This window comes from Littorina saxatilis, linkage group LG12, assembly GCF_037325665.1.
Source record: "Littorina saxatilis isolate snail1 linkage group LG12, US_GU_Lsax_2.0, whole genome shotgun sequence".
Taxonomy (NCBI): Eukaryota; Metazoa; Mollusca; class Gastropoda; order Littorinimorpha; family Littorinidae; genus Littorina; species Littorina saxatilis.
This window is the reverse complement of record NC_090256.1, coordinates 25444972-25589150: the sequence shown is the minus strand read 5'-3', so window position 1 is coordinate 25589150 and position 144179 is coordinate 25444972. Positions and strand designations below refer to the sequence as shown.

Sequence of the window (144179 nt, the reverse complement as noted above, 5' to 3'; positions counted from 1 at the left end):
ACCTACCTCTCTCGGAAGAAAGTTCCTAAGTGGATACTTTTTTATACTGACTTGCGTGGGAGCACTAAAGGAACATGAAGGTGCCAGATCTGAGTGCCAGAATGGCTTGTGGCGGATTTTATTGGACTTTTCTTTCCTACATGAGTCAAAGAAGCAAAAAGAGTAAAGAAAAGGCAGCCCAAAAACACTCGCTGCACGTGCACTGGCCAGTGAGTAACGTTCGGACCACGATGCTGACGACATTGTTTATTGTTGTGGCAGTGTGTGACAGTACAGACTACAACTCACTCACTGTTTCCCCGTGCGTTGACAGTTTGCGGCGGTCGTGACTCACAAACAAAGAAACGTCAACAAAATCTTCACAAATAATTGACATTTCTGCAGATACACTCAATGACCATTTCTCAAAAATTGCTGATAAAGTAATTTCTTGTGATCGGACACAGTCAAATAATTTAGAACATTTAAAGGAATACTGCAATTCAAAACAGATACATTTTCAGCATACACTGCCACCAATGACTATACTGGATGTTTACTCTCATCTTCAGCATCTAAAACAAACCGGAACACGTGACATAGATGGTCTGGATGCAAAAATTATAAAAATGGCAGCTCCAGTTATCACAGATACATTGACATTTATCTATAACCTTTGTATTGACAAAAGCTATTTTCCTAAACAATTCAAACAGGCTAAAGTGATTCCTCTCTTTAAATCAGGAGATACTACAAATCCTTCAAATTATAGACCAATATCAATTCTATCAATCCTTTCAAAGCCTCTTGAAAAACATATCAATAAACACATCCTTTCTCACTTTGAGAACAATAAATTGATCCATGATAATCAATCAGGTTTTAGGCAAAAACACTCATGTCAAACAGCGCTTATTAGTTTAGTAGACCAATGGCTGACAAACATTAATAATAATCAGTTCTGTGCTGCTCTATTTGTTGACTTTGCTAAAGCTTTTGACCTAATTGACCATAAACTCCTTATCAAAAAGCTTGAGATTTATGGAATTGCAACAGATTCCATAAACATTTTAACATCTTTCCTGTCAGACAGACAGCAAAGTACTTATCTGAAACAATCATACTCTTGTAAGCAAACAGTAAGATTTGGAGTACCACAAGGTTCTATTCTTGGTCCATTACTATTTTCTATATATATAAACGACCTACCTCTATTTGTAAAATGCATGTGTGAACTATTTGCAGATGATACTACAATTCATTCTAGTCACCAAGATCTTAATAAACTAGCAAATATCCTCCAAGAAAACATTGAACGATTACTTGAATGGTCAGAACTAAACCATATGTCACTGAATCCAAATAAAACTAAATGCATGCTACTTACCACGAGGCAAAAAAGACAAAATCTAACATCTAAATTTCCGACATTGCTAATACGAAATCAAGATGTTACCGAAGTTGATAGCCATAAAGTCTTGGGAATAACTATTGACAATAACCTGTCTTGGTCAAAACATGTAGATACACTTTGTAAAAACACATCCAAAAAAATATTTCAGTTATCAAAAATCAAACACTTTCTAGACCTTCGCACAAGAAAACTGTTTTTTCAGGCACATATTCAGTCAGCTATTGACTATGCGTCCACAGTGTGGGACTCTGCAAGTGCAAATACTTTGAAACACTTGGGCAGTTTACATAGAAGAGCTGTTAAATTAATTATTTTAAAAAATACATCTCTTTCCATGACTGATTATAAACGATTGCAAATTCTTCCTATCAGAGATAGATTTGCATATAACAAAGGTGTGATGATGCATAGAATTATGTCAGGGAATGCCCCTACACTCATTGCCTCAAATTTCAAAATAAATCATTATAGAAAATGTAACAAATTAATTACACCAACTCCAAGAATTGACCTATACAAGTCGAGTCTATCATATTCTGGAGCAATTATGTGGAACACCATTCCAAATATAATTAAATTACGAATTCATGAAACATCATTCAAGGAATATTACATGCTGTTTCTTTTACAAAACTTATAAAAACTATTATCAAGCAGCTGGCAAAATATAACTGTACTCTCTGATTATATTGAAAAACATGATTATATATAATTCATGAAGGATTTTTTTAAATTTTTTTTATTTTTTATTTTTTTTTACAAACACATATTTCCCTGTTATATAGGATTTTCAAGCATTGCTAAAGAATCCTAATGCATCTTAAAATGTCTTATTGGTTGCTTGACATGTTAATTATGGTAAATATGTCATTTGTACTATTGTTAAACTTATCTTTTATTTCTTCTTGTTTGTTACCCCTCAATGGGCGAGGGCCGGATGAAAAGAAGCATGTATGCATTGCTTATTCTGTCACCCTCGTAAAATAAATTTCAATTCAATTCAATTCAATTCAATTCTCCCTCTCTCTCTCTCACACACACACACACACACACACACACACACACACACACACACACACACACACACACACACACACACACATACACACACACACACACACACAAAGATCCTGCAAAGCCAAAAACAGTTATTATTCCTCAACGGTGCAAGTATCAGGCTCACCCCACCCTCACAGTGTTTAATGTTTCAAATGTAAGTACACTACTTTTCACCATACGTTCAAGTAAGCAAAGTGACATCGAGCTCTAGCTCTCCTCAGGCAATGTAAAACTGCTCTTGGAAATCTCTGAGAAAAAATAAAATGTTGTTAACCTTAATTCAGTGTAAGTTAGAAACTTGAAAACATTATTTAGGTTAATCAACCTGCACGGAGCTTTGTGAACATCTTAAAGGCTGACATTGTCCTATTTAATTAGTTTAATTACTTCCAGGGATTTTCCCATCGTTGTGGGGATGTATAAATTAAGCGTTCTGCAAAGTTGTATGTTTGAAGTCCTTACCAATTACGAGATATAATTAATTCTTTATTGCATTGTTTAGCAACAGTTCTCCAGGACTTTGGCTATTTTTAGACCGTTGACGTCACTTCGTGACGTTTCGTAAACCAAAGATGGCGTTTGAGACTGTTCTGTTTACATTCGACACTATCAACACCACTTTGCAATACTGAAATAATTTTGTCTGTGTTCGAAAGCTACAGCCAATCGTTATTATATCCCCTTAGGTACAGTTTTATAACATTATTGGCACATGTAAACAATATGAATTAATTAATGAACGCTACGAATATGGCAGCCTTTAAAAACGCCAACTTCTTTCTTTGAGGATTTTCTTTGGTTACAAATCTTGAGAATAGACTTCGACGGCGAATGCCTTTTCTACACTGTAATCACACATTTCAATTCTAGTAAATAACGTTCTAAAAAAAATATTTCAACTGGTTTTGTTTCGGTTTCTGAAATTAATCTTCACCAATCCTTTTTGTAATAGGTATAATTTTATCGTTTCCATCGCAACACATCCGTTTGTATTTAGGTCTAATGTAACTGTTTTCACCTATGGTGTGTGAATACCAATAGCGGAAAGGTCACCGTGGTGAAAAGACAGGGCAATCCGGTGTTCCATCAGTTTGCTACCCACAATGCCATCGGGGACCGGGACGATTGAGCCGTCGCACGCGATCTCTACAGGAAGTACGGTCTGGGGCTCCAAGACCTCTTTCCGCATCCGGGAACTTGTGTGGCTTCCTTAGTCTCGACTCTCACGCCATCGTTTTAAGTTTGATATTAGTGGTAGGATCAAGCGATGATCAAAAGTGGAACATGGTTTTTCTTCCTCACGGTTCCTCTGCGTGCCTATTTTTGTGAATGAAAGTATTGTTCAGGCCTCTTCTTCGTCTTCTGCTTCTGCGTTCCCGTCGCCACGCTAGACTGTAAAGGTTGTTGATGTCATGAAGTCTGCAGTTCGTTGCAGGGAGTTTATACCTCGAGTTTCAGAGCCTCTGTTGCTCTGTTTTACTGACCTACTATTTATGAATGAAAGTAGGCTTCGACCGGGAACTTTGCCTCTACGTTTTAAATCCTATAAGCACCCGAAGCGTGTCTTGTCAAAGTTCAAAGAAAACTGATATACAACCAGGCAGAGCCGATATCTGCAAGCTGTTGTTTTGACCGAATTCCAGGGATTGTGAAATCACGCTATTTTCAGCACAAGTGTCAAACTTTCGTACAATTACATGTCTTTTTGAAAAAATCACTTTGATCCAATATTTATTTGTCGGCACAGAGGGATTATATGCCTTTTAGACGTTATAGGCACAGATGTATGGAGCATAAACTTATCTAGTAAAGTATTTAGTATGAATGAATACTTCCTGGTCTGTTTTCTTCAGTCGTACATATTTTGACGGCTTTTGCCATGGCAACCATCCTGATAGGACTCTTAAACAGAATTGCAGTTCTATGATTTGACATAGATAACAAGATTTAATCTTCCTGACTGTTACAAAGCGCAGACCAAGGGGAGAAAGAGAGGATTCAGCGGGAAACTTTTCATTAGCACTATCGTGCCAGTACTATGTTTTGAAATCGAACGCTGAAGAAGTATTCCCCGAAGAAAACAGGAGCGAGATGACCTTGAAATTGTATACTTCGTTTATTTACTTAGTGTGAATTACTTTACACGCCTCTATATGATAACGTTTGTCACAAATGCCCAAATTTGTTATTTCATTTGCGTCAACGTCCCATTTGGACTCCTCTGAAACATTTGGGGTCAATGACGTGCTCTACCCCCCACACTTTCATTCTCACATTTCCATCCCCTGAAAATTCATATATCATTCCAAATCTTTAACCGACTAATATCGAAATGAAGAAGAAAAATCCGCAAAAACTTAGCCACCCATTAGGCCAGGACCCTAATTCAGTCCCTTGGATCGCAAAGAAGGGAGAAAGTAATGACAGTTGTCGCCCTTGGGCCACAGACACGGTCGCGTCAACAGACTGGTGTTTGCCTAGAGCCTTTTTTGGACTGCGGTCCTTCTTTTCTCGGATAGATGGCGCTTCAAGCTATTGGTCTATGCCTGCTGAGAGTCTGTAGGTAGACCCTTTTTTGTAGGGCGAGTGGTCTTGAAGTCAATGACAGTTATCGAAGCATTCAAGACTCCCCCAAAAGCGGTGTATGGCTGCCTAAATGGCGGGGTAAAACGGTCATACACGTAAAAACTACACTGGCACAGTTTAGGTTCTAAAAGAAGTCGATGAAGACTGACAAAAGACGCATCCTTAGTGACGTAATACGCATCTGTAGAGTGCCTAGCCCCCATTTCTTCGTGAAGCAGAAATTAAATTTGCTTTTATAACGATCATTCCAACGCGTAGGCCTAATGGGTGTTGTAGATCTTGCGGAGTTACCAGACTCCCATTGATGACAAACTCCATTCAAAATGTAACGCAGTCCGCTTTTTCTATAGTCAATACATACGCCAAATGATCTGTAAAAGTGGTATCTACCCGAATAGCGTGCGAACCTTATTTCTACATGCAACTGATCTTGGCAAACCCTTCAACCACACCCCTCCCCCCTCTCCCCTCTCTCGACTCTGCCTTTATTTAGTGCTCGCATGAAGCTTTGTAACTTCCGATTATGCACCAGTTGATACACGTGGGATAGGGTAATAGAATAAAAAGTCGCGTAAGGCGAAAATACAATATTTAGTCAAGTAGCTGTCGAACTCACAGAATGAAACTGAACGCAATGCCATTTTTCAGCAAGACCGTATACTCGTAGCATCGTCAGTCCACCGCTCATGGTAAAGGCAGTGAAAGTGACAAGAAGAGCGGGGTAGTAGTTGCGCTAAGAAGGATAGCACGCTTTTCTGTACCTCTCTTTGTTTTAACTTTCTGAGCGTGTTTTTAATCCAAACATATCATATCTATATGTTTTTGGAATCAGGAACCGACAAGGAATAAGATGAAAGTGTTTTTAAATTGATTTCGAAAAAAAAATTTTGATAATAATTTTTATATATTTAATTTTCAGAGCTTGTTTTTAATCCGAATATAACATATTTATATGTTTTTGGAATCAGCAAATGATGGAGAATAAGATAAACGTAAATTTGGATCGTTTTATAAATTTTTATTTTTTTTTACAATTTTCAGATTTTTAATGACCAAAGTCATTAATTAATTTTTAAGCCACCAAGCTGAAATGCAATACCGAACCCCGGGCTTCGTCGAAGATTACTTGACCAAAATTTCAACCAATTTGGTTGAAAAATGAGGGCGTGACAGTGCCGCCTCAACTTTCACGAAAAGCCGGATATGACGTCATCAAAGACATTTATCAAAAAAATGAAAAAAACGTTCGGGGATTTCATACCCAGGAACTCTCATGTCAAATTTCATAAAGATCGGTCCAGTAGTTTAGTCTGAATCGCTCTACACACACACACACACACACACACACACACGCACAGACAGACACACATACACCACGACCCTCGTTTCGATTCCCCCTCGATGTTAAAATATTTAGTCAAAATTTGACTAAATATAAAAAGTCAGACTTGGCACCACCTTCTACTTGTACAATGTACACCTATATGATAACTTCAAACAAAGGGGTTCACCAGCGGCTAGGGCAAGTAAAATAAATTGGAGCGTGTACCATGTACAAGGATAAGAACTGCCAACAAGGTGGTCCTGTTTGTATCCAAAACAACCTCATGGAGTTTCTCTGCATGCGCGTTGTACCCACGAGATTTTCTTTGCACGTGGCCACGCACAAATCTAAGAACAAAGAGGCTTTGAAATGTGCACGGTACTATAGTCTTAAATCGACTTCACCACAGCCTTCAACATAGATTATCATCCTCAATCTAAGCTTAAGAGCTTATCGGGAAATCGCACATTATTTGTTTATCCACTAATATTCGCCAAGAACACACTGCATATCGGAGAAACAGTTTGGGTCAGTCAGAAGAATCATGTCTTGCCAAGAGAGGAGAAAAGCTGTGAGAAAATTGGTTAGACAATAGCATCTCACGTCCGAGGCATGTCATGCATTTAAACGAGCCACAGATGAGACGCCCTCTTTCCCGCTGATCCAGTCTGCGATGTCTGCGACGGGTGTGTTTTAAAGGGGCGCGCATTTATACGGTTTTATCAGATAAAGCCCTTATCTTGGACCGTCTGTTTCTTAACTGACCTCTTTGTCCCTGATGCCTTGCCGTTACACAAGATCAAAATCAGAATCAGCCAGCCTATTAGAGTCCAATTAATTGCTCCCCCTTTTCCCTTCGGGTTTGGATTGGGCGGACAAGAACAATAATGCCAACAAAAAAGTAGAGCGAACTAAAACCGGCTGAAATTGTATTGAAGGGGAAGTGTAAAGATGGAAATGAACTAAGTGTAAAGATGGAAATGAACTATTGCAGTTATAGATTGTGAAAATAATAGCTACATTCTGAGAGCAGATAAAAATAACGAGAAATAATATATATATATTTTTTTTTAAAGAATGATTATCGACACACACACACAAACAGAAAAGAAAGAAAGAACGAACGGGAACATAAAGCGGAGCAAAGGATTGCGTGTGAAGATTACTTCTTTTATGAACCCTGTCGTAACAACAAAATTAGCACCTCGATTCTTTCACTGCTCGTGCAACAGAGGAGCAATCACGTTGTTATGTCTCTTATCCGTTTTCGTGACGATCGTCGAGTTTGTTTGATTGTTTTTGCGGGTTTTTTTTTTTTTTTTTTTTTGTTTGTCTTGCGGTCTTCTCGTTTGCTGTAGCTTTTCTGGGATGGCCCGAACAATGAAGGCCATTGCAAAGTTGATCCTTCACTCCATGCGTTGTTTACCAAGCATTTTATAAAGTTAAGCAGTTCCCTGAAAGTCCACAAGGTTTGAATGAGGTCTTGGCTGAATGTAAGACAGGGGGGGGGGGGTCCTTGGGTCCAGAATCTCCACTCCCCTCCCCCTTTCCCGGCAAATGTACCTTTTTTCTCAAAGAAAGACCCAAAATACCCCCTTTAAATGCCTAATTTCAACAGCAGCTGCGGGACAGGGCCCCAAGACCCCCCCCCCCCCCCCCCCGGCTAGCTCCTGTAACCATGCCTCATTAAGACGCATGACTTTCATAAAGACAACAAACAACAATAGTGTCTCTTGCAGGAAAAATAATTAATCACGTAACACAACTAACTCACTAATTCACGACTCCAGATACAACAATTTGCCATACATCAAGATCGAGGGGGAAAACTCATTACATCCACGATTTTTGGTCAAAACCATCTCCCATACTTCAGCATGATGCCGTCTCACAGGCTTCATTTGCATACTGAGCAGGAAGACTGCTGCCAGTAATTCTGTTTTGTGGACCATACGTTGCCTCAGGCTGACCAACCTGCGCCAACGACTAAGGTCTTCTACGTGACAGGAAAAAACGACAGTCAGTAACAGTTGCTCTCAGTACCGCATGCAGACTGATACACATTAACGACATGATGGCTTCGTAATATGCGTTGACTGTACTTTTTCGCTCATATTCAAGATCCTTCTTCTTTGACTTCTGTGTACATGTAGTAAAAGTAGTAGTAGTAGTAGTAGTAGTAGTAGTAGTGCTATTCAAGCTCGCTTATTTCTCTACGCGGTAAGAAGATATGTTGTAACTCCATCGTCCTTCTTGTAGTAGTGATGGTAGTAGCGGTAGCAGCGGTGGACACTTGACAGAGTGTCGCAGTTTTATGCAACAGAAGATGCAGATTTTGCAACAGAGTTGTTTTGGACGGGTCATGCGACGGGCCCATAAAGTCTCTGTTCAGTCCAGAGCAGTCTAGCCGGAACTGTTGCCGTTGCTTTCTTGCTGGTCTTTGCTATACATATTTCAGATTTTGCGCAATTTGGTGTGTGTGTGTCCAGCCCTGAGCAGTAGGAGGAGGAGGACGGGGAGGAGGAGGGGGAGGAGTAGTCATTGTAGAAAGATCAGGAAAATGACGACGCACAATAGCTACATCGGCAGAAGAAGGAATAGTAATTACAGTAGTAGATCTCTATCATTTAGAAGAAGAAAAACCACAACACGTGTGTAGCATTCATTCTGTCATGTTCGTACCCAACGTTCGTTTCTTCGTGAGGACATTGAAACTGAGGAAAGCGTAGAAAAAGCCAATAGCATAGTTCCAATTGTGTAAGTGTGGCTTCCTGGTGAGCAAAACTACAGTATAACAAAATCGTTCGGTATGTGATTTTATAGGTCTGAGAAGAATATCAATGTACTTCGTCAAACTTGCTCTGTACAACACACACACACACACACACACACACACACACACACACACATACACAAACGGTAATAAATCATTCTCACGGTAGCAGCACCCTACGGTCACCTGCACTGAGGCAGACGTAACCGCTCTCTTCAATACAGTAGCCATCTTCGTGCAAGAGGTGCTTATAGTGTGATTTTGGTAAATAGCCAAGCCTACACAACTTACCAGCAAGACGTGTCACACACGAGCCAATAAAGCTTTCTGATAACACACCGGTGACACTGTGACGGTTCCCCTACGCTTTGTGTTCGGTGCCCTGACCCTTTGTGTTCGGTTCCCACTCGGTTCCCACACGCCAAAATTCGCGGACAAAACATCCATTTATGGTAGTATTACGCAATGTTGCTCTCTGAGAATGGTCTTGTTAGATCTGTGAGTGTTTACACTACATGCCTAGGTGCTGTTGGATTGAAGGTTTTTGATATTTTAGCCGTTATTAGGTAGAATGCCTTCCACTTTACTGCAAAACTGCATAATTCGTAGCATCGGCAAGAAATATCCTACCAAAAAATGCCTGCTTGGAACTGTCGTTGGTCCAGCAAAAAGTTCAACATGTCTGTAGCAGACAGCCCAAGTTTCAAGATTGTAGGGCCATCCAAACAGCCGTAATAATAAAAACAACAAAAGTAGTCAGTGAAATTGGCTGTGTTCGGTCCCCACACACTTTTGTGACGTAGGCGTGACGGTTCCCATAATTCATTGTGTCGGTCCCCACTTTCTGTGTCGGACCCCACTTTCGACCTAATTTCTCTGTGACGGACCCCACAACCAGCCTATTTTGTGTCGGTCCCCACACCTTCTTGGATTTATGTTTTGCCGGTTACTTGTATCATTGTATTCATTGAATCTAATTGTCTCGGAGTTATTTTTCAGCAAAAACCGGCAAGGCAGCACCTTTTGTGATACCAAGTAAGTCAGATGACATCAGTATGTGTGTGTGTGTGTGTGTGTGTGTGTGTGTGTGTGTGTGTGTGTGTGTGTGTGTATGTGTGAGAGAGAGAGAGAGAGAGTGAGAGAGAGAGAGAGAGAGAGAGAGAGAGAGAGAGAGATTGACACCTTTCCAGATCACTGACTCGGTTATGCGACACTACCGCGAGCGTCACTACCGCGTGTCACACTACGGCGAGTACGACACTACCGCGTGTAACACTACCGCGTGTCACACTACCGCGAGTACGACACTACCGCGAGTATAACACTGCCGCGTGTCACACTACCGCGCGTACCACAACCGCGAGTACCATAACCGTAGAGAGAACGCATGCAAACTTACTTCTTGTGAGTTTGTGTTCTAACGGCTTTGATTGGAAGCAACCCATTCTATATGTATTCTGATAGTGTGTTCTGATCGTTTTGAGTTCTTGGTTAGCATGACAAACATTGAATTAGTGTTCAGAGAACAGACCAGGCCTTTTTGTTTTATATTTCAAGGAAACATTTCAACCTTTGCCTTCAGCCATGGAAGTCATAAAATGACACGCGGTAATGTTATACTCGCGGTAGTGTGACACGCGGTAGTGTTATACTCGCAGTAGTGTCGTACTCGCGGTAGTGTCGTACTCGCGGTAAGTTCTGTTTCCGTACCCGCGACAGCGGCAGCGACAAAAGAAAACGCGCGCAAACGCGTGACGTGTTTCCGTACTTGCGTTTTAAACATGCGGTAAAATCTGTAAACTCCCGCGTTGCCGCGCGACAACGCGAAAAAATCGCTCCAGGACCCTTTCAAAAAAATCGCGTCGCTTGCCGCTTGTCGCGCCGCTAACGCGTCGCGCGTGTGGAAACACTCCTGGTCATTTTCTATGTGCTTGATTTTCGTCGCACCGCTGGAAAAACGCTATCGCGGGTACGGAAACACAACTTTAGTGTGAGACGCGGTAGTGGTACTCGCGGTAGTGACGCTCGCGGTAGTGACCAGCACCCGATCACTCCACATAAACGCTGGTTCTGGTTGCATTGTGCCGCTGACATACAGCTAATAGGATTTTTACACCCCCGGTATAGGGGTGTGTATAGGTTTCACTCGATGTGTTTGTGTTCGCAAGTAGATCTCAAGAATGAACGGACCGATCGTCACCAAACTTGGTGAACAGGTTCTATACATTCCTGAGACGGTCCTTACAAAAATTGGGACCAGTCAAACACACGGTTAGGGAGTTATTGGTGGATTAAAATTATACAAGGCCTGGTATAGACGGACACCCCCGTTGGTCAAAGGGAAATAACCATTCTCACTGCCACCAACTGAGAAGGTTATTTCCCTTTGACGGGGGTGTAGTTCCTATCGGAGGAATTTCTTGTTTTAATCCTTTTGTGGTATTGCTGATGATGCTGAACATGTATTTTACTAGTTTACCAATATGTATCTTTGACCCTGATAGCCTACGAAAACGGAGCAATCATGGCCCAACATTGGCCCAATGCTGAATTTATTGGCGCGGTGTTGAGCCTTAGTCGGGCCGTTGTCGTAGGCTGTCAGGGTTTATGTAGCCTTGTTCCATTGTATTCTGACTGTCATAAAGTAATTAATTTTAAGAGAAAGCAGTCATGAACACAAGGAGCTGGGAAAAGTTGCCTCTTACAACAAGCGTGGATAAAGACACATACTTGACACAGGCAAGTACTCTTTTTTTTTTTCAATCACCACTAGAAGTCCCTGGGCAGCATTTTGCTCTGAAAACTGAATCTCACATACGACAGGTGGATCTTTTATTTTAAAAATGTGCCAAATTGCATATCTCCAAGGCCGTAAGACTAAGAGTAGATATTGGGAAGGCCAGTTCAAGAAGGTGTGGGTGGATCAACACATAATTTGCTGGTATACTGGGAACCGTCCCAGAGATAAAAAATGTTATATATTATTTGTGGCATAAACTAATAAAGTTAGTCTCTCTCTCTCTCTCTCTCTCTCTCTCTCTCTCTCTCTCTCTCTCTCTCTCTCTCTCTCTCTCACACACACATACACACACATACTGATGTCATCTGACTTACTTGGTATCACAAAAGGTGCTGCCTTGCCGGTTGTTGCTGAAAAATAACTCCGAGACAATTAGATTCAATGAATACAATGATACAAGTAACCGGCAAGTCATAAATCCAAGAAGGTGTGGGGACCGACACAAAATAGGCTGGTTGTGGGGTCCGTCACAGAGAAATTAGGTCGAAAGTGGGGTCCGACACAGAAAGTGGGGACCGACACAATGAATTATGGGAACCGTCACGCCTACGTCACAAAAGTGTGTGGGGACCGAACACAGCCAATTTCACTGACTACTTTTGTTGTTTTTATTATTACGGCTGTTTGGATGGCCCTACAATCTTGAAACTTGGGCTGTCTGCTACAGACATGTTGAACTTTTTGCTGGACCAACGACAGTTCCAAGCAGGCATTTTTTGGTAGGATATTTCTTGCCGATGCTACGAATTATGCAGTTTTGCAGTAAAGTGGAAGGCATTCTACCTAATAACGGCTAAAATATCAAAAACCTTCAATCCAACAGCACCTAGGCATGTAGTGTAAACACTCACAGATCTAACAAGACCATTCTCAGAGAGCAACATTGCGTAATACTACCATAAATGGATGTTTTGTCCGCGAATTTTGGCGTGTGGGAACCGAGTGGGAACCGAACACAAAGGGTCAGGGCACCGAACACAAAGCGTAGGGGAACCGTCACAGTGTCACCGGTGTGGATAAGGGATGATTGAAGACACCATACTGAGACGATACTCCCGCATTTTTACGAGCCTTGGACTTGGTCACCAATGCGAGTCAGTCGACTTTCTTGCCAATGGTATGACTTATGCTCTGGATCCCAGACGTTAGTACTTCCGGAGAAAATTGAAGATGTGACATTTTGGATGAAATAAATCATGCTCAGACGAGTAATCTCTGAAACCCGGAAATCACCAATCTGTGCAAACGAAGTCGTGTGTTTTAGGGTCTTATTTGAAAATATCCACCAAGATAAAGAGATGAGATTAAGACTGAATCTCTGGTGTATTAGGTTATGTCGTTTGCATTAATTTTAATCATTTAAAAAAAACTACTGTAGGTTATATTGCCTGTTGTATAAGCAAAGTATTTGTTGTGGTCAGGCGTTTGCATTTTATCAAACACTACCACAAGTGGATTTGTTTGTTTGTTTGTTTGTTTGTTTAACGCCCAGCCGACCACGAAGGGCCATATCAGGGGGGTCCACAAGTGGATGAAATACTAATTCTAGTATAATAGATTTCTGACACTACGTATACCGTGGCTCATTGAAGTCATTGTCCGTGTCCAAGCAACAAAATGATCGATTTTTTAAAAAACATAGACACACACAGACGTCTTTGTCTGACAATACCAACGCGGTCTGTAAAAACTATAACAACGTACTATGACAACGTTAATGGCAGACATGGAATGCAACAGTTGTCTGTCTTTCGTCATGCACCAACACGGCTTGCAAAACCCTCAGTGTCAAAGAGTCGACATCTCAACACTCAGAAAATCATGCAATAATACTCCACTAACACAGTCTGCGAGAACTACAAAAACGTCACTAGAAGGCAGTTATGATCCGAACGCTTATGAAGTTATGCTCATTTTGCACAAACAGGGTCTGCAATAGCTATAACAACGTCAGTGGCAAACAGCTTTGCTATTGGTATAAACTGATTAGTCCTATTCATAAAAATAAATTTTCAAGTATTGTGTATTGCTTTACTTATAGATTGTATATCAACAAGATGATTGAATCCAAGTACTTATGTTTCATTGAAAAAACCTTAAATGAAATTGGTCTCTCTGGCCTTTGGACTTCTCAAAAAAATATTCAATACTCAAGCACATGGTTTAAAAAGAAAGTAAAAAGAAGTCTATATGACCAGTATATCCATAAATGGTTTACAGAAATTGGAACAAAAAATATGTTTTGGAATTATCGAATGTTCAAAGATATTTTTGCATGTGAAGACTACGTCACAACCCTGCCATATCAGCAATGTGTTTCAATGATGAAGTTTAGAACATTAAACAACAATTTACCTGTACAGAAAGAACGTTATCTTAACATCCCGAGGTCAGAAAGAACTTGCACCAAATGTGTATCGCATGACATAGGTGATGAATTCCATTATTTATTTGTCTGTGATTTTTTCAAAGAAGAAAGAGCTGAGTTGTTACCACCTTACTATTGGAAAAAACCTAATGCACTTAAATTTAAAAAGTTGTTTGCTACTAAGAAAAAGAAATTGCTAAAGAATATTTTGGACTTTACTAATAGAATTTGTAACAGTTTTTCATAATTTTTTTTATTTTCTATTTTTTTTTATTTTTTTATTTTTTATTTTTTTAATTTTTTTTATTTATTTATTATATTAGCATATATATATCATGATTGCATTGATTGTATTTATTGTTCAAAATGCCCCCATGGGTTATGGACCAATAAACTTGAACTTGAACTTGAACTTGTTAAGACCCCAAACACTACTTTGTTTGTGTCCTTCACAAACAAAGAAACTGTAAGACAGTGATCGAAGTGTGGCAGGCAGTAGAAATCTTAATAATCGTTTTTCCTCTTCAAAACGACGACCAGCAGAAACTCTTGACAACACCCAGAGTGCCAGAAGACCCGTCCCGTTTCCCCAATTTCCAAGACACAGTCTGTGAGAAGGCCGGACAGAAGGAGCAGTTCCTGGCTGGAGAAACGACCCCCTGATTAGCCAACGAGGCTTCTCGCAGCCTTGCCCCCTCAGAACATAAATTGCCTGCGAATCTGGGCGTGTTATGTGAAATCAAACCCGGAAGGGGTTGTGCGCGGTTTCGATCTTCATGCTGCTGTGATCGTATCGAGCTAATTGTGGGCTAAATCTTGCTCCCTCTGTCACGGGATCACTAGGGGAACGATTTGTCCGAGTTTCACGAGCTGTTTTACTGTTTGGCTCCATCCCTTGTGGTGTTACTCTGGCTGTACTTTTGAAATAGGGTCGTCACAATGCAGTCCTTACAGCTAAGAGCACGGAGTCTCTGTGTAGCCACGACCATCAAGTGTCGCAATATTAATGTTCCTACTGCCGTAAGCGTAGCAGTTTGGTCTGAGAAGATGAGTATTCCGGTGTAACTTCCCTTTTTGACGAGCACCTGGAAATGTCCCCCGGTGAACGCTAGCCTAATTCCGAGCCTATCGTTGACAATGGCATTGTTGTTCTAAATGTACGACAGGTTGTTCTAATTAAGACACTTATTCTGAACCATTACCACAAGGTCGAAAAATTCGTAATTAACACTTTAAGGGTGGAGTTTAACAATAATCAATAACCAGAATACTCAGCAGATACGAAAGTCCACCGGTTGCTGTGGTTTGGAAGCCATTGAACAGGGACCCGGATACACTAACGGCATGAAGGGGAGTGAAATTGCACAGCACCATGCTTTGCTGGGCAATACAGGTCATTCATCGCCTGTGACATGCGGGTCATAACTTACTGTTTCTTGTCATAAAGGGGAGGGGGGGGGGGTCGCGGTTGTAGATCTTCGTTTGAGGCATGCTCCGATGAATTAACAGATCATAGTTCGCGGTGGTTCTTTTTTTTTTGCGTTACATGTATCTTTTGCTTCAGCTTATGACCTCGATTTTCAGCTTCATGCACTCTTAACGTACCCCTCACTCCTTCTTCTCTCGACAAAATTGCCATTCATCCCAACGCAAAGGAAAGCCTCGCCACCATAATAGTTTTTACTACTGTCAGTTACTGTAGCTGAGTCTGCGACTTGCAGATTTTTTCTTAAAGAATTATGTTTCCTTTAGCCATATCAATTGTACGTCAGTTTCAGCATTTTATTTGATATTAAAGACAATAACAGGAGAGAGGGAGAGAGAGGTAGAAAGAGAAAGGGGGGATGGGTGGATAAAGTTGATGAGACAAGAGACACATAGACGAGATTAGTAGGATTAAGGTAATTCTTCATCAGCGATGGTTAAGGACTTGTGGTGGAAACAAGAGACAGACAGAGGCAGAGCCCACGAACAGAGAAAGGCAGACAGGACGACAGACAGAGATGGATATTGGATGATGAAAAAAAGACACAGACAGACACCGATTCTAGCATCATACCGGCAAGACTTGCAACTAATCAAGAGGAAACAGCATCTCAGTAGTCTACAGCAGTGTCTAGGCAAGTCAACTTATAGTCAGCAAACCAGTACTTACCATTGTCGCTTTTTTTCAATCTGGCGGTACGAAACGCTCATCTTTACAGCTCCAATCTTCATTGACGTCGACAAGCGTCCTCTTTTTCCTCGCGATGACAAATCGAGGGTTAAGATTGATTAATTAACACTTGCCCTGAATGCCTAGGAGACCGCCAGCCATCGGCAACACTAATTGGCCAGACGAAAAATCGGCCATGGAATTTACAGGCAAATGATATCGGAGTACTACACAGCTCCCCCCTCGATGATTGCCTCGTTTGGCCTCGGTCTTGAAGAAATGGATTTGAAGACATGGATCAGATTGGTTCTTTGGTGCATGTGTGTGTGTGTGTGTGTGTGTGTGTGTGTGTGTGTGTGTGTGTGTGTGTGTGTGTGTGTGTGTGTGTGTGGTGTGTATGTGTGTGTGCGTGTGTTTGTGTATGTATGTGTGTGTGTGTGTATGTTTGTGTGTGTGTGTGTGTGTGTTTGTGTGTGTGTGTGTGTGTGTGTGTGTGAGAGAGTCAGTGTGTGTGTGTGTGTGTGTGTGTGTGTGTGACAGAAAGAAACGATTTGTCAAAGCTGATGATAGCGCTTTTATTGGAACGGTCATCTGGGTCATAGACCTAATCAAAATTACCGTTTTTCTTCGTAAAAGCTTGCTTTGAAGGCCTCGGAAGACTTAAATAGGTCCGGTGAGACCTCTTTTTTTCTTGATTCATCTCTATTTGCCAACATTAATCTAATCTGGTGGTAGGTCTTTTGTCATATATCTGTTTAAAAAAAAAGTACAAAGTTCCAAAAGGTCATGCCATTGATTTGTCAACTCTGCATGTGACCCAGTTTTCAAAGAACAGAGTCCAGAAAAGTCATTGACTCCTAATTTTGTCTACAGGTCAAAACTGTAAAGCCGGCCCTAGTCGCTAGTGAAGATTGACTCCCTCGTCAAACGTCTGTATGACATGTAGAATTATGTGGTTCAAACAAAAAATCTTTCATTCTAATTTGTGATGTAGGCCAAAACTAAAACATTCGATCATCCATTTTTGGTGATGATTGGGTTTTTTTCTTTTTTTTTCGTATGCAGATCTTTCTTTGCGGATCGAATGCCTCGTTCTTATGTGTGGGCCACAGCGAGTGAGAGAGAGAGAGAGAGAGAGAGAGACAGAGACAGAGACAGAGAGACAGAGACAGAGAGAGAGACAGAGAGAGAGAACGGTGGCAGGTCTTTTGTTTTTGTGAACTCGAGAAGCTAGTTAGTTAGTTAGTTAGTTGTTGCTTTTTGGGTCCAGCGGACCTATATGCCAAATCAGGACCCCACAAGTTTAAAATTACACATATTTAAATTAAACCAATTTTAATAAACAAAATTAGGAACGTCACCCGATATGGAACATAAAAGCTAAATCGAAACCCCACGTGTCAAGGATTTTGAACTCGAGAACATCATATCGTTATGGGATGAGAACATTCAGCATGAACAACGTTGTGTAAAGTGTTTGAACTGGTAACATTTTTTGGGTACCTGCCTCCATAAACTGCTGATGGATATTCCAAAACAACGCCCGCGTTTTTGTACGTTTGAGGGTTGTTTTGCGTCTGGTTTGTTTTTGTTTTTTGTTTGTTTTTAGTTTGTTTGTTGTTGTGTGTGGTTTTGTTTTTTTATAACACTAAACCCACTCTTAATTGAAGCCCAAGAAACTGTCAGCTGCCACTACTAGGGGAAAAGGTTTTTTTAAACTCTTCAGATTAACTGGTAACTAACTGTGATATCCCGGTGCTTCTTCGTTGTAAAATTATAAGCCTTATCAGATTATGACACACATCATATCTATATGTTTTTGGAATCAGGGACCGACAAGGAATAAGATGAAATTGTTTTTAAATCGATTTCGGAAAATTAATTTTAATCATAATGTTTTTATGTTTAAGTTTTAGAGATTGTTTGTAATCCAAATATAACATAGTTATATGTTTTTGGAATCAGATAATGACGAAGAATAAGATGAAATTGTTTTTGGATCGTTTAATATAAAAATAATTTTAATTACAAGTTTCCGATTTTTAATGACCAAACTCATTCATTAGTTTTTAAGCCACCAAGCTGAAATGCAATACCAAAGTCCGGCCGTTATCAAAGATTGCTTTGCCAAAATTTCAATCAATTTGATTGAAAAGTGAGGGTGTGACAGTGCCGCCTCAACTTTTACAAAAAGCCGGATATGACGTCATCAAAGGTATTTATCGAAAAAAAGAAAAAAAAGGTCCGGGGATATCATTCCCAGAAACTCTCATGTAAAATTTCATAAAGATCGGTCCAGTAGTTTGGTCTGAATCGCTCTTGATACATACGCACACGCACAGACAGACAGACACACACACATACACCACGACCCTCGTCTCGATTCCCCCTCTATGTTAAAACATTTAGTCAAAACTTGACTAAATGTAAAAACACGCTCACCAGGCTGTTGATTTTGTATACGCGCCCAAGTGGAAGAGGGTCTGGACTTATCCTATGGAAAAGCCTGGACGAGTCTGTGGTGATTTTCATGAAGATTTATAAGGGAAGCAAAGGATACTTACAGTGAATGTAGAAAGTAACCGTTCAATAACTTGAATGGTCCAAATACTTAGCGGTACCGACATTTTGGCCTCTGGAAAATACACTGTTTAGTTTCAAAACGCAACAGAGCAGTTAAGATGTGTCAGTAACTGATCACGCTCAAGTCTTAAGGCCAAATTTGTTGCCGCCATATTTTATCCACGCAAATGAAGCATACATTTTTATGAGGCAGTATTTGACAAGCTTAACCGCCTCGAAGACCGTTAGGCGGGGGAAAAAGTCGAGCCGGTCGGCTAGCCGTTGGATTAACAGCTTGGGAGATTTATGGAGTCAATTTTTATCGCTATTCACCTTTCTCCAACACTAATGCCCACCCTCGTTTGGTGTGCTGCGGTTAATACAATCATTTCCTTTGTTGAAGCGGCATTCTTTACTTGCAGATCGGTTTTTAATTACGCGAAAATAGTATGAACGAATTATCGCCGGAGCAAAATTTCGTTTCTCCCTTCGTTAACATTTTTGAAAGATAATAAGCACTTTTATGAGGCAAATACCGATAAACCTCTTTGCAAATGAGGTCGAACGTCCATGACAAACCTGATAAAGAACGGTGTTGCCAACAGTTACATTCTTAGAATATTTGGGAATGACACGTTCAGTAATATATTGTTGCGCCCCTGTTTATGTTTCCTTTCGCCCATTTGACTGTGTTAAAATAAGACTGGTTTACAAGTGCAAAATAAGAATAATTCAATATGCAAATTAGTTTAACTTATTTTGTTGTTTTCTTTTGTTTTGTTTATTTCGTTGTGTTTTTTGGGGTGTTTTTTTCAGATAGTCTGGCATTTTGTTTATAAGGGTGGGACTTTTCTGTCGTCGTCGTCGTTGTTGCTGCTGCTGTTGCTGCTCCTGCAATTGCTGGTGCTGGTGCTGCTACTAAGTGCTTTTTCGGCTGCTTGCTCTTGGTAAATAATGTAATGAAACTCTGTTCACCTCACAAACCTCAACAGCTACACAAAATGTCACCTAAAGGTTGGGACACGGTTTCCAAACTTTACTCCTTGAAAATAACACTGCGCAGACCCAAGACTGGCAGAAGTAAATACAGTCTATGCCCTCCGCTGTCCGCCCTCCAGATCTTGGACACTGTCCATGTCTCGTTAACCCCAGCTCAGCCATAGATACACTCGTATATAAAACCACCATCCATATTCTACTGTCCGACAAATCAAATTAGGAGGCCTGCAGAATTTTGGACAGACGCTGGTGATGAAGGAACGTTCGGGTTTCATTCAGTCTGAAGCAGAGACACCGTGCCATTTTCACATATATTTTGTTTATTATGTTTGTGGATTAGAGGTTTTTTTCGGCTTGCGTTTTATTGTTGAAATATTGTGGTAGTTTTTTTCTGGTTTTTTTTTTTCTCTCCTCCTCTTCTTTTTATTCTGCCGGCTGGGCGGCATCGGAGGGGGTGAAGGGAGAGGGGGTTAGTAAAGAGGGTGTCTATCCTTCTGTCTGTATGGTTGCATGCCGAAACCAGTCAATCGTTGCGGTTATGATTTAACCACGTTTATCTAAATTAAAAACAGACAGAAAAACAGACAGACAGACAAACAGACAGACAGACAGACAGATAGACAGACAGACAGACAGACACACAAACCGCCTGTTTGAGATAGACAGCTTGAGATGTGAGAGGAACATTCGGCTCAGTTAAAACCATGTCAGAATCCATTTTGTTCCGGTTAACAGTGTCAGCGACAAAAAGTACACGGAATACAATTCGTCTCACGAAGGCATTGCCACATAGAAATATCAAAAATGAATGTTTTGAAGTGTCTGAAAGCAGTTCAATCTTTTAACAACATTAAAATAAATAATGCACAAGCACACAAAATTGATCTTTGAATAATTTGTCCTCGGAATGTTTCCTGAATTTGACGGTTCCGGCAGAGTGCGTGATATTTGAACTGAATTAAAACTAGCCCTCCTCACAGACACATTTGTAATAAACAAGTTAACGATTACACGACAAAATTGGCCCAAAAAAGCTGAAGCCACTCGGTTAACGCGTTCAACGAAGGAAAATAAAATGCAATTAAATTGTCAAAATTCCTGTAGAGGTCGATTGTTGGGGAAGTTTTACTTTTGAGTTACGGCAGAATACACTTTTTTTTAGGTTAAAAACTGAATTAGATCTCCTCAAAAGCATAGCCATAAATAATAAATAAAACCGCAAAAAGACCGATTCCAAGCCGCTTACAACTCGCAAACGCAAAGACGATGATACTCGAAGAAGAAAAAAGTTCCCCGATATCGAAGTGATTTCTTCCGTCCGGAGACCGGTCCAGCGGTTTGATTAATGGCAGAATGCACAGTTTTAAATTGAATTAGGTTCTCCTCACTTGGCAGATCCATTACAAACATTAAGAGGGTCGAATCTCCATCAAAAAGAAGAAAAAATGTCATCTAAAAATAAGGTGCGCAATCAATATCGAAATGAATTTTCCATGCGACACTGCGGTCGTGGTTTGAATAACGGCAGAATAAAAAAGAAAAACTTGAAACTGAATTAGAATCTCTTCAAGAGCATACCCATGATAAGCCCCAACAGGACGCCGGAACCCCCGGCCAAACCACTTAAAATTTCAGCTAACAGGGGAGAAAAAAAGAGGAGAAAACAGGTTTAGCTGATTAAGCTGATACCAAAACGATGTTCCTACCACAGTCAAAACATACAACAAAAAGAAAAATAGTAATAAAAAAAATTCTGTTAAAAAATAAACCAATGAAAAGCGAAGCTGCCAAAGACTTCCACTCTGACGAACTTTCTCGATCCGATCCTATAATTTTTGCATTATTTTTAAATCCATATCGAAACGATGTTTCCCTTAAAACATGCGAGGGACATTTTAGCCGGGTGTGTGTGTGTGTGAGACAGGAACGATAGCGGCAGTTCCGTTTCTTCCTCTGCCTTATCAACACGGAAGCGCAGCCAACATTGACATGCAATGCATCATCCGGAGCAAGGACAGCGGTCACAGAAACGGAAACGGGTTCCCGCATCGCGTTGCAAACCAAGCGATCTGCGTTCTCTCAAAACAAGTTCTCCGTCCGGTAGATAACAGTTTGGGGCACGCTTTAGCTGTCATTTTTTTTGTACGAGTGTGGAGTGTGTCCCTCTACCTCCCCCATTTTGCTCTACACCCCTCCCCCATTTCCTAAAAACGACTATGATGACTCCCTCATAAGACCCCTCCCTCCCCTTTTTTTCCCACTCGCCCTCCCCCCTCCCCCCACCGGAATTCTTGTCCCTCCCTGGTCATTCAACTGTAAGACATTTTTTTGAAGCAACAAGGTTCTCCCTTGAGACTGAGTGTTTTCCTCAACCAAATGTAGCTGGTATCTGTTGAATGTATTACATTCGACCGAGAACAAAATTACTTGTTTCTGGAGGAACATTCGCAAGTGGCTGTGTCAGATCCTCATTCTTCTTGAAAGACACCTCAGTGGCAAACTCTTAAAATGCTTTTAGCCACACAAATCTTTCCCTTTTTATTTTTCCTTACCATCTATTTTTCTCCTTGAAAATTAAAAACCACATCTTATAATTGTTCCGCAAGATGGATGTTATCTGACAGCAATAACTTGATTTGTCATTTAAAGGTGAGGGTTTTTTCTTGTAGTTTTTGTACAATTTGTGCAAACGTTCGAAATGAAAGAGTGTATATACATCATTTTACTTGAGAAGGAAGACAGGATTGATCAGCAGTAAGGACTTGCTGATGTTTCAAAACTGTAAGGTACATTTTTTCTTAGAAACCTTATTTGAAAAGGTTTCTCACAAAACTGAATCCCGTTTTATGTGGACATCTGGTGTCTTTGAAACACAACACACACACACTCACACACTCGTGCAAAAACACAGTCACACATTCATGCACAAAGAGAGAGAGAGAGAGAGAGAGAGAGAGAGAGAGAGAGAGAGAGAGAGAGAGAGAGAGAGAGACAGACAGACAGACAGACAGACAGACAGACAGACAGACCGCAAGACAGATAGGCAGAGACAGAGAGAGCATAAATCTGCACAGTATACTTAAATAACAGGCAACTGCTGAATCACATATACTGCTCAAAGGCATTTCTGATGGTGGAAGACATGTTTATTTCACATTTATTCCCATTTGTGCAAATGCATTCTTTTGTAATTAATCTCAAGACAGAAGTTTTCAGCCCTTCAAAAATAGATCAGAAGTACATAAACATACATCAAAAATTAAAAAGTTTAGTAGCAGACATGAAAAGTTATATAGGACTGGATTTCACTTGTCCAAGAACATTCAAGCTGCAATATAAGATTGGTTTTATTAAGCCAGGATCAAGCAGCAGTATTGCACATAAAACTCAACATTTTGGCACATCGGAAATAAGAGTTTTAACACAACACTTGTCCTTATTACTACATCTGGAAGTGGAAGCAAAGGTCAACTCCTTGATCACTATAGCACTGTTTGTCATTAACTTTCCAAAGATTTAGCAAAAACACAAACAACCTGTCATTAAAACATGAGTTCCCACACTGGATTTAAAACATACTCTGTGAGTATAAGAGATTTAATAGCAACAATATGTATCATGCACATTAATTTATAAATCTTTGCAGACTTCTACAAAGGGCATTAGGTACTGACAGCCCCTCCTCCGTTGACTAGTTGATTCGGCAAGAGGCAAGATGCTTCTTCATGAATAAAAGCTAAAGGCAGATTAAAACTTTCTATTTTTATTTTTCTCAGATGAAATGGAAAGGGGGAAAGACGGTACTTCTTACTAAATGTATTATCTAAAATTAAGAAAATTACAAAGTAATACCTCGAACTGAGTCTAAGAGAGTCGGTGTCACAACAATCTAACTTTAAAACTGGATTTCATGTGATCGGTGTGAATACTCTTCCACTAAGTCACCATGAATACAAATTCAGAACCAAGCCATGACCTATCAGAGCATTGTGTGACCTTCATGATTGTCAAACATGTCACGAATTAATGACAGGGTACAATTGCACTATTGTCAATGGTGTTGTAGTGGTCAAAAGTATTATGTACGCAAAATAACACTTGTATTGTATCCACATGTAATAAAATACCATTTATAAACAAAATACAATTCTGTTATAATATGAAATATCAAAAAAACTGTGAAATTACAAAACAGTTACATTTCAAAAAGATAAAAAGAATACTGTTGTCAGCTGCAGTATGGCATCCGCCAATCAAAATCAAAATAAGATGAAATGACAAATTATTATATCTACTAATGGGACTTGATACAAACTTGTGAAGACATACAAGAAAATTAGAAAAAAATATCAAAACTTACTAGAAAATTCCAGAAACCAAAAACTAACTGATGTCTACAGCTTTAAGTCTCACAAGATCGTCTTACTTGCTTGACCTTTGATTTTTCCAAATTAATTTTTTTAAATCTTACATGAAGATTTGTGTGTGCGCGTGTTTTTTTTCCACACCGTTTTACATCCAAAATTAATGGCAAGGGTTTGAGTTATTTAAATGTTTTAACTTTTGCACTGAAATTGAGTTCAGATCCAAACATTCCCTTATACAGTACACACATGATTACAGCATTGACAAAAATAATGTCAAAACTTCAACAAAAAATTGTAAGCAATCCTTAATTGACTGCTAAAACTCAAACTAAAAAGAGTGGTAACTCTAATTACCGGAATTTAAAACTTAAAAATATGAACACACAATCTATGGAAGCCATTTTTGCAGTTTGTTTCAGTTCATCACAGACCATTGTTGGAGACAGAAAAATGAAGCAAAAAAGGAAGCCATGGCTATTTCGTTTTTGCATTAACAGTCATGTTGATTATGCTCAGAATATATGACAAAGCAGAGTCTGTCAGCTTTATTCCAAAAATAAATGCATACAAAGTTTTTGAAGATTTAAATTATATGAGGGGGAAAAAGTCTATTAGGCATGCATACAAGAAACTACTGCACGGATAATTGAGTTCATCATCAGATTCTCTCATTATGGAATTGAAACATTTTTCTTCACAAGACATTAAAAGTGTGTTTAAGAAGCCTGGTGATGGGGGAATAATAATGATTGTGGACTATGCAGACAACCCAAGTGAACGCGGCTCAAAGGTAAATCCAATTGCAAAGCATTTCATACCAATGTATTACATGTACCACTTGTGTAGTTAAAATCTTCTTCTTTCTTCTTGTCGTTCGCTGTTAGATCGTCAGTCCGGACTGCAGTTAAAATCTAAAAGACAAACCGGAGACAGCTAATTGCCTTCTATGTTACAAACAAACTAAAAACAATAATCATTTTAAACATGTTTATATTGACTAGAATTGTAATGCATCACCAGTGATGTAGTTACAAAACTGGTCTTTTTGTGTGCACCAAACTGGCACCAAACTTACTCTCATGCAGCCATCTACTGCAAATTCTCAAAGCGCGTTTGAAGAAAATGTGAACACATCCTGACAGTTTTTTCACATGACACACATGAACAAGTTTAGAGACACCTGTTCATGCTGTATGGCTTCTGCTTTGCTTGAGTAGTTGAAAAATTGTACAAAATCCACATTATTTCACGTCTCACATACCGGACTCATGTCAAGCAGATGTCTGCAAAACCACTTACAATTCTTGTGAAGGTGTGGTGTCCATACTGTCAAACAACACCACCAGAACGGGTCAACAGTTTCTTGCTTTTCACCAAAAAGCCTTCACCAGAACTTAAATGCAATGATCTTTCAGGGAGCCTGCAATGCATGTAATGGGCATGGTATTCTCAAGACTTTGTGACAGCAGCGTGATGTTTGACAAAAGCGATGGCCGACAGCTCCTTACAGAACTCCTCCAACACGATGACAGCCTCCATACGTCCCTGGTCCTCAAACCTGCACACACCAAGACATGGACATTTCAACTGACAACAATATTTTCACATGCATACAAAAAATATATCCAAAAATTGGCGAAGGCACCACTGTGCTAGAGATATGACGAAAAACATTATCATATAAGTTTTGTTTATCTCATATTAATTGTTTGTTTGTCTGTCTACTAGAAAGACCATTGGGTTGATGTTCTTGTGAATGTTTTGTTTTGTCCAATAACTAACCATTATACATGTAGTAGGTATAACCAACTGTTTTTTTCAAATTCTTCATGCATTGATTTTTTTAATCTGCACTCTTAAACAATCTTTTTGAAGTTGAATTAATTCAAATAAAGAGGAATTGTGGCCGCTGTGTATTTTTTTGATTTTTTTTTTTAAACAGAGGTATACTATTTCTTTCTTGGTAAAGGAATGTCAGATATGAGGCATGATGCCTGACTTTTATTAAATGTGAATTCTTAAAAGAACTGTGAATTAAAACTAGAATGTTTGCATCCTGCTGAAGAATGTGCATTAATCTTTAATGAGAGTATCTATGTTGTTATCCTCCGAGCATTCAAACTGACAACTTTGAACACACTGTACAGAGTGTCAGCTTCAGTCAACTATCTCATTCCCATGCAACTCAACTTTTAACTGACAATGACACACATCACTTACATGCTGGGAAAAATATTATTTCAATTAATGGCCAAAACAAAAGATCTAAAACGATTTAAAATCTATATATTTAGAACTAACTCAAAATGCAAGAACGTGTACCCTTCTTTCTTTTCTAAAGACACATGATGCAATGATAATGGGGATCAAAAACAATGTCCATGCAATGCCTTTTAGGCCCACTCCGCCTGAAAGAAAAATTTTCGCCTCGCCATCTCAAATCTGATCAGGCTTTTACAAGCACACACACACACAACATGCTTTTTTGGGATCACATCATGATGGAGAGGTAAAAAGGATATTAAGAACAATATAAAGCTTTCTATGTGATGGTACTAAACTCAGCAGTTAAAATCTCCACTTCATTTTCCGTTTGTTTTCCTTTGTGCATTTACTTTTTTGAATGGGTGCTGAGAGGGGGCACACAGCAAACAAAGCAAATGTGAATACATGTATTTGCAACAACAAAACACTGATTCGACAGAGAACACCATCAACTCTGTATAACAAGAGAACAAAAAATTCATGCAGGCAGTCACATGATTTGAAGAAGAGAAGATAACATCCACTGACACATCATCTAAAACTTATCATAGCTTTCATTCTTAAAGTACAACAGAACAATCAAATTCTTTCCTTCGGGAAGTGTACATATTCAGGCAAAAAAGTTCTGGCATGCTTATAAAGGAGACTGCCATCCTTACCTTTTACCCTCACTGTGAATTTAAGCAAAATATAAAAACAGAGTGAATTATATGGCAAGATAACATATTCAGTGTTAAAAAATGTAGACCAGTGTGAGGAAAATGAATAGGCTGTTAACATTTTCAGGAATGATAATTACAAATGTAATGCCATTTCCCATTTTCAGAAATAATAAGACAACTAAATAAAAACAAATATGAAAAAAATTACTTGAAGTGCCATTTAATATTTACTCATATCATTCTTTTTATCAAATAAAAAAAAAATACATAAAACTCAATGCATCCCAAACCAAATAAACTGGTAATAACATGAAACCACAACAAACAGCTCTTTTCCCTAATTCAAACTAAACTAAAGAAAAGCTTTACACAGACATATACAAAAAAGATACAAAAAGTGAACATTTCTTGGAAAAGGGAATGATAGTGAAATGGAAGGGCTGCTTAAGGTGTACATTAAATCAAACAAAAGAACTCTTTTTACTCATACATCAACAAAATCCACACACAATGAGACACTGATTTGTATGTGTCTCCCTTTCACCTGCCCCCTCCCTACCCCAAACCCCATCCCCCTTTCCCCCATAAGGCAGTACATCCATACATCTTGTGCCACTTTCCTCTTCCACTTATCTCAGTACATCCATACATCTTGTGCCAATTTCCTCTTCCACTTATCTCAACCATAGCGACACAAGTGCAACTTCAGAAGTCAGCTTCTTCTACAAGCAAAGAATGCTAAAAGATACAATTGTTTTTAAATATAAGCCACTGCCCCATATCAGACAAGAGAAAAAAAAATCCAGAAATTGAGAAAACCTATGCATGTGGTTAATATCTGCAGGTGGTGTAAATCTGACACTCAAGAAACAGTAAGTCTACATCTTCCACCGTAAAAAGAATTTACACAACTATGTGTACTACAGCCAGCAAAGTCACATCATACACACATTCTATGTTTCTGCAAAAATAAACAACCAAATCCCCCTTAAAACTTGAAAAGAATAAAACAACCAAAGCATTACTGCACATAACGTAAAATCTAAAGTTTCACCCAAAAGCAGTGTAAGCAAAAGAAGTGCAACAACGCAACAAGCTACTGCAAACTCACCACTGGTACTCTGGATCTATGGGTTTTGGAGTCTGCCTTAAACTAAACATTGTGTGACAAAAGTGTTACTGGGCTTTTAACATGCACCTTGACAAGAAAATGACCAACAAAATAAAGAAAATTTTTGATTATGTTCAATTTCCATAGAAAAGGAAAATCAATCAAAGAAATGAAGCTAATCAAAAACATGCTCCAAAAATATGCTAAAACCAAGCACCAACAATTCAAACAAATGGATTGACAGTGTGGCCCAGTTTGTTTCTTTTGTTGCAGTATTTTTGTGTCCTACATTACAGTTTGTGTTAAATCCACATGTTGTAGACAATCACTAATAGCTTCTTTACATACACATACCACAGACACATTTACACATACATATACAATAACATACACTTACCACAGACACATTTACACATGCATATACAATAACAAACACTTCACACGAAAATGCAAGGATATTGAAATGTGTCACAACTTTGTCAGTCGTGACATCACTCCATCTTTTCAGGTTAACAGTCAAATCGACTGTAGACAGGAAGGAGAAGTATAAAGAAAACAAAATGCTCATGCTCACTTTTGTAAGTTGTATGTAATGCCCAATAGCTGTTTCCTGGCCAGTGTCAGCTTCCGGGAAAACTCTGGTTCACTCTTCATATATGAACGAATTTCACCAGACATCTGAAAGAATTTAGCCAGTGAGTCATATCATACGCTTACAAATTCAGTGCTCGTGACAAACATATGAAGCCAGAAGGGGGGGGGGGGGGGGGGGGGGGGGAAGGGAATCTTGTACAGGTGCTCCCTGACTCTTACAAGAGGGCGCAGATCAGAATTCTAATGCATGTGTGTGTGATGCATGCATGTGTTTGTTTATGTGTGTGTGTTTGTGTCTGTGTGTCTGTCTGTGTGAGTTTGTGTGTGAGTGAGTGTGTGTGTGTGTGTGTGTGTGTGTGTGTGTGTGTGTGTGTGTGTGTGTGTGTGTGTGTGTGTGTGTGTGTGTGCGTGTAGTCTGTCTGTGGATTAGTGGTGGGAGTGGGCCTTGAAGGACATAAAGATGTACAACTATCAAACTATCCATAATCAGCACACTAACCTTGGTAAGAGTGGTGAAGAGGGCGTGTACCCCAGGCTTAATGGACAGGAAAGGGTCCAGTAGAAACTCATGCAACGCAGGGTGAGGGATCTGAGCCAGACGCGCTACCAGCCCCGTCACCAGCAAGTTGACTGCATGGCTCTGCAAGCAGCAACACACACGGTCAGAAATACAGGGGTGAACAGAAATACCTGTAACATGAAGCCTCTCTTACTAAAAAATAAAAGTGGTCACAGGATATCTAAAACAAAGAGACACGGATTAGACCTGAAGGCCTAGCTTCCTCAATTGAGCCCAAAGTTGACTTCTTGAAGAATTTGCAGTCTTTTTTCTGAAAACTCAGTGTGAAAGCTTAATTTTTGTGCAGCGAGCTTCGCCCAATTAATATCAAGCTTAAGGATTTCCTTTTACTGCACATACCAGTTGAAATAAGGACAGCTAGGCACCACTTTTGAGGCCCTATGAAAGGGTGATATGCTCATTGCCCAGCGCATGGGCATATTATCTAGGCAACCATCTTCAGGTAGCTGTTAGGTGAATGGCCCCTCTAGACTTTCTATCCATTTAATGTAATATTACTCGATTATGACACTTTTATTCTCCATGATCAAATGCCTACTTTTTCTCATAATTTTGAAAATGGCAAAGGAGAGGGACTGCTTTAACATGTGCAGAAAGTGCTAAGATTCGTAAGGACTGACAGAATGGTGCAACTGAACCACCGTACCTGTACCAGTGTGCCTTCCAGCTTGCAGAAGAGCAACTTGAGAAAGGACCCCATGTAGAACTCTTCCTGGTGAAACTCTGCCACAGCATGCGCCTTGCTCGGCCACCCCCACCCTTTGCACATCTCTTCCAGGCTGGCGTACTGTAGGTTAGAAAGAGATGACAGTTATTAGACTGAATATCTGACCTGGTCATCTCTTCCAGGCTGGCGTACTGTAGGTTAGAAAGAGATGACAGTAATTTAATTATTAGACTGAATATCTGACCTGGTCATCTCTTCCAGGCTGGCGCACTGTAGGTTAGAAAGAGATGACAGTTATTAGACTGAATATCTGACCTGGTCATCTCTTCCAGGCTGGCGTACTGTAGGTTAGAAAGAGATGACAGTTATTTGACTGAATATCTGACCTGGTCATCTCTTCCAGGCTAGCGTACTGTAGGTTAGAAAGAGATGACAGTTATTTGACTGAATATCTGACCTGGTCATCTCTTCCAGGCTGGCGTACTGTAGGTTAGAAAGAGATGACAGTTATTTGACTGAATATCTGACCTGGTCATCTCTTCCAGGCTGGCGTACTGTAGGTTAGAAAGAGATGACAGTTATTTGACTGAATATCTGACCTGGTCATCTCTTCCAGGCTTTCACACTTTCTTTTCTGTTTTTAATAGGACCTCCTCCGCTTTTACTTATTTCCTGCAGATTTTTTCTTGCTATGCTTCTGCATATGTTTTTCAAAGTTTTTCTTCTGCCTTTCTCTAATTGTTCATCCTACTTGATACTGTGATTTATTTAGCACTAGGTTTATGTTGATCCTATTAATAGAATTAAAGCAATCCTCCTTATATTGGGTAGTTAAAACTTCTTTTATTTAGGACTTACCTGCTTGTGTGCATCTCTGAGGTACATGTCGTAACTGCTGTCGGCAGTTTGGTATGACGACTTGGCTTCCTCAGGCAGTAAACTCAGGAAACTGAAGACAAAAGCATTCTACTATTCACAATTGCAGGAAAATCAGCTTCTTTGAATTCCTGGATAAATAATTTTTGTACTGTACCACAATATGCAGGCAGGCACATGAATGAGGGACATATGCAACTGCGGAGTGTTACAAATTTCCATGGATTAATGATCATGACAGGTCAGAATTGCACATAAGAACAATGCAGCTCGAGTATCACAATCTACAATAAGAAAAATTAACTGTACTGGCAGAATATTTTTAGGACTAAATTCACTCAATATAATTCTAATGAAAACATGAGCACACTTACCTATTGACCACTTTATGTACTTCCGGTCTTGCAGGGGATGATAGGTTACCTGCACGAAAAAAGTAAACTTTAAGGTATTTCCGGCAGACTCACAGACTCAACTTTTTCAACACCAGTCAAGAATATATATACTGATGAAACAAGAAAAGCAAATGCTTACATGACTCGCCTTCGAACCCAACGCCCCCTTTTTAAGACCCCCCAATAGAAGACTCGACCCCCCTTTTAAGACCCCCAACCCCCAATAAGACCCTCCATTTTTCAAGACCGTGTTTTCTCATATTCTCTGTTCATAACGTCTGTAAGCTTACCCCCATTTTAAGACAAAATATGTGTACTGAACACTTTCCTGCCCTCATTTCAGACACTATGACATCCTAACGTGACCTCATTTTAGACACATATCATGATGTCATCCCCAATACTCCAGCCAAGACTAAAATACCCCAGACACTAAGCTGCGCCCAAATCACATGATGACATCATAGCCTGATGAGCTCAAGACTTATTTTCTTGATAGCTCAGTGGATACTTTCAGTTTCAGGGGTGAAAATCTTCTTCAGCAAACATGTTCATGCTTTGACTCTGAAATTTGATGAAAACAAGCCACATTTTTGGTCATGTCTGCCGATTGTCAACACCTACAATTGTGTGAAATTTGGAGGCTTTTGCTCCAAAAATAACTGAGAAAAGCTCAACATGAAGTTTTTACGAACATGACCCCACTGTGACCCCAAAATGTGACAGGGGTCAACCTTACTAGGGTCATGTTGGCAGATTATCAAATCCTTGAAGTGTGCAAAGTTTCAAAGCTGTAAAAAAGGCCTGAGATAACGTCAATGCTAAGTCATTATGAATGGAACATATGACCCCCTGTGACCTCAAAACTTGACGAGGGTCAAAGGTCAAGTCAGGAGATTATCAAACCCTAGATATGTGCAAAGTTTCAAAGCTTTAGTTCAAAAAACATCCGAAATAACCTGAACGTTAAGTTTTTATTAAACTAACGTGACCCCGCTGTGACCACAAAATTTGACGAGGGTCTACCAAACTCGGGTCACTCTAATCATTGAACTCTAATAGTGTGCAAAATTTCAAAGTTATATCTTGAAAAACATCTGAGATAACCTCAACATTAAGTTTTGTCCATGGCCGGATCACACGGACGGACATGGATCAATACTAAGACTCACCCATTACTTTCTTTCTTTCTTTCTTTATTTATTTGGTGTTTAACGTCGTTTTCAACCGTTCAAGGTTATATCGCGACGGGGAAAGGGGGGAGATGGGATAGAGCCACTTGTTAATTGTTTCTTGTTCACAAAAGCACTAATAAAAAAATTGCTCCAGGGGCTTGCAACGTAGTACAATATATGACCTAACTGTCACCCATTACTCAGGTGAGTCAAAAATAGTGTGCTACCACAGTCGAACCTTTCTTTTTCTTTATTTGGTGTTGAACGTCGTTTTCAACCGTTCAAGGTTATATCGCGATGGGGAAAGGGGGCAGATGGGATAGAGCCACTTGTTAATTGTTTCTTGTTCACAAAAGCAATAATCAAAAAATTGCTCCAGGGGCTTGCAACGTAGTACAATATATATGACCTTACTGGGAGAATGCAAGTTTTCAGTACAAAGGACTTAACATTTCTTACATACTCGAAAATTTTATTGTAAATTTTCATTTAATAAATATACCTACCCGAATCACATGTAGCATTGACACAATCGGAGATGCTAGGTTCTGAAAAGGCTAACCGTCTAAGGGAAGCAACCCCAACCACAAAAAGTGTAAACGTAGCCATGGTAATGACCATACACCCGGGGAGTTACCTCCCATCGTGCATGCCATGTCACTACTGCTACTGAACACGTGGTTCATATCATTCGACCTAAAGAATAAATTCTCCAAATCAAAAGCGGGGTTGGCGGGAGGGAATATACTATGTGATTCGGGTAGGTATATTTATTAAATGAAAATTTACAATAAAATTTTCGATTAAATTACATATTCCTACTCCGAATCACATGTAGCAGATTACAACAACAAGGCGGTGGGAAAGAAAAATCTAACTCACTCAAAAAACCTTGCCAAAAACCTGGACCGCTGCCAAAGAATCAGGGCGGTCCCAGTGGGAAAGAAAATCTAACCCACTCAAAAGCCCTTGCCAGGGCTGGCCCACTGCCAACAGGCAGTGAGGGAACCAAGGAAAGTCCTGATTGACAGCCGAGAAGTATCTCAGGCAAAGCGAAAGAGACAACCTCAGAGATCCAGAAAGCTGTGCTCAGCACTTCTTCCAATCTCCTAGCCGTAAAAAACAGCACAGGAATAGACCCAAGCCTTGGATTAATAACCCTGGCGAGCCAAGGGAAAGACAAGCTTCCCCCCCCCCCCTTTTTATTGGAAGGAAATGCTAATGTCCTGAGAAGATCCGTGCGTAAGGTTGTCCCCTCAACTGAGAAGGACGAACCCCCGCGGTGACCCTAAGACAACCATGCCAAAGTCTGCAAACCTTGGGATGTAGTAAAGCCCAAAAGGCTTGTGAGAAAGAAGTCAGCTCAAAATAAGAGTGACCAATCCCCACAAAAGAGCGAGAGAGAGACATCCAAGCACTAAGTACCAGAGTCCACCTCGAAGAGAAAACTCACAAAAAGAAGGTCGCCAGTTATCCCCTACCAGTCCCTGCGAACGCAGGGAGAGAGGTAGCACCCGACAGCAGCCACTTACGACTGTGCGTAAGCTACCGGAAGTGAGGACCCACGGTGGTCAAAAACCGATGTGACTGGCAACCATAAACAAAATGGCTAAAAGCCAGAATGTTCCCAAAACAGTCTGCTTGAAGGTAATCAAGAGTGAATCAAAAACCGAAAGCAGACAACCAAGACTGGTAAACGTAAACCGTGAAGCCAGCCAGCCATAAGACTCCCGAAACCAGAGTTCTCAGGGAAAAAACAGGCAGTTAACTTCCTAGCCAAATCAAGAGCCTACCTGAGTTTGGCCAGAAACCCAGAGCGCGTCTGTCCCTGTCTGAAGACAGAGTCCAACGCGGAGAAAAACGGACAACCGTCCTAGACAAAGTTGCCTTTTGTAGCCGGGCGACTGTAAGGAAACCCGACCCAACAGACGTCATCCGGACTCGCCTCATACTAAGATGAGGAAGAAGAGAGGAAAGGCCCAAGACTGAAGTCACAGGAACCGAACCTTAACTAAACCTCTGCCCGAAGGAGAAGAGTAGCCAAAACCTGAGAGAGAGGAGGAAAGCCACAAAGAACTACTCCTCAAACATCCATTGTCCAAGACAATGCCCCCTCAGGAAAACCTGAATGTAACTTCCGAGGCCAACTCAAGTGAACCTTAAGTTTGGACGAAACACCAGAACGCGTCTGATCACTAGAGAAAGACAGAGTCCGACTCGATGAAAGACAACAAGGACCAAAGTCCGAACGTTTGTGGCCAAACAGGGGTAACCTGAAGCCAGAGAACCCCACAAGCCACAAGAAACGGGAAGGCAACAACCACCATCGCCGCAACGTGGAATGGCTGTTGCCCGGCCAAGGCTGCCTATTGGCTGCCAGCTTAGCTTAACCAGAGGAATGAGCATGCTTCTGCTAAGCATGGTTCTGAGTATGCTAGCCCTACCTTCCTTCAACCTTTGTAAAGCAGTCAGAGACCTGGTGATCTCTACTCGACTGAATCTCTACTGCAGGCAAAGTTTAAGCGACTCTCTTTGACTGTTCAGGGAACTGAGAATGCGAAAGAAACGAGTCCCTCCGACACCCGCCGTACGAGCGTAGAGAAGGAAGGGCAGCCTCATCTGCTCCATGCTCACCCTAGCAAGGGCTGGCCAACAGAGTAGAGAAAGGAGGCAAGTTCCAAAGGCTGAATAAGCAAGAAGGAACAAAAGGTGAAGCCCGTGTAGCCGAAGCCAGCCAAGGCTGAGCATGTTCCGGAACTGAACCATAGTAGAAACAGCGGCAGAACCAAAACACTAGAGATACCACCTTCGGGAGGAGATGGCCTAGCCAAAACCTGCAAACCGTGGTACCTACAAAAGGTGACTAAGGAACCGGAAGTAGAAAAACATCCTATCTTCACGGAACGGAAGTCCGACATCGACAACAAGGAAGCCACCAATGTCGATGCACCCAAGGGAAATCCTGAGCCGAAGCTTGAGCTGCGACGGAAATCCAGAACGTGTTCGATTGCTGACTAAAGACTGAGAACCAGAATAGCTCAGCTACGAACGCAAACCGAAGTCACAGTTGCTGGTGGTAAACTGATGAATGAGATGACCGGAAACCGGAAAACCATCCAACCGGAAAAAGACCTGACTTATCCCCCTACTGACGGTCGTGAATAGGGGAAACGTCCAGGGCCACCCGAACTGACCAGGCAGTAAACGCAACCCCCAACAGGTAAAGTGAAGACTGCCCCGGCTGAGGCTAAAAGCCTAAATGCCCGTAGGCCAGCCGCTGTTCCTCACCCACCGACCTCCGAAGGAGTGTCGGGAAGAGGAGAAGTGTATCCGAACAGAGCCGGAAATGCAGCAGCCAAAACCGCAAAAAACGGAAGCGAAAGATGCATAGAGTAGACTGAGGCCGGAAGCCCAAACGCCCGTAGGCCAGTCCTCTGTCAACTCCAGTCAAAACCACAACGTGTACTTGAAATGGAGGACTTATGCTTCCAGTAAAACCGGAAACACCACGCCGACAACGGCTGCCGCACTGGTGAAACACAAATGGCCACGACGGAACAAGAGTGAGACAGAACAGAGGAGGACTGGGGCCGGAACCCGAACGCCCGTAGGCCAGTCCTCGATCAACCCCAGACAAGCCACTACGTGCGCTTGTGATGGAGAACCTATGCTTCCAGACAGGAAGTGTAGGAGGCCGAAGCCCCGCCCGGGAAAACCTTCGACGTGACCTCTGCCGCAGCTTAGAGGACAGCGTTAAGCCTTTTTCCCAATAACCAGCACGTGTGGAATCGCTGACGACAGACTGAATGTCCGACACAACCGGCGAAAAAACCAAAGTCCACGTACTGGTGGAAGGCCGGTGAAACGGCATAACCGGAAAACCGGAAATCCGTCCCCCCCGACGTCGTCCTAACTCATGCCTCGACCAGGCTAAGAGAGAGAAGACGGCAAGTCTGCAGCCGCAGGAACCGGAACGGCAGTCGACGCGACAACCGAAGGTTGAAACACTGACTACATCGGCCAGAGCTGAGACACCACCTGCCCGAAGGGCTGGCGTTGCTCCTCCGCTACCGACATCCGGGAGGAAGTGGAAGCGAAAGGAGCAGTAAATCCGGGCGGAGCCGGAAAGCACCAGACGAGACCGCGAAAAGCGGAAGCGCCGAATGCGAGGACGGAGGCCGGAAGCCCGAATGCCCTAAAGGCAACGTCCGGTCAACCCCGGAAACGACCACAGCGGGTGCATACGTCAGAGGACCTATGCTTCCAGCGAGTGCCGGAAGCGCAGCGCCAGAAACGGCTACCGCCATTGCTCCGCCACACGATGGTCTTCGAGGAAGCCAGGGTGTGACTGAACAGAGGACGAATGCCCGGGGGGCAACGTCCGGTCAACCCCGGAAACGACCACAGCGGGTGCGTACGTCAGAGGACCTATGCTTCCAGCGAGTGCCGGAAGCGCAGCGCCGGAAACGGCTACCGCCACTGCTCCGCCACACAATGGTCTTCGAGGAAACCAGGGTGCGACTGAACAGAGGACGAATGCCCGGGGGGCAACGTCCGGTCAACCCCGGAAACGACCACAGCGGGTGCGCACATCGGGGGACCTGGTCAACCCCGGAAACGACCACAGCGGGTGCGTACATCGGGGGACCTATGCTTCCGGCGAGTGCCGGAAGCGCAGCAGTCGGAAACGGCTAGACAACTCCGGAAACGACCCCAGCGGGTGCGTACGTCGGAGAAGTAGCCGGAACCAACTGCCGCCATTGCTCAGCCACACAATGGTCTTCAGTGAAGCCAGGGTGCGACTGAACAGGGGTTTGCGGGTCGTGAACCCGCCGAAAAGAGCTGTGTCCCAGCAGGGACTGTCCGACGGCCTCACGAGGGCCTGTGGACCAGCTCGACTTACTTGAATCGCCAACCACAGCGGTAGAAGACGAAGAAGCAAAACATCCGCCCTAGACAACGTCTCGGCCGGAAGCGTCAAAGAAGCCAACAAGGTGACGTCGCCCACAGACAGCGGGACCAACGGAAGACGCAGGCTTGGAACGCAAAAATTTCTTCACAAAGATAACGCAGACACCTGCAACACCTGATCTGCTAACGGCAGAGAAGGCGAGGAGAAGAAACAGGACGTACAACAGTATATGACTGCCCCACAAAGTGTTTGTTCGAGGCAGAAAGAGTAACGAACAAAACATAACAAACATGTTAAATCCGAAACCACGACCAGTCCTACGGACTGGTAGATACCTGCTAAAGCCTAGCCAAGTAAACCACTGTCAGCAACGCTGATACACAAAATGGCGGCCAAGCGATAAGTTACTGGACAAAATTTAGAAGTCCAAAACGGACGAAAATTAAGCAATAACAAAAATTCCTGTCAAAGTAATGACGAAATATGAAATGGCTTACCAACTAACAAAGCAGAAGGCAAAAACGCAGGTAAAGTAAGGAGAACCTCACCATAACATAGGCCTAGCCACATAAATAAGCTGTCAGGAAAGCTGAGCAACCGAAAGTGGCGGCCACAAGATAAGTTACTGAAACGCATTAGGACTCCAAACGGACAAAAAGTCAGCAACTATAGATAAATTCCTGTCAAACTAAAGACAAGAAGGAACAAGCTTACCAACTAAACAAAGCAGCAAGCAAGTAAGAAGGTAAAATTACGTTTACCTCCAAAATACATCGGCCTAGCCACAAAAATCTGTCAACTCATGCTGACAACAAAAATGGCGGCCAACAGTAGTCACTGAAATATCACAGGTCCAAACACGGACGAAAATCAGCAACTACAACAAATTTCCTGTCAAAATAATGACCAAAATGGAAAGAGCTCACCAACTACGAAGCAGGAGGCAAGATAGACGGTAACGTGGCCGGTGGGTGTCAAAACAACACCAAACAGCGCAGCCACAGGGGAGCCCAAAAATCAACAACCTGCTCCCTCGAAAGCTGTAAGGTCGAATGATATGAACCACGTGTTCAGTAGCAGTAGTGACATGGCATGCACGATGGGAGGTAACTCCCCGGGTGTATGGTCATTACCATGGCTACGTTTACACTTTTTGTGGTTGGGGTTGCTTCCCTTAGACGGTTAGCCTTTTCAGAACCTAGCATCTCCGATTGTGTCAATGCTACATGTGATTCGGAGTAGGAATATGTAATTTAATAAAATCTTTACAAACATTGACTATATTCTATACAAGAAACACTTAACAAGGGTAAAAGGAGAAACAGAATCCGTTAGTCGCCTCTTACGACATGCTGGGGAGCATCGGGTAAATTCTTCCCCCTAACCCGCGGGGGGTACAGTGGAACCTATCGATAATGACCACCCAAGGGACGGACCAAGAGTGGTCATTATAAACAGGTGGTCGCTATGGTAAGGTGAGTTAATATACAATGGAAAATCTCGTCTGGGATCCTTCTGAGAAGTTGTGTGCAGGTGGTCGCTTTTGAGGAGTGGTTGCAAGGGCAGGTTCAACTGTTCTTTACAATCTAATACATCAGTGTACTCTAAGATCACATATTTTCAGTTGACTTGTGAACACAAATCCCATCATTTTCAACACAATCTGCTGACTAAGCACTCCCAACTAAATTCCAAGACTTAGTGTAACAGGTTTAATAGATTCTTCCCTCCATGTACTCACCAGGGAATTCACCAGTGGATCCTATGGACACGGCCGGTGAGTCTGGACAACTGCTGGTCGGTGACTGTGTTGCATCTGTTCCTTCTGTGCTGTTCTTTTCCTCTTCGTTAACAGGAGTCTTTTCTTCTTCATTTTCATTTGCGTTAGAAGGGTTGGGATCTGACTTTTGAGTATCTTTCTGGTCCCCTGATCCGGATGAGGGTGGTTGATAATAGTCACGCCCTAGCAAGTTGCGTAGTACAAGGTTGTGAAAGATATGTTCCTCCTCTTTTTGCAGGAGGATGTCGAACAAGCGAAGCGTGACCAGACACACCTGTAATCACAATGAACACTTATTATACAACTTCGTTTATGACTTCCAAACAATACAGAAATACCATGCTCTTTCGCTTCCCAATTCCCACCAGAAAAATAGTTATACCGTGAAATACTGAAATTCACACAATCTACAGGTTAGAAAATGAAAACTAATTTTCTCTACAGGTTAGAAAATGAAAACTAATTTTCTGCCAGGTTTATTTTCCTGTACTCTATCATTCAAACACGAATATGATACATCAGAGTAGGGTTTTTTTCACTGTATGATGTATGCCTGCAACTTTTTTTTCTCAATAATAGAGCGCATGCAAGCTTCAACTCTTTGTATACCCATTGCTTCTGCCTGTACAAGAACCTTAACAACTCAACATTAAATCAGAAGTGACAGACACATTAGAGCCCGAGCAAGCCCCCAAAGAACTGACAAACACCGAAGAGCAATACATGTACCCGTCCCATTCTTTCCATGCCATATTACGCAGTCCCAACTTCTCCATAAAAAAACACAGGCACACACCAACATAGAGGAAGAAAGCAAATTAGCCCGATACTTTTCAAGGCAGATTATACCGTCCAGTGCGCATTATCAAAACTATCCATGCCAGAGAATAAAATGGGATTCCAGATGTGCTGACGGTCTTGCTTCCTATTGGCTTCGTGATCTTTTGAGACAGTGCACCGGGCGGTGGCTGGCAGACATGTAAAAACTATTGATTTTCAATCAGCAAGTGTGGCACTGGCCAAGTAACTCCCCGCTCACTGTCCCCATTAATCATGTGTACAGCTGGCTGCTTCATTGAGAAACAACACAGGACCTGTCAATCAACAGTTGCTGGAGTGTGAAATGTCTCTGCTGTCTGCATGACCTGTGCATATGGGGGTTAGTTTTCATGGAATGGTAGAGGTGGGACAGACATGCATTCCTGCATATGGAACAAATGCAGTGTCTCTCAAACACACACACACACACACACACACACACACACACACACACACACACACACACACACACACACACACACACACACACACATTCACACACACACACACTCTCTCTCATTCACCCACTCACTCACTCACTCACAATACCTTTCTCTGCACAGAAATATTCTACCTCCTTCTACTCACTACTACTGTGACAAAAACCAAGTTTTAAACAAAGACAGCTGAAGCTAAATTGAAAAGAGAAAGAGTGTATTGGTTAGGAATGGTTGGTTTGGTGGAAGAGGAGGGGGATGCCGCTAAGGAGAAAAGGAGAAAGGGAGGTCATCGCCCTGAATATTTTCTGACACCAGATCCATCTTTCACAGGTCAACTCCCAATCAGAGTAAAGCCCTTTCAGGCGCAACCAATCATGAGTAACCAATTCTATCGGCCACCAAATGAGTTTTCCCAACCACCTTTTCCTCGTCAAAGTTTTTTTTAATTGAACGAACAAGCCTGAGTGAGTGCCATCTTTCCGCAAAAACACAGCTCCGTAAAAAAACGATTTTTCTTCAGCAGATGTGACTCTGCTTTTAACATGCAGTAAACAACTCTGTCTTCAAATACATGTATTACTGCAACCTTAAACGTTACATGGGATTAGAAATTTTGTTAAAACATACTGTAACTCACAATTTGATACTGGTTAAACAGGGGACATACAAACCATACATTTGTGCAACAAAAAAGTGAGCCAGCCACTCTGCCCTATAAACCCTTAAAATCACTTAATTGAGTTTAAACACACACACACACACACACACACACACACACACACACACACACACACACACACACACACACACACACACACATGCAAAAAACATACTATCCCTTCTCTAATATTCTTAGATAAAGGCTTCTTCGGCACAGAATACCAAAACAACAACAAAACTCATCACAAATACTCACCTCTTCTGAAAGGTGGTTGCATCTTTCCAAAAAGCGGTATCTCAGTTTTGGTTCTGACTGGTTTACAGGCTCAGGTGTGCGCTCAGTGCCCAAGATGAAGAAACAAAATTCTACCAAACAAAAGAAAAGCTTCATAGGTTTGTTGTCCATGATAAACATGTTTTCGTCAGTAATGCCACTTCTGTATGTTTGTTTTATAGCTTTCTTTAGCATTTATTCCCAAAGGAAATCTACTGCATCACAGAACAAATAATCAACTAACCAATAACAACAACAAAATACAGGCAAATGCAAAGGTAATGAAGAAGTTGCAGAGGTAAAGAAGCTCCAAAGCGCTTTTACAATGTTGCCCAGAATGTGAACGTATGCCAATGAAAGTTTCAAAAAACGGGCATCCATACTAGTACACAATGGAGTTAAAGCAGACTGTAAATTAACAGCGTGAAACTAATACAAACCTTTTAAAAGAGCACTAGAGCAGACTGTGCGGAGACATCTTGTCAAGTAAGCTGTGTAAACGATTATAGTGGACTCTGCTCTGTAATACAGAAAAATGAATCAAATGAATAGCAAAAAACAGATGCATTGCATCAATAGGTCTAAGAAAATAAACAGGCTTTTGATGACTCTGTATGATTTGAAAGCCAATACATGTATGATCTAAGTAAAATTGTTGATTCTTTTCTCTGAAAGTGAAAGCATCCAGAAATCAAAAATCCAATATAAGGGAAACAATCCAGCAATGAAAATCTTAGCTTGGCAAGCTTACATCCCATGTTAAGAAGACAACTGCTAATAGACGGATGCCGATAAATAACTCTGTCGGGTTTGTATGGGTTGTGAAAAAGTGAATACCCTTACGTTTACTGGGACAAACATTGGAGGGGCCAATCACTAGCGAGAGGTGGGCCTGAAACATGTGGACAGGAGCACATGTGAATTTATTTGTCCGAGAAAAAGCAAGGGTATTCACTCTTTCACACACCGTACAAACCTGACAGTTATTTCCGAAGAAAAATTACACATGAATACTAATCTGCTGTTCAAATCTGTAAACTAAATAAAAAAATAGAAATAAAAAAAGCAAAAACACAGAAATAAAAGAAGAAGAAAAAATCATGTACCAATAACAAACATACACACAAACTCTCACACACATAAACACTGATTGCCAACACACACACTTACGCTTGCAGCAATGAAGCCTGAAATCGTGTTGAAAACAACTGCTGTGAGACTTCACGAGAGACAGCTGTAGCAACGGTGGGGTTGGCAGCCTCGGCCACCCGGTCCACATAATCCAGCCACGATACCAAGGCCACCACACGACGACGACCTGGGAAACCTTGATCCTCCTCTCGTTCTCCAATTGTGTCGAACCTGAAGAATTTGTAAAATGACTTGAGCACAATCTGGGGGAACAGTAGAGGAGACAGAAGAATATTAGGTTACAGGAGAATGCTTTCTCCCAAAGAAAACAGCCTGATTTTACTTAGAAAAACCTCACACGACTTTATGAAATTGCCTTAGCATACCTGAACTACGCTTGTGGCACATCCGCAACCTTGAATTTGAGAATGGAATCGGAAAGTTGTTGTTTTACTACCCTGCAAAAAGTCTACAAATGAGGCAGTAACTGTTAAAGAGCAGTAGAAAATAAAAATACTATGAACAGAAACCAAAGTGGTACATTCTATGGCTTCAGTATTCACCTTTAATTGACAGGTTTAAATGACACACCAATGAAATCCCTCATATCAAACTGCATTACACCTACCCCCATTTAGCATCCACAGAGTCGATGAGGGCCGGTGTGATTGCAGTGGGCAAAGCATCGTACTGTGTGACAAGGCGGCCAGCCAGGAAGCTACAGAACTGTGTCCGTTCTACGATGCAGGCTGCGGCTGTGGGTTCTGGCAGACTTCCGCACAGCATCAGTCCCTCACACGCCTTAACCGCCACCCAGGCATCCTGCAGTGAGAAATGTAAAATAACATGCATCCCATTGTGCGGCAAGTTCAAATACCATTATAGCACAACTTGACTTTAATAATAACTAAGCAGGACTTCTACGCTCACATGTTTCACCAAGCACAAAAAGTGACAAGCAAATAAGACTGATATGCCCTAAAGTTCTCAGACTGACAGCCCACTTTGTCAACATCACGAGCCGACGAATTTAGACACAACCATCATCGAACGCTGAAAAAGAAGAAGTATACACAAGACTCCATCTCCTTTTTTTCTCTCAAACAGGCTGCTACAAAAGTGCGCATTTCAAACCAATTATACAACTTCAAACATGATTTGTAAAATGTATTGGTTAGTGCAATGAAGACAATATTTTCACTGATGTCTTTGTAGTCACCAAAATGTCACATCACATCAGACACAGCAATAATACACACCTCGCTCTGTGCAAGGGAGACAAGGGCATCTACCAGGCCAAAGCGAAGGGAGGTAACATTAGCTGCTTTGGGAGGAGACACCACAGTTCCAGCTGCACTTGCCTCCCCTTTCTTTTCCTCTCGCCTCTGCTTAGGTGGACTCTGGTACAGAAAAAATACATTTCTAACATGAATTTTTTTAAATCTTTGAGATATCTCATCTCCACTGGTAATTCCCACTGAGCTACATACAACTAGATTTCCCCAAGAAATACAACGATTCCACAGATAGAAATATCTCTGAAATTCGTCTGTTCCTCAAGACAAACGACATATTTATTGACCAAGGCCGAAGGCCGCGGTCAATAAATATGAAACAAAAGTCGATATGCCCCCCGAGGACCGACAAAAAAAGCTGGTCTGACAACAAACCACCAAACATCGTTTTTGTCATCATTTTGGTAGTGTCAAAATAAGTGCCAAATCAACACAGGGAGCCATGCTTTGAAACACAAGTTCCGTTTTGAAAATACATGTGTGGGTGCCCCAGCACGTTGTTGCAATCAAAGCTGGCGTGTGAAAGCAACTTTCTGTGTTTTGAGTTCATAAAATGTTGGGATAAGTATGTCAGGTTTGAGGATGCACAGTTCTGTTGGTTTCTCTCAGTATTCCACCCCCTCGGTTTTCAGTTGTAAATATTAAAGCTTAGTGATTGAATGTGGAAGCTACGTTGGGTCAAATGTCACAGCAGATTTGCATCGTGCAAGCAAGGCACGTTGGGTCAAAGGTCACAGAAGATTTGCGTGGTGCAGCGAAGGAAAGAATCGCGGTCTTATTTCCGACTCGATCATTGCCTCTTTGTTTTTCATTAGACCTGTCATTCTGCTTGCTCGGCTTTGTTAGATGTTTGCAAATCTTGTTGCTATGTTCTTTGCTTTTATTATTATTTTTTATTTGCGCTTCGTTTAGCGATACAACGTCTTGTGCACGGGTCAAAATTTGTGTGTCAGGGGTCAATTGGTTTGACTTGAACTTGACGTTCGTGTTTCTCCGAACGTCTGTGTATCGAAACACAGATACACGCACTCCATGACTTTGTAAGAAGACAAAACATATCGCTAGGTTTTATTTGTTTGTGATGAATGTATGACCTTTCATGAAGTAGTTTTGTTTTTTGTTTACTTGTGCCAGTTTGCCAGTTTGTTTTTGGAAGTTTGCAAAGCAGTGTCGTCTGTCTAGGTCTGGGGAAGAGCCGAAGAATCCCCGAGTGTTTCTATTGGGTTTACTTTTGATTATCCATGTATAACCTGCTTCCTGCAACTATGGTAACCGGGGATTTATTGCATGGGGAACATGAGATTTATTTCCCAGGTGTTTGTGAATGAAAACTCGTGAAAATGACGACAAAAGATTTTATTACAACCACGTGCAGTACACATGTTGCTTGGCTTGATTACATTTAACACATAATACATTCCAACACAACAACCAACAAGTCGCGTAAGGCGAAATTACTACATTTAGTCAAGCTGTGGAACTCACAGAATGAAACTGAACGCACTGCATTTTTTTCACAATGACCGTAGTCTGCCACTCGCGCAAAAGGCAGTGAAATTGACGAGCCTGTTTGGTGCGGTAGTGGTTGCGCTGTGCTGCATAGCACGCTTTTCTGTACCTCTCTTCGTTTTAACTTTCTGAGCGTGCTTTTAATCCAAACATATCATATCTATATGTTTTTGGAATCAGGAACCGACAAGGAATAAGATGAAATTGTTTTTAAATCGATTTCGGAAAATTAATTTTTATCATAATTTTTATATTTTTAATTTTCAGAGCTTGTTTTTAATCCGAATATAACATATTTATATGTTTTTGAAATCAGAAAATTATGAAGAATAACATGAACGTAATTTTGGATTGTTTCATAAAAAAATAATTTTAATTACAATTTTCAGATTTTTAATGACCAAAGTCATTAATTAATTTTTGAGCCTCCAAGCTGAAATGCAATACCAAAGTCCGGCCTTCGTCGAAGATTGCTTGGCCAAAATTTCAATCAATTTTATTGAAAAATGAGGGTGTGACAGTGCCGCCTCAACTTTTACAAAATGCCGGATATGACGTCATCAAAGACAGTTAGGCCAAAACAAAAATAGGTGTGGTTACGGTAACATAGCCAAAGAAAAAAGGGTAGGAAGGTAGGCAATCACTTTTTTTTTTTTTTTACTTTTTTTTCTAATGTGTACAAATTAAACCTACTTGACAGGGAAATAAGTGTGCGACTCGAGCGCTTTCGCTTTCATTGCGTTTTCTGCACTCGTTTTCTTGTTTTTTGTGTGGTTTTTTGACAAATGTAACAAGTCGCGTAAGGCGAAAATACAATATTTAGTCAAGTAGCTGTCGAACTCACAGAATGAAACTGAACGCAACGCAACGCAGCAAGACCGTATACTCGTAGCATCGTCACTCCACCGCCCGTGGCAAAGGCAGTGCCAGTGGAATTGACAAGAAGAGCGGGGTAGTAGTTGCGCTAAGAAGGATAGCACGCTTTTCTGTACCTCTCTTCGTTTTAACTTTCTGAGCGTGTTTTTAATCCAAACATATCATATCTATATGTTTTTGGAATCAGGAATCGACAAGGAATAAGATGAAAGTGTTTTGAAATTGATTTGGACAATTTAATTTTGATAATAATTTTTATATATTTAATTTTCAGAGCTTGTTTTTAATCCGAATATAACATATTTATATGTTTTTGGAATCAGCAAATGATGGAGAATAAGATAAACGTACATTTGGATCGTTTTATAAATTTTTATTTTTTTTTACAATTTTCAGATTTTTAATGACCAAAGTCATTAATTAATTTTTAAGCCACCAAGCTGAAATGCAATACCGAAGTCCGGGCTTCGTCGAAGATTACTTGACCAAAATTTCAACCAATTTGGTTGAAAAATGAGGGCGTGACAGTGCCGCCTCAACTTTCACGAAAAGCCGGATATGACGTCATCAAAGACATTTATCAAAAAAATGAAAAAAACGTTCGGGGATTTCATACCCAGGAACTCTCATGTCAAATTTCATAAAGATCGGTCCAGTAGTTTAGTCTGAATCGCTCTACACACACACACACACACACACAGACACACGCACATACACCACGACCCTCGTTTCGATTCCCCCTCGATGTTAAAATATTTAGTCAAAACTTGACTAAATATAATAAAAAGTTATAGGGTCCCTAGAAATAGGGTAGGTCGGGTTACCGTAACCACATCTATTTTTTTTTTTAGGCCTTATCAAAAAAATGAAAAAAACGTCTGGGGATATCATACCCAGGAACTCTCATGAAAAATTTCATAAAGATCGGTCCAGTAGTTTACTCTCAATCGCTCTACACACACACACACAGACACCACGACCCTCATCTCGATTCCCCCTCTATGTTAAAACACTTAGTCAAAACTTGACTAAATGTAAAAAGAGTGCTCACCGAACTGAGTACACACACTCACAAAATGTTTACTTTTAAAAGTAATCAAAAATAAGAATAACAAAAATCTGGATTCAAAATCGAAATGCAAAAAAGTTTTATACATTGCAGAGAGCATCAGAAATAAATTGGCAGACTTGAACTCAACTGTTAGTCTTATGATTCTTATGCACTGTGTTAACATAACCCTCCATTTTTAAAGCCAGAGTATACCACAGCATCATCTTGGTACACATTGATACTTATAACTGTACTACAGGTACTACTAGCCTGAGATAAAACCTACACTGAAATAGACATATGCCACCCCCAAAAGAACAAACACACACACATTATAGTTATATAATGTACACAGACAAACACACAGAGAAAATCTGTATACCTCCAGAAAGAAGTTGACGAGGTAAGGGTCTGTTTTGATCTTGGCACAGACAGTGCACAGGAATTCTATCTCCTCTTTTTCTGTGGGGGCTGCCTTCACTTCTCCACAGGCTTTTACAAGCCGCTGAAACAATATTTAGAGCATGGTTGAACTTCAAGTTTGCTTCACCGAATACTTTCTCAAGCGGAATAATACATGTATGCATCATGTTTTGTTTATCGTTCCACTGCTAAGTTGTACCTCAATCAGTAAATGTAAAAGAAAAGACAAGTCGCGTAAGGCGAAAATACAACATTTAGTCAAGTAGCTGCCGAACTCACAGAATGAAACTGAACGCAACGCAACGCAGCAAGACCGTATACTCGTAGCATCGTCACTCCACCGCCCGTGGCAAAGGCAGTGCCAGTGAAATTGACAAGAAGAGCGGGGTATTCGTTGCGCTGAGATGGATAGCACGCTTTTCTGTACCTCTCTTTGTTTTAACTTTCTGAGCGTGTTTTTAATCCAAACATATCATATCTATATGTTTTTGGAATCAGGAACCGACAAGGAATAAGATGAAAGTGTTTTTAAATTGATTTCGAAAAAAAAATTTGATTATAATTTTTATATATTTAATTTTCAGAGCTTGTTTTTCATCCAAATATAACATATTTATATGTTTTTGGAATCAAAAAATGATGGAGAATAAAATGAACATAAATTTGAATCGTTTTATAAAAAAAATTTTTTTTTTACAATTTTCAGATTTTTAATGACCAAAGTCATTAATTAATTTTTAAGCCACCAAGCTGAAATGCAATACCGAAGTCCGGGCTTCGTCGAAGATTACTTGACCAAAATTTCAACCAATTTGGTTGAAAAATGAGGGCGTGACAGTGCCGCCTCAACTTTCACGAAAAGTCGGATATGACGTCATCAAAGACATTTATCAAAAAAATGAAAAAAACGTGTGAGGATATCATACCCAGGAACTCTCATGTCAAATTTCATAAAGATCGGTCCAGTAGTTTAGTCTGAACCGCTCTACACACACACACACACAGACACATACACATACACCATGACCCTCGTCTCGATTCCCCCCTCTACGTTAAAACATTTAGTCAAAACTTGACTAAATGTAAAAAGTACCTTAAAATACCTGGCCCTGACTCAAAATGAATAGACCATCACATAAAAAAAAAGTTACTCAACTGCATCCGTTCAAGTAGAAAAATTCTCTGCATTTTCAAAATATTATAACACCACCAACACTATACACCTTAGTAACAGTGTTCCAAGAGAGAGAGACTATACATGCGCATATCTGCAAACGAAGAACATGCATTCCTAAATTCAAATGACCTATAATACTCAATGCTAATCAGTTCATAATAAATGCTGACCATCTCAGCATTTCGGTTGACATACCTGCACTGCTCTGTGGACGTTAATGTGAGGCAACAGAGGGTGTTTCAGACGCGATAAGAGGCGCGTGAAGAAGCTCAGCACAACCTGCTTCATGCCTGGCGGTTGCTGAAATGCAAGAATATAATTATATTCAAAAGAAGTAATATCACCCCCTATTTGTTTTCTTTTTGTCTAATATTAAAACAAAAGAATTGCTCGCTACACCAATCTGCAATTTACTGACTGATAACTGAAAATTGCAAAAATTGCACAAATATACACACACTACTTCAAGGTGTCACTGTTAGTACACATACAAAGTAACATAAATATCCTCATTTTGCTTCAATTTTTATGTAATATTTTAATGGACAATAAAGTGCTGTTATTGTTATTGTTATTGTTATTTTGAGGCACCACCAAATCATAGACACCCACACAACAGTATGATTCATCAAAATTACAATAACAACAAAATATATACGTATAGGTTACAACACGAGTGGTTTTTTATATGGCTTGTATTTCAGTCAAGACCCAGCGGATGAATATCATCGGGAGACACGAGCCTCTGGCGAGTGGCTCTCGATTGATATTCCCGCTGGGTCTTGACTGAAATACAAGCCATATAAAAAACCACTCGTGTTGTAATCTGTATATCCCATTCTACCATCAAACACAAAGTGTAGACTACTAGCGGCACTGTTGCGATCTGTGGACTGTAAAACAGTGGTGCCAGCGAGACTTGGCCCTTTTGCAACCTTAAACTAAGTGACCGTCGCTGAAAAAAATAAAACGAATGAGTGCATCGATAAGTACGCGGTAACACTACTTTCAGACCATTTAAAAGCTTTAAGTAAAGGTTCATAAGTTGCAAGAAAGTAATGAAGTCGTATAGAAATTAATTTAGTTGAAGCGCACAATTCTTTTGTTTTGCGTTTCAGGTCGGCAGAACGGGCGAAACGGGTTTGGGACCCATTTGGCTTACTCGATTCAGAATCGATTCCACGTTGTTTTTCTCGAACATGTTATTATACAATTAGGCTTATTGACAGAGAAGCAAATGTTAGGGAACAAATATGTAGGTTTAGATTTAACCATTTGCTCCCTATTTGAAATGTATCTACGTGATAAACTGTTTTGCGAGTGTGTTTGCATGAATGAACCTAAACTGGTATGGGTGTGAGGAAAACGGGACCGACTTGGTGAAGTCGCGAATTGCTGACACGTCTGTCACCGCCGATTGATTGCATTTTGAAGGAATATGACTGGATTACGGAAAAATGCACACATGTTAAGTTCTTGGATACCTTCATCGCCAATGTGGACTTACTGCAGAGCCAGGCAAAAGAGTAGACTTTCTCGCAAAATACGTGAAACAGCCGATGTTTGATACGAAGCGAAGCCACCCCAAACCATGCAGTACGGACGCTTTTCGGTCCCGCTACGCATGACACCAGACCAGTGTTGTTGCTTTGAGTTTGACTCACAAACTCGAAACTGTCATTTAAAACATGAGCCAAAAGTGTATTGATTGTGTGATTAGTCTATGTGACAGGGCTTCTATTATCTGTGCTCCCTAGCTTCTGTCAGTTCCCACACCGACACTGTGACAGACTCTCACGAACAGTCGTCTGCTTCGATGCAAGGGAGGGTACTCGTTTTTTTGTTTTGGTTTGTAGCCATGGGCATTGTGATAGTGTTCGACTGTTCAAACTAGTGTTATGCACGGGTTAATAAAACTGAGGATAGAACTCTTTAGCAGCAAAACAATTAAGAGTGTATTACAATCTATTTGTTTGGCGCAAGGTCAAAGGTCGGGAGGAAAGTAGTTCTTTGCCCAAATCGGAATCTGCACTATCATATATTTTTTGGAGTCCATGATGTATTTATTGAGCTATAAAAATACAACATATATACCCATACTGAAGTAACAGAGACAAAGAAGGGAGGTCATGGGATATATATTGTACACAACTAAAAAACTAACATCTGTTCGTCCAAGCGTATAGAGGGTGTCAAGAAGCCTGTGCTGCAGCAGGTATTCCAGACACGGTCCAGTGGTTCCTATCTCCCCGGATCCAATCTCCTCCTGTTGCAGGATCTCCAGCATTCTCTCAATGTGGCCACCAATCGCTGTCTCTTCAATGCGCTGACGCCCATCTAAAGAAATAAAAGGGCAAACACATCAGAGTTTAAAACTGTTGATACGCAAAGTAATTCTTCTTTATGGTACATGGCTCCATGTTCATATATATATACACTATGGGGATGTGCAAGCGGCAGTTGGTCCATACAAATAAGTCTGAATCACATACAAAATTACATTTAGACCTTTCATTTGTCATAAGTTAAAACTAAAAGCTTGTAAAAGAGTAAGTGTAGTGTAGTCAGTGCTAAGGCCCCCCCAAAAAGTTGTATGTTTCTGGTCACCCGACCCTACCTAGTTTTTTCGCGCCGACCCTAGACTTTTTTTTATTGCTTTTGTAAAAAAAAAATTTAAAAAAAGCGTCAAAACAAAAGTAACTGACGGCAGACGACACAAGGGTGATAACCCCGCATCCCTTTTGTCTCATTTGTTTTGTAATGTGTTGTCTTTTTCTTTGTATAGTAAGTCCAGTCTCTTTGCGTCACTGTATAGTTATTTTCTACCCTGACAAAAAAAAAAATATTTAAAAAAAAAAATCCCTGCCTACCTATTTTTTGTAGCCATGTTACCAGAAACATACAACTTTTTTTTGTGCCTAATAATTAATATTAAAAATAAAATTAAAAGTGTGATTATACTTCTTTGAGGTTAATCGGTGCTGCACAGTGTGACTTAGCATGCACTAACTAGACTGTCATTATTAACAGGCGTTTGAGTTTTGACTCAATGCAAAAACTCTGAAGCAATGTAAATTATAATCACATACAGAGAAGAAATTTCTAACATTAACACCAACAAAATACATAGCTGATGAGAAGATGAAAGAATGCAAGGCAATTTCGTGTGTTCTTTTGATCAATTTTGTGCAAATGAATAAAATAAATAAACAATTAAGTAGAAGTGCAATGCCAAGGCACTGCATAACCCTCACGAAGGACAAATCACCTCTCACTCTCCTCCCCCTCTCTTTCTCTCTCTCTCTCTCTCACACACACACTCTCTCTCTCTGTCTCGCACACACACACACACACACACACACACATCCACATAACTACGCACACACAAACATGCATGCACACACACACACACACACTTGTGCACATAAACATGCAAACACACAAACGCCACGCGCACGAGAGAAAGACCCAAGAGAGGGGATGACGTCACGATGCGTTGATGTAAAATCATCGTGACGTTGTCTGCTTGCACGAACATAATTGCTGTAGTCTCGGAAATTCTACCCCAACAAAGCGGCCCTAAAATCAAAGAATTGGTCGGCACCCACCGTATTTAAGTTAGTATGTTCCCAACTTTTCGTGAACTTCAATCCCCAACTGTAGCCTGAGTTAGGGCAGAAAGATTCCTTCTTTATCATGTATTATCCGCATGAACATTTCTCAAATCGATTACAGTATAGCGTTTGTGGGATACCTCCAGCATCGCTGCGGTAGTTGTTCTTATAAATCCTTTCTCAGTACGTTTCTGTCAGTCAGACTTACCTTTGTTGTCAACAAAGAAATTGGTTACACACTTCCAGTGGTACACAAACTCTTCCAGTGGGGTCAAGTTTGGAGCAAACTGAAACAAAGCCAAACTTAAGCTGTCATCGTATTTCTAATCACAGTTGACAATTATACTTATAGGCAAAAGCTATACACACTCCGAGTGTATACAGGATCGATGGGTCTGTATACACTCTCACAGTGAAAAGCTCTGTTACAAATCTTTAGCCGATGAAATGCCCCCTTACAAGTGGTTAGGAAGTAGACAATGAAAATTCAATCTGACATTGACATCCGCTATCTCTTTTTCGGAGTGTCGAGGGTTGGCAAATAATGTACAATCACACAGTATATAATATATATATATATATATATATATATATATAGACAACCTCTTCAGGGTCGATACACACTCAAAGTGTGTTCAATAATCCAACAATAATCTACCGTGCAGCATCAGTTTTAGTGTGTGTTTGTTTTTTGTGTGTTTGTCTCAAGCGTGCTTTAATACTGTGAAAGTGCACTGTGTTAATTACTTCGAAAAATGGCGTCGAATGACACTTCGAGTGTTGATGTGGTTTTCTGGTCTTTTATGTACACTTGAAGAATGAAATCTACATTAATGTAAAGGCCGTGGTGTATCAGATTGTTTTTGTTTTTGTACTCCAAATGTGACAACCAACTGCTCTGCGTTCCTATCACAAAGTGGCTTTGAATGAAAAATTTGCTTCGCGAACAAAAGTTAACGCCGGAGTGTATACAGGGGCAAAATCTTCTATACATGCAATCCGAATGCGTATTGGCAGTGTGTTATTATTTAAACAAACCCATCCGGATTTGATCTACTGATGTCAACATTTGCAGACGACATTTGCTCAAGTCTAACTTTCACATCTTGATGCAACGATTGCTTCAACCATCAACATCATTCAAGCATACATACCGTATCAACCGCATTCTGTAAGAAGTTAGACAATTTGGAGAACATTTTCCTATTCATCTGGGACGTTTATGACACCTGCGCATTCTCTGAAAACTAAATTTACTCTTTCACTTTCAATGTGGGAACGTCCAATCCTCCATTCAAGTTAAAACTACTTCCGGTCCGGAAATGAACGAATCTACTTTCGTTCGGTAATCGTCGTTCGTTTCTCCGAGTTCACTCGACAGTTCTCGGCCACAGTCGTGTTACAGCGGGAACGATCGAAGACACTGACAACATGTCGGAAGGCAGCTCAGACGAAACTATCAATTCCGACACGTGGGTACCTTATAAGGACCGCCCAGAATGGAAAGATATTACTCCAATTCCTCAAGATGACGGTCAAGAACCTGTTGTTCAAATTGCGTATTCGGAAAAATGTAAGTACCCGAACATTCCTTTCTAAATGTGTGTGTTTTGGTGGTGCTTCTCATTGCTCTCAGATTCTCACTCTCAGTGCTATGCCTACTAACAGTGCAGAGCTGATGCGGGGGAGGGGCCTGAAGGGTCTCTGCTGACTTCTGTTATGTTTACCGTTTTGAAGTTGGCGTAGAGCCCACCTGCTTCTATTTCGTCACTGAACGCCAACGGCACTAGAAATTGGCGCTGTATGTATGATGCATCGCAAAAGCGTTAGGATAAAGTGAAATGAAGATGCACTGTTCATGAGAACCAGCACTAAGGAAGCAAAACGCCCACACTTGTTCTTTGAGGTTTCTGCGTAGAAAAGAATGATCGAGCTCCTGTGTTTTTTGTTGTTGTAATTGTAGTGATGCCTAGACTAGTTTCAGGACAGAAGTGAGAAGGCTCATCTCCAGCAAACTAGCTGGCATGTTACCAAGACTACCCCTCTCCCTCTCCTCCCCTAGCTCAATCTGCCTGTCTCTCTGAGTGAGTGTGTCTCTGTCTTAGAGTTAGACCTAGGTAATTGATACATCATCAGAGACTGAGAGAGACTTGCTAACTATTATATGGGTTGGCATTGTCCACATGATCAGATGGTTTAGTAAAAATATATATTTGGACCATTATTTGATATCATGGAGAAACAGGAAACATTTTGGTATAAATTCATCATTCATAGAATTGAAGTGTTCTTAGAATTAAACTGTGAAATATTTTACCTTGAATACCAGTCAATCAGTGTCACATCTGGAGAGCAACATTTAAGTTTATATGTTGTTATTGCTGGTTCCTGTATGATGTTTTTTTGCCTTGGCACATCATCAATTTACAAAGCAGAATTGCTATTTGTACTATTTATGAGAAATGCAAATATGTCAGTACTAGTAGTTAGTGGTTAGGGACTGGATTGGTATCCATAAGTCTCACAGCTTTTTTCGCGTCCCATCTCATTATCAAATTTGTTGCACTTGCAGGTCAATCATATTAACATGCTCAAAGTCATATTTACTCAATATCAATTATCTTACAAATAAAGTGACTCAGTTATAAGTTTTTGTATGTCCAGCAGATTTTTGAAAGTGTTAATAGTTTGTGCATTTTTAACATCAGACAGTGTGTTCCATGATGGTGCAACTCTGTTAGAAAAGGAATGTTTCCGGATATTAGTTTTACTAAATTCAATAAAGATTTTGTCCGTATTTTTCCTCATTACATCAGTGGTAGACTTCTTGAAAAAAGACTCGACTTTGACATTATCAATACCCTGAAAGATTGTGTAGGTCTGTATCAGGTCGCCTCTGAGTCTTCTCGATTTAAGGGTCGGGAGATTGAGTACCCGTAGTCTTTCAACATATGTCATGTTTTTCAAGGCCTTAACCAGTTTTGTCACTCTCCTTTGCACCCTTTCAAGGGCGGCTGATTGATGTTTTAGATTCGGATGCCAGATAACGTTGGCATATTCTAAATGTGGTCTAACCAATGCTTTATACAATTGTGTAAATGTGTCATTGTCAAGATAGGAAAATGTTCTCTTTATTATGCCAAGCATTTTATTCGCTTTATTTATTATGTTTTGGATATGTTTGTCAAAACTCAGGTGATCGTCAAATGTTACACCCAAATCTTTCTCCTGCTCGTACTGTATTATGTATGCAAATCAGCAAGTGCCAGAAAAAGTTAGCAGCTCTTGATCAACTTATGACTCTTATGAGTTATGGATTATTTATACTGTGTTAATGTTATGTAATCACGTAGAATTGAAACGCTAGTGCACATTACATTTACAACATGGGGATAAAAATGGAAATGAATGTTAACCTGTCAATAGGCCAAGAGGATTCAAGGATGAATGAGTTGTATGAACTAATTAGACCTTTTAAGATTTAATGTATTTGTTCGGTGATTCAATTTAAAAATTTTCCTGTGTACATCTACAGGTCTGTGCGCTTCTGTGAGTCAGAGTCGAATGCAGCGCTGTAGCATATAATCCTGAGTGAATGAGATAGTAAATTCTTGTGGCTTGACTAAAGTGTAAAGTAGTGCAGATACCAATTATAGGTGGTGTACTTGCTTATGTGCAGTTATTTTACCCCACCGTCCTCTCTGATTACTGCTGCCATTCCTGGATTTCCTTGTTGAGCTCCCAGGTTGCCAAAATCTTTAGTTGTATTTTTGCCAGTTGAGGACAAAAGGAGATGGAATGCCAGCTTGTCAATGTGTGGGTATCAGCTTTGTGTTTGAAGAAGGGGTGGGGTGTGTGTGTGTGTGAGGGGGGGGGGGGGTGTACAGACACAATGGGATTAAACCTGCAATGAATTCTATTTAGGCCACACAAAAAAAATTGTCTGTTTCTGGTAACATGGCTAAAAAAAATAGGGTCGGTAGGTAGGGATTTTAATTTTTTTTATTTTTTTATTTATTTATTTTTTTTTTACCCCAAATGTAGACCAATAAAACTAACTTTAAAAATCGCGCAAAGAGACTGGATTCACTATACATAGAGACAAGACACTCAACACATTTACAAATCGTCAGCGGACTTTCGTTTTCACACGTTTTTGTTGTTCATTTTCTCACCCTGTCCTTTACCACCAAAAATGTTAAAAAAATTTTGAGTTTGGAAAAAAAAAGTTTAGGGTCGGCGCCGAAATTTAGGGTCGGTCGGGTGACCAGAAACAGACAATTTTTTTTTTTTTGGCCTTATGTTTGTGCTCAGTGTATGAACACACAGCTCACAAGCTCCGGTCTCATTGTTATGTGTGTGCATATTATAACTTACAATGGTACCAGATGACACCCTTTGAACCTGCCCAAAGTATCCCAGTTTGGGTCACCTTTCACAACTGAAATATTGTTTGGTAAAATTAACAATAGCATAGTAATTGCAGATTACTTACTCAAAAAGAGAAGGCGTCCTTTAATTGGAGGTGTCATCATCATCTCATCTATGCCTTTGACCCCGTCCGGGGCATAGGCCGCCAACAAGAGCTCGCCAGGCACTCCGATCCTGGGCACTCCCAGGGCCGAAATGTTCCTTGTATCTCTTGTTGACGTTTCTGTAACGAGTACTTTTTTTTCCATGGATGAGTTGTTAGCCCTTCGCACAACCCCCAACCTGGAGGGCCAGGGTGTATACTTAGTCTGGCCCCATTCACCTCAGACCTGTCCGGCGTGGTTACACCTGCCAGGAGCACTATGAAGGCTCCGGCCGGCATAGCTCTTTGGATCATCAGGGCACGCAAGCTGCTACGCCACGGCAAGGCATATACACCAGTAGCAGAATTGGAGGTGTACTGTCATCTAAACAGCCTGACGTTAAAAGGTTTTGCTGAACCTCCCAAAGTCTGAGGAAAAAAAGGAAGAATGTCTTAGAATGGAGATAAATGTTGGGGGTTAATGCTCTTTCATGATTTTTTCTTATACTTCTCTTCTGTTCTTTCAGTCAAGGATGTGTATGACTACTTCCGAGCTGTGGTCGCCAAGGAGGAGAAAACAGAAAGAGTGCTACAGCTCACAAAAGATGCTGCAGACTTAAACCCAGCCAACTACTCAGTGTGGTAAGCTCACATAATTCTCCAAGTTTGTAGTGTGAGTGTAGCGATACATACATGTAAAAACGCATAAGAAGCTTGGACTGAAATTGGCCCCAAATGTACAGCATGTATGAAAGGCACAGTCAGCCTCCCGTAAACCATCACAGACACTGTCAGGCTTTTATCCTAGGTGCCCTCCGTAAAGAGCGAGCAATTTTGAAAGAATTTATTTTTGCGTGGTTTATCTTACCCCTGGGCCATCGTGAACCCGTGTGATCCAGTTTCCTTTTTTTTTCACAATTTAGTCGTCAGTTTGTGATTTCAATGCGACTCGCTGTAAGCTTATCTGCAATAGCACGTTATTGTGTACCTCTGAATCTAAAACGCAACAAACGGCTGCAAGTCACACGAACTAGAGCGGTGGTGGTTGACCGTTCAGAGGAACTGGCGCTATGCAGAACCGTCGTCTGCTATGAGAAAGACTTTTTGCGTGACACGTTTCCGGGCTTTTCTTTTTTCAAACTTTCAAAACTTCAAATTGTACTGATCTTGTTTTGATGAAAAAAGAATTCTTTTATGATTTAAGAATGTTTGTGTAACAAGCTGTCAATTTATTATTTAGATTTTAAAAGTTAGGTCCGTTCGGATAGTCTACGAAAATAAATTCTTTGAAAATGTCTCACTCTTGACAGAAAGCAGCCAGGATGTTCCCGTTTGGTGAGCGTTCAAATGGAAGTATGCTTGCACTGAATGTAGAGGCTCGGGGAGCTCAGTGATGGTTTACGGGAGGCTTTTAAAGAGCCGTTTTTGAGATTCAGAGCCAGAATTTCTCAGTGTTTTGGACTGATTGACAACTTTCATGTGTCCTAGTTCCCAAGTCTCGTTACAGGTAGACTCAGTGATGTGTGGATTACATTTGTCAGCCAGGTGCAGGTTAGGTTTCATTCACACAAAGACTGCTGATAAATGATGTGCTTAGATCAGATAAGAAAACGTTAATGTCCATTTTCATTGTGCATAAACATGTACATTTTTCTTTAGGCACCACATCACATCACATACACACAAAGACAAACATCAAAAGGCATAATCGTACATGAATACATCGATCCAATCAACTTTTTCAATTTTCATAGAAATAGTAAATAAGGAGCGAAATATCACAGTCACTTGCACTCTTTCACACACGCTATATATTTTTGTCTCATGGGGTTGTATGCTTTTGTGACAAACAGGTTTTGCCACAAGTGTCATTTTTATTTTACAACAGGCTAATACCCTACATTTCAGCTGCATAAATCCCTGAAAGCTAGCACTGTGCCCCTTTGAGGAGAGAAGGAGCCTGTTTTAGTGAAGGTTTTGCCACCAGGTGGTGAAGAAATTGCATTCAAAATAATAGGCGTGCATTAATGTGTTCCATGGGTGCTAACTGCATGTTGTGTTGAATGGGCTTGGTTTTATTTTATTTTTTCAAGGCATTATCGACGAATGGTCCTCCAGGAACTTGACAAAGACTTGAAGGATGAAATGCGATATATCACACAAGTCATTGAGGACCACCCCAAGAATTACCAAGTCTGGTAAGTTTGTACTCTTTTAGGTGTTTTTTGCTGACTGACTTCATTGATGAATACTACTACAAGCTGCATAAAAAGGTCACTTTGCAAGACAGTTGTATGTGAATCAAACACTTGTATCATATTTTTGTGTACGGTTTCAAAAGAAAATGTATGTATTGAAAATAGGTGCATGTGAGTCATTCTTGCCACAGAAATTAATTACTTAATCTGAATTTAAATTTTTTTTTTATAGTTTAACAACTGTTCGATTCTTTCAGCTTTTATGTCAAGGCGGAAGACATTATTTAAATAAAATGCATTAGATTTACCTGTTTGAACTTTGTTTGTTTTTTATCACAGTTTTTATTTATTTTTTAAATAAACAGAGGAAAAGAGGACACAGTAGCTTGCACTTTCTGTCCATACACATCCGACACCAATTGTATTTTTTATCTGGATTCACTTATCTATGTTTACCCTCTTGTTCATCAGGCATCATCGCAAGGTGATTGTCGAATGGGTGGAAGATCCAAGTAAAGAGTTGGATTTCACTCGCAAAATACTTCGTGATGATGCCAAAAACTACCATGCCTGGCAACACAGGTAATTACATTGTATGGGTGTGTGAACATTTTATTGTTACTGGGTCTGTTTTGAGTTCTGAATGTGGATGAATATTTGTCAGTGCAATATGAGAATATAGAAAGTGACGAGTAAATATATATGATTGTTGTTAGCCAGTGCAACTACAGCATATCAAATCTTTAGTTATTATAGAAAGTCAGTGATATAGAGATTACACAATGTTCTATTTTTAACTCACATTGGGAATCCTGAGAGACTTTCTTTGTTTAGTGGGGCACTTACAGGGGGGCGAGGCTTTCCCCCGTCAGTGCCCCACTAAACAAAGAAATCACGATGAAATATACTCTTTTTGCAGTTAGTAGTCTGTTATGTTTTTTGTCTCAATGCCAAGTCTACTTACATCCCATGTAGGGCCTCATAAAGTGTTGTTCGGTAAGTAACGCCGCGCTTGAAAGTAGTCTTGTCTATTTCACTGCATATTTCTCAGCTTAAATGTTAATCTGTGCATAAACCACAATTACTTTGATGCCAAAACAATCTGGAGATACAGAACATTGGTAAAAAATTACGTATATTGAGAGAAAAAAAAGTAATTTGTTTTCGAACATTCAATTTTGACGTCACCAATGCCAAGGTCGCTCTCTGTAGTGACAAAATGGGCAAGTTTCTGTCGCGCGAAGTCTGATTTGCTTACGTTCACATCTTGTGAAAATATTCGGTGAACCTCTCGTAAAGTAAAAAAGAAACGATATTGCAGCACGCATGGATAACGATACAGAAAGTGAGTGCCTGATTAGGAATTCTCTTCATTGTGCAAAATCGTCATTTCTCGACGCTGACAATCTGTTCTCACGAAACAAGAACTGTGTGTTGTTCAATGCAGATGACATAATTTTAGCGTTCCATTTTTCTCTGTTTTGTGTATTTCAGTTGCAAACAGGCATAATGTAAGAAAAATCCTTTTGTCTGCGACAATGTCAAGCAATACAGATGATGTTGGGGCGTTCTCATGTGGTGGAACTAGAGTTTTGGGTTCGCTGATGATAGGTTAATAAATTTGTGTTATTTTTATAATTTTAGGCAATGGGTGCTGCTGACGTACAACCTGTTTGACAAAGAGCTGGAATACGTGGATACATTGATCAAGGAGGACCTACGCAACAACTCCGCTTGGAACCAGCGCCATTTTGTTGTCTCCAATACCACAGGGTTCACTGATGATGTGGTCAAAAGAGAAGTCAAGTATGTTGTTTGAACCCTTTGAATATTAAGATTAATAGTGGACGTTAAAGGTCCATTCCACCTCTCGAAAACAGATTGCCTCGCACCACCTCTGATCTGGCCAGGCTTAAGCAAGGGACAAGACCATCCCTCCACTTGGTCACATACCAAAATTGGACAGGCTTGGTGCTCTCTGTGCACTCTGTTTTAAAAAAAAATTTCTTGAAAGGCACTGGTGCCTTTTTCAGAAATTAATTCATACAAAAATTGGAACTCACCACAGCAAGCAGTCAGGGTGTTGATTGTTGGAGGGATGGTCTTGTCCCTTGCTTAAGTCTGGCCAGATCAGAGGTGGGGAGGCAATCTGTTTTCTACGAGACAGGGTAGGCCTTTAAAAAAGATGTCCACTCTTTGTTTTCATTCTTGAGTGTGAAGTGTATGGTCTGTTGATGCTGCATGATCATTCTAAATGTGCGTCTGTGACTGGTGTTGTTATCATATCAGTAGTAATGTTTTGATCAGTTCCATGTGAGGGAACAAATCCTAGTCCGGATTTATCATTACGATGGATGTATCTCTGTTTTATACTCGATCTCCTATTGTGCTATTTTTGTCTGCCAGATATGCTCAAGATTACATCAAGAAAGCCCCCAACAATGAAAGCTCGTGGAATTATCTGAAAGGGTATGTAATCATTAGAAACTGTGAAAATTGTCATTCAACATAAAACTCTATGTTGCTTTTCTTTCCTTATCGGATGGCCTTCCATGTATTACCAGGGTTTGTTGAGGTGGTGTTGGATTTGTTGGCTGAATGGGAACTCATTCAGCTGCTGCAATGTTTTTAAGAGAATTTGCCTTATTACTTAGCATGCTGTTTTCATGAGAGAATGTAGGTTATGAATTATCCTGCTGTTTCAATGATGTGCCTTATCAGCATGGGAAGATCACCTGCAGTGTTTTTGAGAACTGAGGTGGTTGTGATGTCTTACTATGAATATTGTATAAAAGAAATATATATATAAAAAAAAGAGTTAAATTAGACATCTAAAATTAGACAAATAGACTGAAAGGCTGAAGGAGTTTTGCCAGATAATACTTTGAGCTTTTTTGCTCTAATTGTCCACTCTTTTATAAATCGGACCTTTGTGTGTAGAGTTCTGATGGATTACAAGCTGCTGCAGTGCCCATACCTCAAGCAATTTTGCACACACACAAAAGACAGATTATGTGTGTGTGTGTGTGTGTGTGTGTGTGTACTGCTCAATTATCTGACGAAATAAACATTGGCTTGCAGAGTTCTATTGGACCGCAAGTTGTCGCAGTACCCAGGGCTGAAGGAGTTCTGCCAGAAGCTGTATGACGACTCGCACCGCTCCCCTCACCTGCTGGCCTGCATGGTGGACACCTGTGAAGAAATGCTGGAGCTGGGCTGTGATAAACCTGAAGACGTGCTGCAGAGAGCATTAGAGGTCAGTTTTAACATGCATCTGTATGCAGGTTGTGTTTACAGGACTGTAGAGAGCCTTGGAGGTCAGTTGTAGGGTGCGTCTGTATGCAGGTTGTGTTTACAGGACTGTAGAGAGCCTTGGAGGTCAGTTGTAGGGTGCGTCTGTATGCAGGTTGTGTTTACAGGACTGTAGAGAGCCTTGGAGGTCAGTTGTAGGGTGCGTCTGTATGCAGGCTGTTTACAGGACTGTAGAGAGCCTTGGAGGTCAGTTGTAGGGTGCGTCTGTATGCAGGTTGTGTTTACAGGACTGTAGAGAGCCTTGGAGGTCAGTTGTAGGGTGCGTCTGTATGCAGGCTGTGTTTACAGGACTGTAGAGAGCCTTGGAGGTCAGTTGTAGGGTGCTTCTGTATGCATGCTGTGTTTACAGGACAGTGTACCCCTCCCCTCCCATATGTCTATGTGAATCCACCAAAGGACACTTATGATACCGCTGTAGCCGATCACTCTCCTTGCGTTATAAATATGTAAAATTTTCGATTTTCTCACAAACATTCTCATGTAATGAACCATGCTGAAAATGCATTTCCACTACTTTGCTTTTTTATTGGCCCGTAATGAGCAGCAGATTCAGAGTACTAAGTCAAACAGAGAAGGAATGTAAAAGTGAAACTAAGCATATTTCACGCAAAATGACGCAAGTTCTCTTGATTCTTCATTATTTTGACCATGCAAATTTTAAGAGATCCGGTCAGTTTGGTACACTGAGAAAGTGGGAAGTGCTGAATGGGTACAGTCTGTCAAAAGTTTTGTTCATGATATACTGTGTTCAACATTTATGTTGTGGTTATTGTCTGTTTTGTCATGACTTGTTTGGCTGTTGTGACATTTTGTGTGAATAATGTGTTGCTCTCTTCAAAGTATGAAAGGAACACAGAGTGGTATTTTTCTTCTTCTTGTCGTTCGCTGTTAGATCGTCAGTCCGGACTGCAGGGCGAAACGTGCTGTCCTCTATAAGTCCTCTTTGGGGCCGTATAGCTTCTTTTGTAGCGCTGTCTCTGGCCAGATGGTGTCCCTCAGAGCACTGTGGTATGGACAAGCCTGCAGGATGTGCTCTGCTGTCTGATTCTTGCCACACGGACAAAGGGGGGAGGGAACTAGCTTCAGCTTTGTGGCCATATTATGATGGTTTAGTCTGTTATGTCCAGTGCGGAGTCTGGTATTTTAAAAGATGATTAATAGCAGAGAAATGTAAACAAAATGAATTGATTGATTGAAGAAGGGTGATAGCAGACTGAATAACATATCCGTACAACAGAATTCAGTGCTTGGTCTTTTATGTTTCAGCTGTGCACTGCCCTTGCGGATGAGCATGACACCATTCGCGGAGAGTATTGGCAGTACATGTCTCGCAACCTGGCTTCCAAATACGGCAAAGAAATGCCCGATGAGAAATCATGATGACGCCCATGTGACTTTACTTAATTGTTACCAATATGCCTCTGTCCGTCTGTTTCATGCAGTGTATAGACCTTGCTTTTGCAATCACCACCTGTTTTATGATGAAGAGTGCTCCAAGTGTGTAGTGACCTTCCTTCAAGGTACATTCTTTCTCATGTAAGCGATCATGTTCGCCATCACGGATCTGTTCAGGATTTTTACCTGGGCTAAAAGCATCCTTACACTTGGACTTGGACATACATTGGAAATCAACAACCCCACTACTATTTTTTAGTGCAGAGCAGGAATTTTTGGCTGAATTGATTTTGTAACTGACACCTATGTCAATCTGCTAAATTTATTCAGCAAAATATTCCGGCACTGGATTTTCAGTATGTGTCGAAGTGGACGAATACTCTTGATTCCAAGAGGAAGCCTGGACAGATCTGCAGGGCTTACACCTTTCCGGTTCTCGCCGGAAATCCAGTTTTTGAAAACTGTTAAAACCGGAAAATCCGGTTTCTTAAAAGTTGAACTTAAAAACAATTTGTTTTTAGTTTTAGTTTGGACAGTTGATGGAGGCAAGATGTGTATTATTTTTTAATTTATTAACATACATTTTGGTACCAGGAGAGTCTGTTCTTTGCCCCTGCCACCGTGGACCCTGGCCTTTCAGGTTTTTCACTTTTTGTTTGTGTTGGCCCTGGACCTGTGTTGGTCTACTTGAGTGTGTACACAAGAAGAATGGTGCTGTGGAACGCCCCTTTTACAACCTTCAAACATCTCACAAAATCAGGTCTTAGGAGGGAGTATTAAGATGGAGGTAAAGTTACTGAAGTTATAAACAAAGAATCTGAAAAAGCAAGGTCAAAGGGGGAGGGAGGGGGGGGAGGTCCCATCTCCCCCCTTCCCCCGTCGCGATATAACCTTCGTGGTTGAAAACAACGTTAAACACCAAATAAAGAAAGAAGGGGGGGGGGGGGGGGGGGTGTGTGTGTGTGTGTTGTTAAATTGGGGGTTCTGAAAAAAAGGGGGGGAGGGGGGGTCCACTGTATCAGTTAATGAGCAGAAATCAAAAAAGTAAAGTGTACGTTATATTTTTAGCAAGATAAATGAGTAAATCAGTCAAGAAATCAAATTGTATAGGGTTGACTTCTTTGTCTAAGAATACAGCTGAAAACAATCTATTTTGACCTTGTCTTTATTTCACTGCATTTTTAGGGAGGTGGGGGAGGATTAGCACAGTAATGTGAGTGAAATGGCATGGGCACATGCTTTCAGATTGACGTTGAATCATATTGCTGTTTATCTGTGTGGGTTTATTTCTTCTTTTTTGTTTGTTTTACATTTTGTTCACTTGCGTACCAGACAGCGTAATTATTTCTGGTACCAATTAGGATTGTTGTTTTATTGTGTGGCATATCCTTTTGTACAACCCTTTGCAATTTGATTACCTGGGAATGCTTATGTATCATCTACCCAATTGTGAAGGTAAAGAGATCTCTGTTGCCCAGAAGGTAATATCTGCATACACTGATTTCTGAACCAACATGGTATAGAGTTTTAAAAAGCTTAACAGCTTTCTTTTTTATTTTTTTTTATTTTTTTTTACCTTGCAATTGCAAAACCAATACTCAGTCACTGCAAAGTGTGCATGCCAACTAAGACAAGAGGCGAAGCCTTCAAGGCTCACGTAAGAAATCGACAAACAGTAACACAAACTCAATCACTCCGTCACACATACACACATACACACACACACACACAGTAAGCATAGGTGACACTGTGCAAGAAAGCGAGACACTAGATCTAGATCTGTCTGTCTGCATGTAGCCTACTTACAGGGACACGACTGCCAACTAGTCTCGGCCCGCTCAAAATAACAATGACCGAGACTTTCAGTAATTCCTTCGCGTGACGTCTAACCCTCTTACGCCATAATGTGACGTCTTCAAATGTTAAAGTTTCTATCACACACACACACACGCACAGACAGACAGAGTTTACCATCGCATAGGCTACACTTACGTGAGCCAAAAAGGAGCAAGACTCTTTACAGCTGTGATGTTTTTGGTTGTGTACAGACCTTCTTGGTCAAACAGAACCTGGGAAGAGTCCTGAAGCTAGTTAGAGGGTTATGCTTTTTTTTTTTGTCTTGTATTTTTGTTACCATAAACACTGGTTCCTTCTGTATTAGTTTTCTGGTCCACTTCCACTCCAAAATCCGGCGCAGGAAACAAGAGTGGGTCATGTGCAGCTGTGAGTCAGAAGCCACGCATAGTTAAACCTTCCTCGTTTATCTCATTTCCAGAAACTGAGGGGTTTACGAGTGTACCTGGATTATTGGAGAATGTTTCTCTAGATTACCGTTTTTGATGAACTTCTAAACTTGGCCTAAAAATTATTGCAACAATTTTTGGACGCTAAGAAAAGCATTAAAACACAATAAACTTTATATGGTCGAAAAGGTAATTATGTCAGCTGTACATATCATTTGTCCGATTGACGGTACTTTGTTTAGGCATCCCGTGACAGCCTGTCAAACAAGGTCACCCAAGGTCATAACTTCTGAACTTTCCAAAGCAAATCATTGAGAACTTAAGCAGATATGGCTCTTTGGGTGGAGGACCCCCTCAAAAATGGCCGCAAAACATGCCTTTTTGGGCCTCTGAAACAGTTGACACCTACCTAGTCTTTGACAACAGGCTACATAAAGACTAGAGAAGTCAGGTGCATAAAACAAAATGTTCTGAACAGGAAATTGAATGGCCTTTCCAATGGTTGTCAGAAATGTTTGGTTTGTGCATATTCTGATTTTTTTGCAGATTTTAAAATACAGGGCTATGGTTTTTGTCAGGTCGATTTTAGGGGTGACCTTGTTTGACAGGCTGTCACGGGATGCCTATACAAAGTACCATCAATCAGACAAATGATATGTACAGCTGACATAATTACCTTATGGGGGCATATAACGTTCAACTAAAATAAATTGCGTTTTAATGCTTTTCTTTGCGTGCGAAAATTGTTGCAATAATCTTTTGGCCAAGTTTATATCCTCATTACACTTGCTTTGTTACACATTTTCAATTTTGTAAAAAATGCAAATGTTGTTCTTTTTCAAATTATATATCCCAAAAAAGCGTTTAATATGTGCTCTGTGTTCAGCTTCATGTTCTGGCTTCCACCCTTTGTGAAATATGTATGCTGAATTACTAACATCTGCCAAAGTTTTGCATTAATTTCTTAACAGGTACATGTATCACTCTTTTCCAGGGAAAGTCAGGTAGCTGTTTCACTTATTTTGTTCTGATACATGTAAATGGTTCTTGAAGATTTGTCACATGCTTGTAATAATTATAAATGGTTCTTCTTGAAGATTAAACACATGCTTGAAATTGCCAGGCAGTCACTTTATAGTAACTGAAAGGATTTTTTCGCTTTGCCATACAACATCTACTTGTTTTTATCGCTGTTTTCTCTGTTTAAAGCTTATATCATGAAGCAACATTAGGTATAGGAAGGTTCGCAACAAATCAGGACAGTGGGTCGTTGTTGTTTTTGTTTCTAGAGAAGTAAAATAAATGTTCAATGCACAACACTTAAAGATTATTCACTGACACAAAACCTGACACAAGTGTTTGTGGTTTACTGCATAGTTTTCTGCTTGTGTATTTTATAGTCAGTGTTTTGTGCTTTAATTGGCAGTGTAGGTAAGATTGTGTCAGTCTGTAGTATAACTTGCTGAACCATCTCTGAGATTTCATAATGAAGTATTCCTTCCAAATACCTTTCCTGGATCTCTTTACATTGCAAGAGGAATGAATTTATGCACCTAATCTAGCCAGATTAAGGATGTTTTTCATTTTGGAACAAGTATGTTTTGACAAAGTGTGTACAGTAGCATCTACGCTGTGAGGTCCCTCCAATGAGAGGACACCTCCCAATAAAAGACACATTCTGTTGTCCTTTTGTCCATTACTTGACTGAAATACACCCGTCATAAAATGCCACATGCACTGTAGGGACACGTTTTGGCTAGTTTAAAGGGTGTCCTTTCGTCACAGGTAACACTACATTCTGAACAACTTGTGGGAACTGTGTTTGTCATGGCTTGAAATCAGTGTATTTTTGAGACTTCACTATATTCTTGCTCTTTCGACATAGCCTGATGAATTCATTGTACCTCGTTCTCAAATGTTATCGATTTTAAAATGATTTTTCTTACTCTGCTCAGATTGCTTACATTCCTTTATACATAATTCAAGACAAAGGAATCGACAGATATTATTTACTTTTGACATATGTGGATGAAAATTGACAAGTGTGTAATATAGTACAGACAGAAGGGAGAATTGGTGCTCATAACAATGCTAGTAGGTGGGCACGTTTTAATAACTAAAAGTAACCCCTCTATTAACTACAAGAAAATAATTACAGTAATGAAAAGGGTGTGTTTTAATACTCTTATTTTTGCTATCACTTGTTTAGAGATACTGTTTGCTAATGAATTCAGAAAATGTTGGGTTTACTTTTTTTTTTTGAGATAAGAAAAATAAATGTGCAGAGATATGTTGTAAATGTGCAGAGATATGTTGCTTTTTTGGCACTTGATTAGTGATGAGGAGGGGCGACTTATATTATGGGGAGGGGGGGATGGGGGGAGGGGGGAGCTCTGGCCTGCAAAACACTAATTCTTTTGTTTGAGTAAAGTGGAATTTCCCTTTGATTTTGTTTTTGAATAATGCATGAACTGATACAAAGGCTTCTTTTTGTGAAACCTAACACTTCGTTTCAGACATAATGCTACGCCTATCTTTGAGTTTGGCAGAACTGTTGGCAGGTTTTCCTGATTGTTGTTTAATGTCTAACAAGCTAATAAATTGTTAAGCAATTACTAGACAGTCGTTTTTCTTCTTTTTTGGATTGTTGTGGTTGTTTGATTTTATGGTGTGAAGCATTGTGTATTTGAATGGATCAGATGGGAAATGCAGAAACAATTCATGTAGATCTAATATGTCAACTATAATGAATCTTAAGGAGAAGGGTGTAAATCTTACTTTTCCCTCTAAAAGACACAACCACTTCAACCACTTTCCCACAGGTTCACCCCATAATTTTTTGGGAAAAACGCATAACGTGGATTTATGCTACCTTGTCAACAACAACAAAAGTGACGGGAAGCAAACTCAACAACTCAAATATTCAACTTTTTATTGATCCACTAAGATTTGAAAGAAGTTAAAAGTTCAATTTGCACACACACAAAAACAGTCCAACATACATTCTAAAAATAAATAGGTACAAAGTCAGGCACACACACACACACAGCTCAAAATACAAACAAATCGCAACTAAAGTCTCTACAACAGCCTTTGCTGTTATTGCTTTGTATGTATACCTAAAAGAAGAAATTGCAAAGAACTGCGGGGTCTCCGAGTTTTGCACTTGTGTGCACTAAAAATACAAACACAAATTCAAACAATAATCTCCATTTCTTTTTTTCTTTCTTTATTTATTTGGTGTTTAACGTCGTTTTCAACCGTTCAAGGTTATATCGCGATGGGGAAAGGGGGGAGATGAGATAGAGCCACTTGTTAATTGTTTCTTGTTCACAAAAGCACTAATAAAAAAATTGCTCCAGGGGCTTGCAACGTAGTACAATATATGACCTTACTGGGAGAATGCAAGTTTCCAGTACAAAGGACTTAACATTTCTTACATACTGCTTGACTAAAATCTTTACAAACATTGACTATATTCTATACAAGAAACACTTAACAAGGGTAAAAGGAGAAACAGAATCCGTTAGTCGCCTCTTACGACATGCTGGGGAGCATCGGGTAAATTCTTCCCCCTAACCCGCAGGGGGAAATCTCCATTTAAATAACTGGTACTTAAAACACGTTCTCAAACCAGTCGGTATACAATGTACATCAATGAACACTGAATTGTAACTCCACCTTTCCCGTAGCCCTGCTTCAACCCCCCCCCCCCCCCCTCTCCTGAAAAAAGCACAAATAGTAACATACAATGTTAGCATACTTCATGTACTTTATTTAACAATAACAGAAGTAATTGGATTTTCTTAATTACAGAGATTCTTGGTTACAGATCTGAACAAAGCGACAAGTTTGAGTTTAAATTCTCTGCATATAACACACATTACTGCTTCTGACGTGATCAGTAAAAAGTCAAACGCATATCTGGACATACAGAAAGTCATGGTCTTTCTTCCCCACCCCCATCCCCGTCCTTAAAAAATTCAGTTGATAAATATAACGCTGTAACTAACGCTGTCATTTTTCCCAAAACATGCACAGCTGATTTTCCAGAATATCCTGACTTTTAACACCGAACATGAAAAAAGTGATCAGCAGTGAAATTTCACCTGTTTACAAATTCAATCATCAATATATGATGAATATCAGCAAGCACTTTTTCATGCCAAACATTCCTTGTCTCACAGTTAATTCCACATCTCAAGGTATGTTTGTATCCATTGACCTGGAACGCCGAAGAAGAAGAAGAAGAAGAAGAAGTATCCATTGACAGGCCACAACGTCCACGTACAATATATTGTTTGGATTTCACATTTTGTGTTATTCTATCATTGCACGGGTCAGCAAATAAGCACCCAAACAAAGAAGAAGAAAATAATGCTCGCCAAAAGCTCAACAAGATAATCCTCCAATGTTCAGCAGCTGTTTGAATGCAAAAATAAATACTGGCTAGAGAATGCACCGTTAATATAACGCAGTTCAAGACGATACCAATACAAAATGCAACATCACCTGTACAACTTAGGTCGAGTGCTACATCATCACATGCTTCATCATGAATATCGACAACTTTAACTGCCTGAGGTACACCCCCCAATTTCTACACAGCAAGTCTGTTTGTAATGTGTAGGAAGCCCACTTTTTCTCTGTCTCTTACATCGCCAGTCTATTTTCTACTGTGGTGTGACAATGACATCGCAAGCTATCCTGAATCTTCTCTCTTGACATTGACATTATACACTGGCACACAATTACATGTACTCACTCTGTACTGTCTCAGCATCTTCAGTTAAAGCATTCTTTTAAACATGAACTTTGTCCTTCCAGCACATCATCTTCTAAAACCACGAAACATCACATCAAAGTATATCTATCAATGACAAATTTGGTCAGAGCTGTCTCTATATGTTTAGTTTACTTTCTGCTTCACATGACCCCAAACCCCATCCCACGGCTGTTCCTACCATTTTAGTGAGAGTTGAAAATAGTCAAGGCAGAGGCTACCAACAGCTGCAGCCACCACACTGTTAAGCTCGCTTGCTTGTTATACCCAAATGCTTCCGCGCTACACCGGAAGATGGTATGTACTTATCAGTGTATGGCTCTGAGAGAGCGGTGGTGGAAAGGATGCTAAAAATAGCTCAGCCTGCCTGCAGCTAATGAGGCAGAAATGAAGCCATGGGAACAACTGTGATCCCCCACCCCTCCCTTTTTCCCCTTTTTGTCATGTACTGCATCAGTCACCTGTTATCATCATACACCACATCAACAGTTTGTCCAGCTTGTTATTCAGTCTTTTTGTCACCGCCTCCGTTGACGTTCGCGCCTCCGTTGTTATCTGCCCCTGCCTCCTCTTCCACCTCCTCTTGTTTTTCCGCTGCCTGTTGCTGTTGTTGCCACATATCTGCGTAGTGGCTTCCCTTCTCTATTAACTCGTCATGCCTGTGGGGTAAGGAAATCAAAAATGAGAATGCTTTGCACAGAATGAAAAGCTCTGAGCAGGGTTTAACCCTGGATTTATGCGCTCTAGAAATATTATAATTATTATCATTATATAAACAAAGGGACTCCAGAAGGTGTCCTTTCATGTGAGGTGTCCACTCATCGCAGGTACCACTGTATGAAAACAGGTTCTCGAAATTTTTGAGAGCCTCATTAATTTTGACATGATCAATGATCTTCTTTTCTTCTATCACGCCAATGCTGGAATGCTTATCGTATTGCCAGAATTCCAGCTGCTCGCATATATAGCCACATGGGTCAGGGACAAGACATTCTACTGACAACTCAGTAAGCATTTCAATCATGTGACATGTCATTCTTTAGCTTCAGGGACAAACAAAAATACAGTAAAACTCCCTTTTCCCTTTTTGTTTTAAGACCTTCCCCCTTTATGACCCTAGTTATACCGATTTTCTGATCATAACGTCTGTAAATTTACCTCTATTTTAAGTCTCCCTCCCTTCTAATACTCGATTTTCTCAGATTTTGGGAGTTTTTTCAAAGGGTGGTTCCACTGGACCGGTGACACAGACAAACAACACTAAGAAGGTTACACTCACGTGCCACACTCTATGATCTCCCCTTCACTGAGCACCAGGATCTGGTCAGCATGGATGACAGTGGACAGGCGGTGAGCCACGATGACCGTGGTTCGATTCTTACACACCTCTTCCAGAGAGTGCTGGATCTGACGTTCCGTCTTTGTGTCCAGTGCTGAGGTGGCCTGTGAAGAGAAGAGCAGCACAGAATGCAATGGCCACAAACATAGTACAAAGGACTTCTTGAAAAATGCATGGTGATTTTAAAAAACACACTCTCTCTCACTCACACACACACACACCAGGCATGGGAATTGTCCGCCGAACGGCGGATTTCCGCCGAATTTTTTTTTTGTTCCGCCGAAAATGCAAAAGTGTCCGCCGAAAAAATAAAGGGGGGAGGCACACAAAAAAAGCACCGGTTACTTTGGCCTTTGCGCAAAAGCCCGCGAAAACTTTCCGTACTTTGTTCACGCACTGCTACCGCCCGCCTCAGTTATTGAACTTTTATGTCTTGAAAGTAAACCAGATTGCACAGATTGTGTTACAAGTTACATTTTCCTGTTTGTCTCAAGAAGATCAATTTTTTTACAAATTTAAACCATATAATACATGTATATATTTTTTTTCTTCAAAAAAGCAAAAATTGGTACATTTTTGTACTAAAAAATCTGATTCTAAAAACAGAATTTAATGGCAAACTTGGAGCTCAGATGACACCAGATTGCACCATCTGGGTTCTTTGGAGAAATTTTTTTTCCGGGGGGGCATGCCCCCGGACCCCCCTAGTAAGGCTAGGCGCTTCGCGCCGTCGACTTGACGCTTCGCGTCTTCAGTTATAAATTTTCCGCCTTTTATACAATTTTCAATTCCCATGCCTGGTTATAGACACACACACACACACACACACACACACACACACACACACACACACACACACAGAGTAATTCTCCACCACCTTCCCTCCCTCCATTTTCATATCTACCATGAGCTGCCTCCACAGAATTCCATATTTGTATCTGGAAAGGTCTCCCAAGAAAATATCATGCAAAGTGCTTTACGAACTCTCTCTCTCTCTCTCCCTTTCTCCAAACTTTAATTTAAATTCAAAATTAGGACAGGAAAGAAAGAATGTACAGGTTAAGTTACATTGAAAATGATCAGGAATGCATAACAACCTGTTGTTGTTGAGCACTGTGTTGCTTTAACTCGTGAAAAACTGACCTCATCAAGCAGCACAATGGCTGGTGCTTTCAGTAGAGTGCGAGCAATGGCCACCCTCTGCTTCTCTCCGCCGCTCAGCTTTAGACCCCTCTCCCCTACCACTGTGCCATACTCTGCGAAACACACATAACACACATAGGATTAGGAAGTGATCTTTTAACTGAGTGCGAGCAATGGCCACCCTCTGCTTCTCTCCGCCACTCAGCTTTAGACCCCTCTCCCCTACCACTGTGCCAGACTCTGTCAAACACACATAGGATTAGGAAGTGATCTTTTAACTGAGTGCGAGCAATGGCCACTCTGCTTCTCTCCGCCACTCAGCTTTAGACTCCCCTTAACTATTTCATACTCTGTCAAACAAGAAAAACCCATACAGGAAGAGATCTTGATCAAACAAGGCAGAGCGCTATTTTAAGATCTGAGAAACAAAGGAACGTATGCATTTAGAGCGCTTTCGTCCCTTTGTTTCTCAAACAAGGAAGAGATATGTTAACAGTGAACAGTGTAATGCTACCTTAACATTTGAATATGAACTGGTAAGTGCAAGTGGTACCTGTTTACTTGATCATTTTGTGCCCTATCATCCCAGTGGAAAAAAAGAGTCTCTCTACACAGGTGTGTGAGCATTTACATGTATTCAGTCACTTCTGGAAGAATAACCAAAGTCTTTTACAAGGCATTTACAAGGTATTTTCAAACTAGTGCTGGAACAACTGGGTCATTCTTCATTTATATTTCAAAGCAGTAACATAAAAATAATTAGATATACGGTTGCTTTGGTGTCTCATTTGGGTTGTACAATTACATTTTCTAACAAGCACATGTAATCACTAATAAAGTATCGCTGAAATTCTGATTTTTAAACTTCTAAAAATTGTTAACAGAAAAAATGCAATACGTTGAGAAGAAATTAAACAGATGGCTTACTCTTTGGAAAAGTGAGGATACGGTCGTGTATTTCAGCAAAACGAGCAGCCTCCTCGACTTCCTGGTCGGTGGCTGTCACACGACCGTAACGAATGTTGTACCTGCAGAAAAGCAAGACAAAATTCAACAACAAAGTCAGGTTTACAATAACAGAGCAACCAAGTGTTTACCAATGTCATTCTGAACGAAGAGTCTCAGCTTGACTTTGTTCATGCTGAAGCAGCATTATTTCACCACTGTTATCATTACAGTTGAATAAAAATACACAGGTAAATGTAAAGCATGCATTTTTTGCAATAATCAAGTTCTAGTATTGAACTCATGGGGTTTTGTTTGCCCATAATTTCTACCGTGGAAACAGACATAGTGCAAGATCAGATCATGAGCAGAATATAAAGATATTTCTTACCTAATGTCACTGTTGAACAGCACTGTATCTTGTGGAACCACTCCAATGCTTTTCCGCAAGGACTCCTGGTTTACCTGCAGACAAAACGAGAAGTTAATATCAGAAACACTTTGTAACTATCAAGTCAACATAGTCACATTATCAAGTACATATAGCCACTATGTGGTGTGTGTATGGTCCACATAGTCAAATTATCAAGTTCATAGCCACTATGTGGTGTGTGTGTGTGGTCCACAGTCAAATTATCAAGTTCAAAGCCAAAATGTGGTTTGCGTGTGGTCCACATAGTAAAATTATCAATTTCATGGCCACTATGTGGTGTGTGTGTGTGGTCCACAAAGTCAGATTATCAAGTTCATAGCCACTATTAGGTGTGTGTGTGTGTCTGGTCCACAGTCAAATTATCAAGTTCATAACCACTATTTGGTGTGTGAGTGGTTCACAGTCAAATTATCAAGTTCATAGACACTATGTGGTGTGTGGGGTCCACATAGTCAAATTATCAAGTCCATAGCCACTATGTGGTGTGTGTGTGGTCCACAGTTAAATGATCAAGTTCATAGCCATTGTGGTGCATGTGTGTGTAAGTGTGTGTGTCTGTGTGTGCATGTATCTTTGTGTGCATCTGTGCGTGTCTGAGTGTGAGTGTACATGCGAGTCCCTCTTTCTGTGTGACTCTCACTGTATATGAGTGGATACACATATCTCTGTGTGCCTCTGCATCCCTCTTTCTGTGTATGTCTGTGAAATTCTTTTAGGAGGGCTGGTCTTCTGGAGAAAAATCAGCACGTCCTTACTATATACCATGAATAGTACAACTCAAAAAATCATACCATGGCAATGTCTCTTCCGTCTATTTTGATCATGCCACTGTTAACATCATAGAAGCGGAACATCAGGCGAATGATGGTGCTTTTTCCACTACCTGTGTGGCCAACCTAAACAAATCAAGAGGTAAAAAGCAATGAAGAACATATCTAACCATTCAAATAAACATTCTTCAGCTAGCAAGGAGTAAAAAACCAAAGAATACAGACCGTATCGTTGTACACAATTTTTATTGACATCAATCCCCAAACCACATGCCCCATCCCTCACCTCTTCCACCCCACCCACCCCCCTCCCCAATTTCCTTTTGTCTTTATTATTTGATTGGTTTTTACAATGAGCACTGCACTGTTTTCATCAGAAGAAAAAAAATTCCTTTCCTTGTAAGACTGAAAGTAAAACTGAAACAGTAGATGTGATAGAGCATTGGAAGAAGTGCAAAGGAAAGTTAACAACAAACTTGCAGTGTTCTATACTACCACGCTTATGTACAACATTTTGAATCATACTTGAAATCAAACTAATCTTGAGACGAGATTAGATCATGTGGAATGGGCCAAAATAGAACCAAACACTAAGTGTTACAAATTTTTTTCCATAATCTATTACAATTTCTTGAAGCAAACAGCTGAAGATAGAAGGAACTCCTAATTGTGTTGGTTGAGATAACTGGACAGTCATGCATATGCACATTGCATTCTTGGATTAGCTAGGTCCCATTATGGCCGACAGCAGATGCGTAGCTGAATATTTACCAACACTCATTCATGCCAAATCTCATAATTTTGCTACTGATATGTAACTAATGGAAAGCATGTTGCTAACTGTGTCAGATGCTACTCACCAGTGCAAGAGTTTGACCAGGCTGTACAGTAAATGAGATATTCTTCAGGATAGGTTTGCTGAAATGACACAAACAACATTTTTCTACACAAAACTCTGAGAAAACCAGAGATAAGAGAATTAAACGAGCTAATGAGGCCTACAGTTTGATCTGTACATTAGGAATAGCGATACAAACAAGGTTTATGTTACTATCTCACTGGGTTTTCTGTTACTATAATCTGCAGAAGATGCTTAAACGAACAATATTTCTGTGCCACATCAACACTTGTTTTCAGGGGATATTGTGAACCTAATACAGAGATTACATTAAAAATGGTTCAATGTAGCAAGTTCAGTGAATCTGTCCTTTTAAACTACAACGTAAAAAAACCTGTTTGTTACTAATTACAAGAAGACAAAAATAAAGTGCCAACAAAATGATCAAATCTGCAGAAAATATTGCAAAAAAACCCACCACAACTATAAAGGAACAGTTACCTTGGATCGTATCTGAAGCTAACATTTTGAAATTCAATCTTTCCTCTGACCACATCCAACCTGTCTGCATCCGGAATGTCTTTAATCTGCACATAAGAGTAACAATATGTATGTATGTCCTTATAAATATACTAGAATGAATACCCGCTTCGCCGGGTAGCCGGCTTCGCCGGGAAGAAGTACTTAGAGCCGTACGCCGGCTTCGCCGGGTCCGAACAATGGACCCGCCAAGCTTAGGTCCCTCCCAGATTCGTGGAATGGGAACAGCACGAAAATGATTCAGTGGCCATAATGCCATTCCTGACCATATCAAGTCCCATCCTTGTCGACGAATGTAACCGTGTTAATCACCTTTGGAGGCGAACTCCACTCAAACAGGACTGAGCAAGTTAGAGCTTATCTCTAAGCCCTTTTGAACTGTTATGGCTTCTCAAAGGAAGGCCAGTACACAAAATTACACAAAAGCCGCCAGACCACATCACAAACAGAACTGAACTATGCACAGGTGTTCCTCACATAGAGACACACACACACACACACACACACACACAAACACAGAGAAGCCGTATCTATAGAGAGATAGATGACAGTGTATTTTTCGCGTGGCTATAAATTGATTCGACCTTTGCACTTTTACAGTGAGGATAATTTACGGGTCCAATTTACGTTCTGGACACTGCGGTGACCTTCTAAAAATAGTAACAGAACGGGGAATATCCGAAGATGCCCCCTTCATACAAAAGTGCACCATACGAAGGAAGGGAGGTAAACGCTGAAAACATGGAGAAGATGAGAAGATAAGGAAGAGTTACTTATAATGGTGAAATGAACACAAAACCCAAATTCGGTTCAGCGCTGCGCGCTGAGAGCACGTGTTGAAATATCTCATCGATGATATTGTGTCCGGGGTGTAGCTGAATACGGTGTCCAAATTTGAAAAAGATCCACCGAGAACTTTGGCTTTGGTGTGTCGGTATGGGGGCCCGGGTAGCTGAGGTGGAACCAAAATAGCTGAGGTGGAACCAAAATCGGTTCAGCGCTGCGCGCTGAGAGCACGTGTTGAAATATCTCATCGATGAGGTTGTGTCCGGGGTCTCTCTGAATAAGCCCACCAAATTTGAAGCAGATCCATCGAGAACTTTGGCCGTGCATGGCGAATACACAAATACACAGATACACAGACACACAGACAAAAGTCGTATATATATATAGATATCTATTTGCAAAATCTGTCTAATGGACACAGACATATGCCTGCGCACACACACACACACACACACACACGAACCTACCACACACACAAACACACACGAACATACCTCTCTCACACACACATATATATGAACATACCACACACAGACATTGTGTGCAAGTAAAAGGTCTAGTTTTGGGTCCTGTACTTGTTGGTTCTCTCCCCTCTCACAGTCACACACATACGCACCCACACACATATCCACACACATATTGAGAAAAGGTAAATACCTCTATATCCTCAGCTAATAAATCAAACATATTTTCCATGTCGATGAACGCCTGTTGAATCATTCTGCAACAAAGAAAATAATACACAATATAAAAAAAACTCTCAAGGTAAAATAACAAGTTGAATGACTTAAGAGAAAATATTTCAGTGCACAGAGAACGAGCAATGACAGCACACTGGTATTTTTATTCCCTCCCCCCTCCCTTCTCACCTACACAGTCACTCTCTCTCCCTCTGTGACAAAAACAAAAACACAGACACTCTTTCTCTCTCAAGTCAGAAAACAAACATCTAACAAGGTACCTTACAAAAAAATAACAAGATAGCATAGCTGTGTTTGACTGGGACTTTTCCTGAAGTACTCATACAGACTGGCATTTCAAACGATCTGGAATCCATGTTGCAGACTACCAGCTTCACCAGTGTACATTGTAAATGTGTCTTGTGATTTCAGAATTGTCCCCTTCTACTCCACCCACAAATTGTGAGTGAATAAAACTGTAAGGCTTCTTTTTAAGCCTACTGTCTATATGATACTTACCGAGACAGTACTATTCTTGCACATTATCTATTATAGGCCGAAAAAATTGGACAAAACGCTGAGTGGGTACAATTATCTCCCATAACCATGCGCCACCGTGGATCCCAAGCACTGTCCGAGTGCTTCCCCCTTACAGGATGTAGGTGGCGCGTCCTCTTTCTTTATGAGCTGCAGACCCTCAAAAAGCCCATAACATATCAAGAGGGGAGGCGGGAGGGAAACTCTAATAGTACTGTCTCGGTAAGTATCATATAGACAGTAGGCTTAAAAAGAAGCCTTACAGTCAATATAACACTTACCTCGACAGTACTATTCTTGCACAGAATACCAGAGTGGTGTGAGGGTGATATGTAGAGTATTAAACTCCTTAATCAAAATCACTTAAATCCAAGGATTAAGATACCCAGGCAATTTTCGAACAGTACTACCGTAAAAGAAAATATACCCAAGAAACATATCTTAGACTGACGTGACCATGCTGGCAACCACTGCTGTGTGGTGAACTCAATGTCAAAGTCCAGGCCACTCAAAGCTTGAATACCACTGAGTCTACGGCAAGTGGCTAAAGCGATGAGGAACAATTAGTCTTAAAAATCAGCAACTTGATACTGATGCCTGCCAGGGGTTCAAACTCATTGCTACGCAGGAGTTTGAGGACCAGAAAGACATCCCCCTTGGGAAATGAAACCCGAGGTTTAGACACCGCTGCATTGCTAATACCCGAAAGGACATTAGCGATGAGGGAGGACCTGATCAAGTGTTCAGATCTGCGACCAGTAGCGGCCGCAATCGTGGAAGCGATGGCAGATCTGTATCCAAGAAGAGTCTTAGAAGAAAGACTCTTCTTTTGATACACTTCCACCAGGAAGTTGGCCAAGTCCTGTGTTGAGGGATAAAGCGGCTTTATCCCCTTGGACAAGGCGAAGGTGGCCCAAGCTCTCCAGCGTAAGTCGTAGAGCTGATTAGTTGATCGCCTCTTAGCGTTCAAGGAAAACTCTACTGAACTCTTGTGCAATCCTAGTGCAAGCAGTTTGGAGCGCACAAGAGCCATGCGGTCAAGCACAGACTCTCTGGACGTGGATGAGGGAGGCATGATCGAGGCTGGAGCAGACCTCCCCCGTCCAGATCCAGAGGTAGAGGGTCTACGTGGGTGAGACCGCGAAGATCTGGAAACCACGGAGCTGTTGGCCAGTAAGGCGCGACCAAAATCAGTCTTGGTCGTTCCTGCAGATATTTTGCCAGCACCCTCGGAATCAGAGATGTCGGGGGATAGGCGTAAGCATCGAGGAGCCTCCACAAGAGAGTGAATGCGTCCAAGTGGAACGCATTCATGTCTCGAAAGGGGCTGACGTACCTGGGAAGCCGAGCGCTGAATCGAGTTGCGAACCGATCGATCAGAGGACGGTCCCACCTTGCCCACAGACGCTGTAGAACGTTGTGAGCGATGGTCCATTCTGTGGAGAGAACCTGATCGCCCCGACTGAGAATGTCGGCCAGGGCGTTCAGTTTCCCCGGAACGAACTGGACTGACATCCGGACCTGATTGGTCTGGCACCAGAGCAGAATCTCCTCCGCCAACAGGGAGAGGGACCGAGAATTGGTGCCCCCCTGGTGGCGAAGGTAAGCTAAGCATGTGGTGTTGTTGTCCCCGTTGAAAATCAGAGGGGCCAAGGACAGGCCGAATGGGAGGGCCCGAAACTCGAACACTGTGCCCTCCCAAACGAACCGGAGCAGATGTCGGTACCCCGGGGCCACCAGGATGTGGAAGTAAGCATCCTGGAGGTCCCAGACATGGCCCAATCGTTTGGCCGGATGGCCAACCGGACCGACGAAGGGGTTTCCATCTTGAACTTGCACCTGTGAAGGTACAAGTTCAAGGTGGAGAGGTCCAACACCGGCCTGAACCGGCCGTCCTTTTTGGGGACGGTGAACAGGCGGGAGCAGAACCCCGGAGAAGGCTGAGAAAGGGGGTAGACCGCCTTCTTCTCGACCAACGAGTTCACCTCGTCCTGAAGAGCCTGCCATCTGGCAGGGTCTCGAGGAGGGGGGAACGTCCAGGTTAGAGCGGACAATGGAGGTTGTGACGACAGCGGTAGAGAAAACCCCGACCACACCACCCTCAAGAAAAACTGGTTGGAGACCAGTCTGCCCCACATGCCGCGGGCCCGAAAAAGGGAACCGACGGACGAAAGAGGGGCAACTTGAGGGGGCGTCAACGTAGGGCCGGGACTCACTGAAAATTCTGCTGGCGGGCAGGCGCAGGCTTGCGACCACCCCCCCTGGTGGTGCTGCTTCCCCTTACCTGTCTGAGCACCCTTCGTCTTGCTTGGGAACGCAACAGGCGCCTAAGAGGAGGAAGAAGGAGGCAGTGAAACTGGCTTCTTCTTCTTCTTCTGAGGCTGGGAGCTGGAGGTGACTGTAGCACTTCTCTTACTCCCCGCCGCCGTCGCCGAAGCAGCGAGGCCAACCATCAGAGAATCAGTGTTCCTCTGGCGTGTGGACTCCACCACAGAACGAACAGTGTCCGGATGAAAGAGGGAAGAAGGCTGAGGAAACGTGTTCCTCAGACTCTTCCTCATATCCGGAGGCACTATAGAAGTAGGCAGAAAATGATCACGGAACAGGGCCAATAAAGTGGACCCGTGTTCCAATGGCCAATTCTGCCGCAGACGTCACGCACGATCGCACGGCATGCAAAGCCCGATCCACTCGAACCGTGTCAAGGACCCGAGTGGAATCGGACTCTGCCCGATCGGGAGGGTCCAACAGTGTGGACAGCGTGCTCATCCATGTCAAGGCCTGTGATTGGGCCTCGACTGTGGAAGAAACGGTGGCCTCAAGATTGTGGAACGAAGCAGAGCTCAGTTCCACCTTCTTGACCGAAGGCACCTCCCCAACGAACACATCACCGTCAGCCCCACCCTAAACACTCGAAGTCTGGAAAGGGAGAGTTCGAGAGTCAAAGGGAAAAGGGAGGGACGAAACAGATTGGACACGAGGAAACAGTGGAGGTGCGCCTCCCGAAGGAAAGCATGGCACTGAACCCGCGTCCTCCCGAGGAACATAGGTCGCGTTAGCACGTGAATCTGTACTCCTCAGGCGATGTGCTGCCGCTTCCACCGTGGCACTAAGACTAGGGTGGAACGCGAATTGCCGGCGGACGGATCGTTCATAAAACGAGCCGCCGGCAGACGCGGCGTGAGCCTCCCGCGCCCGGGCCGAAGCGGACTCAAAGGACGAGAGGGCGTCTCAGGGAAGGACGTCCTGAAACTGTTCAAACGTCCTTCTAGCTGTGCGAGGACGAGCCTCCTGCCTCTCGTCCTCAGACCCCGGGTCCAGGTCCTGTGTGTCAACACTAGACGACAGACGCTTAAGAGAGGCATCCGTGACGTCAAGACGCCGCGTGATGTCTGTCATGTACTGTTGGAAAGTACGAAGCATAGCTTCGGAAGTTCCATCAGAAACCGGCAAGGGTAGAGGATCAGTGTTAACCTCAGGGCGACCCTGATCCTCCTCCCTATCGTCCTCCGACTCACTCTCCTCTTCACTTCCCGACAACTCCTCAAAAGCAGGAGTGTAGGGAGCTTGAGGGGGAAGAGCCGAAAGCGATGAAGCAGGCTGTGAAGAAACGCCCACAGAAGCAAGAGGCCGCGAAGACCCCTGCCCCAAAGACGAAACGTCTCCAGCAGCCGAAGGGGGAGAAAAACAACAACCCTGCGACTGTTGGGTCAGCCCAGCCAACGAACCCCCGCCATTTATAGACTGAACAGGAACCCATCGGGTCTGATCAGAAAAGAAATGGTCCGGTCCGGTCGGGGGTGCCGATCCGGTCCGGTAGGGTGGTCCGGTGTTCCGGTCCGGTGTTCCGGTCCGGTGTTCCGGTCCGGTCCCGTACCATCCGGAGGTCCCGTTCGGCACCGAACCATCGTACCCACAGAAGTGTTCGGGTGGTTAGGTCCGGACGTGGACATACCGTACCATCCGGACCCGTGGTCCGGTATGGTCCGGTTCGGTGCCAGACCATCCAGACCAACAGAGGTGGTCGGGTGGTCCGGCACCGGGCCATCCGGACCCGTAGGTCCGGACCCGTAGGTCCGGACCCGTAGGTCCGGTACCATCCGGAGGTCCTGTTCGGCACCGAACCATCCTACGCACAGAAGTGTTCGGGTGGCTCGGTCCGGGCGTGGACGTACCGTACCATCCGGACCCGTAGGTCCGGTTCGGTGCCAGACCATCCGGACCAACAGAGGTGGTCGGGTGGTCCGGACCGGTCCGGTAGGGTGGTCCGGTGTTCCGGTCCGGTGTTCCGGTCCGGTCCCGTACCATCCGGAGGTCCCGTTCGGCACCGAACCATCCGTACCCACAGAAGTGTTCGGGTGGTTCGGTCCGGACGTGGACACACCGCACCATCCGGACCCGTAAGTCCGGTGGTCCGGTGCCAGACCATCCGGACCAACAGAGGTGGTCGGGTGGTCCGGTCCGGACCACCGGTCCAGTACCGGACCATCCAGACCCGTAGGTCCGGTCCGGTCCCGTACCATCCGGAGGTCCCGTTCGGCACCGAACCACCCGTACCCACAGAAGTGTTCGGGTGGCTCGGTCCGGACGTGGACATACCGTACCATCCGGACCCGTAGGTCCGGTTCGGTGCCAGACCATCCGGACCAACAGAGGTGGTCGGGTGGTCCGGACCGATCCGATAGGGTGGTCCGATGTTCCGGTCCTGTGGTCCGGTCCCGTACCATCCGGAGGTCCCGTACGGCACCGAACCATCCGTACCCACAGAAGTGTTCGGGTGGTTCGGTCCGGACGTGGACCTACCGTACCATCCGGACCCGTAGGTCCGGTGGTCCGGTATGGTCCGGTTCGGTGACAGACCATCCGGACCAACAGAGGTGGTCGGGTGGTCCGGTTCGGACCGGACCACTGGTCCGGTACCGGACCATCCGAACCCGTAGGTTCGGTCCGGTCCCGTAGCATCCGGAGGTCCCGTTCGGTACCGAACCATCCGTACCCACAGAAGTGTTCGGGTGGCTCGGTCGGACGTGGACATACCGTACCATCCGGACCCGTAGGTCCGGCATGGTCCGGTTCGGTGCCAGACCACCCGGACCAACAGAGGTGGTCGAGTGGTCCGGCCCCGACCGGACCACTGGTCCGGTACCGTACCATCCGGACCCGTAGGTCCGGTGGTCCGGTGTGTTCCGGTTCGGTGCCAGACCACCCAGACCAACAGAGGTGGTCGGGTGGTCCGGTCCCGACCGAACCACTGGTCCCGTACCGTACCATCCGGACCCGTAGGTCCGGGGGTCCGGCAAGGGCCAGAGGTACTGTCCCGTACCGGACCCTAAGGTCCGGTACGGTCCCGTACCATGGGTCCCGTCCGGACCAAACCCGGAGGTCAAGTCCAGTCGGGACCCGTGGGTCCGGTTCGATCCCGACCCGTAAGCCTGGAACGTTCCGGACCCTTGGTCCGGACCATCCGTCACCCGAACACCAGACGCTAAGGAATGGCGTGGGGTCAAGACGGTCCGGTCGGAGGTGTCGGTCTGAGCAACAGAAACAATGTTCCCGTCGCCCTGACCATTCGACAGAAGTACCACGTTCTGTCGAACACCTCCACGTCCAGTAACTAGTCGGCCGGAGCGTCTTAACAAGAGGGACAGCCACCAGTCACACGGACGTCAGAGGGAACCGTAGTAGCAGTGGTCGTAGGCACGAAGCCTGAAACCCCTGCCCCCACAGGACCGCCCTGAACGGGGTCAATTCGCATCCCAACCCCAGCGGGGAGGGAATTCAGAGACCCCGTCATCTCCTCCGATCTCCCCCCCCAGGAGGCCGAAACTACTGTCGAAACAGCAGCAGACGACCCAGCGAGGGAGTTCAGAGGAGGACCCGTGTCCCTCCTGGCTTCCACAGCGGTGGAAACCGAGGAGGGCACAGGAGAGGCACCGGAAAAGGAAGATTTTAATGCCAACTGCACCCGGTGTTCCCAGGCGGTCACCCATCCAAGTACTAACCGGGCCCGACGTTGCTTAACTTCGGTGGTCGGACGAGAACCGGTGTTTTCAACGTGGTATGGCCGTTGGCTGTCAAAACCTGAGTCTCTCCAGTAGCCCCTAGATCGGATTCACCAACCCCCAAAGAGGGTTGGGAATCGACCTGCCCCCGGATTCGAGCCAGGGAGGAGAAGGAAACCTTCCCCCCAGGCTTGAAACCGGGAGGAGCTGAAGCCTGAGACTGAGGGCCGGACAACGGCGTCGAAGGGGGGGAAGCCTGTTCCACTGAAGGAGAAGGAGAAAGAAGCTTTTTCTTTCCCCTCGACCTTCCCCGAACCTTCGACGGCGCAGCCCCGCCCGAAGTCCCAGGCTCAAGCCCAGCCTGTTTGAGCAAGCTCGCATTGAGCTTGCTCAAACAGGCTTTCTCCGCCCTCCCTCGCCGCAAACGCAAAGCGTTTGGGGAGGGAGAGTCGGAGCGCCGAAAGATCCCCTTCTCCGTGCGTAAAACATAACGCTGGGCGCCCGGAGAAGGGTTGCCCCCGGCAGACTCTGGTTCCGTAGAACCAGAGCCCAAAACAGGACGAGACATCCTACCTCGCCCTGTACGTACCCTTAAAGACCGAGAATTAACAAAATTCAAAGAAAATTTAGGTCAATACTCAAGTGAATGCGGCGAAACGAGAAGCAGACGACCGGTCACCACGAAGTAGGACGGGAGGCACGCCGAGTCCGCCACACAAAAACGGAGGCACAAGTTGAAGGAAACACAACGTAGCCTCAAGCCAGAAGTGGAATAACACACAATAATCCAACAGGTGATAGTCCACACAGAAAAGAAGCCTCTTAGTCCAAAATAATCCGGGAGCGTAGCAGAAACACAGCCGGTCTGACACGCGCGAAAAAAGAAAGAGGACGCGCCACCTACATCCTGTAAGGGGGAAGCACTCGGACAGTGCTTGGGATCCACGGTGGCGCATGGTTATGGGAGATAATTGTACCCACTCAGCGTTTTGTCCAATTTTTTCGGCCTATAATAGATAATGTGCAAGAATAGTACTGTCGAGGTAAGTGTTATATTGACATATGCATCTGTGTGTGTGTGTGTTTGTGTGTGTGAGTGTGTGTGTGCACCGGTGGTGTGTGTGTGTGGGGGGGTGTGGTGTGTGTGTGTGTGTGTGTGTGTGTGTGTGTGTGTGTGTGTGTGTGTCTCTCTCTCCCTCCACATCCTTATTCTCCTCCTACACATACACACCTGTAGTAAGTCCCCAACCAGTTGAGTGGCACAAACAGCTGTGACAGATAGGTCCCGAACAGCACATAATCGCCCACTGTCAGTTTCAGCCCTGCAACACCATGAACGACCGCCCAGGCACACAGGAGCGCTCCAGACATGTATCCTATCGTTGTGACAATGTTCTGCACTGTGTTCAGAAGGTTGAGACTGGCTGTGGATTTCCACTCGGCAACCTGTTCAAGAGTTTCAAAAAGAAAGAGTCAACAAATCAGATGCGTTATGAATTTCTCCAAGTAGTATATATTTCTCTCAGTATGAACAGACGTTTTCCGGAGAGAAAAAAACTTGGTTGCAGGAGCTATCTTTTGTTTTATTTTTCTTACAAACAGAAAGCTTGAACAACCATTCAACACAGGAAGGTAGGAGCATGTACTGTAATCATGCACTTGACATCAATGTGCATACAGCATGTTTAAAACACTGAACTTTGAGAAGATTATGTGTTCATTTAATTCCTCGGCCCCGATTTCTGGCACAGTAAGCTGCAGATTTTCTGATCTACTCCTCTCCAACAGCCACCCCCATCTTCCAACCCTGCCCAAGCATCCTGCAAGAGCTAGCTCATGGAGCTATCAAAGTATAATTACTTCATCTCACCTGGTATCTGCCAATGGCTTTGTCGTATCTCTCAGTCTCAAAATCAGATGCTCCGTAGTACTTGACCTGAAAGAAAGTTATCGGAATGTAGCTAACAAAACTTAACTAAACTTTCAGCGTGTATCTTTTAAGTTACTCCTTCCAGTCTTGGTTTAAGCTTTTCTGTGTTTCAGTGCAAACAAGTGTAATTTAAGCCTTCACAATTTTTTTACTGCAACATTAAGGCAAATTCCTGATACTCTAAGCAATAAAATATTCTGCACTCTGTAAATAAAACCTTGTGTGAAACATGTTCATTCATAGAATTGCATCAATTACAGCAGGAAACAATAAAGTTGCAAAGCAGGAATGAACGAATGCATTTTGACCGTAACTGAAATTGCAACAACATTTACTCTTTATTTTCTGGCATAACAAAAATTCTGTCCACAGTATCATAACGATTTATAGCAAAACTGACAATGCATTAATCTAGCTTTTCTAAAAATCAAAGAAGAATGAACATAACAGTTCACAAAGATACTGAGTCACTGACTGTTTCAAAGTTAAGGAGAGAATCAACAGCCATTGCATTTGCTTCGTTGTCCAGCTTGTTCATGTCTCGTCTGTACTTTGTACGCCACTCTGTGATCACCACTGTGAATGCTGTAGAGCAAAGTAATTTACAAGTTAGTCCATACTCGTGTCATGTTATCTTGCACAGAAAAATGAAGCTATAAAATACTCATCAACAGGAAAGCGATCAACACCAACAGCCCGTTACTTGAAGTTTCCATAAGAAAAGGATCTGTGGAGAATACAAAGAAGCCCTAGCAACTATTCACATGCTAAAAAAGACCAAGAAATGGATATGATTCTGAAGTGAACATCGTACTGAACAAAACACATAAGATATAAATGCCCCGCTACACACTTTTTACCAACAATCCTGCCAGGGATGTCGTTTAGCGTCAGCAGTCAGCATTTTCTTCAAATCACTGAAAACTTAGCCACCATTTTGGCAGAATTGTACAACTTCTTTCTCTGTGGGGCAAGGTGGTGCACAATACTACTTACAATTTCCAAATGTTGTCAAAACTTTTATGGTCATTTCAGCAAATTTGCCAAAGAAACTAAATCCTAGCAAGATACCGGTTTACACACACACACACACATAAATGCACACATACTTTACTCTCACTTACTGAGATACAGAGCCATACTGGCAAAGACGATAAGTCCAAAGAGGTAGTTGAAAACTGTCACAAAGTATACGATAGCAATCACAATGTCTGCGATGGTGGGAACAATCTGAAAAACAATGTAGCTGAAAAAAAAAAAAAACAAGTCGCGTAAGGCGAAAATACAATATTTAGTCAAGTAGCTGTCGAACTCACAGAATGAAACTGAACGCAACGCAACGCAGCAAGACCGTATACTCGTAGCATCGTCACTCCACCGCCCGTGGCAAAGGCAGTGCACGTGGCATTGACAAGAAGAGCGGGGTATTCGTTGCGCTGAGAAGGATAGCACGCTTTTCTGTACCTCTCTTTGTTTTAACTTTCTGAGCGTGTTTTTAATCCAAACATATCATATCTATATATTTTTGGAATCAGGAACCGACAAGGAATAAGATGAAAGTGTTTTTAAATTGATTTCGAAAAAAAAATTTGATAATAATTTTTATATATTTAATTTTCAGAGCTTGTTTTTAATTCGAATATAACATATTTATATGTTTTTGGAATCAGAAAATGATGGAGAATAAGATGAACGTAAATTTGGATCGTTTTATAAATTTTTATTTTTTTTTACAATTTTCAGATTTTTAATGACCAAAGTCATTAACTAATTTTTAAGCCACCAAGCTGAAATTCAATACCGAACCCCGGGCTTCGTCGAAGAGTACTTGACCAAAATTTCAACCAATTTGGTTGAAAATGTAAGGCTTCTTTTTAAGCCTACTGTCTATATGATACTTACCGAGACAGTACTATTCTTGCACATTATCTATTATAGGCCGAAAAAAATTGGACAAAACGCTGAGTGGGTACAATTATCTCCCATAACCATGCGCCACCGTGGATCCCAAGCACTGTCCGAGTGCTTCCCCCTTACAGGATGTAGGTGGCGCGTCCTCTTTCTTTATGAGCTGCAGACCCTCAAAAAGCCCATAACATATCAAGAGGGGAGGCGGGAGGGAAACTCTAATAGTACTGTCTCGGTAAGTATCATATAGACAGTAGGCTTAAAAAGAAGCCTTACAGTCAATATAACACTTACCTCGACAGTACTATTCTTGCACAGAATACCAGAGTGGTGTGAGGGTGATATGTAGAGTATTAAACTCCTTAATCAAAATCACTTAAATCCAAGGATTAAGATACCCAGGCAATTTTCGAACAGTACTACCGTACAAGAAAATATACCCAAGAAACATACCTTAGACTGACGTGACCATGCTGGCAACCACTGCTGTGTGGTGAACTCAATGTCAAAGTCCAGGCCACTCAAAGCTTGAATACCACTGAGTCTACGGCAAGTGGCTAAAGCGATGAGGAACAATTAGTCTTAAAAATCAGCAACTTGATACTGATGCCTGCCAGGGGTTCAAACTCATTGCTACGCAGGAGTTTGAGGACCAGAAAGACATCCCCCTTGGGAAATGAAACCCGAGGTTTAGACACCGCTGCATTGCTAATACCCGAAAGGACATTAGCGATGAGGGAGGACCTGATCAAGTGTTCAGGTCTGCGACCAGTAGCGGCCGCAATCGTGGAAGCGATGGCAGGTCTGTATCCAAGAAGAGTCTTAGAAGAAAGACTCTTCTTTTGATACACTTCCACCAGGAAGTTGGCCAAGTCCTGTGTTGAGGGATAAAGCGGCTTTATCCCCTTGGACAAGGCGAAGGTGGCCCAAGCTCTCCAGCGTAAGTCGTAGAGCTGATTAGTTGATCGCCTCTTAGCGTTCAAGAAAAACTCTACTGAACTCTTGTGCAATCCTAGTGCAAGCAGTTTGGAGCGCACAAGAGCCATGCGGTCAAGCACAGACTCTCTGGACGTGGATGAGGGAGGCATGATCGAGGCTGGAGCAGACCTCCCCCGTCCAGATCCAGAGGTAGAGGGTCTACGTGGGTGAGACCGCGAAGATCTGGAAACCACAGAGCTGTTGGCCAGTAAGGCGCGACCAAAATCAGTCTTGGTCGTTCCTGCAGATATTTTGCCAGCACCCTCGGAATCAGAGATGTCGGGGGATAGGTGTAAGCATCGAGGAGCCTCCACAAGAGAGTGAATGCGTCCAAGTGGAACGCATTCATGTCTCGAAAGGGGCTGACGTACCTGGGAAGCCGAGCGCTGAATCGAGTTGCGAACCGATCGATCAGAGGACGGTCCCACCTTGCCCACAGACGCTGTAGAACGTTGTGAGCGATGGTCCATTCTGTGGAGAGAACCTGATCGCCCCGACTGAGAATGTCGACCAGGGCGTTCAGTTTCCCCGGAACGAACTGGACTGACATCCGGACCTGATTGGTCTGGCACCAGAGCAGAATCTCCTCCGCCAACAGGGAGAGGGACCGAGAATTGGTGCCCCCCTGGTGGCGAAGGTAAGCTAAGCATGTGGTGTTGTTGTCCCCGTTGAAAATCAGAGGGGCCAAGGACAGGCCGAATGGGAGGGCCCGAAACTCGAACACTGTGCCCTCCCAAACGAACCGGAGCAGATGTCGGTACCCCGGGGCCACCAGGATGTGGAAGTAAGCATCCTGGAGGTCCCAGACATGGCCCAATCGTTTGGCCGGATGGCCAACCGGACCGACGAAGGGGTTTCCATCTTGAACTTGCACCTGTGAAGGTACAAGTTCAAGGTGGAGAGGTCCAACACCGGCCTGAACCGGCCGTCCTTTTTGGGGACGGTGAACAGGCGGGAGCAGAACCCTGGAGAAGGCTGAGAAAGGGGGTAGACCGCCTTCTTCTCGACCAACGAGTTCACCTCGTCCTGAAGAGCCTGCCATCTGGCAGGGTCTCGAGGAGGGGGGAACGTCCAGGGTAGAGCGGACAATGGAGGTTGTGACGACAGCGGTAGAGAAAACCCCGACCACACCACCCTCAAGAAAAACTGGTTGGAGACCAGTCTGCCCCACATGCCGCGGGCCCGAAAAAGGGAACCGACGGACGAAAGAGGGGCAACTTGAGGGGGCGTCAACGTAGGGCCGGGACTCACTGAAAATTCTGCTGGCGGGCAGGCGCAGGCTTGCGACCACCCCCCCTGGTGGTGCTGCTTCCCCTTACCTGTCTGAGCACCCTTCGTCTTGCTTGGGAACGCAACAGGCGCCTAAGAGGAGGAAGAAGGAGGCAGTGAAACTGGCTTCTTCTTCTTCTTCTTCTTCTGAGGCTGGGAGCTGGAGGTGACTGTAGCACTTCTCTTACTCCCCGCCGCCGTCGCCGAAGCAGCGAGGCCAACCATCAGAGAATCAGTGTTCCTCTGGCGTGTGGACTCCACCACAGAACGAACAGTGTCCGGATGAAAGAGGGAAGAAGGCTGAGGAAACGTGTTCCTCAGACTCTTCCTCATATCCGGAGGCACTATAGAAGTAGGCAGAAAATGATCACGGAACAGGGCCAATAAAGTGGACCCGTGTTCCATTGGCCAATTCTGCCGCAGACGTCACGCACGATCGCACGGCATGCAAAGCCCGATCCACTCGAACCGTGTCAAGGACCCGAGTGGAATCGGACTCTGCCCGATCGGGAGGGTCCAACAGTGTGGACAGCGTGCTCATCCATGTCAAGGCCTGTGATTGGGCCTCGACTGTGGAAGAAACGGTGGCCTCAAGATTGTGGAACGAAGCAGAGCTCAGTTCCACCTTCTTGACCGAAGGCACCTCCCCAACGAACACATCACCGTCAGCCCCACCCTAAACACTCGAAGTCTGGAAAGTGAGAGTTCGAGAGTCAAAGGGAAAAGGGAGGGACGAAACAGATTGGACACGAGGAAACAGTGGAGGTGCGCCTCCCGAAGGAAAGCATGGCACTGAACCCGCGTCCTCCCGAGGAACATAGGTCGCGTTTGCACGTGAATCTGTACTCCTCAGGCGATGTGCTGCCGCTTCCACCGTGGCACTAAGACTAGGGTGGAACGCGAATTGCCGGCGGACGGATCGTTCATAAAACGAGCCGCCGGCAGACGCGGCGTGAGCCTCCCGCGCCCGGGCCGAAGCGGACTCAAAGGACGAGAGGGCGTCTCAGGGAAGGACGTCCTGAAACTGTTCAAACGTCCTTCTAGCTGTGCGAGGACGAGCCTCCTGCCTCTCGTCCTCAGACCCCGGGTCCAGGTCCTGTGTGTCAACACTAGACGACAGACGCTTAAGAGAGGCATCCGTGACGTCAAGACGCCGCGTGATGTCTGTCATGTACTGTTGCAAAGTACGAAGCATAGCTTCGGAAGTTCCATCAGAAACCGGCAAGGGTAGAGGATCAGTGTTAACCTCAGGGCGACCCTGATCCTCCTCCCTATCGTCCTCCGACTCACTCTCCTCTTCACTTCCCGACAACTCCTCAAAAGCAGGAGTGTAGGGAGCTTGAGGGGGAAGAGCCGAAAGCGATGAAGCAGGCTGTGAAGAAACGCCCACAGAAGCAAGAGGCCGCGAAGACCCCTGCCCCAAAGACGAAACGTCTCCAGCAGCCGAAGGGGGAGAAAAACAACAACCCTGCGACTGTTGGGTCAGCCCAGCCAACGAACCCCCGCCATTTATAGACTGAACAGGAACCCATTGGGTCTGATCAGAAAAGAAATGGTCCGGTCCGGTCGGGGGTGCCGATCCGGTCCGGTAGGGTGGTCCGGTGTTCCGGTCCGGTGCCGGACCATCCGGAGGTCCCGTTCGGCACCGAACCATCGTACCCACAGAAGTGTTCGGGTGGTTAGGTCCGGACGTGGACATACCGTACCATCCGGACCCGTGGTCCGGTATGGTCCGGTTCGGTGCCAGACCATCCAGACCAACAGAGGTGGTCGGGTGGTCCGACACCGGGCCATCCGGACCCGTAGGTCCGGACCCGTAGGTCCGGTACCATCCGGAGGTCCTGTTCGGCACCGAACCATCCGTACGCACAGAAGTGTTCGGGTGGCTCGGTCCGGGCGTGGACGTACCGTACCATCCGGACCCGTAGGTCCGGTTCGGTGCCAGACCATCCGGACCAACAGAGGTGGTCCGGACCGGTCCAGTAGGGTGGTCCGGTGTTCCGGTCCGGTCCCGTACCATCCGGAGGTCCTGTTCGGCACCGAACCATCCGTACCCACAGAAGTGTTCGGGTGGTTCGGTCCGGACGTGGACACACCGTACCATCCGGACCCGTAAGTCCGGTGGTCCGGTGCCAGACCATCCGGACCAACAGAGGTGGTCGGGTGGTCCGGTCCGGACCGGACCACCGGTCCAGTACCGGACCATCCGGACCCGTAGGTCCGGTCCGGTCCCGCACCATCCGGAGGTCCCGTTCGGCACCGAACCACCCGTACCCACAGAAGTGTTCGGGTGGCTCGGTCCGGACGTGGACATACCGTACCATCCGGACCCGTAGGTCCGGTTCGGTGCCAGACCATCCGGACCAACAGAGGTGGTCGGGTGGTCCGGACCGATCCGATAGGGTGGTCCGGTGTTCCGGTCCTGTGGTCCGGTCCCGTACCATCCGGAGGTCCCGTACGGCACCGAACCATCCGTACCCACAGAAGTGTTCGGGTGGTTCGGTCCGGACGTGGACCTACCGTACCATCCGGACCCGTAGGTCCGGTATGGTCCGGTTCGGTGACAGACCATCCGGACCAACAGAGGTGGTCGGGTGGTCCGGTTCGGACCGGACCACTGGTCCGGTACCGGACCATCCGAACCCGTAGGTTCGGTCCGGTCCCGTAGCATCCGGAGGTCCCGTTCGGTACCGAACCATCCGTACCCACAGAAGTGTTCGGGTGGCTCGGTCGGACGTGGACATACCGTACCATCCGGACCCGTAGGTCCGGCATGGTCCGGTTCGGTGCCAGACCACCCGGACCAACAGAGGTGGTCGAGTGGTCCGGCCCCGACCGGACCACTGGTCCGGTACCGTACCATCCGGACCCGTAGGTCCGGTGGTCCGGTGTGTTCCGGTTCGGTGCCAGACCACCCAGACCAACAGAGGTGGTCGGGTGGTCCGGTCCCGACCGAACCACTGGTCCCGTACCGTACCATCCGGACCCGTAGGTCCGGGGGTCCGGCAAGGGCCAGAGGTACTGTCCCGCACCGGACCCTAAGGTCCGGTACGGTCCCGTACCATGGGTCCCGTCCGGACCAAACCCGGAGGTCAAGTCCAGTCGGGACCCGTGGGTCCGGTTCGATCCCGACCCGTAAGCCTGGAACGTTCCGGACCCTTGGTCCGGACCATCCATCACCCGAACACCAGACGCTAAGGTCGTAAGGAATGGCGTGGGGTCAAGACGGTCCGGTCGGAGGTGTCGGTCTGAGCAACAGAAACAATGTTCCCGTCGCCCTGACCATTCGACAGAAGTACCACGTTCTGTCGAACACCTCCACGTCCAGTAACTAGTCGGCCGGAGCGTTTCATAGAGGGACAGCCACCAGTCACACGGACGTCAGAGGGAACCGTAGTAGCAGTGGTCGTAGGCACGAAGCCTGAAACCCCTGCCCCCACAGGACCGCCCTGAACGGGGTCAATTCGCATCCCAACCCCAGCGGGGAGGGAATTCAGAGACCCCGTCATCTCCTCCGATCTCCCCCCCCAGGAGGCCGAAACTACTGTCGAAACAGCAGCAGACGACCCAGCGAGGGAGTTCAGAGGAGGACCCGTGTCCCTCCTGGCTTCCACAGCGGTGGAAACCGAGGAGGGCACAGGAGAGGCACCGGAAAAGGAAGATTTTAATGCCAACTGCACCCGGTGTTCCCAGGCGGTCACCCATCCAAGTACTAACCGGGCCCAACGTTGCTTAACTTCGGTGGTCGGACGAGAACCGGTGTTTACAACGTGGTATGGCCGTTGGCTGTCAAAACCTGAGTCTCTCCAGTAGCCCCTAGATCGGATTCACCAACCCCCAAAGAGGGTTGGGAATCGACCTGCCCCCGGATTCGAGCCAGGGAGGAGAAGGAAACCTTCCCCCCAGGCTTGAAACCGGGAGGAGCTGAAGCCTGAGACTGAGGGCCGGACAACGGCGTCGAAGGGGGGGAAGCTTGTTCCACTGAAGGAGAAGGAGAAAGAAGCTTTTTCTTTCCCCTCGACCTTCCCCGAACCTTCGACGGCGCAGCCCCGCCCGAAGTCCCAGGCTCAAGCCCAGCCTGTTTGAGCAAGCTCGCATTGAGCTTGCTCAAACAGGCTTTCTCCGCCCTCCCTCGCCGCAAACGCAAAGCGTTTGGGGAGGGAGAGTCGGAGCGCCGAAAGATCCCCTTCTCCGTGCGTAAAACATGACGCTGGGCGCCCGGAGAAGGGTTGCCCCCGGCAGACTCTGGTTCCGTAGAACCAGAGCCCAAAACAGGACGAGACATCCTACCTCGCCCTGTACGTACCCTTAAAGACCGAGAATTAACAAAATTCAAAGAAAATTTAGGTCAATACTCAAGTGAATGCGGCGAAACGAGAAGCAGACGACCGGTCACCACGAAGTAGGACGGGAGGCACGCCGAGTCCGCCACACAAAAACGGAGGCACAAGTTGAAGGAAACACAACGTAGCCTCAAGCCAGAAGTGGAATAACACACAATAATCCAACAGGTGATAGTCCACACAGAAAAGAAGCCTCTTAGTCCAAAATAATCCGGGAGCGTAGCAGAAACACAGCCGGTCTGACACGCGCGAAAAAAGAAAGAGGACGCGCCACCTACATCCTGTAAGGGGGAAGCACTCGGACAGTGCTTGGGATCCACGGTGGCGCATGGTTATGGGAGATAATTGTACCCACTCAGCGTTTTGTCCAATTTTTTCGGCCTATAATAGATAATGTGCAAGAATAGTACTGTCGAGGTAAGTGTTATATTGACATGAGGGCGTGACAGTGCCGCCTCAACTTTCACGAAAAGCCGGATATGACGTCATCAAAGACATTTATCAAAAAAATGAAAAAAACGTTTGGGGATTTCATACCCAGGAACTCTCATGTCAAATTTCATAAAGATCGGTCCAGTAGTTTAGTCTGAATCGCTCTACACACACACACACACACACAGACACACACACACACGCACACACACACGCACATACACCACGACCCTCGTTTCGATTCCCCCTCGATGTTAAAATATTTAGTCAAAACTTGACTAAATATAAAAAGTATCAGAAACCAACGCAAACTTTTTAAATATGGTTATATCTCTCATCATGTTATGCTGAGGGAGCTTGCTGTATAACTGTTCAAATGTTGTAAGAGAATGTGATAGGGCTCACAAGCCATAGTTTTACAGAAAAATACTGTGCAAAAACACATACACACACACACACAAAATCAACACACTGATACAGAAGATGTTAACTTATTAGCAACTCAATACCAGTTCATCAAACATTGTAATAAGCTCCCTACAAACTCTTCAGAAGTATTTACAAACAAGAAGGGCAAAGCCCATACGACTCACATGCTTGACCTTGACATGACCTTGACCTTCAGGGTCAAGGTCAAATAACTAAACCTAGCAATGACATCATACACTAAGAACTGCTTTGCACATTTTTCCTACCAAAATACATGTGACCTTGACCCAAGGTCATCCAAGGTCATGAAACACAAAGCTGTTAATTCAAGACATAGGAAGTACAATGGTGCTTATTGGCTCTTTCTACCATGAGATATGGTCACTTTTAGTGGTTCACTACCTTATTTTGGTCACATTTCATAAGGGTCAAAGTGACCTTGACCTTGATCATATGTGACCAAATGTGTCTCATGATGAAAGCATAACATGTGCCCCACATAATTTTTAAGTTTGAAACAGTTATCTTCCATAGTTCAGGGTCAAGGTCACTTCAAAATATGTATACAATCCAACTTTGAAGAGCTCCTGTGGCCTTGACCTTGAAGCAAGGTAAACCAAACTGGTATCAAAAGATGGGGCTTACTTTGCCCTCTATATCATATATAGGTGAGGTATTGAATCTCAAAAACTTCAGAGAAAATGGGAAAAATAGCTGTTTTTTAGACAACATTTATGGCCCCTGCGACCTTGACCTTGAAGCAAGGTCAAGATGCTATGTATGTTTTTTGGGGCCTTGTCATCATACACCATCTTGCCAAATTTGGTACTGATAGACTGAATAGTGTCCAAGAAATATCCAACGTTAAAGTTTTCCGGACGTCCGGACGGACGACTCGGATGAGTACATAGACTCACTTTTGCTTCGCATGTGAGTCAAAAATTGAGGGTAAATACCTGAGGAGGTTGTTAATACTGTTGGTACCACGGTCCACCACCCTCAAAACTTCTCCAGTCTTCCGCTGCAAATGCCAACGCAGCGACAAACTGCACGCACATAACACTAAGGTCAATGTAAAATTACTTTGACATGCCAGAATCTAAAGTGAAAGGACGCTCCAGCATAACCATGCACAAGTATTGTCAATCAGATTTAACCTTAATTTATGCAAGGGTGAATATCTGAGCTCTAGGAATGCTAACTACCAATTCTTTAACACTTTCTACCCCACCTATGTTGACCAAGTTTTTTTGCTGCAGCTGGTCGATCAGAATTGTAGTAACTGTGTAGCAACTGTTTATCAACACGGTGGAATGCAGGCGTTAGATCGACGTTACAGGAAGCGACTGAAGTGACTGTGTACGGATATATCCGTACCAGGTCAGATAGAGCCATATGAGTGGGTACTGGAGACAATGAGTTAAATCCGTACCTGGGAGACAATGAGTTAAATTCTCATAGGCATCTTAACCTAATGAATTGTGCTTATTTTCTACCTGTAAGCAATTTCACCTCTTTGTCTTTTCTTCTCATTTTAGTACTAAGACTAAGACAAATAGTAGAGTATAAAAAAAAGAGAGAAGGAAATAGCATAGATTCCACATTTTGACAAAGCTCTTAGCTGAAAAGACAAAGTTTTCTAAACAAATTGTGAGGAAGTGCGCTTGTCTAGCATAGGCATTGCAACTGAAATCTAAGCAACAACTAGAAACAAGACGACTGACAGAATACAACCTACCTGTGCAGATGACCAAAGAGTCTGACTTCAATACGTCGGGTTGTGAACTGCTGAACTTTAATCCACAGGAAAGACCTCAAATTATTCAGCACGCCTGTCGTACCTGAAACGACAAAAACGACGACATTACAGTCCACATACATAACCACTTTCACAAAAATGTTGTGTTATTGGTCTTAAATTACATGACTTTCTTTGAAAGTTAGCCTAGCACAGAATTCACAACCCTAAGAGGTGTGCGTTTACATGTGTGGGTATTGTTGAGACAGACTCCATCTGTCCCTGACAGTACAAGGCTGTGCGTGTGAATGTGTGTGTGTGAGTGAGGGAGTGAGTGTGTGTATCTGTGTGTGTCTGTGCATGTCTGTGCATGTGTGTCTGTACATGTGTGTATGCATGTGTACACACACATGTATCTATCTATCTGAGTGTGTCAATCTGTCTGTCCGTTGTGTTTGTCTGCCTAAATTCTATAACAAGAAGAGCAAACGCTCGATCGAGTCACTTTCGCAGTTCTGAATATTATATGAGGCATCAGATGGACAGGAAGAAATTGCTATTCACAACACAATGAGTCACGTTCACATAAAATTTGAGCCCGGTCACTTTTATAGTTTCCGAGAAAAGCCCAACGTTAAGTTGTGTGTTGCCGAACAGAAAAGACTAGTTATCTCCCTTGTTTTTCTGATAACGTTCGTAAAAGGCTACAGATGTAAATACTTTGATGTAAAGAATAATCCTACAAAGTTTCAATCACATCCGATGAACTTTGTCAAAGATATAAAATGTCTAATTTTTCCTTTGACGCTGACCTGTGACCTTGAAAAAGGTCAAAGGTCAACGAAACCATCGTTAAAGTGTAGAGGTCATTGGAGGTCACGACTAAACAAAATATGAGCCCGATCGCTTTGATAGTTTCCGAGAAAAGTCCAACGTTAAGGTGGTGTCTACGGACGGCCGGCCGGACAGACTAACACTGACCGATTACATAGAGTCACTTTTTCTCAAGTGACTCAAAAATGTTTTGATAGGAAAGTTTCTTCTCACAGGCAATACACAGTCATTCAATAATGTCCGGTTACACATTTCTTGTGAAATTTGGCCTGGCATCATGCCAACCTGTTCCTCCTCCTTTCAGGAAAATTAACCAGACGTTTGTATGTCTGTTTGTCTTTCTGTTCTGTCTGTCTGAACCCTGCAAAATGTTTTGTTTAGAAAGTAGAACACTTCTTCTCACAGGCGATGAATTATGAATCAACAATGTCAGGTTACACATTCCCAGTGGAATTATGCCTAGCATCATACTAACCTGTTCCTCCTCCCTTCAGGAAAATGAACCCAACGTAAATCATGATGATGTCCCAGCGAAACTCAAGTTCCTGTTTCCCTGTGGTATCAGGGGACACTGTTAGGCTGTTTACTGAAAAAGACAAGATAAAAGGATGCGTGTGAGGACATTCTAGAAACTATATTATGTTACTTTTTGCTAATTATATTGACACAAACTACTAACTCTCACTCAGACATGTGCACACACCACCAGTCACGCACACACACACCCACACATGCACGCACACACAAACACACACAAGCACACACACCCACACATGCACGCATACACCCACACATGCACGCACACACAAACACACCCACACATGCACGCACACACAAACACACACAAGCACACACACCCACACATGCATGCACACACAAACACACACAAACACACACAAGCACACACACAAACACACATGCACGCACACACAAGCACACACATGCACACACACACAAACACACACACCCACACATGCACGCACACACAAACACACACACCCACACATGCACGCACACACAAACACAAACACACACACACAACACAAACATTTAATTTACTAGCCCCCACCCACTCACTTATGTATTTGCTGTAGAGGGGAACAAAGACGTTCAGGACACGACCCAAGGCAAGAATGACGAGGCAAACCACCACCGTCATCTGCAGGAACACGTTGCCCTTGGGCCACACGTACGGGAGCATCAGCTTGACTTTGGAGAAAACATTGGACCAGGTAGACGCACTGCCAGAGCTGCTTGTACTGCTCTCAGCCTAAAAGACACAATAGATACAATTAGCTTAACATTTTCACTTGAATTGAACAAGAAAGGGAAAAGACAGAGAATGCAGTAGAAAAAAAAGGAAACCGACAGACAGCCAATCTAAGACACAAGGAAATTTCCACGACACTTGTTAATCTTGACTCTTGCAGACTGGGCTAAACTGTGCTTTCAAGAACACATCGCATGCACATAGCACAGAACATACTTATCATGTACTAGATGATTACCCGCTTCGCCGGGTACCGGCTTTGCCGGGAAGAAGTAGAGCCGAATACCAGGCTGCGCCTGGGACCCGGCTTTGCCGGGTGTACGCCGGCTTTGCCGGCGCACGAAGGAAAGGAGATAAACGCGCAAAACACTGGAGACCTTCTAAAAATAGTAACGTGCAGTGACCTTCTAAAAATAGTAACGTAGTAACGGGAATATGGATTGACGCCACACGAAGGAAGGGAGATAATCGCGGCTGAAAACACTGGAGAAGATAAGGAAGAGTTACTGGTAGTGGATCCCGACAAAACAAAACAAAAAAACCAAAAAAATTCGGTTCAGCGCGCACAGCGCTGCGAGCACGTGTTGAAATATATCATCGAAGAGGTTGTGTCCGGGGTGTAGCTGAAATACGGTGTCCAAATTTGAAAAAGATCCACCGAGAACTTTGGCCGTGCATCGCGAACAGACAGACAGACAGACAGACAAACAGACAGACACTAGTCGTATATATATATATAGATACTATGCTTGTGTGCTGGCTTAAAAAGCTTCTTTAGCAGAGCCTTCGCAGGCATGATAATATTTGTGCAGTGAAACTTACCCTTCTGAGACAGCAAGAAATCAGGTCTCAAAGGAGGGAAGTGTAGTAACTCAAATCAAGGAAAATATATATGTCTCTATACAGACATTATGAACAAAAAAAATAAGAGAAAGCGGGATCTTACAAATAGGGAAGTCATAAACTGAAGAGGATGGTGTGTGAGTGGGTGGAGGGGGGGGCGGCAGGGGAAAGGGGGTGTCTTAAAAGGGGGTTCCACTGTAACACACTTCAGAGAAGACCAAAGCATGAACTGCAAGGACCTAAGTTTTACCTGATCGTTATTCAGCAGCAGATTGTAAGGATGGCGAGCACTTGGAAGACCCCATCCCACAATTCCCAGGACTAGCAGGGACAGCGTACACACATAGCGCATGATCCAGAAACCAAGCTCGACATAGTCAGACTCCCTGAAATGAGTAGGAGAGCAAAAGCAATTAAACAGAAATCTAGATTTCATTAACTGACTAAGAAAAAAGAAAACTTATTAACTAATTTTAAGAAAAGACAAAAAAAATACCACACAAAAAGGTTTAAAGCTTCAGGTCTTATAAGTTATAAAGATCAAATGATGAAGCAAAAAGCAGAAAGAAGTGGTAGGGAGTATTCATGCACAAATGCCGCTTTCACCGGTGCACAGTTCAGATTATACATAAGAGGAGCCCAAGAGAGAGTGAGCAATCTCTGTTTTTCAGTATTGCTCGTAACACATCCAAAGAATTCTGTACTTACGATTCAAGCTTCCACCACCATTCGGAGGAATACCAGGAAACAAAGGCCACATTTTCTCTCACCAGCCCCAGAGCCCAAAACAACAGCAACAGCAAACCGTGCCCTCGTGTAGGGATTGATGGAAGTGCATTGCTGCGCTCCAGGAAAATTAGCCTCAGGGAGACCAGGTAGGCCAGTACAAAGGCACAGGCTGTCAGTACTTGGTAACCATATAGCACCTTGAAAAAAGACAACATGAAAACGGTAAGTTCACTTGTACAAAGTCTAAATACATTCTTTAGTAAATTTTGTTCAGGAAGACAGCATAATTAATTCAATAATTGGTAGTCTGAAATTTATTTCTTTAGAAATGTATCTATGCAACAAGGATTTCTTAATTTTGTAATAAATACTGATATGATTATGACACTACCACATATATACATTATTCTCATGTTCTTAATATCTAAACAAAAACATTGTGCATGAGATAAAGATTTGTTTTTCTGTGTGTCTGTTTCGAGAACTAAAGATTACACCAAATTTGATCATTCATACTCATAGACACACAGACTCACTGACACAGACCGAGAGACAAACAGACATACAAACAAACACATTCAGTTCATAAAAATGTTTCCACATGATGCAAACTTTTTCTCAAAACACTGCATGATTGCATTGATAACTAATGTACCTTCCCATACAGCTCAACGTTCTGCAGAATCATGTAGACCACAGAGCCCACCACCATTAGCATGGTTAGAAAAACCTGCATGTACACTGCTTTCGACGAGTGGACTAGTTTTCTGTCCACCCTCAGACTGTAGCGACTGTACAGCACACATTGCAAGATGCCGCAAAAAAGGACAAACCCTCCCAGGGCTCCTGATGACACAGAGTCAAAGAAACAACGGTTGATGCCTTTGTCAACCCAGGTGTCTGTCCAAGACGTGCCATTGGGGCAGAAAAGCATGGTGGAGGTTTGTGCTATGTTCACGACTGGTGAAGGATTCTGACGGACTTTGTCACTTTGTGGTGGTTGTTTGTGGTGAAATTATGAGGACCCACACGCTACAGGACCTGAAAGAGTAAAACATTTCAATATGAGAAAATTGATTCACTGATGGATTGGCCTCAGTGTTATCAAGAGTCTCAGCTTGTACTACAGTCATGGTTCAAACATTGTCATTGGTTCACTTAGATATGTACTCCATTCATAATACTCAATCCTAAAAAAGTGGGGAGGTCCAGCGAGCCAGTTACGGAGCCCCCAGGCTCAAGGACCCGCGCTCTCCACAAGCTACCTTGTAATTATTTGTCGAAGTTATGGGTCGTTCTTCTAAAGTTCAATTCAAAGAAATGTTTCTTTTGCTTTTTTGGAGAAAGATTAGTGCTGATCAGTTTTAGACTCAGAGAGACTTGTATTTCGGCAACAGCCCAATCACAGATGAGCTACTGTCTGACTGACCGTAGCCAGACTGAGATGCGGTTCGCAGGTATCTGTATAGACCTGTGATAATACCTTGAAAAACCACTTATGGCATTTGATCCACGGAAGGTGTCCAAGATTCTGTCGAAGCAGAGACATAGCCATATCTTCAAGAGTTTTAAAATAAACCTAGTAAAACTAGTATTAGTAGTAATCATGCATGGTGTTTTCACATTGTTGTGCCTATACGTCATTCAACATTTTAATTACACACAACCATGTTATTTTTTAATCTAAAATGACTGGTTTTATGTAAATCACATATAGTATGATATACAATAAAAACCGATCAACAGTTTAGTGCAGTGTTAAATTCTCTCGAAGTTACCTTATAGTTATACTCATCAAGGTGTTTTGCCACGGTCAGTAAGGTTTGTGAAACACGTGGAATACAAAACAAAACTGTCAAAATGGGTCTGACAAAATACCTTGCGCTACCAAACTTAAGCATGTACTTGTACTATTTTTTTTTTTTATATATATAGTATCTTCACAGCATTATCTGACTTTATACCAAGTTTTAAGTCACAGAAATAAAAAATAAGGGAGTTATGATGTATTTTGCGACGAGCTATCAAGCGAAAGTGAAAGCATCGTGGTTCAGCGTCCGGCCATGTTCGCATTGATCTAAGAACGCAGGCTCAACCTCAAAATAAAGAATGTTCATGTAATATTTTTATATATATATCTAGAATCTTCACAACATTATCATACTTTGTACCGAGTTTTAAGTCACAGAAATAAAAAATAAGGAAGTTATGATGCACTTTCGAAGAGCTAGATGTTGGTTACCTATCACAAAGAAGAAGAAGAAGAAGAAGAAGCATCGGATATCTGCGTTCGACCATGTTCGCATTGTTTTTAGAATTTTAAAAACGTAGTATTTAGTCAGACCGGTCACAATGACGCGACAAGTTTTGCAAATGCGTTTTAAACTGAGACGTCACTCCAAAGGTTTGAATCTTACCGTTGGTTTCTGCACAGTCATCCGTTTTGCAAGACGAAGGTAGTCGAATTCGAAGTCTATAAATTTATATGTTACACAACAACTGACCACTTGGAATAATGCAATGTCATTATCTATTCGTATCGCCAGCGCATCGGCACTGGATGCAAGCCCTAAACGCAAAAAAACCCGCTGATGGACGTCTGTGCAGTTACTTGTCTCCTTTGATCAGCTGGTCATTCATGTTTGTGAGAAAAATACATTCACGTCTGTTCATTTCACCGCACTCGCCATCCAGAATAGAGTTAGAGTTGTCTTTCGTGGTTTCGGTCGCGTACATATTACTGTGTAGAACGACCACCCTTTGTGCAGCACCACGCATAGCCTACATCTGCAAACACAACCATCAGAGCTGGTATATTCGAGGGGAAAAGATAGAAGGGGGGTCGCCGAGGGTGTGCCGAGGGTGTATAGACGTATATATTTGTCGGTATAAAAACACTAGGCTCCACATGTTTTTATACAAAGCCGTGCGCGTTGTCTGAGACTGTAAACGGAAGTTCTACATGTCCTTTGCAAGGCTCAGAAACTCTGATTGATATTTGCTGTAGTTTTTGCGGTGTTGTTTTAGGCGCCGTTTTGTTATGTCCCGTTTGAAATTCAGCATATTGTGTCGACATTGATAAGGTCAATACTGTCATCAATTCGCGAAATGCCAAATCTAATGCAGCAAGTGGGTATTGGGGGAGTGTTTTGTATCTGGACATCTTCAGCTTGATGCAGAGGGAGTGTACGTTCTTTTCTTCGGGCGGAGTGACTCGAGAACCGACGAGTCGTTTGCACGGAGCCCCCATTCAATTCAGTTTTCCGGAAGCCCCCGCCTCTTTTACGGAAAACTACAATCCTATTGTGTGTGTGTGTGTGTGTGTGTGTGCGCGTGAATGTGTGTGTGTATGTGCATGTGTGTGCACGCGACACTGTACTGCGTCACTGCGTGCGTGTGTGTGTGAGAGTGTGTGTGTGTGTGTGTGTTCCCTCCCAGAAAGTTTGGTAATTTGTCTTTTTGCAGTCTACACACACACGGTCAAGAAAATTCAGATACACTTTATTTTTTGTGGCATTTTATTTTGCCACTAATGTTTCTCTTAACGCCTGAAGGCGACACTTGGTAAATGTAATCCATGAATGTTTTTAACAGCCTTACTATTCTTGTGTATTTGCATTTGACTGTTCATAACTGTGTATATACGTACTGCATCCCTGTTTACAGTGTAACCATGCAGGTGCGTGAAACACTCGTGTCACCTTTGGAGACAAATTAAGCCAATCAAACAGAATTGAGTTTGGGTGCAATAAAAATCTGCTGTTGCAGAACTCCAACGTTTGTAAGAGCATAACAGGACAAGGGCGGATCTGGGGGGGGGGGGGGGGGGGGGGTTACACGGGTTACGTAACCCCCCCCACCCCCCAAAAAAAGAGGTAATTTATTGGCTCAGGATGCACCAGATAGCTCTATTTTGCTTCTTTGGATGAAAAAAATGTCCGGGGGGGCATGCCCCCGGACCCCCCTAGAGGCTTAGGCGCCTTTGGCACCGTCAACTTGTATCTTCGCAGTCATTTTGTAACCCCCCCCTCCAAAGTGAATTGATCCGCGCTTGCGGGAGACAACAGCAGCAAGACCCTGTCTCAAACTGATCCTCACATCCGATAGGTGTGTCTAACAGATGCAAAATATAAACATCTCATGCTCACGGCCGGTGTGACGCCGTCATGTTGCCCCTGCCGTCATATTACGATTCTCGGCCATCGTTGATCTTGTATAAACTCCACACTGAACAAAAAAACACCCTTCCATATAGTACTGATGAGCGACTTTGGGTACCTTACATTCATGGGGCCAAATTCGTCCAACCAATTTTTTGTATTGAACTTAGAAATTTGATTCATCCTAAAATGTTTCCCTTCTCATTCAAGGGACGTAACCACTCGGTACACGTTTTTAAAACAAGAAGAGCAAACGCTCGATCGAGTCACTTTCGCAGTTCTGAATATTATATGAGGCATCAGATGGACAGGAAGAAATTGCTATTCACAACACAATGAGTCACGTTCACATAAAATTTGAGCCCGGTCACTTTTATAGTTTCCGAGAAAAGCCCAACGTTAAGTTGTGTGTTGCCGAACAGAAAAGGCTAGTTATCTCCCTTGTTTTTCTGATAACGTTCGTAAAAGGCTACAGATGTAAATACTTTGATGTAAAGAATAATCCTACAAAGTTTCAATCACATCCGATGAACTTTGTCAAAGATATAAAATGTCTAATTTTTCCTTTGACGCTGACCTGTGACCTTGAAAAAGGTCAAAGGTCAACGAAACCATCGTTAAAGTGTAGAGGTCATTGGAGGTCACGACTAAACAAAATATGAGCCCGATCGCTTTGATAGTTTCCGAGAAAAGTCCAACGTTAAGGTGGTGTCTACGGACGGCCGGCCGGACAGACTAACACTGACCGATTACATAGAGTCACTTTTTCTCAAGTGACTCAAAAAATCGTGAAATCTATTGGTGAAATCTATTAAATTTCACCACCAATTTTCTTCACATGCAAGAAACTGACATGCTTTTCTACCTTAAATAATTTCACTTCATTAATTTTACCAGGAAACATTTCTGTCTTGGAGTATAAATCAAGGGGGTAATATGACGGCAGGGCCAAGATGACAGCGTCACACCGGCAAACAACTGTCAGAGATGAGATTCCCTAAAAGTGTTTTGGGAGGAAATTATTTGGCGGGGGTCTGGGGGCCTTTAGCGGCCCCCAGTGGGGTCCAGGGGCAACGCGCCTCGTGGGGGTCAGGGGGCAAAGCCCCCTGAAGCTGAAGATTTTTTGACACTTTGACCGTAAAAAAAACCCTTGGAAATGAGTCCGAGCAGTAGAAGCATACAACATTTTGTCAGTCATATGTGCAAAATTTAAGTAACTTTAGCTTAACAACTACTCTACCACCCCCCCCCCCCCCCCCCATTTTTTCTCAACGGATTTAGACGATTCAGAAAAATGGTCCTGGGAACGAACTTTTGGGCGGAATTCCGCCAATTGGCGGAAGAATCTCATCCCTGAACTGTCAGTGCAGAGCAGCTGCTATAATAAAAGGGGGACTACTGCGTCATCATGTCACACCAGCAGAAACACACACACACATTGCATTGATTGGAACACATTTGTTGTGCTTGAACCTGTGCATGGGAGGTCATTGTCATGATTTTGTGCACATATATGCCAGTGTAAATGTGTGTGCTAAACTGTGCAGATCAAATGTAACAGCACACACGCCCCCTCCTTCAAAAACACACACACACAGGCACACATGCGCGCGCACACACACTCACATGCACTCACAAAGTAAAACAAAAAGAAAAGTCCACATCACTTCCTATGTATACAAAAATATAATTCAATACATCTGACGTCATGAACAGATCTATTTCGTGCAATGATAACAATATAGAAGAGAAAATCTGATAGCATACTGAGAAATCGTATGAAAAAGTTAAAATAAAATTTCAGGAACAAACAACACAATTGAACAACTGCAAACATAATTTCCACAGTATTGAGCAAGGGTATAACAAGTAAATGAAAATTAGAAATGAGTGAAGTTATTCTAATACATGAAGCGTCAAAATTGAACGCTTACATGTGCAGACACATACTTGATTGAAATGTAAATTAATAAAGAAAATAACTGATCCTCACCAACTCCTTCCAAATTGTTACTAAAATAAAAATGAATTTAAAAGATTTTTTTAAGTACAGAAGAAGAAAAGAAAATAGCAGCAAAAAAAAACACCAAAAAAACAATGCACACTTACTTTCAATGGTATTTTTCAGCAAAAGAGTAATTTGAAAATATACTTGCACAGCAATATGTGTAGCACTTTTATTAACAATCAAAGATAATCACAACTGTTCTGAAGAGAATAAGAACAGACCAGCTGTCCATAAGAACTATCTAATACCAAAGTAACAAGATTAACAACAAAATACAAACTAAAAACATTAAAAAAAAAAACATGATTCAAAACAAAACAAGTCATATTGGAATTCTGTATTCAACAATCAACAATGGAATGTGCAAGGAGTGAATGGGGAGGTGAAAGACAAATCTGTGTAACAGAAGTAACAAATTCTTTGTTTGCACAATACTGAAACATAACGACTTTTATAGCCTCTCATCTGTTAGCTACTTATTGCCAGTAAGACGTACATTTGTCTTCAATGATTAATTATTCAATCAGATATGCATACCTTTACTTATCTCTGCCTGATCTACCCCCACATTGTCTTATCTTTGTTTACTTGACCCATTTCATGCACAGAAAAAATAGTATCCATGGAATTGTGTGTCTTTCTTCTCATCAGTAATTGAGTAAAGCGATGCTACTTATTCCGTATTACAAGCTTTGAACCTGACATACCCTGTTCCAGCTTTCATAGATAATGTTCTTTTGAATGTATTGTTAGAAATTCTTTCTCCTAAACCTACTGACAATCCTTAGTACAAATTTTGAACCTTACATCATACATGCTTTGACAGATCATTATTTTTTGTAAACATCGTTGAAAATTCCTTCTCTCCTAGTCGAATGTGCTTTGTGAGGAATGTATTTGCTGGCGTTTTTAAGTAGGTACATCACAGCTGAGCCATACTGGCACATCCTCCATGCAGTAGGTATCCTGCACAATGGTACATTCATCCAGAGTGTCTGTATTGCTTCGGCTGCACTGGTATCTAATGCCTGCTGTGCTGTAGTACGCGTTTGGAGGTAGAGTGCCTGCAGGTAACACGTGACCGCTGTCCGACAGTCCCAGCTGGCGACACGCTGCATTGGCTTCCATTTCTGTGAAGTTAGTCCTGCACACCTGGTCCCACTGCTGTTTATCTTGTATCCACACCAGCAACAGTCCTTGGTTTCTACTGTGTGATGATGACTCAAGACGATCTGCAAAGAGTTTAAACAGACCCAGTGTAATGATGGTGCAAGGAGATTTTGTTCCTGCAAACATTTATTTTATTTTAAATACTGTCCTTTTCTATTATTTAAAAAACATTAATCTGAACCAGAATTGGAACTCTTGCTATCTTGAAATTGAAGAAACAGCAAGTAGCTAGGGCAAGTCCATTTTCTTCTCAATATCTCCTTATTTGTCCGGCCACTTCAAAGACCACTGGGTTGACATACCACTAAATGGTTTGTTTTATGTATGATGGAACATTCCAATCACTCACCTTTCTTGTTTTCTTCTTCTTATATTTTTACATTTCATCTTTAATTTTGGTGTTGTTTGATTGGGTACACTATACACTTCACATAGAATAAAATTCGACCATATTCCTTCAGCCCTCAAACCCTCTTTTGTGTGAAATTTTATTCAGCTCAAAATATCTGCATCAGTTACAATGATTGACACTGACAGCCACGTTTCTATCATTAACCAGATAACTTTTACCCTGATGAGGCGCAACATCAATACTCTGCCAAAAAAACCACAATCCGTGTTTTTCAATAATTTTTAAATATCTTCACTGTTTATCTTCACTCACAGTTGTCTTCAAAGCAGGAGACAGCAGGGATGTTCTGCCAACAAGGAGTCAGCTCAGAGGAGCCAGGATAGCGGATACCCTCCTGACGCCAGTTGCTGATGCAAGACATGTAGTGCACAGTGCGATCCCAGCGGCCGCATCTCTGCTCTACCAACCAACCCTGGTTGTAGGTTGAGGGTGCGGGCAAAGATGCGTTCAGCCGCTGTCCGCCACGCGGGAATCCCATCAAGCGACACACTGTGCTGAAGTTCTCCTCGGACTGGGTTAAGCTGTAGCCACAGAAGTAACCTGTGGTTCCCTGGTACTCCACGGCCACGCGGCCCCTGGACACTCGGCCGCCCGAGCCCTGGGGCTGGGTGATGCTGTTGTAGTCCACGAAGAACAACCTCGCCACTGAAATGTACAGAGGCAACCCAGTCTAAGCAGCAGCTCTTCTTTAAACACAGCTATGTACCACTACCAAGCATAGTCTACCAAGAACATCCTCCCCACTGAAATGTACAGAGGCAACCCAGTCTAAACAGCAGCTCTTATTTAAACACAGCTATGTACCACTACCCAGCATAGTCTACCAAGAACATCATCCCCACAGAAATGTACAGAAGCAACCCAGTCTCAGCAGATGATCTGAACACAATTAAACTTTGCAAGTACCCTACACGATTCAGCATTGTGAGTTTGGAAAAGTAACAAAATAACCTAGAGACCTGCAACATGTAAAATGAAGCAATATAATGTACACTAAAAACTGTAATAAACTCCGTCTTTCATTTTTTGTAGATTCCCTCCCTTTCGCTTTGTCTTGCTGAACGTAATCAAGAAGGGATACAAGGTAGCTTTATCTTGCTGAAAGTCAGAAAGGGATATGAAGTAGCTTTGTTGCACTGACTATAATCAAAAAGGGATACAAGGTAGCTCTGTCCTGCTATGTTATCAGAAGGGGATACAAGGTAGTTACCTCCTGCTGAATATTATCAGGAAGGGATACGGAGAAGCGTTGTCCCGCTGAATGTAATGAGAAAGGGACACGATTGGTATCTTTGTCCTACTGAATGTAATGAGAAAGGGACACAAGGTACCTTTGTCCTGCTGAATGTAATGAGAAAGGGACAAAAGGTATATTTGTCCTACTAAATGTAATCAGAAAGGGACACAAGGTAGCTTTGTCCTACTAAATGTAATGAGAAAGGGACACAAGGTAGCTTTGTCCTGCTGAATGTAATGAGAAAGGGACACAAGGTATCTTTGTCCTACTGAATGTAATCAGAAAGGGACACAAGGTAGCTTTGTCCTACTGAATGTAATCAGAAAGCGACACAAGGTAGCTTTGTCCTACTGAATGTAATCAGAAAGGGACACAAGGTATCTTTGTCCTACTGAATATAATCAGAAAGGGACACAAGGTATCTTTGTCCTACTGAATATAATCAGAAAGGGACACAAGGTAGCTTTGTCCTACTAAATGTAATCAGAAAGGGACACAAGGTAGCTTAATTTGTCCTGCTGAATGTAATCAGAAAAGGACACAAGGTATCTTTGTCCTGCTGAATGTAATGAGAAAGGGACACAAGGTATCTTTGTCCTGCTGAATGTAATGAGAAAGGGACACAAGGTATTTTTGTCCTGCTGAATGTAATGAGAAAGGGACACAAGGTATCTTTGTCCTACTGAATGTTATCAGAAAGGGACACAAGGTAGCTTAATTTGTCCTGCTGAATGTAATGAGAAAGGGACACAAGGTATCTTTGTCCTACTGAATGTAATCAGAAAGCGACACAAGGTAGCTTAATTTGTCCTGCTGAATGTAATGAGAAAGGGACACAAGGTATCTTTGTCGTACTGAATGTAATCAGAAAGGGACACAAGGTAGCTTTGTCCTGCTGAATGTAATCAGAAAGGGACACAAGGTAGCTTAATTTGTCCTGCTGAATGTAATCAGAAAGGGACACAAGGTATCTTTGTCCTACTGAATGTAATCAGAATGGGCTGCAAGGTAGGTTTGTCCTAGTGAATGTAATCAGAAAGGGATAGAACGTAGCTTTGTCCCACTGAATGTAATCAGAAAGGGACACAATTAATGTACCTTTGTCCTACTGAATCTAAATCAGAAAGGGATACAACGTAGCTTTGTCCCACTGAATGTTATCTCTTACCATCGTCCTGATCAAAGCAGGCAGCTCTTCGCCCATCACAGGAAAAGTAGTGGGACTGTCGCTGCATGTTGTAGTCTACCTTGGTGATGTTGCATTCTTGGATGGAGTCAGCTCCCACCGGGCATTCCATCCGCTCCACCCAGGTAGGAAGACGTGTGCCCCAGGAATTCCCAATGCCCACCACACCGTCATAGCGGCCCAGTGTTTTGCAGACGGCCGATGCTTCCTTGTTGGTCCATGTTTGAGAGCAGACATGTCCCCACATACCTAACCGCCTGACCATCACATTGCTTTCCGAGTCAATGCGCCACATTTCAAGGTTATCTGCAAGGAAGAAAAAAACCTATGAAGAGTCGGGCACTGCCTGCCAAGTTTGTCAACGTTTTTTAACTAAATTTTGTGCGATCTCTTGCCAGGTTATAAACAGTAAATCTGAACAGAAAAGGTCTTAAATGGGAGTAACTTTTCAATTGGGAAGACCAGTGTGTGTGTGCGTGCGTGTGAGTATGTGGGTGTGTGTGCGTGCGAGCGTGTGTATATGTGTCATAATAGGGAAGGGGTTCCACCGTAAAGAGCCTGCTACTTTACCTGAGGGCCTCTCTCCATCGTAGCAAACGACGGCAAGCCGTTTTCTGTCCCCATAACAATCTGAGTTCTTGGATATCAGCATTTTGCTTGTACACTGCTCCAGCATCTCCTCTGTGCCATGACAGCTGGTGCCGTTCACTGTGACGACAGACTTGGTTAAGTAGCTGAAGATTTTGGCTTCGATTCTGATGGCTGAGGAAGTGGGAGAAGAAGTGAGCTGGTGGCACGCGACGTCGGCAACTTCTTGCGTGTAACTTGTGTAAGGGATGCAGACTTGATAGTAATCGTTAGCAGCTGCCACCTCAACCACTCCGCTGGTGTTGTAAAAACCCATGTGTGTGCGCACTGTAAAAAGAACACATAATTATGCACCGAGAGCAGTGTCAAAAGAACACAAGTATGTCATCTTCCCACCCCCCCCCACCCCCCACCCCCCCCCACCCCCCACCCCACCCCCCCCCCCCCCCGTCTCATTCTTCTCCTATCTTATTTGTGCTGACAAAAACTTTGGAGCTGAAATGCTTTCATGTTTATGTTATACTTATATCATCAAGGAGAGTCCAGTTCCCTTATTGTGTTGACAAATATCAGGTCTTGAAAGACAAGGAGTCTTAAAATGAAGCTAAATTTACAGACCTTCCACCCACAATTTTCAGGAAGCAGAGTTTTAAACGGGGAGTCGTGCTGCATGTCAAGGGAAAATAAACCCACCTGTGTCGTTGTAGCAGAAAGCTTTGATGGAATCGTAAGGGCAGTACGGTCGGACTATTTCTGTGTAGTTGCCATCAGAACTACCAGAGCCTTGGCTGATTTGCATCTTTTCCCATGGAGCCGTTTGACAGCTTGCCAGACTGGTGCTGTCCTTGTCACATCCGGAGAAACTCGTTCCCCAGAAAGGCAGGTCTTCTTGCTCCGGCAAGTCCGCGCGGTACTGCTCCCCGTGGATGAAGCCCAGCTGACGGCATAGCACTCTGTAGTGGGTGTCAGGGTGAAAGTACGAGCACAGACGTCCTTTTGTTTGCTCGCGTGTCACGTACGCCCAGCCATACCTTGGGCTGGCATCCCTTCCATTGTATAAAGAGTAGGATGGCACTGGGCAGAAAAAACAAATGAATTAAATCCTTACAAAAATACATACATATGCTCACAATCTCATAAGCAGGTGACACTAAAATAAGACAAATGCATCATTTTTTTCTCCTTAACTGACATCAAAATAAGAGGAAAAGACACACTTGACTCTCACAATCTCCTAACCGGATGACACTAAGATAAGACAAAAGCACACATTTTTCTACCTTACAGCCGACAGCCGACATCAAGATAAAAGGAAAGCATACACTGCAAACTTATAATCTCCTTATTAGCTAAAACTAAGATAAGAGCAAAAATGTTATGCTTATACAATCTCCCCAACAATTTACATCTTCTTCTTCTTCTTCGTACATGGGCTTAGACTCCCATGTTCACTCATGTTTTTAAGCACAAGTGAATTTTTACGTGTATGACCGGTTTTACCCCGCCATTCAGGCAGCATACGCCGATTTCGGGGGAGGCATGCTGGGTATTTTCGTGTTTCTATAACCCATCGAACTCTGACATGGATTACAGGATCTTTTCCGTGCGCACTTGGTCTTGTGCTTGTGTGTACACACGAAGGGGGTTAAGTCACTAGTGCAGGTCTGCACATAAGTTGACCTGGGAGATCGAAAAAATCTCCATTCTTAACCCACCAGGCGGCAGTGACCGGGATTCGAACTCACGACCTCCCGATTAGGAGGCTGACGTCTTACCACCACGCCACCGCGCCCGTCACAATTTACATCAAAATAAAAGGAAAGCATAAATTGTACACTTACAATCTCCTGCGTTGTAGCAAAAGACGCCAGCGGGATCTTCATACCCGCAAACATCGGATTTCACGTCATCAGACAGACAATCAGCCAGACTTGCGGCGTTGTTGTCACAGGTGACGTTGTGAAGCAGGTAGGGATAGCCACCTGAATCTGAGCTTCTGCTGGCGGCAATACCACTGGAATAATTCAGGCCTCTGCAGACTGTTTCTGCTTCTACATCAGTCCAGCGATCGCCACAGATGTAGCCCCACTGGTCCTGGTGGTAGACCATGATCGTCCTGTTGTCAGAGAACAGTTTGACTGTCATCTCTTGAGCTGTGAGAAAAATGGAAGGATTTGTAAGGCAAGAGATCATGAAATGGTAAAAAAAAAAAAAAGTTTAAAAACATGCCAGGATATTTTTGAAACAATGATGCAAAATCAGATGAACTGTCATGTATGAGATCATGAAATTGTGAAAAGGTTAAAAGCTCATGGCTGAACGTTGGAATGAATCCACAAAAGAATCACATTTTTAAAAAACAAATCTACAAACTGAAAACCATATAATTTTACCGTAATTGTCTGTTGGTCCACTTTAAAGGCAAATCGGTTGATGTACATGTGAGTGTTTTGCATTTGTTCTTGTTTCATACTGAATGTTACATACATTTCACAGTGAAATACCTTTATCATTTTCCAGACGAGGTGTGCAGCTTACAACAGCAGGTCGATAGCAACTACCCATCGTCACCCGCTCCACGTCGCAGTCCTGGAATTCTCTCTCCCCACCCTTGCAAGACACGTTGAAGAAGTTGCTTGACTCAAAGGAGTAGCGGAACGGTAGATAGTTCAAAGCAATGCCACCTTCAAATCCGAGACCAAGACCTCTGCAGAAGAGCGAAGCCTCAAAGTTGTCAAAGCCTTCTCGGCATATCCCCAGGTATTGCCTCCGGTCATACTTGCTGTCATCCTCTTCGTTCCGAATCTGAGCCACACCCGTTGAGTTCAGAAGGCTGTTGTGGAGACGCACTGAAAATGAGAAAGGTAACATAGCAAAACTTTGCAAACATTTTGAAACAGTTCATCACCGTGGCCTAAAAGAATTGAAAGTTTTAACTTTTCGTAGCTCATGCATTTCCAAAACCATCTGGCTTCAAAGGAAAGTACTGAAGATGGAGTAAGAATCAGGAAATAAGCTGCAAGTGCACACACAGCTGACAGATCCTCAGCATAGTTTAGCATTCATGACTGTGTTTAGAAAGCTAGCTATTAAGAAACAATTTAACCTTCACGAGATTACGCTTTGGACAACACAGTCCGGATGATGTGGGTCATGTATGACCCATACTTTCTAAAGAAGGATTCGACGTAATAAATATGGGTCTTACACAACCCACACCATTCAAATGGGGATAAACTCTATACCCTCTCTTTGCAGAGTATGGGTCATACATGACCCACACCATCCAAATAGGGATAAACTCTATACCCTCTCTTTGCAGAGTATGGGTCATACACGACCCACACCATTCAAATAGGGATAAACTCTATACCCTCTCTTTGCAGAGTATGGGTCATACACGACCCACACCATCCAAATAGGAATAAACTCCATAAAAAGCCTTCTTTAATTCCATACGCGTCGTCCACGACCCACAACATCCGGACTGAGTAGTTCAAATGATGTCATTGTTTATTTGTTTGTTTACAAAGATAATCCTTTAAAAAATGGTCGATAGGAATTAGGTACTATGGCGATTGAGGATTACATAAAGTCTCAATCAAAAACTCCCAATAGTTTCAGAGATACAGACACTTTTGTGAGGCTCTGAGTCGTGGACGACCCAGGAAGCACGGTGAAGGTTAACAGCTGGTATTAAGCTGTTGACCATAAAGCAGGTCTGGGCACAAAGTACCTGCCTGTCGCTGACCCTAAAGGGCTTGCCGCATGTGCAGTCATTTTCCGCAAGTGGGATAAGGGTAAGAATGGCTGTAGCACTTTGTCCCGAAATGCACATGTTATGTCACATATTAAAATGCGATAAATGCAACAAGAGCCTAAGCCCTATAAAGCCAAAGGAGGACATCGACGAAACACTCCTTTCTCGCTCAGTCAAACTGAAGAAAACACACTCTCACACACACTTCACACCAGGAAACAGTTTTACAATACATACACGGTCCACTGAAGCAGAACACTTGAGCCAGCCTGTGGTAGAGGTTGACTGTTTTCGTGACAGTCCCATTGGCAGATTCAACATCCATGTAAGCACTTTGGTAATTCCAACTGCCCCCAACACACTGTTCAATGCTGGTTGCACTGTCACCGTTGCAAGATGAGTAAGCATTCCAGTAGAAGTCATCCTTTTCTTCCTCCTGGAGGGGGTTGGGGAAAGGGATTCCACCGTAGGGAAAGCCAGCAGCCTGGCACAGCAGGTTAGTTTCCCTTTCTCCGTACCACTGTAATGACACTGTGGCGGTGCGGTTGTCTGCTGTACGCTTGATGAAACCGTACGTGGCTCCTGGTTTGGCTGGGATGAGCTCATACTTCAGTTCTGCAATATATTTTGTTGAAGTTTAATTTCTCATCTTCTCTTATTGTTGTTTGTCTGTTGTGTAACATTGCTCGTTCGGGGTAAAGCACCCTATTTTAAAGTTCTTGTGAACATTCACTATTGTATTTTAATGAAAGTTTGATCCAATTTCACCTATCTTGTTTTTTCTTCAACAATGTTTTATTCAGGCAATTTGACATTTTGTCATGCAATGCACAGAAGTTACATGATAATGGTAAAATGGAAACGACGGATAAAAACATATTCAATACTTTAGACAAGCAGGTATCATAAATACTGTTCCATAAGGGTGTAGTATGAAGCCCACTTCAGCATACATTTTCCAGGTGGGAACGTAAGAGAAAGAGGATAAAGGGCTCACCTGTATTGAAGCATGTGGCTCCAGCCTGTCCTCCTCCCCAGCAGTACTCAAGCTTTTCAAAGCGACAGTCCTTCAGAGACGTCTCATTACCTGAGCAACGGACGCTCCGAGTTTCGCTGTCATGTCTGAGGTTGCCGAACGCCTCTTCTATCATTGAACTCATTGAGCTGAAAGAGAGAGGGAGAAAAAGAAATTGTTATGTGTGCATATGATGGAGAAATAACGTGAAAACAAATTATTTCTGAAATTGTACCTCTTGAAATTTAAAATTACATCTGTACAGTACCTGTAACTTATTGGCAACTTAAGCTACCAGCTGATATTACGTTTAACTCTTACCAGTTCGGGGGTTTTAGGGCATATTTTACAGTGCTGTTGGTGCCTCCTTGCCGAGTGGCTATCTGGGGGCATATTCTAAATGAAATATAGAAGGTTATATATCAAATGAAAGGAAAATGAATAAACTTTTCATATTTGCAAAGAGAATTGTGCTATATTTAAAGGTAAAAAATGTTATGGGGGTGACAACATGATTTTTGTTGAAATTTGTACGCCCATTTTTTGGAACACGTGACAAACACAAAGAAGAAATTTTTTTTGTGTTCAGTTTATTTTAGATATGCTGCTAACTAGTCTGTTTTGGCATTCATTTTACATAACATAGCAAAGTTTTATTGAGTTTTGCTGATAAACAAAAAAGTTATTGTCACCTGAATACCCCCACCCAAATTTCAAAGTTGGACGTTTCATGACATACGCATGCCTAAGGCACAAAAAAAAAAAAAATAGTCTGTTTACGGTATCCCAACCGACCCTATTTTTTCCCGCGACCCTAGACTTTTTTTGGGCATTTGGGGGAAAAAAAAAAAATTTGGCAAAATAACTTAAAAATATGTTTTTTTGAAAAGAAAAAAAAAAGAAAAAAAAAAAAAAAAAAAAAAAAAGGGTCTTTGTTTTTTGGCAAAATAACTTAAAAATGTTTTTTTGGGGAAAAAAAAAAATTCCCGATCTACCGACCCTATTTTATTGGCCTATGTTACCGTTAACAGACTTTTTTTTTTTTTTTTTTTGCCTAATAAATCCCCCAATTTAAGACTTCCCCCTTTTTAAGACCCTGCTTTCTCAGATGTTCTGTTCATAGCCTCTGTAAATTTACCTCCCTTTTAAGACCCTGCTTTCTCAGATGTTCTGTTCATAGCCTCTGTAAATTTACCTCCCTTTTAAGACCTGATTTTCTCAGATTGTTGAAGGTCTTAAAAGGGGGGTTCCGCTGTCTATATATATAAATACAGTAGAACTCGATCCCCCTTACCGACCTCCCTTTTTACGACTACTCCCTTTTTATGACTGATTTTGCCGCCACGGATGCATTTTACTATATAATGAAACCCCAGTGGACGACTCACCCCAAAACGCGACTTACGACCTGCGGGGAGCGAGCATTATGCTATTAGTACATTTTCATTGAAATTTGAGTTTAAGTTGTTCTGCTGTAATGTGTTTGGGTGTGTGTGTATGTGTGTGTTAATATGACAGTAAACTGCAACTCTGTGTGTGTATTTGTGCGTAACATGACAGTACGTACACTGCAACCAAGTTCATGACCGCCCAAAAAACTCAAACCCCCATTTTAAGACCCCCCCTTTTCAAGACCTTCTTTTCAAGGTTTTTCCAAAGTCGTAAATGGAAAATTTTATAAGTAAATTTTCATTTGATTAATATACTTACCCCAATCACATATAGCATTGACATAGTCTGAGATGCTAAGTACTGAAAAACGCTTACCCGTCTAACAACTTAAAGGGAAGCAACCCCATCACCAAAAAAGGCAAACGTAGCCATGGTAACGAGCCCGTACCCCGGGAGTTACCTCCCATCTAGTGGATACTACGTCACTTCCTACCACAACACGTGGCAACTCATACGGCTTTAAGAAAACTAAAACCATAAGCGGGGCAGGCGAGTGGGCCTACACTATGTGATTGGGGTAAGTATATTAATCAAATGAAAATTTACTTATAAAATTTTCCATTAAATTACATATTCTTACTCCCAATCACATATAGCAGATAACATCAACAAGGCGGTGGGAAAGAAAAATCTAACTCACTCTAAAAACCTTGCCAGAAACTGGCCTGCTGCCAAAAAAGGCATGAAGGGCCCGGTGGGAAAGAAAATTCTAACTCACTCTAACACCCTTGCCAGGAACTGGCCCCCTGCCAACAAGTCAGGAAGGGGCCAGAGAAATTCCTGATTGACAGCCAGGATGTCTCTTAGGCAAAACTTGCCAAAGACAACTTCAGAAAGCCAGAAAGCTGTGCCCAACACTTCCCCCCGGACCGTAAAGAAAACGGCCCAGGAAGAAAGAAGAGCCCTGGATTACATGAACCCGAGCCGAGAGGAGGGGAAAGACAATCTGACCCCCCCCCCCCCTTTTTATGCCAAAGCCCGACAACACCTGTGAGATATAGGTCAGCTCCAGAGAAGAGTGACCAATCTCCACGCAAAAAGAAAGAGAGAGACCTGAGTACGAAGTACCAGAGTCCAACCCGATGATAAAAACTCAAAAATAGCATAAGCGTTCCTAAAGATCCAAGAACGTGAAGAAACGCTCACCCCCCCCCTAAGCACACTGTCTGCTACTCTGCGTTAGAGTACAAACTAACCAAGAAACGATCATAGTACTCTTAGGAAGTGACATAAGAAAACATCAGGAAAAACCCTCACTGCGATCTTTTGACATCGTCACCCATAAAGCATGCTAAAGAAGGGTGCCGTAAACAGCAGACTTGCTGCTTAAGAGATGGTAACCAGAAAACCTCTACCCGTTCGTGCAAAAGCAGAAAGAGATAATATGAGGAAGCAGCTACTTACAAAAAGCATAAGCAACCGAAAGTGCGGAAGTCACAGAGGACAAAGTCTAGTGTGACCAGTAACCATGAACAAAATGGCTCAAAGCCATAGAGTCCGCAGTTCAGTCTGCTTGTAGGTAATTGAAACCGAATCAAGAACCCATAGCCGAAAACACGACTGGTAGGCATACCGGAAAAAACGTGAAGCCGACCAGCCAAAAGACTCCCGAGACAAAGAGTTCTCAGGAAAAAACTGGAAATTATATTCAAGACCAAATCAAGAGCCTTCCTGAGTTTGGGCGAAAAACCAGAACGCGTCTGTCCACGTCTGAAAGACTGAGGGACAGACACGGAGACCAACAGGCCAACGCCATAGTCATAGTTGCCTGTGATAGAAGGGTGACTGTAAAAAGAAACCCGACCGAACGGAAGTCGTACTGACTCACCTCAGAAAAAGGATCAAGAAAGATTAGAAATCCGCCAACACAGGAACCGGAAATGCCATAGCTACCTGCGAAATGCAGGAGACAATCGCACAGGTCAAGGCTAAGAGCCATGATGCCCGTAGGACAGCCATAATTCCGAAGTACCCGCTGTACACAGGTAAACGAAAGAAATAGGAACATTAGCCAGCCCCCCCTGCCAGAAGGAGAGGACTGGCCAAAACTGAGAGAGAAGGTAAGCCACAAAGGATGACTCCTCAGACCTACATTGCCAAAGACAATGCCCCCTCAGAAAATCTGAATGTAACCTCCGAGGCCAACTCAAGAACATCTTAAGTTAGGACGAAACACCAGAACAAATCTGATCGCCAGAGAAAGACAGAGTCGGACCCAGCGACAGACAACAATGACCACAAAGATCAATCGTTGTTTCTAAAAAACCCTGACGTAACTAAGACGCCGGTAAGAGAAACAACCTCTCCAGCGAGCCGGAAGTGCGACAGAAGCAGCAGCCCGTGGCTGAAACAACTGCTCACCGACTGAGGCCGGACACCAGTAAACCCGAAGGGCAGCCCTAGATCCACCAGACGAGACCTCAGCGGGCGCTTGAGCTGGTGGACCTAGTTCACTCGAGGAATTCATCCATGCACAATAAGTGCGAGAACAAACACCCTCCGACACCAAACCGCATGAGCATAGTGAAGTGAGGATACAAGCACCTGATCTTCGCTCACACCACCAAGGCTGAACAAAGAACAAAGACGTCATCAGCCAAATGATCTACACTGAAAGTGAACAGATCAAAATAAAATAATGTGAAGATCGTCCCCAAAGAGATGCCAATTCCAACAAACTGACGTCATATCACCCCTGAAGAGACAAGGATGTGTTCTAGTACTGACACAACCAAGTCTCTCGTAAACTGTTAACCAGCAGAGGAAGCAATCCCTACGTCACCAAAAAGGTGACCGCAGGAGAGCAAAGGACGAAAGCAAGCCAAAGCCTACGTAGCCGTAGCCAGCAAAGGATGAGCCTGTTCCTTAACTTGCCATGAAAAGACCAGCAAAGGAACGGGAACAAAGGAATACCATTCCAGGCATGAAAAGGCTTCTCCAGAACCTGCTAAAAGTGGTATGCCACAGAAGGAGACTCTTCGAACTGGAAGAAGGAATCCTCCTCCTCCGCGGAACGGAAGTCCAACATCGCCAACGAGGCAACCAAAGAGGAAGCTGAAACCGCCGATGCACCTTCCAAAAATTAAAGGGAAAACTTTCGCCACAGCGTCAAGAACAACCTGAGCTTTAACGGAAAACCCCCCCTCAAAAATGTCTCTTCACTAGCCACCAACTGAAGTCAGAGTGGCCGAGCGAAAGACAATGCCGAAGTCACATCCACCAGAGGCAGAAACAATACACGGGATAACCGGAAACCGGAAACCCGCGTACCAGAACATCATCCCGACTGATATCCTGACTGAATGAGAGTCAGAAAAAGCCAAATGACATCCAAGACAACGGAACTGAATGGACAGAAGCCCCCCCACCGGAAGGGTGACGAGACGACTACCCCGGCCGAGGAGCCAGAACGCCAGAAAGCGGCCGCTGTTCCTTCCTCACAGAAAACAATCTGAAAGAAGAGGAACAGTATATCCGGATGAAGCCGGAAATGCAACCGACGAAGTCGCACCATGCGAAAACGAAGGCTGCTTCGACTGAGGCCGGAAGCCAAAAAGCCCGGAGGCCAGTCTCCGGTCAACCCCAGCACCGACACAGAGTGACCATGTGGTGAGGGACCTATGATTCCTGAAAGGAAAGTAACGGGAAGTAACCTCCGCCGCAGCTGCAAGAATAACCTTGAGCCTTGACGGAAATCCCGACCATGTGTCTTCGCTGACCACCGACTGAACCTCAGAGTGGACCATTGAAGGACAAAGACCAAAGTTATAAACACCAGCGGTGGGAGGAAGCACGGAATAACCGGAAACCCGTAACACCGGAAAACGACCTCACTCATCCCTTGACCATGAGGAAAAGGGTACCGTACTTTCCGGGTCATAAGGCGCGACTTTTTTCCTCGAGTTCGACCCCTGCGTCTTGCATAACGAAGCGTCTAATCCGTGTATGAAATACGAAAAAAATCAAAGAGATCGCCTGAGTACCAGTCAAACAACTTGTGATAATGCATGTTTCAGCTACTAGGTACTGCCCTGGCCAAGTTTCCTCGAGCTCTCAAGCCACCCAGCTATCACAATGGACCTGCCTTTGATCTGGCCGCACACACAGAACACACATATTTCCACTCTGTTAAACTCGGTCACTGACCGGTCACTGACCCCGGTGCAGGAAGTGTTTCCTCTCTCAGATATGACAGGGGAACCACCTCTCATGGCAAAAACTGGGTCATTGACCCCTGGGAAGAAGGTCGTGTCTATAAACAAGGCCACCCAGCTATCACAATGCCTTTGATCTCGCGGCACACACAGAGCACACATATTTCCACTCTGTTAAACTCGGTCACTGACCCCGGTGCAGGAAGTGTTTCCTCTCTCAGATATGACAGGGGAACCACCTCTCATGGCAAAAACTGGGTCATTGACCCCTTGGAAGAAGGTCGTGTCTATAAACAATGGACCTGCCTTTGATGTGCGGCTTATTTTCATTCTTCGACCGTTTGTTACTGGTATACTTTTTCAATTTTGGTGCGCCCTATCGGCCCCATGCGCCCAATGGGTGACGGGATTACAATTTTTTTTAAAAAGAAGGGGGTGCGTCTTGTATAACGAAGCGCCTTGTCACCCGGAAAGTACGGTAAGTAGACCAACCATCCGACCACCGGCCTGGATAAGCGGACGTCACAACACCCTCCGGGTGAAGCAACGACTGCCCCGGCTGAGGCACAGAGTACCGAAAGCCGACTGCTATTGCTCCCTCTCTGACATCCATACGGAAGTGACAGAAAGAGAAACAGCATATCCGGCCGAAGCCGGAAAACGACGCCGCCGAAACCACACAATGCGGAAACAAAGACTGCGTAGACTGAGGCCGGCAGCCATAAAGCCAGGAGGCCAGTCTGCGGTCCATCCCACCACCAACGTCGGAGCGTACAAGTGAAGGAGGACCTATTGCCAGACACTGTTGCTTCCTCCTTGACATCCAAACGGAATTGCCAGGAAGAAGAACGGCGAATCCGGCCGAAGCCGGATAGCAGCCGCCGAAACCGTCACAACGGAAACGAAGACTGCATAGACTGAGGCCGGAAGCCATAAAGCCCGGAGGCCAGTCTGCGGTCCATCCATACACTAGCGCCAAAGGTGGACCTATGCTTCCAGTCGAAACCGAAAACGCAGCCGCCGAAACCGCCACAGCAGAAACAAACACTGCATAGACTGAGGCCGGAAGCCATAAAGCCCGGAGGCCAGTCTGCGGTCCCTCCGTACACCGCCACTTCAGCGTACGTGTGTAGGTGGACCTACGCTTCCGGCCGAAACCGGAACCGCAGCCGCCGAAACCGCCTCAGCGGAAACGAAGACTGCATAGACTGAGGCCGGAAGCCATAAAGCCCGGAGGCCAGTCTGCGGTCCATCCATACACCGCCGCTCCAGCGTACGTGTGTAGGTGGACCTATGCTTCCGGCCGAAGCCGGAAACGCAGCCGCCGAAACCGCCGAAAGCGGAAACGAAGACTGCATAGACTGAGGCCGGAAGCCATAAAGCCCGAAGGCCAGTCTATGGTCCCCCCCGTTACCGTAGTCAGAGCGACCAAGTGAGGGAGAAACCGTTTATCCCGGCCGAAACCGGGAACGGCCGCCGCTGCCAGTCAACAAAGTCTGATCCTGCAACAGGCGTTCTTGTTAAGTGGCCGCAAGCCACTGCTGCTGGTCAACAACCCCAATCCTCTAAAGGTGGTGTTGGCCGACCAGCAGAGTGCAGTTAGTGAAGCTGCCAAGATGAACTGTTTCCCAGCAGGGAGTGTCCAGTCGCCTCACCAGGGCCGTCGGACCAGTTCAACTTACTTGAGAGTCCACCTGAGGAGGCGGAAACCGCTGAAGCAGGAACCTGAATTCCGGAAACCGGAAGGCACGACCAGCGAAGCAAGTGACTGCACATCCCCCACCGCAGGCGGAAATGCGGCACTGCCGGAAACAGCAGAGCGCTGCATCACCTCGTACACCAACCGCGGATCTCTGGAACGAGGGACAGTAACACAGAGGACACAAACGGCCCCTGCTCCAACGCCAAAGCAAAGGAGGAGACAATAGTAACGCTAGAACACACAGAGCTAGCACTATTACTAAGAGTAACGGCCTACGACCGAAACTCGTACTATCCTTTCCGTTTATCAGAGTCAGCCATGCTGACTCAAACAAACGAAACACAACACAAAAATTACTGACAAAACGCAAGTCCGAACGGACAGAAAGCTCAGTAACACACAATGTTCAAAGAACAACAAATAACCACGCTTGCAACCCACTAGAGTAGACAAGCGGAGGCTAACACACCAAAATATCACAGTCAACACACTGACCAGAATACAAAATGGCGAAAACGCACAAAGTCACTGACAATATAAATCCCAAAGGACGAAAAATCAGTCACTAAACAGCAAAAAAGTTCGTAAACACAAACAAGAACGAGCTCACCAAAAGGAGCTCGCACGGGAGAAAGACGAGTAACGTGGCCGGCCGGTGACAAGGAGCGCAAAAAATTCAACAACCTCTCTCATGGGACGCTGAAAGTCGTATGAGTTGCCACGTGTTGTGGTAGGAAGTGACGTAGTATCCACTAGATGGGAGGTAACTCCCGGGGTACCGGCTCGTTACCATGGCTACGTTTGCCTTTTTTGGTGATGGGGTTGCTTCCCTTTAAGTTGTTGGACGGGTAAGCGTTTTTCAGTACCTAGCATCTCGGACTATGTCAATGCTATAATTATGTGATTGGGAGTAAGAATATGTAATTTAATGGGGGAGTTCCACTGTAAATATATTAGTCTTTGTAGTTGATGTTTTTAAATCATGAAACGCTCTCAGTCCCTTTTCTCAGCAAACAAAGGACATAGAAATCTGCAGTACGGTGAAACCTTCTTTCTTTATATTCCCCCTTTTTAAGACTTGCCCCCTTTTTGGACCTTGGTTTCTCAGTTTCTTATTGGACTGATATGGTCTGTAAATTTACTTCCATTTTATTTATTTATTTATTTTATTTTTATTTACGAGGATTTATATCGCGCACGTATCTCACCACACAAGGCGACTCAAGGCGCATGTTACCTATTAATACCTATTTAAGCTTCCCTCTCTTTTATGGAAGAGGACAAAAGACCAGAAGCAAATAACACAAAAAGCAATTAAAAATATAAATAAAGTAATATACATTGCTGCTCATTTGACATTTATTGCATTATTTTTCCCAGGGTTTTTCATATTTTCCATTTTATGACCCGATTATCTCAGATTTGGGTGGTCTTCAGTGCCCGAGTTTGACAGCAAATTCAGTTGCAGCAGTGAAACACAAGAGAAAAGAACATAAATGCTCCCCCTCAAAATCGAGTTATGGCTGCCTAAATGGCAAGGGTAATTAACGATCATAAACGTAAAATCCTACTCGTGCAAAATAACACGAGTGTACATGGGAGTTTCAGCCCATGAATGCAGAAGAAAAAAAGAAAAACCCTCAATGCACCATACCTGTTAAAAGCGATACCAAACTTGTAGCCCAGAGAATGGCAAACGATCTTGGCCTCGCGGTCGCTCCACCAGTTTCCACACAACGTCCTCCACTGTCCCTCGATGTTGGCGACCACCACATTGCCGTAGGCCAGTGCAACGTCTGAATCTGTAAAATACCAAACGCATAAGTGGGAGCCCTTATTTACTTCCATACTGAACACAGGAATAAATTTGATCAAACACAAAAAAAAAACAAATAAAGAAACAAACATTTTATCTGAAATCTGTTTTATATGGAAGTAGATCCATCCATGCATTTACTTTTTTTTTTACCACCAGCTCAGGCTTTCCATCTTTTTCTCCTCAATTCTCCTCTTCTTATTTGCATATATTGAAAGGCAACTGAGTATAAAAGCAAAAAGAGCAAATGCTCAAAAGGCTCACCTTTGTCAAAAAAGTATTAATCACACAATACCTATCTACTTCAAATGCTCATAAGGCTCACCTTTGCCATAAAAGTATTAATCAGACATTAATTATCTACTTCTCCAGCTCCATGAACGTTCAAGAAAATTATACTTCATTTCTAATCGACCAAAGCTGCAACCTTGTAACTGGACCAGGATCAACCAGATTTAAGTCTAGAGGTCATCAATTCCTGGAAATGTGTGAAACACAGAGCTTTAGCTCAAGAAATGTATTTTTTCCTTTTTGTCACAAACTTGACCCTACTGTGACCTTGAAATTTGACAAGGGGGAACCAGACTTGGATTATGATATATCTGAAAGGTCATCATAACCATGAATGTGTGTGCAGTTTCAAAGCTCTAGCTTAAACAATGATAATTGTCCTTATTTTTCCCCAAACATGACCCTGTCATGACCTTGAAATTCTACTAGGGTCAACCAAGCTTCTCTCGGTCTGGAGGTCATCAAGCCCTGGAAGTGTGTGAAGTTTCAAAGCTTTAACCTTAAAAATGTCCAGAAAAATGATGATTTTCCTTTTTTTCCTAATCTAGCCCCACCATTACCTTGAAATATGTTGAAGGTAAATCTGACACGTATGGAGGTCCTCAAACCCTACAAGTGTGTAACATTTCAAATCTTTGTTCAAATTAGCATTTGAGGAAATCATGATTGTTTTTGCCACCTCCCCTGTACCCCATATCCCAACACCTCCCCAAAACACACACAATCACAGCCACAAGAAAACAAAACAAATTACCTAGACAGCGATCGTAGGATTGGTGAAGGTACTGCCTGTTAGCCCTGAGACCTCTGATGATGTCGTCTCGCCCACATTTCATTCCTTCAGGCAGGAAGCGATCAGAATATCTCCAGAAGCATAATACAGCTGAGAAGGCACGCCTAGAAAAAGAGGCGTTTGATAAGTAAAAAGAAAAAATGCACAAGTCAGTGCTGTTTTCAATTTCAATTGTTGTGTGTGAAAGGCACATAAAAGCTGACATTTTAGTGCAGTGGACCCCTCACCCCCCCCCCCCCCCTTTTTAAACATCTTGTAAGATGAATACACCTACTCTGGAATAAATGTAGTTCATTTGTGTCAGTGTAGTCACTCTAAAATAAATAAAACACAGACATGAATCTTTCGAATAACTCACAAATTTGCTACTAAATGAATCATTTACGTCATAGAACTAGAAAGGCGAAATTCATCCCTACTGGCAAGAGCCCCCAGGAGACGTGATTGGCTGTGTCAAGTTGTAGTCCTTGCACACATATCTTCCACCAGCCAAGAACTTGATGAGGTAAGGATTATCACACATGTCCTGGTTTTTGTCCACCATAGGCAGCTTCACTTTATCTGCAAACCAAACAGTATTATATTTTTCTTTAATTTCATTTCATAAACATGTATTTTATTATCCCATTGTTGGGAAATTCTGGTCGATTCCTCCCCCTGGACAACTAGCAACAACAAGAGTTGCGCTACCCAGGTGTGTGTGTGTGTGTTTAGGTGTAATCAGCCACCATGAGCACTAATATGGCAGAATGACCAAGGTCTTTTACGTGTCATTGTGGTGATACGGGGGTGGAACATGGATACCATTTCTGAATCTAAAGTTGACCCGTGTCTGTCCCGGCCTGGATTCGAACCCGGAATCCTAGGATCACACGTCCTACCAACTGAGCTATCCAGCCCCCTTGCACACTTGAGTTAACACAAAAACATTCTAAGTATGATTTTCATTTTTGTGTGTGAGAGCATGTCTAATGATAAAACTTGAGTTGTAAGCCAGTAAGGTGTCCCAGTTTTGGTGCACACTCATTTCTTAAAACCTTTACACATGACCATCGTCTAATGAGATATATATATAGTTGTGCCTCTTATATGTAAGGTCCCTCCCATGAAAGGACACCCTCGGTTGTCCCTTTGTCCATCACAGGCAGGTTAAGATACACCATAGACAATTTCCATTCAATTGCATTTCAATGTATTCAGTTTAATGAGCAATACGTAGAGGGGCGGGGATGTAGCTCAGTCGGTAGCGCGCTAGATTTGTATCCAGTTGGCCGCTGTCAGCGTGAGTTCGTCCCCACATTCGGCGAGAGATTTATTTCTCAGAGTCAACTTTGTGTGCAGACTCTCCTCGGTGTCCGAACACCCCCGTTTGTACACGCAAGCACAAGACCAAGTGCGCACGAAAAAGATCCTGTAATCCATGTCAGAGTTTGGTGGGTTATAGAATAACAACTGTGTGAATGGTGCTATACTGAATGAAAGAGTGTGACATGAAGTTCTTGTACATCATTGTAAAGAGTGTGAATGACGTTTTAGTTTAGATGTCAAGCGCTTAGAGCAAGCCTTTTTAACGAAAGTTTTTGATTTAGCGCTATATAAATGTTCTTATTATTAAACACGAAAATAACCAGCATGCTTCCTCCGAAAGCGGCGAATGGCTGCCTAAATGGCGGGGTAAAAACGGTCATACACGTAAAAGCCGTGGGAGTTTCAGCCCATGAACGAACAAACAAACAAAATGAGCAATACAGTGCACATTTTGTTATTGATATTAACTTGATCAAAGTATGACTCGAACCAAAAAACGCCCACAATATAGGGACACTTTTGGCTGGTTCCAAGGGGGTCCTTGCATCACAGCTACCTCAGAAAAGCTGTACAAAAACAAAGGCTGACCTTGAGGGGTGACCTCACCAAAGAAAACTGTGAAAAGATCGACAATAAAAGCCTTGGAGTATGCAAGGCTATTCAGGGGACAGAACTCACACACAAAAATAATAGTTACCATTCATAGCTAACGTGTACATGCCAGATCTCAAAAATGCCCCTGGTTTATCTCCCCTTCCATTTAAGGCAGCTAGGAATCCTACTTTGTTTGCTACAACTGTGTGTCCCTTATTTCCAGGCAACACACCAAATTTCAGTTCAATGAATCAATCGGCCGATAAACACCAGAGATCTAAGTGTGGATAGAAGGACAAACTAACACACAGACGGAGTGAATCCTATACACCCCCATTTACAGCCGTGTAAGAAAAGGCAGCAGTTTCAACGCACCTGCACATTCCCCAAACGTAAAGCCAGTCAGGTTCCTGAGATGTTCCTGGTTGTTGACAGCCAGCTGATGGAGATCCTGTGCAGTGCACTGTGGGTAATCCGCGGTGGTAAGCATGGCCGCCGCAACCAGATCCTCGTAAATCCTGAGTGCACCGACAAAGATGATTAAATTACCATCACTAAAAGATGTGGCTCAGAGTTGCAAAACAAAGTAGCATACAAGAAATGCGCGCATGTTCACGTTTTACAGCTTAAATTCTCTTGTGCTGAAAAAAAGAATAACTATGCAAGTTATATTTCTCAGGTAAGAATGTGGCTATGTCAATCCTAAAAAAACCAAAAAAAACATTCATTGTCACACACAAAACAGATGCACAGATATACACACAGATTTAAAGAAGCCAATTTGCTTCCATGAACACATGAACGTCTTTGTTATTTAGTTTTACGAGACCAAGAAATCGAAAATTTTATTGTAAATTTTCATTTAATAAATATACCTACCCGAATCACATGTAGCAGTTGACTCAGTCTAAAGTGCTAGGTCTGAAAAGGCTACCCGTCTAAGGGGAGCAACCCCAACTAAAAAAGTGTAAACGTAGCTATGGTAATGACGACGCACCCAGGGAGTTACCTCCCCTCCTGCGTACTACGTCACTACTGCTACTGACCACGTGACCCCTATCATTCGACTCGAAGAATAAAATCTCCAAATCATAAGCGGGGTAGGTGGGAGGGACTACGATATGTGATTCGGGTAGGTATATTTATTAAATGAAAATTTACAATAAAATTTTCGATTAAATTACATATTCCTACTCCGAATCACATGTAGCAGATTGAAACAACAAGGCGGTGGGAAAGAAAAAGTTCAAACTCACTCTCAAATCCTTGTCAAGAGCTGACCTCCTGCCACCATGGCAGGCAAAGCTCTAGATCCATCCTGGCGAAGAGCCGAGATGTCACGCAGGTAAAAATTCATGAAGACATCCTCGGAACGCCAGTATGCGGTGTGGAGCACCTCCTCCAGTCTTCTTGATCGTAACACGGCCAAGGAGGAGGCCCAAGCTCGCGTCTCGTGAGCCCGAGCTGATTCCAGAGGAAGGACAGGCTGTGTCCCCCCTTCATTGCGGCGGCTCCACTCGTAAGCATGCTTAATGAGCGCCGACACCCACCGGGCCAGAGTCGTCTTAGTAATATCCTTATGTCTCTCCGTATTGAGAGAAATAAACAAAAGCTTTTGAGCTGCGGATCTAAGAGACTGAGCACGGGCAAGGTAGATGCGAAGGGCTCTAACAGGGCAATTTACTAAGTCTGGATCATTCGGAGCCAGAATAGTGGACAAAGGCCTGACATGAACCAAAGGAGAAGCTCGCTCGGGAGCCTGGTTTTTCGCAAGAAACTCAGGTCGAAACCGCAAAGTAACGGACCCATCTGATTCAAAGGAAATGTCGTCCGAATTACCGGAAAGAGCGTGGATCTCACTGCCCCTTCGTGCCGATGCTAGCAGCAAAAGGAAAAGGGACTTGCGTGTAAGATTCGCAAAACTGGCATCTCTGAGAGGTTCAAAATCCGCTGAACGCAGAAACTCCATGACCAATAAGAGATCCCACTTAGGAACGGGCGTACGAGACTTGACGTCAGCAAGGGAAGCGCCCTTGATGACTCCAGCGATCACGCCACTAACATCTATAGAGCGACCTATCTGGCGTAGGGTCGCCGAGATGGCCGATCTTCTTACTTTCAACGAGGCAGCAGAAGCTCCCTGAGAGGACATGAAAGCAAGATGGTTCGCCACATGCATCGTGCGGGGCGCCGTAGCATCCAGCCGATGCTCGTGACACCAGGTAACCCAGGCCCTCCAATGTGACTCATAAACGGACGAGGTAGATGCTCTGTGCGAGCGTCCTACCAGGTCCATGGTCAGATCTGATGCCCCTTTGCGCCTCAGAGAAGACCGCACAACCTCCACGCGTGAAGATTCAGCATCTGAGGCTCTGCGTGGAGGCTGCCGGTGTGAGGCTGTACCAGTTCTCCTCGCGTGAGAGCGAGAGGAATGGGAGGGCCCTGGGCGAGTCTCAGCAGGTCCGGGAACCACGGCTGAGACGGCCAAAGAGGAGCGATCAGCAGGAGGGACGGGCCCTCCTGCTCCGCCTTCCTGAGAACTCGTGTGAGTAACTGGAATGGCGGGAACGCGTAAGCCTCCAGGCCTGACCAGGAAATGTCCATCGCGTTCGTCTCCCACGCCTCGGGATCCGGGAATGGTGAGACGAACACTGGTAGTCTCTTCGAGAACCTGGTGGCAAAAAGGTCCACCTGAGGTTTCTGCACAAGAGACCAGAGACGATCCAGCGCTCCGTGAGTGATGGTCCACTCTGTTTGAAGCACTCTGTCGGAGCGGCTGAGCGCGTCCGCCAGAGTGTTCAAGCTTCCGGGAAGGTACCTGGCCGAAAGCCTGATTTGATGCTCTGAACACCAAATCAGGATCTCGCAGGCCCTGACCGAAAGCGACGGAGACCGCGACCCTCCCTGCTTGTTGATGTAAGCTGCCACTGTCGTGTTGTCTGTAAACAGACGAACATGCTTGGCCTGAAGGGAGGGCCGGAACTTGTCCAGAGCTAGAGCCACGGCTTCTAGCTCCAGCAAGTTGATGTGCTGCATCCTCTGATCTGCCGACCACAGACCTGACGCAGTCAGCTGGTCTGTGTGAGCCCCCCACCCCATCAAGGACGCGTCCGTGAACAGGTCCAAATCTGGGGCAGGAAGGGCTATCGGCACGCCCCTGCACACCCACTCCGTGTCCAGCCACGGAAGGGTAGCGGATTGGAACCATCCCTGGAGAGGGATGAGGGCATTCCAATCCACCGTGGGAGAGTCCACGAACGGCTTCAGCGCCAGCTGAAAGGGACGTTTGTGGACCCTCCCCAAGGGGACCAGGAGAGCCATGGACTCCATCTGCCCTAAGATGGAGGCCAAAGTCCGCAGGGAGGCCCTCGGGAGAGGCAAAGTGGAGCGTATGCACGCCTGGAGCTTGTCCACCCTCTTCTGAGAGGGCTGAACAGTCCAAGCCACCGTGTCGAAAGACATTCCCAAGTAGGTGAACGTCTGACACGGTGTCAGCTCCGACTTTGATCGGTTGATCGAGAAGCCAAACAAGTTGGCCTCCCGAAGAACCGATTGGGTATCCTGCTCGCACCCCGCCTGACTCTGACTCAGGATGAGCCAATCGTCCAGGTAGGCACGTAGCCGGACACCTCGCGACCTCACCAGCGCGCAGACCTGTCTCACGACCATGGTGAAGACCCAAGGGGCGAGAGACAGGCCAAAAGGAAGGGCGCGAAACTGGTAAACCTGACTTGCCCACCGGAAACGAAGCCATTTCCGGTCGGCTGGATGCATAAGAATATGGAAGTATGCATCCGTCAGGTCGATGGAAGTCGCCCAATCTCCCGGGCGGAGAGAGTCCCTGACCGACGCTGGCGTCTCCATCTTGAACCTTATCTCCCTCAAAAAGGTATTGAGGAACGACAGGTCCAAGACAGGACGCCATGCCCCTGAGGCTTTGGGGACGGCGAAAAGCCGTCCGTAAAACCCAGGGGAACTGTGGTCGAGGACTTTCTCCACTGCGCCCTTCTGCACCAGGGAGTCTATTTCCGACCGAAGGACAGAAATGGCTTCCTGCGAGGAGGGAGGCCTGAACGCCGGCGGACGCCTGACCAGAGGTGCCTTGCCATCTTTCCAGAGAAGACGGAAGCCCGACCTCACGACCCCCACGATCCATTGACTCTGTACAGACACGAGCCAGTGGGAAAGTGCCCGGGAAGGGCCCCCCGCCATCACCAGAGTGGAGGGCGGGGTGGGGGGGAGATCGGGAGCACTTCATTGGGGGTGAGGCTTGCTTCCAGAGCCGCCTCTCCCCCTGCCGGAAGACGGTCGTCTTCTCGAGCCCCGAGAAGAGGAACGTCCCCGACCCTTGTCTGCCGGTTTGGGAGGGCCAGCAACCTTAGCCTGCTTCGGCTGAGAAGGCTGAGACTGCTTGGACTGCTTAAGGCTGTGCAGGGAAAAGTCAGAGAACTGCTGGTCCCTGTTAGCCTGAATTTCCTGTCTTCGGGCATCAAAAACGAGATGCCCAAAGAGGGAACCCTCCAAGACCGGTGAGGCACGCAAAGTGTCCTTGGTCGCCTGATCCGAAAACTGAGAGTGTGACAGGAAGAGATCCCGACGACACATAACAGAGTGCGCATAGTGCACAGCAGAAAGTCTCATCTGTTCTTCATTGACCCTCGCAAGAGCGGCCAACAAAGTGGAGACGTCATCCGCATCCTGATCCTCGCTGAGAGAGAACGGATTCAGCGAATCAGTGAGGGCACGAGAGAGGGCCCGAATGAGGGTCTCAGCAATGGAGGCAAGCTCCAGCTGCTGACGCCCTGCCTCTTCAGAAGCAATCAGCGTGTTCTCAGAAAAGAGCACACCGTCATCCTTCTTGATAGGCTTGGCCAACAAGGCAAGCATCTCCGGAGGAACTGTCAAAGATGAACGCGGGAGAGCGAAAGCATCCAACAAGTTCCTAGGAGACTTCTGCAAAACCAACCGCTTGTGAGACGACAGAGCGAATGCAGAAGCCTGAGAAGGCGAAGCCATCCACTGCTGAGCCAGCTCCGGAACTGAGCCGTGAGGCACGAGCAGCGGAACCGGAAGTGAAGGAATTCCGCTTCCGGAAGGAGATGGCTTGGCCAAAACTTGAGAAAGCTGAAAGGCTATGGATGGAGACTCCAAAAACCGGAAGTATGAGTCATCCTCCTTCCCAGAGCGAAAATCAGCCATCGCGGACGGTGCCGTCGAAGCGGCAGCCGAAGAGACCGAAGCCCCTTCCGCGAAATATCTCGAAGTGACCTCAGCAGCGGCCTCAAGAGCCACTTTGAGTCTCTCCGGATAACCAACACGTGCAGCCTCGCTGGCGACGGATTGAATATCCGAAACATCCGGCGAAGGACCGAAGTCCACGTTGCTGGTAGAAGGGCGGTGAACACCGTAACCGGAAACCGGAAACCCGTCCACTCCAATGCCATCCGAACTCATGCCCTGAATAGGGAAAGAGTAAGAGGACGGCATGCCCACAGCCGCCGGAACCGGAACCGCAGTCGAAGCAACAACCGAAGACGGAAGCGCTGACTGCCCCGGCCAGGGCTGAGACACCTGCCCAAAGGGCTGGTGATGCCCCCCCGCGACCGCCACCCGAGAGGAAGCGGAAGCGGAAGAAGCAGCAGATCCGGTCTGAGCCGGAAAAGTATCAGGCGCGACCGCGAAAGGCGGAAGCGCAGACACTGTGGACGGCGGCCGGAAGGCCGATTGCCCAGAGGGCCACGTCCGGTCAACCCCGGAAACGACCCCAGCGGGTGCGTACATCGGGGGACCTATGCTTCCGGCGAGTGCCGGAAGCGCAGCAGACGGAACCGGCTGGTCGACTCCGGAAACGACCCCAGCGGGTGCGTACGTCGGAGGACCTACACTTCCGGCGAGTGCCGGAAGCGTCGAAGCCTGAACCAAATGCCGCCATTGCTCATCGACACGATGGTCTTCCGTGAAGCCAAAGTGAGAACGAACAGGGGTTTGCGGGTCGTGAACCCGCCGAAAAGGGCTGCTTCCCAGCAGGGAGCGTCCAGCGGCCTCACGAGGGCCTACGGACAAGCCCAACTTACTTGCGTCGCCAACCACAGCGGTAGAAGGCACAGAAGCAACCGCCTCGGTCAAGGACAGCGTCACAGCCGGAAGCGGAAAGGAAGCCATCGACGGGACAACGGAAGTCGAAGGCTGAGAACGCACCATCTCCTCTCTCACCAACGTGCGAAGCTCGGGAACCAGCGAAGAAAGCAACGATGAAACCAGCGACGTCGAATCTGCAAGAGGCAGAGAAGACGAGCGAGAAACAACGGTACGCGTAGGTTGATTAGACTGCCCCCCAACCGGCTGGTCATTTGGGGCAGAAATAGGGACCGTCATAACAGCATTGTTAGCCGCGTCAGAAACAACAACCAAAATAGGCTTAGGGACAGAAGTGGAAGACTTGGGTTTAATTTTCCCCTTCGCATCAGCCTTGCCGCGCTCGCGCTTTTTGTCTCCGTCAGACATGCTGACAACAAAACGGAGACACAAAATTCCAAAATGGCTACCACAAAATACGTGACCAACACGTGGCCGAAAATTTCAAGTAGCAACTGAAAATTTACGTTCGATACAAGTAAAGGAACGAGCTCACCAACTACCAGTGCAGCGGGTGAAGAGACGGGTGTGGGTGCCGGTGGGTGTCTAAGCAAACACCAAACAGCGAACTTCCACTAGAGCCAAAAAATTCACGACCTGCTCCCTAGAAAGCTGAAGTGTCGAATGATAGGGGTCACGTGGTCAGTAGCAGTAGTGACGTAGTACGCAGGAGGGGAGGTAACTCCCTGGGTGCGTCGTCATTACCATAGCTACGTTTACACTTTTTTAGTTGGGGTTGCTCCCCTTAGACGGGTAGCCTTTTCAGACCTAGCACTTTAGACTGAGTCAACTGCTACATGTGATTCGGAGTAGGAATATGTAATTTAATCAACATTCAATTCAAAAAGACGACAAAGAATTTTTTTTTTAAACAACATAACTGAACACCAGCACACACACATACAAAATGCACACACTGACACAAGAAAGATCAAAGCAAGACAACAACAACAACAAAAACCTTACCTGCACAAAGCTGAAGAGTTCATCTCAGCAGAGATGTTGTATGATTCCACAACCTTTTCACCGGCCCTGTATGTTTTTTCAGTGAGTTCCCCGAACATGGGGCACCCCTCCTTGCGTTGATAGTCTGAAAACATACTCTGACTTTATAGATTCATTTGTGCATTTTGTTCTAATGGAGACAGTGTCCATGACTAATTCCTCAGATTTGAGGCATCCCTCTTAGTCTTACTTAAGGCTGGCTAAGTTTGCAAACATACATTCCCTTTCTACGTTTAAATAAAAGGAAAACACACCAGTAACCAGGTTAGGTACGTTTAAATCAATATTTCGGCATGTAACGTACTGCCTTCTTCAGGATGGTATGGACAGAATGGAATATTCTCTTTCTACGTTTATTTGCGCATTTGGCCTTATATCCTTCCTTTGGATTTATGGTCGGAAAAATATTAACTTTGCAAACTAGTTTATGCAAATTACTCTAATGCAGACAGTATTCATTGCTAGTTTCTCAAATACGAGATATCCCAGCATCCCCAGACTGCTATACATCCCAAACCATTTGCTTCCGGGATTCATTTGTTGATTTGACCCCTAATGGAAATATTTCTCAAAACAAACAAGCTTATTTTTGAACAAAAGAAAAAAAAAGAATCCACATATGTTTCTGACCAAGAAACACTGCCGTTTAACATTCACAAATGCTAAAAAATGTATCCTCAAACCTTTTCTGGCCAGGGTACTTGCAGATGCACTGATTCCCAGTAACAATGCAAATGCACCTGTACTGCAAATCACATCATTGTAACCAAACAACAAGAAGGGCAAAGCCCATACGACTCACATGCTTGACCTTGACCTTTACATGACCTTGACCTTCAGGGTCAAGGTCAAATAACTAAACCTAGCATACACTAAGAACTGCTTTACATATTTTTCCTACCAAAATACATGTGACCTTGACCAAGATCAAGGTCATCCAAGGTCATGCAACACAAAGCTGTTAATTCAAGACATAGGAAGTACAATGGTGCTTATTGGCTCTTTCTACCATGAGATATGGTCACTTTTAGTGGTTCACTACATTATTTTGGTCACATTTCATAAGGGTCAAAGTGACCTTGACCTTGATCATATGTGACCAAATGTGTCTCATGATGAAAGCATAACATGTGCCCCACATAATTTTTAAGTTTGAAACAGTTATCTTCCATAGTTCAGGGTCAAGGTCACTTCAAAATATGTATACAATCCAACTTTGAAGAGCTCCTGTGACCTTGACGCAAGGTAAACCAAACTGGTATCAAAAGATGGGGCTTATTTTGCCCTATATATCATATATAGGTGAGGTATTCAATCTCAAAAACTTCAGAGAAAATGGGTAAAATGTGAAAAATAGCTGTTTTTTAGACAACATTTATGGCCCCTGCGACCTTGACCTTGAAGCAAGGTCAAGATGCTATGTATGTTTTTTGGGGCCTTGTCATCATACACCATCTTGCCAAATTTGGTACTGATAGACTGAATAGTGTCCAAGAAATATCCAACGTTAAAGTTTTCCGGACGGCCGGACAGATGTCCGGACGGACGGACGACTCGGGTAAGTACATAGACTCACTTTTGCTTCGCATGTGAGTCAAAAATGACATCATACTCACAAGGGCATCGGAAAAAGTTCTGTTTAGTCTCCTGATTGACCATGATACCCAGATCGATTTCGCTCCACCCAGGCACGACCTGCTCCACTAACAGCCATTGCCGCAAAACCCTTGTTGCATTTTCTCTGCTGCATTCTTGTGGGTACTTCTGGACACTGCATGAGACCGCGGCATTCAGCAGACTGAAAAATCGCAGAAATTGAAGGAATGCAGTGACAGTGACATCACAAGACTGAGCATCGATCTCCTTAGACACAGCTCCTCCTGTTACATGTACAACATTGTTTCTGAGGTGTAGAGATTTTGAAGGATTTATTTTGTTCTGCAAATGCGCCTTAATGGCTAACCAGTTTTGATCGTTTTAGGCGGTCCTTGGCTTTGCCTTTACCTTACCATGAAAAAGTTGAGGAGCTCTACCAAAGTTTTGACATTAGTTTTTGTGTTTAACCAACTGCCCGACGCCAAACGATATCCTGAAAGTGTTTTTGGTTACAGTAAAGTTACCTCCATTGCCAGCTAGACCACTTCTTGTTTAGAACAATAATATTACCCAAATGAAAATTGCAAGCAAAACAACAGCAGCAATAATAAAAAAAAATAAAAAAATCTGAATCAAGAAAAAAAACCGATTTCAACAAGAAACACTAACACACACGCACGCACACATGCTTGCACACACACACACTTACACGCACACACATATGCACACTAGTGTAAAGACTGGGAGGTGGGAGGTGCTGGGAGTAACTTTTAATCTAACTGACTCAATAAAGCAGAGAACAAAAAATTACCCGCAAGCATCATCAGAGGATGAGACTCTGTCAAAGTGTTTCAGACATAAGTTCGGCTGACTGCCAGTCAGCTGGGCCTTCAAGCAACTGTCCTGCCTAATTTCTCCCAAGAAATCTGCAAAAATATACACAGAAAAAAACTAAATTCATTAAATGAAATTAATGAAATTTTTCTTTAATCAAAAAAAAACTCTGACTGGGGAAAGGTGTATGTAATCAAACAGCACTTAATTTCACACAGATTTTTGAAAGAATTCCTCAGAAAGAGAGAAAAAGAGAGCATGCATGCACACACACACAAAAACCAACAACACACTTATTTCATCTGACAGCCATCAAATCTCTTATAAAATACCAGAATGAAGATCTGGTTTCAAAACCATACAGTCTTGATTCAATTTCCATTGAATCGGGCTGTGCATAGTATAATATATATATTTAATTTGCTTCTTTCTTTTCCAAAATGAAAAGTTGCAAGTTACAGAGTGAGACATTTTGTATAACTGAAATTCCTAAATCAAATACAGTGAAACTCCCATTCTAACTGCTCCAATTTGAGAAAATTAGGTCCTGAAAAGGAATGTCTTAAAAATGGAGGCATGAACATAACACCTGGACAAAAAGAGTCTAAATAAAGGGGGAGGTCGTAAAACAAGTGTGTGTGTAAGTGCATGCGCGTGTGCGTGTATGTATGTGTGTGTGTCTGGTGTGTGTGTGTGTGTGGTGTGTGTGTAAATGTGTTCAAGGGGGGCAGGGGCGGGGAACGGTTCACTGTATGGCATAGGATACAGACCATTGCACATGTGAACATCCCCAGACAAGGATTCGAATCTGTGCCGCTGAATTGTAGAAGCAACGGTGGAGGCTGAACAGGTTAACCCCAGGTCTCCCAAGTTGCGCGCAATGCACTCTGCTTTCTGGGTCAAGCGCCTGGCAGAAATACAAAATTGTTCAGACATTCTTAATATAAGTACTAACAGAAACCAAAACTGTGTATACCTACTTTTTAGTGCTGATTTAGCTCTACAAAAAAACAAAATTTCTATGAAAGAGGTTTTCAAATATCTAAAAATCTAATGTCTGTTTTCAATATAGGCTTGCACATTCATAAATGTAGAGGTAAGTTTGACACAAGCATGGTATATTTGCAAGAGAACGAGGACAAATGTCTCACATCTACACAAATAGCTGACAGTTTTATTTCAAATATGACTTATGATCATTTGGTAGAGACACTAAGCTTAATCGGAATTCATTACAAAATGGAAATAATGTTTCTTTAAGGTATCATTACAACTGATTACTACACTTTTCTGACAGACTCAACAGTAAATGTACAATTTCAATTGGGTATATCTAAACTTGAATGTTTTTTCACAGTGAAAAGTAAACAAAAACAGCCATGAACACTTACATGCAAGCGTTTTGAGGAGGTGTAGACGAATTGTTGTAAGGAGGATAATAGTAACCTGATGATGATCCATAATAGCTTGACTGTGTGGGTGTTGTGTACCATGAACCACTGTTGTAATGGGATCCACTCTGAGACGTGTACCAGGAGTTGCTGTTGTAATGAGATCCGCTCTGAGAAGGGTTCCAGGAGTCGCTGTTGTAATGAGATCCGCTCTGAGAAGGGTTCCAGGAGTCGCTGTTGTAATGGGATCCGCTCTGAGATGGGTTCCAGGTGTCGCTGTTGTAATGGGATCCGCTCTGAGATGGGTTCCAGGAGTTGCTGTTGTAATGGGATCCACTCTGAGATGGGTTCCAGGAGTCGCTGTTGTAATGGGATACGCTCTGAGATGGGTTCCAGGAGTCGCTGTTGTAATGGGATCCACTCTGAGATGGGTTCCAGGAGTCGCTGTTGTAATGGGATCCGCTCTGAGATGGGTTCCAGGTGTCGCTGTTGTAATGGGATCCGCTCTGAGATGGGTTCCAAGAGTTGCTGTTGTAATGGGATCCGCTCTGAGATGGGTTCCAGGAGTCGCTGTTGTAATGGGACCCACTCTGAGATGGGTTCCAGGAGTCGCTGTTGTAATGGGATCCACTCTGAGATGGGTTCCAAGAGTCGCTGTTGTAATGGGATCCACTCCGAGATGGGTTCCAGGAGTCGCTGTTGTAATGGGATCCACTCTGAGATGGGTTCCAGGAGTTGCTGTTGTAATGGGATCCGCTCTGAGATTGGTACCAGGAGTCACTGTTGTAATGAGATCCGCTAGATGGATACCAGTGGGATCCACTAGAATAATGCGATGAACTGCCTCCATAGTCTGGCATACTGGGACCATGGTACATGTCATAACCACAGCGATACTTCATGATGTATGCATATGCATCTGGGTTCTCACACGGGTTGGTGCTCAACAGATCAACCATTGAAGGCGCTCGGTGGTCTGGAAAAAACAACAGCAGAAAAAATTATTTTGTATGTTTTTGTGGGTTATTTTATGGTAATTTATTTTCTTTATTTGGTGTTTAACGGCGTTTTCAACCACGAAGGGTTATATCGCGACGGGGAAAGGGGGAAGAGGGGATAGAGCCACTTGTCAATTGTTTCTTGTTCACAAAAGCACTAATCAAAAATTTGCTCCAGGGGCTTGCAACGTAGTACAATATATTACCTTACTGGGAGAATGCAAGTTTCCAGTACAAAGGACTTAACATTTCTTACATACTGCTTGACTAAAATCTTTACAAAAATTGACTATATTCTATACAAGAAACACTTAACAAGGGTAAAAGGAGAAACAAAATCCGTTAGTCGCCTCTAACGACATGCTGGGGAGCATCGGGTAAATTCTTCCCCCTAACCCGCGGGGGGTATGGTAATTTTGCAACGGAAAAATGTACTCATTGCTTTCTGAGGAAGTCATCCCATTAATTCTGCATAAGTCATGCCTTCAAAATGTAAAAATTCAGTCCGAACATGCCTTTGAAAAACTCATCAACCCCTTGACCTCAGACTGCCTTTCTCATTTCAAAACCAAACAGGAAAGACATTCCCAAGAGCTTTTTTCACCTTTGCCTAGAAATGACTCCGCAAGTTACAATCCTCACTTTGAAGCCAAAGACAATCAAGAAATAACAAACATGCACATCTGCACATTACTTTGTGTGAAATGTGTCAACAACTAACCAAGCTAATTTCAAAGCTGAAGGTAATAAAGAGACAGAATTAATACTCACATCTGCACATGACCGGCAGAGAGGTGTACCAGGAATCCCCGCCACCACCATATGAACTGCTGTAGTCATGCGGCGGGTGGTAGTCGGTTGATGAGGCGTAGTAACCTGAAGGTTCATCATGCCTTGATCCGGCGCTGTATGAAGGATCAAGGTAACTACTGGAAGAATGTCCGTAGTAGTCTGAAGATGATCGGTGGTATTTTGAGTCGCTGTATGGGTCATACGAGCCACTTGAACCGTACACACTGGAAGAATGTCCGTAGTAGTTCGAAGATGATCCGTGGTATTTTGAGTCACTGTAAGGGTCATATGAGCCACTTGAACCATACACACTGGAAGAATGTCCGTAGTAGTCTGAAGATGATCCATGGTATTTTGAGTCGCTGTACGATGGATAGTATCCACTTGAACCATACGCACTGGAGGAATGTCCGTTGTAGTCTGAAGATGATCCGTGGTATTTTGAGTCGCTGTACGATGGATAGTATCCACTTGAGCTGTACATACTGGATGAATGTCCGTAGTAGTCAGAAGATGATCCGTGGTATTTTGAGTCGCTGTACGATGGATAGTATCCACTTGAGCTGTACATACTGGATGAATGTCCGTAGTAGTCAGAAGATGATCCGTGGTATTTTGAGTCGCTGTACGATGGATAGTATCCACTTGAACCATACGCACTGGAGGAATGTCCGTAGTAGTCTGAAGATGAACCATGGTATTTTGAGTCACTGTACGATGGATACCAGCTACTAGAACCATGCATGCCAGATGAAGAACCATAGTGGTTTGAGTATGAGTCACTGTGGGACGGATAGTAATAGCTGCTGGAGCCATAATAGCTTGATCCGCCATTGCCATTAGATCCACTGGTGTAGAAGAGCCAGTAGTTGTTCAATGCCATCCGTTCAATATCATCTTCATGGCAGCGATAGTTGTTAACTTTCATTACAAAGGACGCACACTTCAGGAATGCTGCATAGTGGCTGAAAAGGAAAATATAAAACACATTTTAAAATCAGACTTTGCCAATAACTGATATGAATCATAATGCACGCACACACACAATCTACAACAGACATACTTCCTGTACCTGCAAGCACACACAGACGCACGCACGCACACATGCACGCACGCACGCACGCACGCACACACAAACACACACACAAACACACACACAAACCACACACGCACGCACGCACACACACACAAACACACACACACACAAACAAACAAACAAACAAACAAACAACAACAACAAACAACAACAAGTCAATTCTATACCTGCATTGATCAGTGTATGAGTACTTGGCAGTGTCGAGGGCAGCCATACAAGGTCCCGACACTTGCCTCCACACACTGTTCCAGTCAGGACAAGGCCACAGCTCCGATGGTCCTGTGGTGTTGTGGTCAGGTCCAGGGGTGTCTTTGTGAAAGCAAACGTAAATTAATATTAATGGCCACTGGAAATTTTGTAGAAAAAAAAGATTAATCCTTGTTCAGACGCAGATAAAAAAATAAAATAAAATACTCGCAAGCAGGCAGTCATTAACACATGCACATGAGCACCAGTGAACAAATGCAATGTCGCCACCTCCCGAGTCATATGTCATTTCCAATCAATAAGATTTCAGCCAGCTTTCTTAACAATCGGCACACAAACGGACACCACCATCAATACACCCTTTCGGAGTCTCAGGCGAGAGCAAATCCCATTGCATGCTGGGATTGCAAATTGTACCAAACACGAGGTCTTCAGAAGAGGTACATTGCCGATTGCGTTCAAGTTTTCCCTCGTAAGCTCTTATCTCTTTGATATTTCTGTGGTTTTTGTCCCACGATAGTCACTGCTCTTTGTGTACGGTACACTCCAGAGTGTTTGGTACAACGGAGCGCCCCCTGCCGCCAAAAATGTAACTAGCCGCGCATGCGCACTCGAAACTCCGAAGGGGTGTATAAGTATACACTATA

General features: G+C 43.5%; 4 protein-coding genes and 2 non-coding genes across 10 annotated transcripts in view; 1 reads left to right on the top strand and 5 right to left on the bottom strand.

Annotated features, from left to right (window-relative positions):
- Positions 1-23143: 23143 nt before the first annotated feature.
- On the bottom strand, positions 23144-53980 carry LOC138981608 (FHF complex subunit HOOK interacting protein 2A-like). Of its 4 annotated transcripts, XM_070354580.1 has the most exons (19): positions 53827-53980; positions 52881-52959; positions 51223-51395; positions 49254-49358; positions 47841-47963; positions 43987-44127; positions 43356-43549; positions 42767-42958; positions 42037-42116; positions 41579-41688; positions 39365-39677; positions 31516-31564; positions 31124-31214; positions 30245-30385; positions 29518-29658; positions 28999-29102; positions 28425-28466; positions 27311-27322; positions 23144-25944 (listed from the first exon to the last, which is right to left on the bottom strand). In XM_070354580.1, the coding sequence occupies exons 1-19, from the start codon at positions 53881-53883 to the stop codon at positions 25836-25838; spliced, it is 2256 nt and encodes a 751-aa protein (XP_070210681.1). In that variant the 5' UTR covers positions 53884-53980; the 3' UTR covers positions 23144-25835. The 4 variants fall into 4 exon arrangements, with proteins under 4 accessions (XP_070210681.1, XP_070210682.1, XP_070210683.1 ...); XM_070354581.1 differs by lacking the exon at positions 27311-27322; XM_070354582.1 differs by lacking the exon at positions 28425-28466.
- A 74-nt stretch (positions 53981-54054) lies between these two features.
- Positions 54055-65022, top strand: LOC138981610 (protein farnesyltransferase/geranylgeranyltransferase type-1 subunit alpha-like). The gene is made up of 8 exons (XM_070354584.1): positions 54055-54245; positions 57713-57827; positions 59279-59383; positions 59855-59965; positions 61028-61189; positions 61790-61852; positions 62465-62639; positions 63962-65022. The coding sequence occupies exons 1-8, from the start codon at positions 54104-54106 to the stop codon at positions 64073-64075; spliced, it is 987 nt and encodes a 328-aa protein (XP_070210685.1). The 5' UTR covers positions 54055-54103; the 3' UTR covers positions 64076-65022.
- Positions 65023-68708: 3686 nt separating this feature from the next.
- Positions 68709-104759, bottom strand: LOC138981606 (ATP-binding cassette sub-family B member 6-like). Of its 2 annotated transcripts, XR_011460669.1 has the most exons (22): positions 104250-104759; positions 102488-102873; positions 101812-102029; positions 101354-101489; positions 100068-100260; positions 99466-99576; positions 98157-98259; positions 97375-97464; positions 88184-88305; positions 87535-87644; positions 87000-87065; positions 86361-86575; positions 78568-78631; positions 77086-77171; positions 76607-76664; positions 75768-75872; positions 74935-75008; positions 74526-74626; positions 73599-73711; positions 72396-72559; positions 70605-71775; positions 68709-70558 (listed from the first exon to the last, which is right to left on the bottom strand). XR_011460669.1 is itself a non-coding variant. In XM_070354578.1 (21 exons), exons 2-21 carry the CDS (start codon positions 102764-102766, stop codon positions 71619-71621), a joined length of 2565 nt encoding a protein of 854 aa, XP_070210679.1. In that variant the 5' UTR covers positions 102767-102873; positions 104250-104759; the 3' UTR covers positions 68709-71618. The 2 variants fall into 2 exon arrangements, 1 of the variants encoding a protein (XP_070210679.1); XM_070354578.1 differs by having other exon boundaries at positions 68709-71775.
- On the bottom strand, positions 85081-85199 carry LOC138983402 (5S ribosomal RNA). The gene has a single exon (XR_011461138.1). It is a non-coding gene; the product is annotated as a 5S ribosomal RNA (ribosomal RNA).
- Positions 94883-95001, bottom strand: LOC138983442 (5S ribosomal RNA). The gene has a single exon (XR_011461170.1). It is a non-coding gene; the product is annotated as a 5S ribosomal RNA (ribosomal RNA).
- Positions 104760-107663: 2904 nt separating the features above from the next.
- LOC138983054 (uncharacterized) overlaps positions 107664-144179 on the bottom strand; it is a gene marked incomplete at its 5' end in the record, with an annotated part of 181271 nt that continues 144755 nt past the window's right edge. The window contains 20 exon segments of the mRNA XM_070356456.1: positions 107664-109232; positions 109835-110227; positions 111988-112311; positions 112576-112920; positions 113287-113667; positions 114435-114746; positions 115098-115442; positions 116591-116968; positions 117351-117517; positions 126331-126478; positions 127538-127680; positions 127996-128137; positions 129854-129996; positions 136580-136703; positions 138235-138416; positions 139026-139140; positions 139819-139955; positions 140440-141415; positions 142209-143194; positions 143493-143634. Of these exon segments, the coding sequence (XP_070212557.1) occupies positions 108910-109232; positions 109835-110227; positions 111988-112311; positions 112576-112920; positions 113287-113667; positions 114435-114746; positions 115098-115442; positions 116591-116968; positions 117351-117517; positions 126331-126478; positions 127538-127680; positions 127996-128137; positions 129854-129996; positions 136580-136703; positions 138235-138416; positions 139026-139140; positions 139819-139955; positions 140440-141415; positions 142209-143194; positions 143493-143634 (6206 nt within the window).

Coding starts and splice junctions, on each gene's coding strand:
- LOC138981608 (XM_070354580.1), bottom strand. CDS start 53,883: ATGAATAGGAAAATGTTCTCCAAATTGTCTAACTTCTTACAGAATGCG. Junction 39,678..41,578: donor GCAACCACCTTTCAGAAGAG/GTGAGTATTTGT, acceptor TTGTGATTACAG/GTGTGTCTGGTCACGCTTCG. Junction 28,467..28,998: donor ATTACATACAACTTACAAAA/GTGAGCATGAGC, acceptor CACAATGTTTAG/TTTAAGGCAGACTCCAAAAC.
- LOC138981606 (XM_070354578.1), bottom strand. CDS start 102,766: ATGCTTTTCTGCCCCAATGGCACGTCTTGGACAGACACCTGGGTTGAC. Junction 100,261..101,353: donor TGCTGCTGAATAACGATCAG/GTAAAACTTAGG, acceptor TGTGTCTTTTAG/GCTGAGAGCAGTACAAGCAG. Junction 98,260..99,465: donor CCTGAAGGGAGGAGGAACAG/GTTAGTATGATG, acceptor TTGTCGTTTCAG/GTACGACAGGCGTGCTGAAT.
- LOC138981610 (XM_070354584.1), top strand. CDS start 54,104: ATGTCGGAAGGCAGCTCAGACGAAACTATCAATTCCGACACGTGGGTA. Junction 57,828..59,278: donor CCAGCCAACTACTCAGTGTG/GTAAGCTCACAT, acceptor TATTTTTTCAAG/GCATTATCGACGAATGGTCC. Junction 62,640..63,961: donor TGCTGCAGAGAGCATTAGAG/GTCAGTTTTAAC, acceptor TTTATGTTTCAG/CTGTGCACTGCCCTTGCGGA.